We start from the raw sequence: 144179 nt of genomic DNA, 5'->3' as shown, positions 1-144179 counted from the left end.
TCTCTCTCTCTCTCTCTCTCTCTCTCTCTCTCTCTCTCTCTCTCTCTCTCTCTCTCTCTCTCTCTCTCTCTCTCTCTCTCTCTCTCTCTCTCTCTCTCTCTCTCTCTCTCTCTCTCTCTCTCTCTCTCTCTCTCTCTCTCTCTCTCTCTCTCTCTCTCTCTGACACACACACACAAACACACACACACACTCTCTCTGACAAACACACACACACATATACACACACACACACACCACAAACATAAAATGACAAATCTAACTTTATCAGACTACAAAGCAGTCAACGTTGTGTAAACAACTTTCCTGATGATGACTGGTGTGTAGAACTGGTGTGTATGGCAGGAATACTTTACACTTCTGCTCCTGTAGAGTAGCACCATGAAGGTATGTTTCCCCAGACCTTTCTGAGGCCACAGGACATGTTTCCCCAGACCTTTCTGAGACCACAAGACATGTTTCCCCCAGACCTTTCTGAGGCCACAGGACATGTTTCCCCAGACCTTTCTGAGGCCACAGGACATGTTTCCCCAGACCTTTCTGAGACCACAGGACATGTTTCCCCAGACCTTTCTGAGGCCACAGGACATGTTTCCCCAGACCTTTCTGAGACCACAGGACATGTTTCCCCAGACCTTTCTGAGGCCACAGGACATGTTTCCCCAGACCTTTCTGAGGCCATAGCACGTTTCCCCAGACATTTCTGAGGCCACAGCACATGCTTAACAAGCACTTTAATGCTTGTTTAACAAATTATGACAGCAACAGTCCTGCCAAATCCAATCCAAAGCCAATACTTTTTGAGCAACAAAATATATGTAGGACAGAAGGAAATGTTTAGAAAGCACAGAGCAATGAAAGCAATGAAAAGCGTGTACCACACATCAAAATAAAACATGTATTTAAGTGACAAGGACTGTGTCTATTTAAGTACCACCATAAAAACTACGTTGTAGTGAATGATGAGGCTTCCCCTGCAAAACTCTGAAGGGACAGAGCAGCGTAGTGGAGGGGCAAAAAACATCCACCCAAAACGAATGAGCGGGCATTTCTTGATTTGAGGATTTACTACCCCTGGAGACACCCAGGGAGAGGGGGGCATTTCTCTCAATCTGCCACACGATTAACTATTCAAACGATCACCTAGGATTCTGGATAATTAAACTTAACATGCCATAATTGTTCCCATACCCCTTCCATCTCAGAGAATAAAAGCCCCCACGTTTTTATTCAATGAAATTGTGAAATGTTGAGGAGGAAAGAGGGAGAGGGATTTTACAGCGGAGCTGAAAGCCAGCCAAATGCCCCAACAGCCCATTGGACAGATGCTTTCAATAAGGGACGTTACAGGACCAAGCTTTTATTGCTTCTTTTACCCATATTTTGAGACAAATATGTACAGACTGGTTATTTCAATAAACCCCCTGACTCAAGATTCCATTTCCTTTTTAAAACATGGACGTTTGTAGGCACGCAGGCATATTTTTCTACACAGTTAACCAACATGTAGATTGCATTTTTGAGCCCCCTAAGAAATCATGCGGCCCATTATCTTTTTTGTAAGGATTACCCTGTCAAGTAACTAAGCTGTTTTTTTTTTAAATGCACTCCCCTCTCTATCTATGTTGTCATTCCAATTTAGGGAGTTTTCTTTGAGGTTGTATTTATCACGTTTTGGTCAAAAGCATGAGGGTTCGAGGAGAAGTAACTAACCCCTGTAGTGTGGAGGAGGGATACTAACACATACAAAGTGTGTGCACACAAACATATACAATGAGTCCGACACATATACACATTCACAGTAGCTTCTGTAGGACGTATTACAGCTTACAGGCCTCTCCCAGGGAAGTCCTATAAAATGGGTATTACATTGTTAAGAGGCACAGTTATCCGGGCTGATTCGCCTGTTCTGAGCGCTGCTCTCTGACCCGCTCAGTGGACGTGTGCCGGTAACTGGTTTTACATCCCTTGAAGCCTTGAGGCACAGGTCACAGAACAGTTACGCTAAACATTTCTCCCTCCCTCCCTCCCTCCCTCCATCTCTCTCTCTCTTCCCCTCTCTCAGCATCGCTCCCCTTCTCTCGTCTCTATCTTCAGAATGTAATATCAAGCTCTAGTTATGAAAAACAATAGGTTTATAAAAGATTACATGGATCTACAATATTAAAAGGTTTTTTCAGCACACACTCAAGTTCTTAATGTTTATTACGGCCAAAGGCTTAACAGTGAAACAGTCCCATGCTACTGCATCGGATTTCTCAGAGTTGGCTTCTATTCTGTAAATAAAGATTATGATAGAGTATTCTGTAAATAAAGATTATGATAGAGTATTCTGTAAATAAAGATTATGATAGAGTATTCTGTAAATAAAGATTATGATAGAGTATTCTGTCAATAAAGATTATGATAGAGTATTCTGTAAATAAAGATTATGATAGAGTATTCTGTAAATAAAGATTATGATAGAGTATTCTGTAAATAAAGATTATGATAGAGAAATAAACACACTGTACGTGTACTGCATATGTGATATGTGAAGTATTATGGGCAATAAACCATCCTCTGAAAACAGTGTTTAGTTCTAACAGTACACAAGTGGCATTTGACATAGTGGTCTGATGTTTGAGTACATTAAACAAAATTCCTTCAGGCAACAACTAGATAATACACACACATATTATGCATAAATTACATCATCTATCCTTTTCTCTCACACAGGTATGGCAGTGAGAGCAAGACGGTCTTGGTCCAGAGCTGTTTGCCTGTTTACTCCGTCACAAACCAGCACCAAAGGAAACAACAGTTAATGTGAGGCCTCCACTTCAAGCCCCTCAAGCAGTTGTCGATTGAAATATTCCCATGTCTCTTTGAGAGATGCACAATGTCAACATTTGTACAGAGACTAGCTTTTCCTACAGTTCCATAGGTGAAAAATAAATGCCATGATGAAGAGTGAAGGACCACGTTCATCATCAACTGGAGTTAAATATGCTCTGTGTTACTGAAAGAAAGAAGAGGGTTCAGCTGATAGAAGAAAAAGGCTTCAGAAAATGGCCCACACACGGGATTGTCCCATAGTGAGATGTCTCCCTCAGAGAGCCGGGTTTACATACTGTAAAGCATGAAACACAGCGAGAATCTCACTGCCAATAGACTGCCTGTAGCTACTTATCACAGCGGGAGGCCGTTCCTTTTCTTGCTAGAACAAAAGCGGTACCTGCAGTGTGTCGATCTGGTAGCGACGAACATACCGATTCTACTTGTAGAATCGCAATGCTTGTCAGTGGCCAACAACTTGACTTTGAGCCCGAACCCCAATGTGGGGAGCCAACAAAATAATAGGATAAAATAGGGCATTTTCTCCGTACATCCACAGATGAGCCAGTGACACTTCATATGCAATGTAGGCTATGGGATGGTAGCTAGCTAAATTCACAGATGCAATGCACACAACACTAAATACTTTCCCCAAGCTAGCTAACCACTGTGGCTAGTATTGACGTTATAATTAAATCACAATGGATTAGCTAGTTTCCATGAAACAGCTGCCTGTGTTAGCTGCCAAGTTAGTGCAGTGTCCTTAGCTAGCTAGCTAGCTAGCTATGTTGTGCTAGCTAGCGATTATGCTAACATTAGCTAGCTAGCTAAACATTTGGCTATGGACTGGCACTGGCAGTATGGGATTATGGAGAGTGAATTAAATAGTTTATTCGTCTTCTTGCTAGGTAGTTATCTAGCTGTGGCCACCTGGATAGTATCAACAAGGGCTTTCTACAAAATAGAAACATTAGTGCAGATAGCGTCGGATCTAGACCATAAGCAATACGCACGGACATGCATTGCTAAATAATGCTACTGCCACCTTCTGGTTTGGAGTATTTTAACAAGGCTGAGTGGCTGACGACTTCCAAGGTCTTTGCTGTGTGAACACAAAAGAGATTGACTGCCGACACTCTGTTCAGAGGTGCTAAGTACTGTCGGCAGGCAAACGTTTGACAATCCTACCGATGTGTTGAGCTTTAACCAAAGTTTATCATAAACCAGAACAAACTTTAATCTGATCGGATGCAAGGTACCCAGTGTCCCTCTCTCAGTGCCCTGCACTGTAAAGGATGGAGGGTTACAAAGCCTGTCTGTTATACCACAAATGGAGCCTTCCTTCCTTCACAACAAAGTGCTAATTCCTTGAGATGCAAAGAACCAATGCACAAGCACTGCCTGTCAATGAAAATCGAACCAATTGACATTTGAGTGTGCAGCTAGCGTAGACAGGTGGCCATTAACAGGCTTTGTTACCTTCATTAGTTCATGTTCCCTCGCCATCTCCATCCTTTGTCTACCCCTTTAAGTGTTTTCCTGAGGCCAACCTAGCTATGGCAAAATAGATCCTTTTGTGAGTCCTAAGACCTCCGGCCTCTCAGTCTAAGTCGAGAATTCAGTCTTCCGTTACCTTAAACATTTGGGTCTAACCTCTTAATTGGGAGGCCAATGCTCTTCAAACCAATGTTCATGAGGTTGCGCAAGCATTTATCCTTTCAGTTCCTGAAGTCCGAGATGAGGGGTTGAACTTAGGTCATCTACCTTCAGGCAGGTCCCACTGAAATTAAACCATTCCATCTCTGAATGTTGGCAACGCCAGTGAATACATTTTGCCCTGTGTTGCAGATGCTGTATACAGTGGAGGAATTAAAGGTGAGCTATCTTGCAGTGAAATCACACAGAGACAGACATTATGCTTCAAAGCAATGAAGAGACATCCAATTATTCTGTAGTATACCTGTCATTCTCATTTCAAGCGAAACACTACGTTTCGGAAAATAAATAAAAGAGGAGAGCAAAGTGTGCACTTATTCAGACAAGGTTAAGAATACCCTGTCTTCTCCGCTTTCATTTGATAGACGGTTATAAATCTTAATGTTCTGTGGCCGAGCTTGCTCAATAAATCCAGGCCGTCAAACAGTCTCTGTGGATCTGAAACCACATTTTCGTTTTTTATAACTTCCACATATGAGGGCTTCTTGCTGTATAAAATCTATGAAATTATTCAACTTGTGGCCTTGACCACAGTGTCAGTTGGCCTAGAATGTCACCGTTCTACTATTCTCAACACATGATGAGCAGTGAGCACTGTTCGCAAGACTGCACTGCTTCTCCAAATATAGGATTCACCAAATATACAGTATGTAATGGGGCAGGACTGTTGGAGATAATGGTGACATACAGTACGTTACCAGGGAGATCAAAACATTGAGATGAGACTGAACAAATAGGGGTGCAGTAACAGTGCTGTAGTGAGAACCAGAGACATATATTAGAGAGTTGAGTCAACTTTTTGAATTTTGAATGTTGTTCTAATTCTAGAAATTCAGTTATATTGCATTATCAAAAATATTCCCCATGTAATGTTAATGTGGCGCTAACATGGCTTCCATAGAATGTTGTAGTGTTATGTAAATGCATCATAATGCATAAATCTCAATGTCCCAACTCTTTAAATACATGACTCTGGTGAGAACCAACTCAGCCAGGATACAACACTATGCTCCAGCCAACACTGCACTCTGAAGCCATCCATACACATCACTACAAGAAAGCTTCCTTCCCACCCTGGAGGAGACAGACAGTTGACCCCAGATCTCAGGGAAGAAGACCCCACTATCGTGCCAACCACCTTCTCTACACAGATACCATACAATAGTATAGGAAAGATTTCAACGCCTGAGACAAAAATATAAATCCAGGCAGGGCTTGAGGGAGGACCAACTGAAATTATCAGCTTAAATTCCATTTAGGACCCAAGTGCCCCTGTACATTCCCATGCCTCTTTCAAGTCATGCAGAAGAATTTGAGTGATCACATTTTATTTTATTTGGGAGGAAGCATCTTAGCACAGGATAGGAGAATAAACTTTCACACCTTCAATACATGCAGCAGGGTACACATTTGTTACTATCGGTCTGTTCTTTAGATTTTCTATAGCTCTTCTATAGGCTCTTATTTATAGGCTGTATACAGGCTGTTTTTTAAGCATGTCATTGTAGGGGGGGAAACTACATAGGTACAGCAAAGTTGTAGTTAGCCTATGTGGGGACCATGTCAATGTTCCCTAAACCTATGTTCCCAGGGCCCTGTGTTCCCTCAGCCCTATGTTCCCTGGGCCATATGTTCCCTCAGCCCCACGTTCCCTCAGCCCCATGTTCCCTCAGCCCAACGTTCCCTCAGCCCCACATTCCCTCAGCCCCAAGTTCCCTCAGCCCCACGTTCCCTCAGCCCCACATTCCCTCAGCCCCACGTTCCCTCAGCCCCAAGTTCCCTCAGCCCCACGTTCCCTCAGCCCCACGTTCCCTCAGCCCCACGTTTCCTCAGCCCCACATTCCCTCAGCCCCCTTTCCCTCCTTCACTTCTATCTTCTAAACAAGGCAAGAGTAAAGATTAAAATCAAAAATGAACATTTAAAAATATACACTGCTCAAAAAAATTAAGGGAACACTAAAATAACACATCCTAGATCTGAATGAATGAAATAATCTTATTAAATACTTTTTTCTTTACATAGTTGAATGTGCTGACAACAAAATCACACAAAAATCAACCCATGGAGGTCTGGATTTGGAGTCACCCTCAAAATTAAAGTGGAAAACCACACTACAGGCTGATCCAACTTTGATGTAATGTCCTTAAAAAGTCAAAATGAGGCTCAGTAGTGTGTGTGGCCTCCACGTGCCTGTATGACCTCCCTGTATGACCTCCCTACAATGCCTGGGCATGCTCCTGATGAGGTGGAGGATGGTCTCCTGAGGGATCTCCTCCCAGACCTGGACTAAAGCATCCGCCAACTCCTGGACAGTCTGTGGTGCAACGTGGCGTTGGTGGATGGAGTGAGACATGATGTCCCAGATGTGCTCAATTGGATTCAGGTCTGGGGAACGGGCGGGCCAGTCCATAGCATCAATGCCTTCCTCTTGCAGGAACTGCTGACACACTCCAGCCACATGAGGTCTAGCATTGTCTTGCATTAGGAGGAACCCAGGGCCAACCGCACCAGCATATGGTCTCACAAGGGGTCTGAGGATCTCATCTCGGTACCTAATGGCAGTCAGGCTACCTCTGGCGAGCACATGCAGGGCTGTGCGGCCCCCCAAAGAAATGCCACCCCACACCATGACTGACCCACCGCCAAACCGGTCATGCTGGAGGATGTTGCAGGCAGCAGAACGTTCTCCACGGCGTCTCCAGACTCTGTCACGTCTGTCACGTGCTCAGTGTGAACCTGATTTCATCTGTGAAGAGCACAGGGCGCCAGTGGCGAATTTGCCAATCTTGGTGTTCTCTGGCAAATGCCAAACGTCCTGCACGGTGTTGGGCTGTAAGCACAACCCCCACCTGTGGACGCCGGGCCCTCATACCACCCTCACGGAGTCTGTTTCTGACCGTTTGAGCAGACACATGATCATTTGTGGCCTGCTGGAGGTCATTTTGCAGGGCTCTGGCAGTGCTCCTCCTTGCACAAAGGCGGAGGTAGCAGACCTGCTGCTGGGTTGTTGCCCTCCTACGGCCTCCTCCACGTCTCCTGATGTACTGGCCTGTCTCCTGGTAGCGCCTCCATGCTCTGGACACTACGCTGACAGACACAGCAAACCTTCTTGCCACAGGTCGCATTGATGTGCCATCCTGGATGAGCTGCACTACCTGAGCCACTTGTGTGGGTTGTAGACTCCGTCTCATGCTACCACTAGAGTGAAAGCACCGCCAGCATTCAAAAGTGACCAAAACATCAGCCAGGAAGCATAGGAACTGAGAAGTGGTCTGTGGTCACCACCTGCAAAACCAGTCCTTTATTGGGGGTGTCTTGCTAATTGCCTATAATTTCCACCTATTGTCTATTCCATTTGCACAACAGCATGTGAAATGTATTGTCAATCAGTGTTGCTTCCTAAGTGGACAGTTTGATTTCACAGAAGTGTGATTGACTTGGAGTTACATTGTGTTGTTTAAGTGTTCCCTTAATTTTTTTGAGCAGTGTATATTTTTCACACCCTTTGGTCTTCTGATGAATTAATCCACTGCTGCATGATGGAACAGAGGTGGGCAATATATCTGTTACATGTTTTTGAAATTCACTACATTACCAAAAGTATGTGGACACCTGCTCGTTGAACATCTCATTCCAAAATCATGGGCATTAATATGGAGTTGGCCCCCCCTTTGCTGCTATAACAGCCTCCACTCTTCTGGGAAGGCTTTCCACTAGATATTGGAACATTGCTGCGGGGACTTGCTTAAGTTCAGCCGTTTCCACTTCCCAATAACAGCACTTACAGTTGACCAGGGCAGCTCTAGCAGGGCAGAAATGTGATGAAATGACTTGTTGGAAAGGTGGCTCCTCAGTAAGGCCATTCTACTGCCAATGTCTGTCTGTGGAGATTGCATGGTAGTGTGCTTGATTTTATACACCTGTCAGCAATGGGTGTGGCTAAAATAGCCAAATCCACTAATTTTAAGGGGTGTCCACATACTTTTGTATATATAGTGTATGTATTTCAATTACTTTTGAGTATTTTGTAATTTGTATTTCACTGGCCTGAAATAAGTTATACAATTCCAAAATATATATTTTTTTATAGTGGCTCCAAATTTTTTACTCCACTATCACCCCAAATGTACTGCATTGGTATCAGAAGTGTGATGGCACTACGGTTTGATAAAAGATCTGCAAAAAAATACCAATGTAATGTGAAAATGAACACTTTCAAAGCAGACTGGGTATTATTCTAATGATCTCCGTCCCCAAACAAGGCCAAATTTGATTACAATACATAATTATTTGGGGCAGAGCTCATTAGAATAATACCCTGTGTGCTTTGCAAGTGTTTCTTTTTACACTTTGGCCATTTAGCAGACGCTCTTATCCAGAGCAACTTACAGTCAGTGCATTCAACTAAGGTAGATAAACAACCACATATAACAGACAAAGCAAGTGAAACGTTTCTGTAACCATTACTGAGAATGATGTTGTAGTTACGGGGACTAATTTATTTTGATACATTGTTCTTCAGAGTATTTTGTCATTATATTTTGTAACTTTTGTGAATAAATAAGGACTATCAATAACAGATCAGATGTTTATTGGAACATCCTTCTTGTACCTTGCAAAATAATTGCTAAAATAAAGCATTACAAAACTCAGTTCATCGTCTGTGGAAGGTTTTCCTTGTTTCACAAACTTTCAAAACTAGCAGCACATTGACAACTCCTGTTCTAAACTCAAGTTGACTTTGTCAGTGTGTCATAGTACATGTCACTCAAAGTTATGACTGATTAAATATATTCCCATTCATTTTAAAATGGTAAGAGTATAAGCGTGTTCAAACTAAGCGTGTTCTCTACATATAACTTAGTCATTGTCTTATGACTCTTTCCAATCTTAGCCAAAATGTCATCCTATCAAGGAAGTTTAATGGCTGGAAACCGTGGAGGAAAGATTTAAATTCAGGTACCACCGGCAACAGATGAGGGGTGACAACATGCAGTGGACCAAGCATTTCACTGTTAGTCAACACCTGTTGTCTACGAACAACATTCAGTGGACCAAGCATTTCACTGTTAGTCAACACCTGCTGTCTACGAACAACATGCAGTGGACCAAGCATTTCACTGTTAGTCAACACCTGCTGTCTACGAACAACATGCAGTGGACCAAGCATTTCACTGTTAGTCAACACCTCTTGTCTACGAAGCGTGTGACAAATTATCTGAAGAACTGCAGAGCTAGAGTGACTACAAACATGTTTGATTCTGAATATGCAAATCCCAATATTCACGTATTCGAGTTCCATGACCATTTGCATCCCCCAGAAACGTGAATGATGAACAGAACCCGATTCCGTCAAAGCGTTACAGCAGAGGTGAGGTGGGTTCTGACTGTACCAATAAAACGGGTTTACAATGCGGAATGTGTGCGACTGGGCCGGCAGGCCCAGGGAGGAGGTGACAGGCCGCCAAAGCCTCGGTTTAAGTCCATCAGATCAATCATGCAAAGAGCCAGGTCTGAAGCCATACCACCCATCCCAGGCACTGTGCAAGAAATGGTGCTCGAAGGCCCATGGGCTGAAACATGGGCCCAAGAACGATTTTTGTTACACACCAACAATGACTGGGGAATAACAGTGTTTGAAACTAATGACAACCTGACAGAGCTGCAATGCTGCAGAACAGTCTACACGGATGGAACCTTTAAAAGTTGTCCTCGACCCTACAGAAGGTTTTTACCATCCTAGGGAGCCTTCATGGTTTTCTAGTACATGTGCAGATGGAGCAATGCACCACTGGACACTACAGGCAGGCGTTCCAAGCTGTCAGAGCGGCCATCAGCCAAGTCACCCACCACAGCTGGCGCCCTCAACTTGTGGTCTGCGACTGGAAACCAAGTTTAGTCACGCCACAGTCAGTGGCTGTTTCTTCCATTTCAACCAAGCTCTATTGGCTGTCCCGTTCAGCAAGATCGTCACCTGGCTTGGGTTATCCGCAAGATCATGGCCCTGGGTTAGCTGCCTCTGACTCTGGTCCAGATGACCTTTAACACGCTAGTTAATGGCAGATGTACCAGGCGTGTTGTGAGACGCTACCTTGAGGTGGAAGACCTCCTCACCTATGGCAGGAACACCTGGATCAGACCTGGGTCCACTTTTCAGCCTGCCCTGTGGAATGTCTTTGACAGGGCTATGGACCATAGAACGAATAACCATGTTGAATGTGAGTATTGTTGTAGAACTTCTGTTTGCAAAGGTTTTGTGTCCTATTTGCACTTTCTTTTAATGTTTTAATCTTCTTTCTCTGTAGCTTACCACCGGACACTAAATGACACAAAGCAAGTACGCCATCCTCCTCTCTGGCTATTCATCCATCACCTGAAGGTTTGTAAGACACTGGCGGAAGAAAAAAACATGATGGCAGAGAGAGGCGAAGCACCTCCGCCAAGGAAATGGAAGTGGAGGAATTTGGAGGCCCAACTTCTCAGACTGAAGGGACAGTATAATAATGTTGATAGAGACATTAAGTCCTACTGGAGAGCAGTCAGCCACTGCATCCTGGAACCCGTGTAGTGTCCTTTCCAGTGTGAACTGAACTGCATTAAAGGCAGCATCCAGACGATTTCGAGAACGTGTTCATTTCCACATTTTCCAGTTCGAACTGAAAGTGAGTGGGAGGTTTTCAACGTCAGGTGCCACTCAACCTTAAGTGTGTTACAGTTCATCTGGACCAAACGGATACCAGTTTTTTTTATAAAAATAGGTGAAGCTAACTCAAAATATTAAACCAACCATGCTCAATTCTTTGATCGACGTCATGTGCAAACGATGTTGGTTATTGCATAGTGCCCTCCAAACTCATTACTAAGGACCCTGGGACTGAACACCTCCCTCTACAACTGGATCCCGGACTTCCTGACGGCCGACCCCAGGTGGTGAGAGTAGGCAACAACACCTGCGCCACACTGACCCTCAACATGGGGGCCCCTCAGAGGTGCGTGCTTAGTCCCCTCCTGTACTCCCTGTTCACCCACGACTGCGTGGCCGTGCACGACTTCAACACCATCACTAAGTTTGCCGACGACACGACGGTGGTAGGCCTGATCACCGACAACGATGAGACAGCCTATAGGGAGGAGGTCAGACACCTGGCAGTGTGGTGCCAAGACAACAACCTCTCCCTCAATGTGGGCAAGACAAAGGAGCTTATCGTGGACTACAGGAAACGGAAGGCCGAACACGCCCCCATTCACATCGATGGGGCTGTAGTGGAACGGGTTGAGGGCTTCAAGTTCCTCGGTGTCCATATCACTAAGGACCTATCATGGTCCAAACACACCAACACAGTCGAGAAGAGGGCACGACAACACCTCTTCCCCCTCAAGAGGCGGAAAAGATTTGTCATTGGCCCCCAGATCCTCTAAAAGTTCTACAGCTGCACCATTAAGACCATCCTGACTGGCTGCTTCGATGCTTGGTATGACAACTGCCGACCGCAAGGCGCTGCAGAGGGTAGTGCCTACGGCCCAGTACATCACTGGGGCTGAACTCCCTGCCATCCAGGACCTCTATACTAGGCGGTGTAAGAGGAAGGTTCAGTGGGTACTGAGGGAACATAGGGCTGAGGGAACATAGGGCTGAGGGAACATAAGGTTGAGGGAACATAGGGCTGAGGGAACATAGGGTTGAGGGAACATAGGGCTGAGGGAACATAGGGTTGAGGGAACATAGGGCTGAGGGAACATAGGGTTGAGAGAACATAGGGCTGAGGGAACATGGGACTGAGGGAACATAGGGCTGAGGGAACATAGGGCTGAGGGAACATGGGACTGAGGGAACATAGGGCTGAGGGAACATGGGACTGAGGAAACATAGGGCTGAGGGAACATGGGACTGAGGGAACATGGGACTGAGGGAACATATGGCTGAGGGAACATAGGGCTGAGGGAACATAGGGCTGAGGGAACATGGGACTGAGGGAACATGGGACTGAGGGAACATAGGGCTGAGGGAACATGGGACTGAGGGAACATAGGGCTGAGGGAACATGGGACTGAGGGAACATAGGGCTGAGGGAACATGGGACTGAGGGAACATGGGGCCATGGGAACACAGGGCCCTGGATATTGAAAATGCTCAATTCCTTCCATAAACCTGGGCGTAGAAGCCTTTCATAGTGCAGGGGACATACCTGGAGGACAGGAGCACTCTTGAATGACCTCCCTGGCATTGCGAAGTTTGGGCAGCGCTACGGTCAGTCTCTGAAAGGGGACAACAAGAGCCACAGTGAATAATGTGAGACGTTAGATGTACAGTGGGGCTTGACATTATTGACACCCTTGATAAAGATGAGCAAAAATGACTGTATAAAATAAAAATATATAATACTGAGTTATATTGTATGCAAAAAAAAAAGGGAAAATATATTATTTTATACTAATAGAATTGCTCAGCGAAATAGATTTTGTTTAACATAAAAATAAAAATAAAATTTAAAAGATAGGTGTCAAAATGATTGACTACCCTGTTTTCAATACCTTTCAATCAACCTTGTGAAAATGTTGATTTTTTGGAAAATGTTGATTTTGTGGCCAATTAACAATTTCTTTGTAGATTTTGATCTGTGCTTGGAGTTATTGTTTTTCTGGAAGATCCACTTGCGGCCAAGTCTCCTAGCAAATGCAAGCAGATGTTGGGCTAAAATGTCCCGGTAATGGGTAAAGTTCATGATGCCATTGACCTTAACAAGGACCCCAGGACCAGTGGAAGCAAAATAGCCCCATAACATCATAGATCCACCAACATATTTTACAGTAGGTATGGGGTTCTGTTCTGCTCATGCATTCTCATTTCAACATCAAACCCACCAAAGAGCTCTATTTTCATTTCATTCAAACAATGTAAACACCTGGAGTTTGCTAAACAGCATTGGCACTTGGATTGGAGCCAGTGCTATGGTCAGATTTCATGAAAATAAAGCTCTACAACAGATGAAGGATATCAAGGATCTGGAAGGATTCTGAATGGAGGAATGGTCTAAGATCCCTCCCAATGTGTTCTCCAACTCATAAAACATTTTAGAAAAAGGCTCCCCACTCGGCAAAAACTGTCTGAATCAACATTGTTTCCACTTCATTTCAACCCAAAAAATCTATGTGATGATGTTGAATCAAAGTGGGAAACTAATTGGATTTGAAAAAAAGTCATCAATGTAAGGACATTTAATATTTTTTCACCCAACTTTTTACCTAAATCCAATAACATGGTGAAACGTTTGGTTGATTTCACGTTGAATTCACGTTAGTTGACGACTCAACCAAATGGACATCAAAACCACACCTTGAACTGATGTCTGTGCCCCGTGGGCCAGTGCCATTATCCTCCTAAGGTGAGGTATTGAAAGGTATTGAAATCAGGGGTGTCAATAATTTTGACCCCTACCTTTCCGAGAAAAAAAAATATTACTTGTTAAACAAAATATATTTCACTGAGCAATTGTATCAGTATAAAATATAATTTGAAAAACAGAAAGGAAAATGCCGCACACTGCTGCTCATGCTTCCAGGTGATTTTATTTATAACAACGTTTCGACCGTTAGGTCTTCATCAGGCATCCATGACTTAACGGTCGAAACGTTGTTATAAATAAATATCACCTGGGAGCATGAGCATCAGCGTGCCGCGTTTTCCTTTCTGTTTTTCATGAGTTTGCCTACAACTCCAGCACCTGCGGAAAAGTTATTCAGCTTTTGTATAAAATATAAAATCCCAATTTCTTTGAGTACACAATACAGCTCAGGATATTTGTATATTTTTTAAAATATACAGTCATTTTTGCTCATCTTTATCAAGGGTGTCAATCAATTCGGATCCCACTGTAAGTGTAACCATTCATCGTGCATGCTAATTGTTCTTTAGTGGTAGTAAATGACAATATTATTTTTATGGATGTCAAATTGGACTCCAAAATGACTGCATCAGTCTGAACTGAGGTGTCAAATGAGTAGTTAGCCTAGATTAATTTTCCTACGTTCCTACATGCTTATGGTGATCCGCTACAATGTTGTAATGAAATAAGCAACCTTAATGTAGGCTTATTCTAACGTGAGAAATTATCCTTTCAAAATATTGCATCTAATCTTGCGTCACTGTCTAAAAATAGGTTAATTAAATGTTATTACACTTTAACGTCAACCTCACCTCGCGCACAAGTTTTTCAATGATATCCTGAAGACCAGGTACTGTTCCATTCTCATCGGAAGGGAGCAGGGACATTCTCTCCATCTCCAAAGTCTGCACTCTGTACTCCAGGTGAGATGTCCTGAAGTTTACCAAAAAACAAAACGCCATAGAACACACCGACAACATGATGCAAAAGAGGGTTGGCAGCCCGCCTAAACAATGTGAAAAATTGGATTTGTGGCTGTTGTTGTTGATAGATTCCATGGTCTTTTCATCAGATTTTGCGGGGGATCCCATCCTGGAATCTGCAGTCAAACAATTTGTTGAAACTGCAAAAAAATAAGTTAATTAATTATAGGCTCTTTCCTGTATGTCAAATTCCCTGTTAGAAATATTTCGATTGTTGTAATCCGGGTTTGTTACTGTAGCGGATCCATCACTAGAATGAATGTTTAATCTCTGCGCAACTGTGAATACATGGAAGGTCGCAACAGCCTGCCACAACAGCTGCACGAGGATTTGTGTAGTAGTTGCGCTCACGCGCTCTAAGGTTGAACGATTTGGGCCAGTGACAGACATGATGCCAAATACCATTTAAATCGTTCTTTATCACTTCCTGAAGTTCATTCAATAAAAGGAGTCTGCCTAAGAATACATCTCTCTGAATTAATGGTGAATTCATGGATTGAAAACCAGAGTAATTAAACTCTTATTCTTAACCAATGAATGTGCAGTGAAACAAAACAATAGCCTAGTGAAAACATGAATTGATTTTAGACATAAACATTTGACATAATCCACAATACATGACAGTGTTCTGTACTTCTACAGAAAGCCAGAGAGGACATATGAATAAAACAATTAGTCCCTCCTTATGTGGAGATCATGATTTACAGTTGAAGTCGGAAGTTTACATACACCTCAGCCAAATACATTTAAACTCAGTTTTTCACAATTCCTGACATTTAATCCTAGTAAAAATTCTCAGTTTTAGGTCAGGTAGGATCACCACTTTATTTTAAGAATGTAAAATGTCAGAATAACAGTAGAGAGAATGATTTATTTAAGCTTTTATTTATTTCATCACATTCCCAGTGGGTCAGAAGTTTACATACACTCAATTACTATTTGGTAGCGTTGCCTTTAAATTGTTTAACTTGGGTCAAACATTTCGGGTAGCCTTCCACAAGCTTCCCACAATAAGTTGGGTGAATTTTGGCCCATTCCTCCTGACCGAGCTGGTGTAACTGAGTCAGGTTTGTAGGCCTCCTTGCTCGCACACGCTTTTTCAGTACTGCCCACATATTTTCTATAGGATTGAGTTCAGGGCCTTGTGATGGCCACTCCAATACCTTGACTTTGTTGTCCTTAAGCCATTTTGCCACAACTTTGGAAGTATGCTTGGGGTCATTGTTCATTTGGAAGACCCATTTACAATCAAGCTTTAACTTCCTGACTGATGTCTTGAGATGTTGCTTCAATATATCCACATAATTTTCCTTCCTCATGATGCCATCTATTTTGTGAAGTGCACCAGTCCCTCCTGCAGCAAAGCACCCCCACAGCATGATGCTGCCACCCCCGTGCTTCACAGTTGGGATGGTGTTCTTCGGCTTGCAAGCATCCCCGTTTTTCTTCCAAACATAACAATGGTCATTATGGCCAAACAGTTATATTTTTGTTTAATCAAACCAGAGGACATTTCTCTAAAAAGTACGATATTTGTCCCCATGTACAGTTGCAAACCGTAGTCTGGCTATTTTATGGCGGTTTTGGAGCAGAGGCTTCTTCCTTGCTGAGCGGCCTTTCAGGTTATGTCGATATAGGACTCGTTTTACTGTGGATATAGATACTTTTGTACCTGTTTCCTCCAGCATCTTCACAAGGTCCTTTGCTGTTGTTCTGGGATTGATTTTCACTCTTCGCACCAAAGTACGTTCATCTCTAGGTTACAGAACACGTCCTTCCTGAGCGGTATGATGGCTGCGTGGTCCCATGGTGTTTATACTTGCATACTATTGTTTGTAAAGATGAACATGGTACCTTCCGGCATTTGGAAATTGCTCCCAAAGATGAACCAGACTTGTGGAGGTCTACAATTTTTTTTCTGAGGTCTTGGCTGATTTCTTTTGATTTTCCCATGATGTCAAGCAAAGAGGCACTGAGGTTGAAGGTAGGCCTTGAAATACATCCACAGGTACACCTCCAATTGACTCAAATGATGTCAACTAGCCTATCAGAAGTTTATAAAGCCATGACATCATTTTCTAGAATTTTCCAAGCTGTTTAAAGGCACAGTCAACTTAGTGTATGTAAACTTCTGACCCACTGGAATTGTGAGACAGTGAATTATAAGTGAAATAATCTGTCTCTAAACAATTGTTGGAAAATGACTTGTGTCTTGCACAAAGTAGAAATCCTAACCGACTTGCCAAAACTATAGTTTGTTAACAAGACATTTGTAGAGTGGTTGAAAAACGAGTTTTATTGATTACAACCTAAGTGTATGTAAACTTCCGACTTCAACTGTATTTATCTCATGATCACAACTTAAAAAAAGTTGTTTTGTCGAGATCACGAGATAAACTCTATAAATAAGAGTGGAGGTATTGGTGATAGATTGCCAGCAGTGTCATAGTGGACCAAAGGCAGCAAGACTCCACAAAGATCTAAGACCTTTGATTAGAGCACATCTGTTTTAAGTAGCCATGTGCTAATGTATAGGCCTTCTTTTCAAAACTCCAGCAATAAAAGGCAAAGAATGGCAAACTGAGGAATTCCAAATTCCAAATAAACTGCACATATTATAGTGTGTCTAGTCAGTGAGATGAATGGCGGAGCTGTCCTTCAACAACTGTGGTTGAAATGACAAATAGACTGTAGCCTTCATTGGAGTATTTAGAACCACAACACTTCGCCTGTTTTTAATATTTTGATTTTTCTGTACTACTTGTTAATTGTTGTTTGTGACTGTGTTTTGCTGCTATTCACAGGCCAACATCCATGTTAAAACTATTAAAGAGATTAAAATAAACTTTTATTGGTAGTCTGGTAAACTTTGGTAAACTTTCATTGGTAGTCTGCAACCACAGACCTCAGTGTTAACATTCCACATTCATTCCATTTAAAATAGTAGTGCAACCACACTTTTACATGTCTTTAAAATTGGATTGTTTTTGGAGCCAAAACTGGAAGCCATCTATAGCTGACAGATGCAATTTCTGGCTGGGTTAATCCCTTATCAAAATAAAAACAGATGCGGTGATCCACCGTGGGCTCTGCCGCCTCAGCCACACTGGCAATCTATCATCAATACACCCACTCTTATTCATAGAGTTTATATTGTGATCTCAACTAGAGATCCTGGTTCGAATCCAGGCTCTGTCGCAGCCGGCCATTCCCTCCCCTAGCCTGGACGACGCTGGGCCAATTGTGCGCTGCCCATGAGTCTCCCGGTCGCGGCCGGCTGCGACAGAGCCTGGATTCGAACCAGGATCTCTAGTGGCACAGTTAGCACTGCGATGCAGTGCCTTAGACCACTGCGCCACTCAGGAGTACATTCCATGGAGGGCCGAGTGTCTGCGGGTTTTCGCTCCTCCCTTGTAACTCAATGATGAATTAAGGTCACTAATTAGTTAATAACTCCCCTCACCTGGTTGTCTAGGTCTTAATTGAAAGGATATACCAAAAACCTGCAGACACTAGGCCCTCCATGGAATGAGATTGACACCTCTGCTCTAAGAGCTTTCCAGCACAGGAGGTTGGTGGGACCTTAATTGGGGAGAATGGGCTCGTTCATGGTAATGACTGGAGCGGAATTAGTGGAATGGTATCAAATACATCAAACACATGGAAACCATGTGTTTGATGCCATTCCATGAGTTCCGTTCCGGCCATTATTATGAGCCGTCCTCCCCTCAGCAGCCTCCTGTGCTTTCCAGACCTGGATTGTGCAACATTTGTCCATTATTCTTTTCAAAATTCTTCAAGCTCTGTCAAATTGGTTGTTGATCATTGCTTGACAACCATTTTCAGGTCTTGCCATAGATTTCATGTAGATTTATGTAAAAACTGTAACTTGCCCACTCAGGAACATTCACCGTCTTCTTGGTAAACTACTCCAGTGTAGATTTGGCCTTGTGTTTTAGGTTATTGTCATGCTGAAAGGTGAATTCATCTCCTAGTGTGTGGTGGGAAGCAGACTGAACCGGGTTTTCCTCTAGGATTTTGCCTGTGCTTAACTCCCTTCCGTTTATTTTTTATCCTGAAAAACTCCCGGTCCTTAACGATTATAAGTATACCCATAACATGATGCAGACACCACTGTGCTTGAAAATATGGAGAGTGGTACTCAGTAATGTGTTTTATTGGATTTGCCCCAAACATAACACTTTGTATTCAGGATAAATCTAAATGTAATCCATTTTAAATTCAGGCAGTAACACAACAAAATGAAGAAAAAGTCAAGGGGTGTGAATACTTTCTGAAGGCACTGTATTCATGGGGCATTGTATTTCCATCAACTGGAATGTATTCATGGGGCGTTGTATTGCCATCAACTGGAATGTATTCATGGGGCGTTGTATTGCCATCAACTGGATGACTATGATTACTACAAGCAGACCAACAGAACACATTCTCATCACTGTTTATCCTACTGACCTTGAAAACTACCAACAAATAATGTATATCAATCAATAACAACAACTTTTATGAGCAATATTGTTTTCCCCCAATAAGGTCAATGTGGCTGACAATATTCTGAAAGCTAATCCATTAACCTGAAGTAAAGAAAGTGTTAATTTATTTTAGAAGAAACACAACTAAAAGGGACAAAACATACTAAAAAAGTTTATTCACAAATCAACAGGGATCAACAGGAGTCACAAAACGTTGTCTTCAACTTAGCTCAGTTGGTAGAGCACGGCAGTTGGAACGCCAAGGTTGTGGGTTTGATTCCCACGGGGGACAAGTATGAAGACGTATGCACTCACTACTCCAAGTCGAATGGGTGCCAGATGGTCCTCTGTAGCTCAGCTGGTAGAGCACGGCGCTTGTAACGCCAAGGTAGTGGGTTCGATCCCCGGGACCACCCATACACAAAAAAAAAATGTATGCACGCATGACTGTAAGTCGCTTTGGATAAAAGCGTCTGCTAAATGGCATATTATATTATATTATTATTATTATATATATATTATATATTATATATATTATATAGATGGCTTACTCCAGCGTGAACCTCCTGGACACGTCATACTGTGGATCAGGTCAAACAGCTGCTTATGGTCTGAGTTCTTAGAGGACATGTATTGCTACGGGGAACAAATAAACGTATTGGTACACATTAGAAACAGAATGTATTGCTACGGGGAACAAATAAACGTATTGGTACACATTAGAAACAGAATGTATTGCTACGGGGAACAAATAAACGTATTGGTACACATTAGAAACAGAATGTATTGCTACTGGGACAACATAAACATATTGGTACACATTAGAAACAGAATGTATTGCTACTGGGACAACATAAACATATTGGTACATATTAGAAACAGAATGTATTGCTACTGGGACAACAGAAATGTATTGGTACATATTAGAAAAAAAAACATTGTGACAGCGAAGAAAAAACATTTAAGTTAATTTCCTGCAATTCTACACATTTTGCCATGGGGCGGAGGCAAATGTATGCAGTTTTTAATATGACAACTGATGATCAATGGGCCCCACCACTGTCGGTAATTCAACCATGCTTACTACAAGTTTAGACAGCAGGCCGCTAGACTAACTTATCCATAGGACCAAAATGTTTGCTGTAATGGGCTAATTAAGTGACTGCTGATGCACAACCACATTTCAAAATTGCGCCTGGTGTATTCTATTAAGTTGAGACCTTGACCCCCCCCGGGGCCTACAAAAGGGGGGCCGCGGGCCGTGCCACCAGTTGGCCATCCCTGATCTAGCCATATCGACTGGGTAGGGGTGTGCTGATCTGACTATACTCGTATTCGTTATCATATCTGAATATTGATAGTTCATAGTCGGATTGGATGATACTTGTGATCGGAAAAACAGAAGTGTTTTAAAATGCCTAAATAGAGGATGGTAATTTACCTAATCGTCTCCCTGCTTGTTTCTAAACCAGGAAAGCTACCGATCAGCAGCAGCAGGCGTATGTGTGTGTTCTAAAAACTTGCAGCGGCCAGATGACTTACCATTTTGGCGTTGTGCTCCATGTCACAGTGGGAACTGACAAAGAGAATGTTCTCCAGCTTCAGGTCAGTGTGTGTGTCCGTTTATTTCCATATAGAACTATAAAACAAAAATGAGTGTAGGTGTTAACATATTTACCTTTGTTCCTACATTCCAATTTACATCAAAGAAAACAACTAGCTATCATTCGATGGTATAGTGCAAATCGTGCAATTACAATGATGTTACAATTAAGATAATTACTATAAGGCTATTCAAATTCCAAGGAACTTAATGTTCAATGTTCAACTAAATAAACAAGAATAGAACTTCTCATTTCCATGTTGCTTTTTCAAACACATCAAGCTGCATATTTTATTTATTTAACCTTTATTTAACCAGGGAGTCTCTTTTACATGCCAAGAAGGCAGCAGTAGTCACTACATTTTACATTTACATTTTAGTCATTTAGCAGACGCTCTTATCCAGAGCGACTTACAGTTAGCGAATATATCTTTTTTTTTTTTTTTTTTTTTATACTGGCCCCCCGTGGGAATCAAACCCACAACCCTGGCGTTGCAAACGCCATGCTCTATCAACTGAGCTACATCCCTGCCGGCCATTCCCTCCCCTACCCTGGACGACGCTGGGCCAATTGTGCGCCGCCCCATGGGTCTCCCGGTCGCGGCCGGCTGCGACAGAGCCTGGATTCGAACCAGGATCTCTGGTGGCACAGTTAACACTGCGATGCAGTGCCTTAGACCACTGCGCCACTCGGGAGACTGCACTACATCATACAGTACAATCAACACGTCATCATGAGCCCATCCGGCCTACAGGAAACATTTACACTCCTTTTGCACCAGAGTTTTACTCCCAGGACACAGCTCTGAAGATCTGGTAGGCTACGTGTCTGATCTGGCCCAAGATGAAGGGCATGAAGCCATTTTCCTTCAGGAAGTCAAAGGTGCTGAGACCCAGAAGCTCAAACACAATACAGATGTGGCCATGGTGATCGAACCAGTCCAACAGGCACACACAGCCACTGTATGAGACCAATAAGAAGACACATCACCAGTAGTTTGTATATCACCTCCGAGCAGCTCGACAGAGGTTAAGCAAATATGTAAATAACAACGTCGTAGGCTAAAATGCGTCTCACGTTTTCTCATCGTCCAGGGAGTTCATCTGTTCTAACACCTCTAAGTCAGACATGGCTGCCTCCTTTAATGATCTGCAGCACCACTCTCTGGTCATCTCTACAATAGCAGACGTTAGAGAGAGAGAGAGAGAGAGAGAGAAAAGCATTGCTATGGCCCAGTTAACCCATGAGGTTGGCATGAGAGAGAGAGAGAAAAGCATTGCTATGGCCCAGTTAACCAATCAGGTTGGCATGAGAGAGAGAGAAAAGCATTGCTATGGCCCAGTTAACCCATCAGGTTGGCATGAGAGAGAGAGAGAAAAGCATTGCTATGGCCCAGTTAACCAATCAGGTTGGCATGAGAGAGAGAGAAAAGCATTGCTATGGCCCAGTTAACCAATCAGGTTGGCATGAGAGAGAGAGAGAAAAGCATTGCTATGGCCCAGTTAACCCACGAGGTTGGCATGAGAGAGAGAGAGAAAAGCATTGCTATGGCCCAGTTAACCAATCAGGTTGGCATGAGAGAGAGAGAAAAGCATTGCTATGGCCCAGTTAACCAATCAGGTTGGCATGAGAGAGAGAGAGAAAAGCATTGCTATGGCCCAGTTAACCCATGAGGTTGGCATGAGAGAGAGAGAGAAAAGCATTGCTATGGCCCAGTTAACCCATCAGGTTGGCATGAGAGAGAGAGAAAAGCATTGCCATGGCCCAGTTAACCAATCAGGTTGGCATGAGAGAGAGAGAGAAAAGCATTGCTATGGCCCAGTTAACCCATCAGGTTGGCATGAGAGAGAGAGAGAAAAGCATTGCTATGGCCCGGTTAACCCATCAGATTGGCATGAGCGAGAAATAAGGACTCCTATTACTTACTTTGAGTTGTCGGTACATTGCAGCGCTTTCCCGAATGCCCCTTCTCCTAAAGTGGATACAATCTCATCTAAAAGGGGTAAAGGAGGAGCTGTTAGTACAACAGAACAGGGCGTCTACAACACAAGAACACATACCTCTCTACACCACAGAGTAGATACAACTAGACTAGCTCTCTACACCACAGAGTAGATACAACTAGACTAGCTCTCTACACCACAGACTAGATACAACTAGACTACCTCTCTACACCACAGAGTAGATACAACTAGACTAGCTCTCTACACCACAGAGTAGATACAACTAGACTAGCTCTCTACACCACAGAGTAGATACAACTAGACTAGCTCTCTACACCACAGACTAGATACAACTAGACTACCTCTCTACACCACAGAGTAGATACAACTAGACTAGCTCTCTACATCACAGAGTAGATACAACTAGACTAGCTCTCTACACCACAGAGTAGATACAACTAGACTAGCTCTCTACACCACAGAGTAGATACAACTAGACTACCTCTCTACACCATAGACTAGATACAACTAGACTAGCTCTCTACACCACAGAGTAGATACAACTAGACTAGCTCTCTACACGACAGAGTAGATACAACTAGACTACCTCTCTACACCATAGACTAGATACAACCAGACTAGCTCTCTACACCACAGAGTAGATACAACTAGACTAGCTCTCTACACCACAGACTAGATACAACTAGACTACCTCTCTACACCACAGACTAGATACAACTAGACTAGCTCTCTACACCACAGACTAGATACAACTAGACTAGCTCTCCACACCACAGAGTAGATATAACTAGACTACCTCTCTACACCACAGACTAGATACAACTAGACTAGCTCTCCACACCACAGAGTAGATACAACTAGACTAGCTCTCTACACCACAGACTATATACAACTAGACTAGCTCTCCACACCACAGAGTAGATACAACTAGACTAGCTCTCCACACCACAGCTACTCACTCTAGCTACATAGCATTTGTCACTTCACTCCTATTACTTGGAAACTACTACAATACTAGTTATCTCTAGGCTTACTTGCCAATAGACGGAGGGAGGAAAAAAAAAATTCAAATCTCAAACGGTTAAAAATATTTAAAGATTCCAATGCTCCCAAGCTATACCCTACCTACACTGACATCAATGAACACACATCACATCTACTACTACTATACTACTATACTATTTAACACACATCACATCTACTACTACTATACTACTATACTACTATACTACTATACTACTATACTACTATACTATTTAACACACATCAGACAAAAGGGTTACAGAAATACGTTTTTTAGTACGAGTGATAGATCAGGTGATAGATCAGGTGATAGATTAGGTGATAGATTAGGTGATAGATCAGGTGATAGATCAGGTGATAGATTAGGTGATAGATTAGGTGATAGATTAGGTGATAGATCAGGTGATAGATCAGGTGATAGATTAGGTGATAGATTAGGTGATAGATCAGGTGATAGATCAGGTGATAGATCAGGTGATAGATTAGGTGATAGATTAGGTGATAGATCAGGTGATAGATCAGGTGTGAATGCACGCATGACTGTAAGTCGCTTTGGATAAAAGCGTCTGCTAAGTGGCATATTATTATTATATTATAAGTGATCGATCAGGTGATAGATTAGGTGATAGATAAGGTGATATATCAGGTGATAGATTAGGTGATAGATCAGGTGATAGATTAGGTGATAGATTAGGTGATAGATAAGGTGATAGATCAAGTGATAAATCAGGTGATAGATCAGGTGATAGATTAGGTGATAGATTAGGTGATAGATTAGGTGATAGATCAGGTGATAGATTAGGTGATAGATTAGGTGATAGATCAGGTGATAGATCAGGTGATAGATCAGGTGACCCTCCTCATCATCCTCATCACTTCAGGATATTTTCCTGCTGTGATTTCTCTGGAAGGGGGTTCATGGCCACCAGCATCACCACCATCATAAACCCGCCAGAACCACCCCAGAATGGACCAATCATTCATTCTGCGGGGGGAAGTTGATGAGGGGGAGAATATTTGGCCCATTCAGAAACCCAGGCCACGGCTGAGTTTTATGGAGCACAGCATCTAATATTTGTGCTGAAATTAATATCTGAATCTTAGCTTTCATTCCAATCACTTAGATTGAACTGATTCTTTAAAAAATTAAAAATAAAATATATATAATAATAATAATAACAATAATAATAATAAATAATATATTAAAAAATATATATAATAATAATAATAATAATAATAATAAAACATTTAAAAGGAAAAACAAGTTTTAAAAAGTAATAAAATAATAATCATTAAAAAATATACAAATAATACAAATAATAATAATAATAATAATAATAATAATAATAATAATAATAATAAAGCATAGCACTGTTTTGGCATACTATACCAGTTCAAAATAATTATGCAAGTTCAAATAACCCAAATAACAAAATGATCAATCGTAGATGATTGCTGTTCTGCTATACCATTACCCAACTCCACAGGTAGAGAGGGAGTGATGAGAATATCATACCGAGTCAGAGCGCCCCCTGGCTGTGGTGTTGGGAGCAACCGCTCTGGTGGCTCCGGCCGCTACGTGCAGAGGATTTGCTGTAGTCTCTGTTCCTCCGCTCCTTGCACGGCTCACTCTTGGCCCCATCCCTCTCCTTCAATCAATCAATCAAATTGATTTAAAAAGCCCTTTTTACATCAGCAGATGTCACAAAGTGCTATATAGAAAACCAGCCTAAAAACCCAAACAGCAAGCAATGCAGATGTAGAAGCACGGTGGCTAGGAAAAACTCGCTAGAAAGGCAGAAACCTAGGAAGAAACCTAGAGAGGAACCAGGCTCTGAGGGGTGGCCAGTCCCCTTCTGGCTGTGCCGGGTGGAGATTATAACAGTACATGGCCATTAAGGCCAGATTTTTCTCCAAGATGTTCAAACATTCATAGATGACCAGCAGGGTCAAATAATAATCACAGTGGTTGTAGAGGTTACAACAGTTCAGTACATCAGGAGTGAATGTCACTTGGCTTTTCATAGCCGGGCATTTAGAGGTTGAAATAGCAGGTGCGGTAGAGAGAGAGAGTTGAAAACAGCAGGTCTGGGACAAGGTAGCACGTCCGGTGAACAGGTCAGGGTTCCATAGCCGCAGGCAGAAGAGTTGTCCCCATGGCTCTCTCGCTTCACACTGGAAATTAACATTCAATTCTCTGGCCACAGCTCTGGTGGACATTCCTGCAGTCAACATGCCAATTGCACGCTCCCTCAAAACTTGAGACATCAGTGGCATTGGGTTGTGTGACAAAATTGCACATTTTAGAGTGGCCTTTTATTGTTCCCAGCACAAGGTGCACCTGTGTAATGATCATGCTGTTTAATCAGCTTCTTGATATGCCACACCTGTCAGGTGGATGGATTATCTTGGCAAAGGAGAAATGCTCACTATCAGGTATATAAACAAATTTGTGAACAACATTTGAGAGAAATAGGCTTTGTACGTATGGAACATTTCTGGGATCTTTTATTTCAGCTCATGAAACGTGGGACCAACAACTTTACATGTTGCGTTTATATTTTTGTTCAGTATAATTTCAGTCTGACTGCTATTTGATGTTTCTATCAGTAAGGGGCAGAAAAACGCATTCGTCAAAGAACATTATCAGCCTCAACACAAACACTGCTTGGAACATTTATCCGCTCTGCCCAGTGAATGACTGGACTCAACTTTCCACACAAAGCACATGCTACCACCACACACAAAACAAGGCATTTACTTTTCTCGTATATTCCACCAAAGACGACAATTCTGTTTGTCAAAGTCATGTAGTTTTGTTTTGGTTCATTTGGAATAACCTGTGTATGAAAAAAAATCTACCGTCAGGAAATATACAGTGGGGAAAAAAAGTATTTAGTCAGCTACCAATTGTGCAAGTTCTCCCACTTAAAAAGATGAGAGAGGCCTGTAATTTTCATCATAGGTACACGTCAACTATGACAGACAAAATGAGGAAAAAAAATCCAGAAAATCACATTGTGGGATTTTTTATGAATTTATTTGAAAATTATGGTGGAAAATAAGTATTTGGTCAATAACAAAAGTTTCTCAATACTTTGTTATATACCCTTCGTTGGCAATGACACAGGTCAAACGTTTTCTGTAAGTCTTCACAAAGTTTTCACACACTGTTGCTGGTATTTTGGCCCATTCCTCCATGCAGATATCCTCTAGAGCAGTGATGTTTTGGGGCTGTCGCTGGGCAACACAGACTTTCAACTCCCTCCAAAGATTTTCTATGGGGTTGAGATCTGGAGACTGGCTAGGCCACTCCAGGACCTTGAAATGCTTCTTACGAAGCCACTCCTTCGTTGCCCGGGCGGTGTATTTGGGATCATTGTCATGCTGAAAGACCCAGCCACGTTTCATCTTCAATGCCCTTGCTGATGGAAGGAGGTTTTCACTCAAAATCTCACGATACATGGCCCCATTCATTCTTTCCTTTACACGGATCAGTCGTCCTGGTCCCTTTGCAGAAAAACAGCCCCAAAGCATGATGTTTCCACCCCCATGCTTCACAGTAGGTATGGTGTTCTTTGGATGCAACTCAGCATTCTTTGTCCTCCAAACACGACGAGTTGAGTTTTTACCAAAAAGTTATATTTTGGTTTCATCTGACCATATGACATTCTCCCAATCCTCTTCTGGATCATCCAAATGCACTCTAGCAAACTTCAGACGGGCCTGGACATGTACTGGCTTAAGCAGGGGGACACGTCTGGCACTGCAGGATTTTAGTCCCTGGTGGCGTAGTGTGTTACTGATGGTAGGCTTTGTTACTTTGGTCCCAGCTCTCTGCAGGTCATTCACTAGGTCCCCCCGTGTGGTTCTGGGATTTCTGCTCACCGTTCTTGTGATCATTTTGACCCCACGGGGTGAGATCTTGCGTGGAGCCCCAGATCGAGGGAGATTATCAGTGGTCTTGTATGTCTTCCATTTCCTAATAATTGCTCCCACAGTTGATTTCTTCAAACCAAGCTGCTTACCTATTGCAGATTCAGTCTTCCCAGCCTGCTGCAGGTCTACAATTTTGTTTCTGGTGTCCTTTGACAGCTCTTTGGTCTTGGCCATAGTGGAGTTTGTAGTGTGACTGTTTGAGGTTGTGGACAGGGTCGGGTGGGGTCGGGTGGGGTGGGGTGAGGTCGGGTGGGGTGGGGAGGGGTGGGGTGGGGTCGGGTGGGGTGGGGTGGGGTGGGGTGGCACAGGAGGAGTGACTGTTTTCATTTTCTGAAGAGCATCCTCCCACCCCTCTTGCATGAAGAGTGTGAGTCCCGTGTATTGACACAAAGGGAATTGAAAGCTCTCAGTGGTAACTGCAATTCTCCCTGTTGTGATCACACTAGGGGACTTGATCAACTTTTTGTCACACAGTAGCCTATAGAGGGGCTGGGCTGGCCAACACCCCATGGCCGATACCAGCAGTCTATATGCCAGCAGTACTGTTAAGACACGGATTTAACTGGTTTCACTTTCCGAGTTCTAATCCTAACAAGAGAAGCCAACATCAAATAGATAATTGTATTATCATCTCACTCGTTATCTCCTCTCTATAATATATGCCATTTAGCAGATGCTTTTATCCAAAGCGACATACAGTCATACATTTCACATATGGTTGTTACTGGGAATCGAACCCACTACCCTGGCGTTAAAAGCGTCATGCGCTACCAACTGAGCTACGGAGGACCACTACTAGCTCCCATCATAGGAGTAACACGATAGACAACACCTTTAAAAGAGTAGCTAGACAGATGTTTTGTGTGTAACGGTCTCATGGTTCCCCTATCACTGTGAAATTCATAGACTGGCACCTGGCCACATAACTCCACTCTAGCCAAGCCACACAGATTCAGGCATCAGTAAAGTCTGCTGGCATCAGTAAAGTCTGCTGAGGAGGAGCACACTTCCCGCCAAATGAAGTGGGTCTCTGTCAGGATCAATATATCCCTGAGCATCTGTCAGGCCAGGATCATAAATCCAAGATGCTATGGTAGAGAGCCAGAGGGATGGAGGGGAGAGGAGAGAGAGGGGGAGAGAGAGGGGGAGAGAGAGGAAGAGAGGGGGAGAGAGGGGGAGAGAGAGAGGGGGAGAGAGGGGAAGAGAGGGGGAGAGAGGGGGAGAGAGGGGGGGAGAGAGAGGAGGAGAGAGAGGGGGAGAGGGGGGGGGGGAGAGGGGGAGAGAGGATGGCAGAGCAAGGTGAGAGAGAGAGGCTCCTCTTAGCGTAATGGACGACGGTTCAAAAGTTGAACGTGCCAGGCACCCGCTCGCGTCTTGATAAACCCTTGAGTCATTGTGTGTGGGTGAGGGCGGCGCACGTCGCTGGCCATTAAACCAAATGCGAGAGCTGGGGGGATGGGGTGTAGTGGGGTGGGCTGTGCATTAGGGAAATTGCCTCTGCCTACGACGTGGCATGGCACTGAAATAATTACAGCTGGTAGATGGATGCTGAGGCCACGCTTTGCCTCTGCGTGTGCAGCCGGTGTGGGTTGGTCTACTGCAGAGGGCCCCCGCCCAACCCCACCCTCCGCTGTAGGTCCCCGCCAACTCAACACAGCAGGGCCGGCTCTAGACTTTTAGGGGCCCTAAGCGAGATTTGGTTGGGAGGTCCCACCTATCTCGCGGGCAAAACATTTTAGTGTCCCTCCCTCTTGACGGCGGAGAGAAACGTTTACATTTTTAAGTTAATTTCTTGCAATTCGAAACATTTTTCCATGGGGCGTAGAGAAAATGTTCCAGTTATAAAGCATGTAGCAATTCTACACATTTTGTCATTGTCACGATCGTCTAAGGAAGCGGACCAAGGCGCAGCGTGTGCAAAATACATCTCTTTATTTTTGAAGAGAGAAAAACACGAAACCGAACACTATCCAAAACTTACAAAATAACAAACGACCGTGAAGCTAAATAACGTAAGTGCACAGACAAGCAACAAACGTTCAATATAGACAATTACCCACAAACACATGATGCCCATGGCTGCCTTAAATATGGCTCCCAATTAGAGACAATAAACCACAGCTGTCTCCAATTGAGAACCAATCTAGGCAGCCATCAACATACAAACACCTAGACCAGACATTACCCCATAAACCTACAAACCCCTAGACAAACCAAAACACATACTTCACCATGTCACACCCTGACCTAACTAAAATATGAATGAAAACAAAGATAACTAAGGCCAAGGTGTGACATAACCCCCCCCCTTAAGGTGCGAACTCCGGGCGCACCAGCATAAAGTCTAGGGGAGGGTCTGGGTGGGCGTCTGTCCACGGTGGCGGCTCTGGCACTGGTCATGGTCCCCACCCCACCATAGTCACTACCCGCTTACGTAGCCTCCTCCAAATGACCACCCTCCAACTTAACCCCACTGGATTAAGGGGCAGCACCGGACTAAGGGGCAGCACCAGGATAAGGAGCAGCACCAGGATAAGGAGCAGCACCAGGATAAGGGGCAGCACCGGACTAAGGGGCAGCACCAGGCTAAGGGGCAGCACCGGACTAAGGGGCAGCACCGGACTGAATGGCGGATCCTGGCTGGCTGGCTCTGGCGGATCCTGGCTGGCTGGCGGATCCTGGCTGGACGGCTCTGGCGGATCCCGGCTGGACGGCTCTAGCGGATCCTGGCTGGACGGCTCTGGCGGATCCTGGCTGGACGGCTCTGGCGGATCCTGGCTGGACGGCTCTGGCGGATCCTGGCTGGACGGCTCATGGCTGGCTGACGGATCTGGCTGCTCATGGCTGGCTGACGGATCTGGCTGCTCATGGCTGGCTGACGGATCTGGCTGCTCATGGCTGGCTGAAGGATCTGGCTGCTCATGGCTGGCTGACGGATCTGGCTGCTCATGGCTGGCTGACGGATCTGGCTGCTCATGGCTGGCGGAAGGCTCTGGCTGATCCTGTCTGGCGGAAGGCTCTGGCTGATCCTGTCTGGCGGAAGGCTCTGGCTGATCCTGTCTGGCGGAAGGCTCTGGCTGATCCTGTCTGGCGGAAGGCTCTGGCTGATCCTGTCTGGCGGAAGGCTCTAGCGGCTCCTGTCTGGCGGAAGGCTTTAGCGGCTCCGGTCTGGCGGACGGCTCTGAAGGCTCATGGCAGACGGGCGGCTTAGCAGGCTCAGTACAGACGGGCAGTTCATGCAGCGCTTGGCAGACGGACAGTTCAGACGGCGTTGGGCAGACGGGCAGTTCAGGCGCCATTAGGCAGACGGCAGACTCTGGCCGGCCGAGACGCCCTATAGGCCTGGTGCGTGGTGCCGGAACTGGAGGTACCGGGCTGAGGACACGCATCTCAGGTCTAGTGCGGGGAGAAGGAACAGGGCATGCTGGACCCTGGGGACGCACATAAGGCCTAGTGCGTGGTGCCGGAACTGGTGGTCCCGGGCTGAGGACACGCATCTCAGGGCTAGTGCGGGGAGCAGCAACAGGACGCACATGACTCCGGGGACACACAGGAGGCTTGGTGCGTGGTGTAGGCACTGGTGGTACTGGGCTGGAGCGGGGAGGTGGCGCCGGAAATACCGGACCGTGCAGGCTTACTGGCTCCCTTGAGCACTGAGCCTGCCCAACCTTACCTGGTTGTATGCTCCCCGTCGCCCGACCAGTACGGGAAGGTGGAATAACCCGCACCGGGCTATGTAGGCGAACCGGGGACACCATGCGTAAGGCTGGTGCCATGTAAGCCGGCCCGAGGGGACGCACTGGTGGCCAGATGCGTTGGGCCGGCTTCATGACATCCGGCTCAACGCTCAATCTAGCCCGGCCGATACGTGGAGCTGGAATGTACCGAACCGGGCTTTGCACGCGTACAGGAGACACCATGCGCTCTACTGCGTAACACGGTGTCTGCCCGTACTCTCGCTCTCCACGGTAAGTACAGGGAGTAGGCGCAGGTCTCCTACCTGACTTCGCCACACTCCCTTTAAGGCCCCCCCCAAGAAATTTTTGGCTAGTGCTCACGGGCTTCCAGCCTTGCCTCCGTGCTGCCTCCTCATATCGCCTCCTCTCGGCTTTAGCTGCCTCCAGCTCTTCACGAGGGCGGCGAACTTCTCCCGGTTGTGCCCAAGGACCCTTTCCATCCAGTATCTCCTCCCATGTCCATGAATCCTGTGTAGGTGGGTCCTGTTGCCGCTTGACACGCCGCTTGGTCCTAGATTGGTGGGTAATTCTGTCACGATCGTCTAAGGAAGCGGACCAAGGCGCAGCGTGTGCAAAATACATCTCTTTATTTTTGAAGAGAGAAAAACACGAAACCGAACACTATCCAAAACTTACAAAATAACAAACGACCGTGAAGCTAAATAACGTAAGTGCACAGACAAGCAACAAACGTTCAATATAGACAATTACCCACAAACACATGATGCCCATGGCTGCCTTAAATATGGCTCCCAATTAGAGACAATAAACCACAGCTGTCTCCAATTGAGAACCAATCTAGGCAGCCATCAACATACAAACACCTAGACCAGACATTACCCCATAAACCTACAAACCCCTAGACAAACCAAAACACATACTTCACCATGTCACACCCTGACCTAACTAAAATATGAATGAAAACAAAGATAACTAAGGCCAAGGTGTGACAGTCATGGGGCAGAGATACTTTTTTTTTGGCAGTTTTACAGCTAATTTCATGCAATTCTACAAATGTTGCCATGGGGTGGAGAGATTTGTGCAGTTGTAGCCTTTTCCTACAGTCAAATGACCTACTGGCCTCATGGGTGGACTGCTATTCATATTTTTCATAATTTCATAATTAATAAACATTTACAAACAAATAATAATAATGCTGAAAATTCGGTGTTTCTATGTCAAACGGTTTTGTTATATCTCAGTCTTCTGTGATGTATATAAAGTGTAATATTGGGATACAAACTCAAGATTTAATACATTTCAACTCTATATCTGACATGGTACAGGTGTCTCCCCGTTGCGCCCCTGATCTGGTCTGGCACCGCTGACTGGAGCTGGACCCGACGACGGTGGATCAAACCGTACAGGCTCCGGACTGGAGCCGCTGGCCGGAGCTGGACTGGACACCGGTGGAGCGGATTGCCCTGGCTCTGGGGACTCTGAAATGTTGAGCCAGGGTGTGTAGTTTCTGTGTTATATTTTCTATGTTGATGTGCTAGATCGTTTAAATCTATGTTGGCCAGGGTGGTTCCCAATCAGAGGCAGCTGTATCTCGTTGTCTCTGATTGGGGACCATACTTAGGCAGCCTGTTTGGTACTAGTCGGTGTGGGATCTTGTTCCGTGAAGGTTTGTTTTGTGTAACCTAGGACTTCACGTTTTGTTTGTTTGTTGTTTTGTTGTGTGTTAAGTACTTAATAAAATGTACGCTTATCACGCTGCACCTTGGTCCGTATCTTCCGTTAACGATCGTGACACTAACAAAATCAATGGGGGCCCCCTGGAGCTCAGGGCCCCTGGGCACGTGCCCTGCATGCCTGGTTAGTATTCAGCCATGATTACTACAAGTTTAGATAACTGGCTAGTGGCTAGACTAACTTACCAATCTAAAAATTGTAGGCTGACATGGGCTAATTGAGTGACTGTCAGTGACTGACATAACAAGAGAAAAAATGCTGATGCACAACCACATTTGGAACTTGCACCTTGTGTATTCTACTATTCTAACTCTCAACAGGAAGTTGAGACCCCGACTGAGTTCCTAAAGGAGGTCCCCTGTCGCCCTGGGGCCCTAAGTGACCGCTTATGTCACTTATGCATGGACCGGCCCTGCAGCACGGCTAAGGGGATGGGGCTGTATGGTTAATCGATGAGGTGGATGAGGAGGGACACAGCAGGAAAATGGCAGAAAGAGACGGAGGTAGAGAGGGAGAGAGAGAGAGAGAGGGAGAGGGAGAGGGAGAGAGAGGGAGAGGGAGGGAGAGAGAGGAAGAGAGAGAGAGAGAGAGAGAGAGAGAGAGAGAGAGAGAGAGAGAGAGAGAGAGAGAGAGAGAGAGAGAGAGAGAGAGGGAGAGGGAGAGGGAGAGGGAGAGAGAGAGAGAGAGAGAGAGAGAGAGGGAGAGGGAGAGGAGGAGGAGGAATGGGCGGGATCCAGGCCATGGCAGTACTCGGGAGCCTTCCCTGATGGATGTTGGGTCGGTAGGGAGTGCTGTCAGTGGAAGGTAAAGGTGTGTTACATGCTAAATCTATTGGATTATTACATGTGCTTAGAGGACTGGGCCGTTGGCTAGGCTAGGTGATTACTAGAGCTGGATAGACCTGCAGTATGGGACTCACCTGCTTCAAGTCTTGGAAGTATGACAGCGCCGCTCAGACAGGTGAGTGAGGTGTCAACCCTCGCCTCACACACTCATAATATCAGACTATCCATCATCATGAGGCAGACCTGGGTCACTTTAACCTGGCTTGGACAGCTCTACTATGTGACTGTTTCCTCATATTCAGCAGAAAGTAAGCATGCTTTCCTGTGACCATAGTGAAAAAGCCAAATGTAGGGTTACTCTCCAATCATTTGAAATCCATCCGTATACCATTCATATAGCTTTTTTCATTCTGTGCATCAATAAAGCTAAACTCAAGGCAAATGTGTAAGTGATGAAGAATCTTTCACCTACTCTTTCTACTTGTTGAAAATGAAATACTTGCACGGATGTCCTTAGCGTGGCCAAATCATCAGAGTTCTGTTCATGTGTACGACAGATGTTTCAGTGTGTACAGACCATGCTTAATCAGGTTCTAATCATCACTATGGAATGCTGGGGGTAAGAGGAGGGTAAGACGAAGGGGGTTTAAATTAAATCCTAGTCGGAGTCTTGATGTACCTAGCTCTATCACACACTATAATATAATATGCCATTTAGCAGACGCTTTTATCCAAAGCGACTTACAGTCATGTGTGCATACATTTTTACGTATGGGTGGTCCCGGGGATCGAACCCACTACCCTGGCGTTACAAGCGCCATGCTCTACCAATTGAGCTACAGAGGACCACACACTCACAGGCAGATCACATGGGGGTCCCAGGGGAACCAAAGAGTGATATAGTGATGCACTGTCTTGCTGCTCTTGAGTGACATCAGTGCAGGTTCATTGGGGTTCAGCAGGGAGAGGGGAAGGTGGGGCAGGAGGCAGGAAAGGAAGACTACATCAAAGCTGTATTAACCAGAGCACTGATTTACAGCAACCTGACGGATAGGAGAGGGGGAGGAGGGGGAGAGTGGGGGGTACTCAAAATAATGAGCTGAGCGGGGGATGACGGGATGACGGGTTGACGGGATGACGGGCTAAGGCAATCGTCTGACAAAGGACTATAGGATTGAGCATCATTCTAGTGGAATGTGGAGCAAACAGGATACAGCAGGGTTTCTCAACTACAATCCGGTCACACACATTTCCTAGGTGGCAAAAGGTCCTGAGGGATATTGTCGTTTATCGGCATTGTAACAAACCCTCCACTTCGCAACCCATGCTGTTCAAACTGTTCAAACCCCTCTTGTTAGTGGAGAGAAAGATTTGCAGTTTTAAAGCTAATTTCATGCAATTCTACACATTTTGTCATGTCTTATGTGTGTTCATATGATATCTGAGTGACACAACAAAATCAAAAAAAAAATGTGCACGTAATCTCGCCATGATAACTACACTATTTAGATAGACAGGTAAATTAGGCTAACCAGCTATCTGACATGGGCTGGTAGTAGATCAACAGGACATTTCTGACAGGTTATAAATAGTGAATGACATTGCAAGAGGAAAACTGCTTATGCATTACCAAATTTCGAAAATGAACCTTGTGCATTCTACTATTACAACTCTCAACAGCAGTAAATTGAAAGCCTGACTGAGTACCTGAATTATTATTATTTTATTTTTTTAAGTTGGGACCCACGGTCCGTATTGACTCCAGATCTGGACTGTGGCCCTCCAGGTGAGTATGGCTTGGCTAGAGTGTAACTTGTGTTAGAAAAGGCTTGTTCTAACCCATACTGTGTTGCATTACGCTAAATAGTCTTGTAATTAAATCACTGAACTTTTCCTGAATAGATTTAAATTATTTAGTGTCTGATAGAGATCACATACTCTGCACCCACAAGTCGATATGCTCAGATCCGTTATCACAGAGTAGGCTGAGGAATGCATTTACATTTTAGTCATTTAGCAGATGCTCTTATCCAGAGCAATTAGGTTAAATGCCTTGCTCAAGGTCACAATGACTGTTTTTTTACCTAGTCGGCTCAGGGATTCTAACCAACAACCTTTCGGTTACTGGCCCAACACTCTTAACCGCTTGACTACCTGCCGCCCAGTCAAAGTCACTGCCTGCCTTGTAGTCAGAGTCACTCAGTTCCCCAGTGCCTGCTTGGGCCCTTACAGTAGAACTGTAGCTATCGATAAGCCACTTAGATGGGCTTATTTTACATCGGCTGGCCTTGTGAAGAAAAGTGGCTTCCCTGAAATTAATCACTGAACTCTTTCCCAGAGAGAATTTGAGCAGAATTGAGAGCACAGTTTAATTGTCTCCAGAACCCCATAAAGTGATTAATATCTCTGGAGAATTTTTTTATTTAAAAAGGCAGCAAGCACATTAATTAAATTATGAAAATCATTGAACTCCTCTTCCCTTGTTGAACCCGAGAAGCGCTTAAAGATAAGGCATAGCCATCTGATTCTGCCGGGCCGTTGTCAAGCGATCACTCCAGCTGAGAGGAGACAGTGACCGTGAGAAGCCAGAATCACATGTCCTGCATTATTACAGAATAATAGCCCCTTTAATTGACTGGAATGAATCCCAACAACAGCTCACAGTCTGCAAGTATAAATCACACGTGGAACCTGAAACCCATTCTTCTGAGGCTGGCAGATAAAGATCATTAAACATTACTACAACACCCCCACTTGCTATTTCCAAGAAAGCCCCCTTCCTTTCTGTACATAGGGATCCTACACTGCTTTTCCCAGCACCCTTCAATGATGAACAAAATTATTTTAAAAAAGAGGCGGAGAGAAGGTGGAGAGGGGTGAGATTGTGAAATGCATGGAATGTAAAACAGTATTATCTGTATTGGCCTTTGAGGATTTGTCATGTTTGACTGGTGCTGTGGTATGGTGGTATGACTATATGAGAGGATGTCAGTCTCTGGGCCTGTGGAGACAGACAGAGAGGACAGACACTGCGTATACCAGTTCATGCACGCACAGTCTGTTCCTCTCTATGTGTGAGTGAAGGAGAGATGAAATGCCCCTGATCTGCACTATCAGCATTCAATTAATTAGCACAAGCATTAATGTGATTTTATTGGCTCCGTGTATTAATTAACCTCCACGTCTATGTACAGTATGTAAAAGTAGCCTCGTTACTGTACTCATCCTATCTCGTATTTACAGTGTAAGTGCCAATCGGTGTCTCCGTCCGTGTTGATTACTAGAGAAAATAAAATGGATCAAACTGGCAGTGTTGATAACTTTGTTTACTTCAGGGGTTCTAATCCAGAGTCCTGCAGTAAATGGAGATGGGGTGGGTTGGGGTTGTGGCATATCTAAACCACACTAAAATACATGGCAATCAGAGAAGACTATAAACGTCCAATCAATCCCGATCAGAAAGAGAGCAGACATCATTTTGGTGATTTACTGAGGCCACAGCACAACAACGTCTGCATCCCAAATGGAACCCAATCCCCTATATAGTGCACTACTTTTGACCAGAGCCCTGTGAGCCCTATGAGCCCTGGTCAAAAGTAGTGCACTATACTACTTACAGAATACAGTGCCATTTGGGAAGCAGCCAGCATGTCATTTGTAATGACAGGCATATTGATCCACCCATAGGGTAATTGTGGCCCTGGACAATAACAATAAATACAACTTCTCTGTTGTTCGCTCTTCCTCGTCTCAGACAAGCATGAATCATTTCGCTACACACGCAATAACATCTGCTAAATATGTGTATGTGACCAATACAATTTGATTTGATTTGAAGTAGAGGTCATCAGTGGCCTGCAGTCACAGTCTACTCAAACTAAACACACTCATAACCCTGGTGACTCACGTCTTTGCTATCTGTCTCTCTGTCTGTCTGTCTGTCTGTCTGTCTGTCTGTCTGTCTTCATCCCGCCCCCATCCTCCCTCCCTCCCTCCCTCCCTCCCTCCCTCCCTTCCTTCCTTCCTTCCTTCCTTCCTTCCTTCCTTCCTTCCTTCCTTCCTTCCTTCCTTCCTTCCTTCCTTCCTTCCTCCCTCCCTCCCTCCCTCCCTCCCTCCCTCCCTCCCTTCCTCCCTCCCTCCCTCCCTCCCTCCCTCCCTCCACCACAGGTGGAAACAGAGATGTGCTGGTCAGCCCTGGCTCATACTTCTTCCTTTCCAACAGCTGTGGTCAGGGAGAGGAGTGGCTCAAGACCCTCAACAAGGGTGTCTGGATACCCTTTACAGGTAACTTCACTACAACACTAATACTACACTACTACTACACTAATACTCCACTACTACTAATACCACACTGCGACAACACTACTACTACTACTATAACAATACTAATACTACACTACTACAACACTAATACTACACTACTACAACAATACTACAACACTAATACTCCACTACTACTAATACCACACTGCGACAACACTACTACTACTACTATAACAATACCACTACTACACTACTACAACACTACTACAACACTACTACACACTCATTAGCCTACATAACTCAAATGCATACACTTGACGCTCTCATTGGAAATGGTCGACCAGCTGGATTTGAAAACTCAGGTTTGGTTTGCCAGAAATAGAACATGTGCTCTCCAGCAAGATACATTTTACATTTACATTTTAGTCATTTAGCAGACGCTCTTATCCAGAGCGACTTACAGTTAGTGAGTGCATACATTATTTTTATTTATTTTTCATACTGACCCCCCGTGGGAATCGAACCCACAACCCTGGCGTTGCAAACGCCATGCTCTACCAACTGAGCTACATCCCTGCCGGCCATTCCCTACAAACAATCAATTCACTGTCTACTATATAATGTGGTCAGGTAACACTGTCTAATGCATTTTAGTTCAACAGACTTCCTGAACTGACCAGAGTCTGACTCCTCCAGTCAGCCCTTTGTGTGTGTGCATATGTCAGCCTCAGCATCTCTGCCCTCTTCCCCCTTGGTGGGCACAGCTGTGTGTCTGCCTTGTAGTTACCCAGAGAGGGGCCAGGTCCCCTTCAAGCCCCATCAGCCTCAAGGTCCAGGGACGGGACATAGGGGGGCTCCACCTAGAGGTCGGAAAATAGAGCACAGGAACACAGAAGGAGTACATGCACACACACACACACACACACACACACACACACACACACACACACACACACACACACACACACACACACACACACACACACACACACACACACACACACACACACACACACACACACACACACACACACACACACATCACAGGTTAAGCTGAGCTAGCCCATGTTACGTGCAGGCCTAACGCTGTATTTCCTTGTGTGATGAAATATTGATCCTTACCCAGACCTGAGGAGTAATGACATTGTAATCCTGTAATATATGAGCATCAGGCCGCCACAGAGGGAAATCACTGGGTCAAAATACACTCTGAGCCTATGAAGACTTTACTGTCTTAAATGTCCTTAGACTACATGTGTTGTGTGCCTGCCATATAAATCTGACCCCTGAGCCTGGTCAACGCCCAGCAACACATTTTACAAGAGAGATTAACATTCACATTGGATTCCTCGCACCGCCCCGGAGCAGTTAGTCGCTCCATCCCTGAGCCTCCCTGTGACACACACGTCCTCCACACAACCACCTAATTAACATCTTTCTAATGTCCAGCAAGAGAGCAAAGAGCTGGGGCTGGGGCTGGGGCTGGGGCTGCATGGGGCTTATCAGGGGCCAGCGTCGCCCCATAGAGGCTTGGACTACAAGGGGAGTGGGGTAGTTCATAAGGGCTCAGTGGAAAGTTATTTTGAGGGGGCTGGCAGCCTGCAGGCAAAGTAGTATGCTAGGACAGAGGGGAGTGGGGGGACAGAAAGATTATAACTCATTTATTTTTAGTCAATCTCTGACACTGTTCTCCCTTGTTAATGATTCCCGGGTGGGGAGAGATAGGAGCGATAGAGGGATGATTCCCGACGATGCTCCTGTGCTTCTGATAGCATTGAGGAGTACACCACATCAGTCACTGGCTTCATCAATAACTGCATCGATGACGTCGTCCCCACAGTGACCATACGTACATACCCCAACCAGAAGCCATGGATTACAGGCAACATCCGCACTGAGCTAAAGGGTAGAGCTGCCGCTTTCAAGGAGTGGGACTCTAACCCGGACGCTTATAAGAAATCCCGCTATGCCCTCCGACGAACCATCAAACAGGCAAAGAGTCAATACAGGACTTAGATGGAATCGTACTACACCGGCTCTGACGCTCGTCGGATGTGGCAGGGCTTGAAAACTATTACAGACTACAAAGGGAAGCACAGCCGCGAGCTGCCCAGTGACACAAGACTTCCAGACGAGCTAAACCACTTCTATGCTCGCTTTGAGGCAAGCAACACTGAAGCATACATGAGAGCACCAGCTATTCCGGATGACTATCTGATCACGCTCTCCGTAGCCAATGTGAGTAAGACTTTTAAGCAGGTCAACATTCACAAGGCCGCAGAGCCAGACGGATTACCAGGACGTGTACTCCGAGCATGTGCTGACCAACTGGCAAGTGTCTTCACTGACATTTTCAACATGTCCCTGACTGAGTCTGTAATACCAACATGTTTCAAGCAGACTACCATAGTCCCCGTGCCCAAGGACACTAAGATAACCTGCCTAAATGACTACCGACCCGTAGCACTGACGTCTGTAGCCATGAAGTGCTTTGAAAGGCTGGTCATCGCTCACATCAACACCATTATCCCAGAAACCCTAGACCCACTCCAATTTGCATACCACCCCAACAGATCCATAGATTATGCAATCTCTATTGCACTCCACACTGCCCTTTCCCACCTGGACAAGAGGATCACCTACGTGAGAATGCTATTAATTGACTACAGCTCAGCATTCAACACCATAGTGCCCTCAAAGCTCATCACTAAGCTAAGGATCCTGGGACTAAACACCTCCCTCTGCAACTGGATCCTGGACTTCCTGACGGGCCGCCCTCAGGTGGTAAGGGTAGGTAACAACACATCTGCCACACTGATCCTCAACACGGGGGCTCCTCAGGGGTGCGTGCTCAGTCCCCTCCTGTACTCCCTGTTCACCCATGACCGCATGGCCAGGCACGACTCCAACACCATCACTAATGTACTATCATGGTCCAAACACACCAAGACAGTCGTGAAGAGGGCACGACAAAGCCTATTCCCCCTCAGGAGACTGAAAAGATTTGGCATGGGTCCTCAGATCCTCAAAAAATTATACAGCTGCACCATCGAGAGCATCCTGACTGGTTGCATCACTGCCTGGTATGGCAACTGCTCGGCCTCCGACCGCAAGGCACTACAGAGGGTAGTGTGTACGGCCCAGTACATCACTGGGGCCAAGCTTCCTGCCATCCAGGTCCTCTATACCAGGCGGTGTCAGAGGAAGGCCGGGGAGGGGGCTGAGCCAGGCTAAATAAAAGAGAAAGAGTCAAAGACAAAACACTGTGTATATTGTACTTGGTGGGACTGTGGGGGTCGTTGAAGGAACACTGAAGACCTGAGGGAACAAACAATCTAATTGGTGAAAAAGAAAGCATCTCAAGGGGGGACTGAGAGTGTATTGGAGAGGGAGTGAGGGAGGGAGGGAGGGAGGGAGGGAGGGAGGGAGGGAGGGAGGGAGGGAGGGAGGGAGGGAGTGAGGGAGGTACGGCTGAGGGAAAACAACGGCTCATTCCTGAAGCATGTGGAAGAATGGATAGGACAAGGAGGGAGAGAGACGTGCAGCAAGGCCACAGCTCACTCCTCCGGACAAACCAAGTAGTGCTAAACACAATTACTGCTGGACAACGTAGGAACACTGACTTCATCTCCTCTGGGAAGGAATGGAGGGAATAATATACTCCCTGTCACAGTCATCACTACTATAATAACACGGACACCTTCTTCTAGGAGAGCTGGCCGCTCAGTGAATTATTTTGTCAACACAATCCAGCCTGAAAGTGGTTCCTCTGGATTTTCAATGCTCATCAGATTGAGTTTTGCTTAGCAGCGTAAATGGACTTGAGTCCTGGGAACCAAGGCTGAGGTGAGCGTGAGAGGAGCCGAGCCGCAAGTGCCCCCCTCGATACTCTCTATCTGGCTTTAGCAATAGCGTGTGGAGGAACTTTTCTGACATTCCAATGTTCAGCGGTGATAAAGAAAAGGATCAGTTTTATCAGTAGAACATTTAGTATTGCTGGACTCTCAGATCTCCTGTCAAATCATTTTACTTAGGAATCTGAAGAGGAGACCTTAGCCACCAAAAATGAAGAGATTTTACTTTCCAAAGATGAACATTCCATATTACATTTTGACATGGTTCATATTCCTGTGGCTGTTCTATTCATTGGGATGTTTGCTCCATTCTATGCCTCAGTGATTGTGAGTTTTTGATGTGTCCGGCACTTTACAATGCTTCTTCTTGTAGAATGAAATTATTTCCATTGGAATGCTCATTCATCTGATTAGGTCACATAGTTGAGCTCAGGGAACACTGTTGAGCACTGACAAGGAAAGTCTGCCCCCTCATTTCTTGAGTCATCAGAGCAAGAAGCCTTATCTGTTTACCTAAAGAGAGAAAGAGGAGGAGGGGAGAGGAAGAGGGAGAGAGAGAAGAGACATAACACAGAATACCAGCCAGGAGAGAGTTTACAAAACAAAACGAGGTAGATAGAAGTAGGCGAGGACACTCAGCTGTGGGACGCCGCTTGGGAAAGTACGCACTGGTCTCTGCAGCGCCGAGCTGTCACAAGCCATCTGGATCCTCTCATAATCCCCCATCAAACAGACCGACTGGCCAGAAAGGAGAGAGAGGAGGAAAAGAGGGGAAAAGGAGAGAGAGAAGAGATCTGGATGGAGAGAGAGAGAGATCTGGGCGGAGAGAGAGCGAGATCTGGACGGAGTGAGAGGGAGATCTGGACGGAGTGAGAGGGAGATCTGGGCGGAGAGAGAGCGAGATCTGGGCGGAGAGAGAGCGAGATCTGGACGGAGTGAGAGAGAGATCTGGGTGGAGAGAGAACGAGATCTAGACGGAGAGAGAGCGAGATCTGGACGGAGAGAGAGCGAGATCTGGACGGAGAGAGAATAAGTGTGAAGAGAATAGAGAAGATGCCGGAGAACAAGGCGACAGTGTGCAGAACCAGCAGCTACCTGTCCCACTCTGCCTACAGGAAGATCAAGCGGGTTCTGAGCTTCAGGAGGCGTGAGTATCTCAGACCCACAAAGAGACACACACAGAGCTGCAGTGTGAGGCAGGCTGCGTAGATAGGGGGTTTGGGGGTATGGAGGGTCTGAGGAAAGGAAAGAAAAGCCCTGAACCATCAAACTCACACTCTATAATCATCTGTTTATTAATTTAGCCTGGGTGACCTTAAATCTACTCTCTCTCTCTCTCTCCTCTCTTTCCTCTCTCTCTCTGTCCTCTCTCTCGCTCTCTCTCTATCTGTCTCTCTCTCTCTCTCTCTCTCTCTCTCTCTCTCTCTCTCTCTCTCTCTCTCTCTGTCCTCTCTCTCTGTCCTCTCTCTCTCTCTATCTGTCTCTCTCTCTCTCTCTCTCTCTCTCTCTCTCTCTCTCTCTCTCGCTCTCTCTCTCTCTCTGTCCTCTCTCTCATCTCTCTCTCTCTCTCTCTCTCTCTCTCTCTCTCTGTCCTCTCTCTCTCTCCTCAATTTCTCTCTCAGGCGTGTTTGGCCAGCGGCTGGAGGAGACGGTTCTGTATGAGCGGCGTTACGGGGTCCACATGGCACCCCTGGTGGTGGAGCAGTGTGTGGACTTCATCCGGGAGCGGGGTCTTCTGGAGGTGGGGCTGTTCCGCCAGCCCGGCCAGGCCACGCTGGTTAAAGAGTTGCAGGACGCCTTTGATGCTGGGGAGAAGCCATCCTTTGACAGGTAAGAGCTATCCAGTCAACACAAACAGGTTCTGCTTGATGGCAAACACTGCAGTTCCCAAACAAACAGATCAAGTTCATGAAGTTAGACCTATGCTCCAGCTATATCTGTATGTACCATTATATGTAGTTGCGCACCCACATACACTGGTTGTGCTGTATTTTAAGTGTATGTGTGTGTGTTTGTCATCCTAGCAGTACAGACGTGCACACCGTGGCGTCTCTCCTGAAGCTGTATCTGCGGGAGCTTCCAGAGCCACTGGTGCCCTTCTCCAGATACCAGGACTTCCTGATGTGTGGCAAGAAGATCTCCTCGGAGAGGAAGCAGGTAAGTCTCCATCCAGTTGCATCACGCAGGCCATGCTGAGATGCATCTGATAAACAGATGAAGACAGAACACAACCGCCAACCGCTGATCTAAAAGTCCTAGGGAGAAATCGAATTGATAAGCTCCACCGCTGGTTTATATTGTGATAGGAGCAGCGTGACTTACAACAATATGTTCGCCTGTATCCCCAAGAGTTTGATAGAACTACGGCATCTTCTTCATCAACTTCCAGTGGCTAACTTCAACCTGCTCAACTACATCTGCCAGTAAGTCTACCATTTACCTGTAATTAATGAGCAATTATCACAAATCAAGATAACGTCAAATCTGCATACAACATGCCTCACTATTAATGCATTTCCAAAGCAATTAATGGAAATTGATTGAATCACTATAGCAGGGTTCCCCAACTGGCTGCCCACGGGTGATTTTATTTGGCCCCTCAAGTTTTCTGAGCAAATATAACATTTTTATTTTATTTTGGAAATCTGTTCCAAAGCATTCCCAAGCATAATAGAGAGATATATGTGATCACATACAAATGTCAGCAAGGTTTGAAATGATTATATTTTAGTCAAATATTATATCTGTTTGGGTTTCTTGCGGTCAATTTGCAGTCTACAAATTATTTGTAATTATGTTCCGGCCCCCTGACCATCTAGCTCGAGAAGAATCGGCCCGCAGTTGGATCTAGTTGATGATTCATGCACTATAGAGTCTTTCTATGTCATTTCAGCAAGCCATGACACCCACCATCTCAGATTGTTCTGAAATCATTTCTGTAGTTAGAAACAGATAAGATTTGCATTCCTGCAACATTATTTTTGTTGAAATATAATTCTCTGAGAAATAAAAGCTAATTGATTGCACCCAAATTGGCCATTTTAAAGTTATAGGACTAATATAATATTCAATATAGTACCCAACATCTGATTTGGACCAAACATGAAGGATCCAAAGAAATGGTCAAAAGCCACCCACGGACCCCCTAAACCCCATGCCAATCCTATCCTTACATCAACTATACAGTATCAGTTCTCTACGTCTGACAAGTAGTATTGTTTCTTCATCCTATGTAATATATTCTCAGTGAATTTGGTGATGTTTTTTTCCCCCATGTTCAGAGTCATTGAAGTTGTCAGGTTTATGTCCCATCCTACATCCTGATATTACCTGGTTATGTCCACTAGATGGTGCTGTTCCTACTATTACTTTTTATGTATTTTTAAGAATCTCCCCCTCAATGTTAAAGGGATAGTTCACCCAAATTACCAAATTACATTTGGGTTTCCTTACCCTGTAAGCAGTCTATGGTATGACAGCAACCCATGCTTTGGTTTTGTTTACCTGGCCACTGTTTCAAATGCTAACTTTTTTTTGCATTTGTGGCATTTGTGGCAGAAATCCAATGCAAATCAATGGTACCTATATTAGCATTTTCACGCTTCATATCCATATAATCTATAAGTAATATCATTGAGTTACACATGAAGCGTGGCTTTGAAGCGTGGCTTTTGAAGCGTGGCTTTTGACCATTTATTTGGATTCCTCATTTCTAACTCATTGTTTACAAAAAGTTGGTCCAAATCAGATGTTAGGTACTATATTTATATCTTGGGCCGACACTTTTCTCCGTGTATATCAATGATGTCGCTCTTGCTGCTGGTGACTCTCAGATCCACCTCTACGCAGACGACACCATTTTGTATACATCTGGCCCTTCATTGGACACTGTGTTAACAAACCTCCAAACGAGCTTCAATGCCATACAACAATCCTTCAGTAGCCTCCAACTGCTCTTAAACACTAGTAAAACTAAATGCATGCTTTTCAATCGAACGCTGCTGGCACCCGCCCACCCGACTAGAATCACCACTCTCGACGGGTCTGACCTAGAGTATGTGGACAACTACAAATACCTAGGTGTCTGGTTAGACTGTAAACTCAACTTCCAGACTCACATAAAGAATCTCCAATCCAAAGTTAAATCTAGAATCGGCTTCCTATTTCGCAATAAAGCCTCCTTCACTCATGCTGCCAAACATGCCCTCGTAAAACTGACTATCCTACCGATCCTTGACTTCGGCGATGTAATTTACAAAATAGCCTCCAACACTCTACTCAGCAAATTGGATGTAGTCTATCACAGTGCCATCCGTTTTGTCTCCAAAGCCCCATACACTACCCACCACTGTGACCTGTACGCTCTTGTTGGCTGGTCCTCACTACATGTTCGTCGTCAAACCCACTGGCTCCAGGCCATCTATAAATCACTGCTAGGCAAATCCCCGCCTTATCTTAGCTCATTGGTCACCATAGCAGCACCCACCCGTAGTCTGCGCTCCAGCAGGTATATCTCACTGGTCATTCCCAAAGCCAACACCTCCTTTGGCCGCCATTCCTTCCAGTTCTCTGCTGCCAATGACTGGAACGAATTGCAAAAATCTCTGAAGCTGGAGACTCTTATCTCCCTCAATAACTTTAAGCATCAGTTGTCAGAGCACCTTACCGATCACTGCACCTGTACACAGCCCATCCGAAATTAGCCCACCCAACTACCTCATCCCTATATTGTTATTTATTTTGCTCTTTTGCACCCCAGTATCTCTATTTGCACATAATCTCTTGCACATCTAGCATTCCAGTGTTAATACTATTGTAATTATTCTGCACTATAGCCTATTTATTGCCTTACCTCCATAACTTGCTACATTTGCACACACTGTATATATATTTTATGTTGTATTTCTGACTTTGTGTTTTTTTTTTACCCCTTATGTAACTCTGTTGTTTTTATTGCACTACTTTGCTTTATCTTGGCCAGGTCGCAGTTGTAAATGAGAACCTGTTCTCAACTGGCTTACCTGGTTAAATAAAGGTGAAATAAAAATAAAATAAAAAAAATTTATTGAATATTATATGAATCCTATTAATTAAAATGACCAATTAAAATGACCAATTTGGGTGAAATCAATTAGCTTAATTTCTCAGAGATCAAATAATATATTTTTTAAATCATGTTGCAAAAATGCTAATGTTATCTGTTTCTAACAACAGAAACAATTTCAGAACAATCTGAGATGGTGGGTGTCGAAATCCTCGTTCTTGGGATTTCTGAGGTGGAATGACCCTATAGACTTGGCCTGTGGTCCAGTCACAGTAGCCTACATATGCCATACAGCAATATCTGTTCAACCATGACACATTTCTGTATGCTATGTAGCAGATGTGACAAAATCGACCCTGCCCAAGTCTCACACAGATAAATCACTGCCAATGCAGGTTTTTGAACGAAGTCCAGTCCTATTCCAGCAGCAACAAGATGAGCATCCAGAACCTGGCGACTGTTTTCGGGCCAAACATCCTACGACCCAAAGCTGAAGATCCAGAGAGTATCATTGGAGGTGTGTGAGAGTCAGAGGAGGCTGGTGGGAGGAGCTACAGGAGGACAGGCTCATTGTAATGGCTGGAATGGAAGTAAAGGAACAGAGTCAAACGTAGTTTCCATTTATTTGATACCGTTCCATTTATTCCATTCCAGCCATTACAATGAGCCTGTCCTCCTATAGCTCCTCCCACCAGCCTCCACTGGTGAGAGTGTTATTCAGAGAAAGAGACATGGATCAGAGCTAGACAGAACTAGCCTACAGATACAGAGCCAGTGAAGACAGACAGAGACAGATATAGGCAGATAAAGATAGTGTCTGTCTGTCTGCCCGTGTGTCCTTGAGACAGTGTTTATATCAACATATTGTTGTGTATGTAACACGCTACGTGTCATGTGATGCTGTTTGTACTGTGTGTGTCCAGCTGTGACTCAGTGTGTGTCTGTCTGTCTGTCCCCCAGGGGCAGCCATGGTGCAGCAGCTTATGTCTGAGCTGATCAGGGAGAACCAGTGCCTTTTCTCCAGGGAGGGGGGAGACATAGAGGCCCCTGGCTCCTCACGTCCTGACTCTTACCCATGTCAGAGATGGAAAGGAGACCCATTCGAGGGGCCGCACACCCAGCCCACTGCCCAGGCCCAGTGGCATGACTCCAGCCTGGGCATAACAGCCGAGCACCTCCCCCAACAACAGCAAGCTCACCATCCTTCCCCTTGCTCCCGCCAGGTCTCCCTGCCTCTGATCGCTGAGAGGAGAGGGTCGGCCCAAAACCCGCATGAAACCAGCTTAGCCGCACGGCTGTCCAACACAGACCACCAGCGGCAACCAGCTGAGGTGTTCTCTCCAGTGAGTCCTGTTTCAGGGCCTCTGTACCACAGATACACACCGTCCCAGCTAGAGTCCCAGCCCCCTGAGACAGCAGACAGCCCCCACCCTGCCTCCCAACTCACAGCCTCTGCCTCCACAGTGACACTACATGCTGCCCCAGAACCCAGCAGCATGCTGCACAGTGGCTGGATGGGCCCAGAGGATCCTAGCTGGGCTGCAGAGCAGGGGACCACTGGCACCAGTGGTAGCAGTGAGGCTCAGGACAGTACTCTGTCTGTCTATGACAACCTGGACACACTCCAACGCATGGAGGAGATGGCTGCGGATGGTGGTGGGGGCAGCCCTGCTGGCCCAGTGGAGGTGGAGGTGGGCATGGCCAGCGTGGTAGACACCAGAAGCTCGTGGTCTTCCTGTGAGATTCTGCCCCTGGATGACAGTGGGAGTGGTGTGGTCAGAGCCAGCCCAGGACGGGGGTCCACCAGGTTCCCCTCCTTCAGGACCGACCCAGGAGACGAGGACCTCCATCCTAACTCCCCAGCCTCCTCCTCTGCCCCCACCGATGCCCCCCTGAGCACGGGCAGCTCGGAGGTCTTCCTGCCCTCTGCTCCCCCGGACCTCCACGCACCCCCAGCCTCCCAGGCCATGCACTGGCTCCTGGCTGGCCTCAAACAACAGATGGCCAGGCAGAGGGCTGAATTTGAGGCCAAGATCCAGAGGTAATAGAACTGTGAATAAACCATGCCAATGCAACAGCAGTCCTTGTCAACAGTCTATATACATGCTACACTGAGTGTACAAAACATTAGGAACACCTGCTCTTTCCATTACACAGACTGACCAGGTGAATCCAGGTGAAAGCTGTGATCCCTTATTGATGTCACTTGTTAAATCCACTTCAATCAGTGTAGATGAAGGGGAGGAGACAGGTTAAAGAAGGATTTTTAAACCTTGAGACAATTGAGACATGGATTGTGTATGTGTGCCATTCAGAGGGTGAATGGGTAAGACAAAAGATTGAAGTGCCTTTGAACGAGGTATGGTAATAGGTGCCAGGCGCACCGGTTTGAGTATGTCAAGAACTTCAACGCTGCTGAGTTTTCACGCTCAACCGTTTCCCGTGTGTATCAAAAATGGTCCACCACCATTCAAAGGACATCCAGCCAACTTGACACAACTGTGGGAAGTATTGGAGTCAACATGGGCCAGCATCCCTGTGAAACGCTTTCGACACCATATAGAGTACATGCCCCGACGAATTGAGGCTGTTCTGATGGCAAAAGGGGGTGCAACTCAATATTAGGAAGGTGTTCCTAATGTTTTGTACCCTCAGTAGAGTCTATATAGAGTCTTCAACATGTGTCAGGTTACAATAACATGATATTAGGCCTACATGTTACATGATACACCACAGTCCTGTAGTAACAGCAGAGTGAAAGCTGTGTGTGTGTGTGTGTGTGTAACTCCCTGTCCTTCTCTGTCCTGTCTCTCCCAGGTTGGAGAGGCGTAACGAGGCCCTCCAGGGGGAGGTGGTGGGACTGCGGACCAGCCTGGAGCAGCAGCGCCGCTGGTACAGCGTGGCCGAGATCAAGATCCGCAACGTGGAGCGTGCCCGGGCCGACGCCGACCGCCGCAACGCCACTCTACAGAGGGAGATGGAGCAGTTCTTTGACACCTTCGGAGAGCTGAGCGCTGAGGCCCTGAAGAGCGAGGGTTAGGGTTAGCACCTTCGGAGAGCTGAGCACTGAGGCCCAGAAGAGCGAAGGTTAGGGTTAGCACCTTCGGAGAGCTGAGCGCTAAAGACAGGAAGAGCAAGCACATTTTACAGAGCTTCTGATGGCCAGTCAGATTAGAGAAAGATGACACTAACAGAGCACTAAAACAGCAGTATCAGGAGCAAACACCATCCATCTGAATGGAAAATAGAGAGAACTGTCTGTCGCCATGATTAATCCATATTGGATTTGTCTCATAATGAGTAGTACATGTTTGAGGATGGTTCTAAGAAAGCTTTGCGATGGAACCAGCTGGGATGGACAGCTCTGCTCTGATGCCTTGGGCATTGTTCAACCAGACATATTGACAACCAGACCAGACCAGAACAGAATGAGGTGGACTGGAGACGATGGAGACAGATGAGAAACACAAGCTACTGAGCTCACTAAATGTTTCTATGACTGAAATGAGCCCTATAATATACAGAATCAAAGCTTGGAGACTTAATGTATGGCTGGCAGCTGGCCTGACCGTTGGGATAACAGACAGGCCCAGACCCAGCCAGTCTGTCCTGAGCCACACAGGAAAAGTTCTGAAAGAGATCTGGGAAGTAACATAACAGTCCCATAGAATCTGACCCTATGAGATCCGGAGTACTGCTGGTTTTCAGTTCTACCTGATAATGAATTAGACCCACCTGGTGTCCCAGGTCTAAATATGTCCCTGCTTAGAAGGGAAGAGTGGGGTAAAAAGCATTGGAACTGGCTTCAAGGTCCAGATTTGAATGTGAAGCCCAAAGAAGGTGTTGAAACGCAGAGAAGATGTACTATTCCCAGTCTGTGACAAGATCCCACATCCATTTAGACACCGTGTGAAAGCTGATCTTAAATAGGATTTGATTTAGTGCTTCCAAGTATTGAGGTCATGTTCTGAGTTTGTCTATGGGGGTGTCTAAGGACAGACTCATATTACTGATGCAGGTATTTCACACCGTTATAAATATGAAGGATTATAATGTGGGACCCATCTGAACACTATTTCACCTCGTTATGACAGCGCGGTGTGAGTAACAGCTTTTAACAGTACACGACTTAAAAATACAATGTAGCTTTTCCACGAAACCAATATGTATAGCGCAATATTAATGTTCTGAATTCTCATTATAAAACATACTTTTACTAAATAATTTAGCAGAGGAACGTGCGCGCACACGCACAGAAACACGCACGCACGCAAACACACACCCACACACACTTGTATGAAATAAAATAACCAAAGACTTAAGCAATAGATCCTGTCTACTGTTCAAGCATTTTATTTAGCAGAATTAATTTTGTCCTCCTTTGATGTCAAATGATAATCATCTCTTGAGTTTTTGCATATTTTTCAGACAGGATGAATATTGTCGAACATATTAAAGGTGCTACACATAGGATTTATTTTTGCATTTTTGCATTGTAATTTCAGAAAAATGTCCATAATATATCCGGCACTAGTGGAATGATGGTGTTTCACAATATTACTGACCCGCCAGTGTTTTGATTGGCTGTGATATTCGCCTATTGATTTCTCCTGCTGGAGCGGCATCTGTTTTCAAACTGGGAAAGCTGTTCTGACTTTGTGGCTGGGTTATCTAGTGGAACTAGCTCTGTCATTTTCTAGTTGCTAAAATTCTACACTGTTCGCTCAATTTCAGTTTATGTGAGAAAACAAGCACTGAACAGTGTATGGATCATTGTACCATCAAAATCACTGTGAAATATATTTTCAATAACAAAAAATATCATTTTTACAGCTGTTTGAAGCTGGTGGACCAAAACATAAGCTACTTTTGGTTTTGGTCCAAAGGTTTTGGTCACTATTCAGTGCTTGTTTTTTCACATCAACTTAAATTGAGCGAACAGTGTAGAATTTTCGCAACGAGCGAGTTCCACTAGATAACCCAGCCACAAAGTCAGAACAGTTTTCCCAGTTTGACAACAGATGCCGCTCCAGCAGGAGAAATCAATAAGGGCGAATATCACAGCCAATCACAACACTGGCGGGTAAGTAATACTGTGAAACACCATCATTCCACTATTACCGCCAGATATATTATAGACATTTTCTGAAATTACAATGCAAAAAATGTAGGAAAAAAATCCTATGTGTAGCAACTTTAAGGAGTCATCAGAGTGATGCATCTCTGAATAAGACCACCGGTAGACGCCCATACATGGCATTGCACAGCAGAGAACACACAAGCAGTACAGACAGGCCCATCTAACATATTCTACCTCGAGTTTATAGCCCTGACTATGTATCTATGTATTGAAAAAATGTATTAAACAAGTTTGATTGCGTTAAACAGCAAACCAGACAAAGTGTCTGTATTGATTGTTTGATAACAAAATGAGCGATAAAGATAAAGACATAAGGTAACATAGACCAGATCAGTATGACTGGGACATAGACCAGATCAGTATGACTGGGACATAGACCAGATCAGTATGACTGGGACATAGACCAGATCAGTATGACTGGGACATAGACCAGATCAGTATGACTGGGACATAGACCAGATCAGTATGACTGGGACATAGACCAGATCAGTATGACTGGGACATAGACCAGATCAGTATGACTGGGACATAGACCAGATCAGTATGACTGGGACATAGACCAGATCAGTATGACTGGGACATAGACCAGATCAGTATGACTGGGACATAGACCAGATCAGTATGACTGGGACATAGACCAGATCAGTATGACTGGGACATAGACCAGATCAGTATGACTGGGACATAGACCAGATCAGTATGACTGGGACATAGACCAGATCAGTATGACTGGGACATAGACCAGATCGGTGTGACTGGGACATAGACCAGATCAGTATGACTGGGACATAGACCAGATCAGTATGACTGGGACATAGACCAGATCAGTGTGACTGGGACATAGACCAGATCAGTGTGACTGGGACATAGACCAGATCAGTATGACTGGGACATAGACCAGATCAGTATGACTGGGACATAGACCAGATCAGTATGACTGGGACATAGACCAGATCAGTGTGACTGGGACATAGACCAGATCAGTATGACTGGGACATAGACCAGATCAGTATGACTGGGACATAGACCAGATCAGTATGACTGGGACATAGACCAGATCAGTATGACTGAGACATAGACCAGATCAGTATGACTGGGACATAGACCAGTAGGGTTTGGTCAGTATGACTGGGACATAGACCAGTAGGGTTTGGTCAGTATGACTGGGACATAGACCAGTAGGGTTTGGTCAGTATGACTGGGACATAGACCAGTAGGGTTTGGTCAGTATGACTGGGACATAGACCAGTAGGGTTTGGTCAGTATGACTGGGACATAGACCAGTAGGGTTTGGTCAGTATGACTGGGACATAGACCAGTAGGGTTTGGTCAGTATGACTGGGACATAGACCAGTAGGGTTTGGTCAGTATGACTGGGACATAGACCAGTAGGGTTTGGTCAGTATGACTGGGACATAGACCAGTAGGGTTTGGTCAGTATGACTGGGACCAGTGGACTGTAAACACAGTAAACACAGTTTACCCACCTTTTGCGGAAAAATGCATTGAAAGGGAGCATTACTTTTTTCACCGCGGCCGGCGATCAGAGTTTCAGATTTTCAGCCTTGTAGATAGTACACTAGATAGATAGTACACTGCACAAACCACAGAGACACACAACCCCACTCAATGTCCCTCACACATTAGATTCACTCACTGAAAAACAATAACACAGAGAAAAAAGCCCTTCGGAGGTTGGGAGGCATTGTTGTGTGCTCCATGGCGTTTATCTAGATATCTTTCTCAGATTGTTTTATTGAAAAAAAAAAACCAACCTGTTTTCGCTTTGTCATTATGGGGTACTGTGTGTAGATTGATGAGGAAAAAATGGTATTTCATCCATTTTAGAATAAGGCTGTAACGTAACAACATTTTGAAAAAGTGAAGGGGTCTGAATACTTTCCAAATGCACTGTATCTTTCTCAGGGCTACTGTGAACACTGCTCCAGTCCAGTCTGTCCCCAGCAGGCCTGAGGCAAAGACATCAGCATGGATCTGTCGGTCCAATTCTCTCTGGTCAAATAAGAAAAGCCAACAGGGTCAAATAAGAGAGGAGTAAAACAGACAGAGTAGACAGTGTGCTTTACTATTCAGAGAGGAGAAGCACCTTCAGACAGTTATCCTCCTTCTCTACTTTACTATTGGATGAAAAAGCAGAATAAACTTAAAGGCCAATATGGTTGAATCTGAGTTTGTTCTGAAACGGCACACAAAAGAACAGGACAGGTAGACGGGCATAAAACCAACAAATCAACAGCAGTCACTCAAAGTAAAACACTGATCGCTGCACCTTAGTTGTGAAGATGAAGTTCATGACACGCAGGGTGGATTGCTTAAGGCAAGATGAGTACATATTGAGTAAGGTCGGATGGTTTCCCGTAAATCTGCCCCCAGCAGAGTTCCACTGTGAACACCGCTCCAGTCCAGTTTGTCCCCAGCAGATCTGTCAGTCAGGTATCACAAGGCTCTTTCTCAGGACATCAAGGTCCAGAATTATCAAGATTCCCAAGTCAATGTGGGTCTTGCCAGTGTTGATTTTCAAGTCCCAAGGACCATGTCCACTGTACTCTCAAAAAAATACATGACGTACTGTATCAGCCGAGGAGCGTTGCTCTGAGTTACACACACATGTTCAGTTAATGGTCCAGCACTGAGAGTGCTCTGGACACCAGTAATGGGGTGGGAAAAAAAACAAAAATGAAAGAAAGCTACCTATCAGTGGTGAGACCTGTCGTTGGTTTCCCCTTGAACATTTCTCCTGTCACCACACTGAGGTTCGACAGAGGTTCCAAACAGACGTATCGGTATAACGTCAATCAACACACAGTAAAGCATTAGGGGATAGATTCAACATTGCCCCATTGAAGGATTGAGAACGAGCGGGTATCTTAAATGTTTCTTGAGTACAGAGACTCAAGACTGATGGGAAGATTACACAGTTGCATGTTGCTTGTGTTTAGGGGTAGTTTGGATAGTCATACGATTTTTAGAAACAATCTGAAAAAGAACTGAATGCATGATTGTATCCCTCTTTTATCAATATTATTATTGGAATGACTTTAAGGTGAAATTGTCTAGAAAGTGCAATGTATCCACCGTTTGTCTTTTCCCCTTAAGTTTCATCATAATTCATAATACATCTTTCAACACCAACACATTTCTGAAATGTTTCCCATTGCATTTCAACAATAGTTTGTTCCAAAATAAATGGATGTATTTTGTACAGTTTTTATGCCTCAGCATATTTGGAGCAGCTGTAAAACCCAGTCTCAGCGTCACAACAATCAATACATTTAAACACACAATATCAGTATAGATAGATACTTATGTACATGAACACACATAACATGCATAAAATGTATCACTCTTTACCCTCCTTTGGAACGACCCTAACCAGAGAGCCAAGTACTGTTTCTTCACACAGAGGAGGTTAATGTCCTCTGGATGGAAATACATGAAGATCTTGCATCACAGTTGTTTCTATGTGTAATCAAGTATTCATTTCTAGTAACATGCAGCAATGTCTTTTGTTCATCATTAGATATTTCCGATGACAAAATAGTCATAAGACATTATAACCTAGCCCTAGTTTAATACATATACAGTACTTTATACTGACACTGTAGGTGGTCAAGCTACACATTGAACAGTATGTGCTCTTGGCTTGGACAACAAGTGGTGCATGACTTAGCTATGTGATCCATGGTACATTATGAATTTGCTATTTACAAGAGAGATAGGGAAAGAGTGACAGAGAAAGAGAGATCAATTTAAAAGTGAATCATTTTCAGTTTACAAAAAAAAAAGTGGTTGTATGATTTACTATCCAGCGGGACACAAAGTAAAAATAGACAGTATTAATTCATACGAAAAGTGCTACCTAAGAAGATGGAGAGTTAGTGATGATTGAAAAAGAAACAGAGATGTCAGGTTGGAAAGAGGCTCACAGTCACTCCTCTAGCGCCCCCGTGAGGGTGTCAACACAGCTGCTGTCTGTGTCAGAGGCCAAGGTCTGCTCAGTGGACATGGAGGAGAAGTCACTCGTAGAGGACGACTGGAAGCTGTAGCACTGTGGTTCACCACTTCATCTACAGCACAGAGAGAGAGAGAGAGAGAGAGAGAGAGAGAGAGAGAGAGAGAGAGAGAGAGAGGAGAGAGAGAGAGAGAGACAGAGAGAGAGAGAGAGAGAGAGACAGAGAGAGAGAGAGAGAGAGAGAGAAGAGAGAGAGACAGAGAGAGAGAGACAGAGAGAGAGAGATAGAGACAGAGAGAGAGAGAGAGACAGAGAGAGAGAGAGAGAGACAGAGAGAGAGAGAGAGAGAGAGAGAGAGAGAGACAGAGAGAGAGAGAGAGACAGAGAGACAGAGAGACAGAGAGAGACAGAGACAGAGAGAGAGAGAGAGAGAGAGAGAGAGAGAGAGAGAGAGAGAGAGAGAGATAGAGAGACAGATAGAGAGAGAGAGACAGAGAGAGAGAGAGAGAGAGAAGAGAGGAGAGAGAGAGAGAGAGAGAGAGAGAGAGAGAGAGATATGGGCCCATATAATGATACACAGTATGACATCATCAAAACATGACAGTATGACATCATCAAAACATATGAAAGTATGACGCACCCTGACTTGAGCTCACTTGAGAACAAAAACATGTGTCTTAATTTTGGGGCTTAGAGAAAGTGAGTAAGGATTATGAGTCACTGTACAAGGAAGGACAAAGATGATCTCACCACCAGTGAACATCGGGAAGGTATACTGTAAATGTCATTTCTAAAGCCCCTCAAGAACAGGCAGTGCAGCAAGGGAGATACTTTAAAAACAAAAGTGTCAGAAGCACATAGTATCCATGGTCATTCACCTGCGCAGTCCTCCTTTGTCACTCCATTCTGGTTCCTCTCTCCCAGTCCATCAACTCGTCATAGATCAGCTCTGGAATAAATGAAACGAGAGGTGTCCTTGACTCACAGTGATGGAAGGCAGGCTATGGGCTAGGTAGGTTATGGGCTGATGGAAGGCAGACTATGGGCTGATGGAAGGCAGGTTATGGGCTGATAGAAGGCAGGTTATGGGCTGACGGAAGGCAGGCTATGGGCTGACGGAAGGCAGGCTATGGGCTGATGGAAGGCAGGTTATGGGCTGATGGAAGGCAGGATATGGCTGATGGAAGGCAGGTTATGGGCTGATAGATGGCAGGCTATGGGCTGATGGAAGGCAGACTATGGGCTGATAGAAGGCAGGTTATGGGCTGATGGAAGGCAGGCTATGGGCTTATGGAAGGCAGACTATGGCTGATGGAAGGCAGGCTATGGGCTTATGGAAGGCAGACTATGGCTGATGGAAGGCAGGCTATGGGCTGATGGAGCAGACTATGGGCTGATAGAAGGCAGGCTATGGGCTGATGGAAGGCAGGCTATGGGCTGATGGAAGGCAGGCTATGGGCTGATGGAAGGCAGACTATCAGCTGCCAGAACAAGTACTGTATTCTTTGCCACACATAAACCATCCTTGTAGCTCAATGGTAGAGCACGGCGCTTGTAACGGCAGGGTAGTGGGTTCGATCCCCGGGACCACCCATACGTAAAAAATGTATGCACACATGACTGTAAGTCGCTTTGGATAAAAGCGTCTGCGAAATGGCATATTATTATTATTATTATTATAGATAGCAGAAGCTCTATAATGGCTGTGGGGGAAGGGACAGTAAGGTAAAAAGGTAACAAAAGAGTTGTCATACCTTTCCACTGTTCAATGCTGTGTTCTCGCTCCTCCAGCTGTTTATCAGATATCTGTGGTGTTGGCTACAGATGGAATCACAGCATACGCAGACAGTTATAGACAGTTGGACCGTGTGAGCCCAAACGAGTGTTACATTTGTGAAGCAGTTGACACAAACAGAGGGATAGCAAATCAAATTGTACATAAACAACAGGTGTAGACTAACAGTGAAATGCTTCCCAACAATGCAGATAACTTTGTTGTTGTTGTTGAAATAATAGAAAAATAAAAATAGAATAACACAAGGAATAAATACACAATGAGTAAGGATGTGCAGGGGTACGAGGTAATGAGGTAGATGTGTACATATAGGTAGAGAATAAAGTGACTAGGCAACAGGATAGATAATAAACAGTAGCAGCAGCATATGTGATGAGTCAAAAGAGTTAGTGCAAAAAGGGTAAATGCCGATAGTTAAATAGTTAACCAAATAGCTATCCAGGACTAACTATTTAGCAGTCTTATGGCTTGGGGGTAAAAGCTGTTCAGGGTCCTGTTGGTTCCCGACTTGGTGCATCGGTACCGCTTGCCGTGTGGTAGCAGAGGGAACAGTCTATGACTTGGGTGGCTGGAGTCTTTGACAATTTTTAGGGCCTTCCTCTGACACCGCCTGGTATAGAAGTCTTGGATGGCAGGTAACTTGGCCCCAGTGATGTACTAGGCCGTACGCACTACCCTCTGTAGCACCTTGCAGTCGGATGTCAAGCAGTTGCCATTCCAAGCGGTGATGCAGCCAGTCAAGATACTGTCAATTGTACAGCTGTAGAACTTCTTGAGGATCTGAGTGCCCATGCCAAATCTTTTCAGCCTCCTGACGGGGAAGAGGCGTTGTTGTGCCCTCTTCACGACTGTGTTGGTGTTTGGACCATGATAGATCCTTAGTGATGTGGACACCGAGGAACTTGAAGCTCTCGACCCGCTCCACTGCTCGGCCCTCCATTTCCTGTAGTCCACAATTAGCTCATTTTCCTTGCTTACGGTGAGGGAGAGGTTGTTGTCCTGGCACCACACTGCAGGTCTCTGACCTCCTCCCTGTAGGCTGTCTCATCATCGTCTGTGATCAGGCCTACCACCGTCGTGTCACCTGCCAACATAAATGATGGTGTTGGAGTAGTGCTTGGCCACGCAGTCGTGGGTGATCAGGGAGTACAGGAGGGGACTAAGCACGCACCCGAGGCCCTGTGTTGAGGGTCAGCGTGGCGGAGGGGTTGTTTCCTACCCTTACCACCTGGGGGCCCGTCAGGAAGTCCAGGATCCAGTTGCAGAGGGAGGTGTTAAATCTCAGGGTCTTTAGTTTAGTGATGAGCTCGGAGAGCACTATGGTGTTGAACGCTGTGTTGTAGTTAGTGAACAGAATTCTCACGTTGATGTTCCTTTTGTCCAAGTGGGAAAGAGCAGTGTGGAGTGCAATAGAGATTGCGTCATCTGTGGATCTGTTAGGGCGGTATATGAATTGGAGTGGGTCCAGTGTGTCTGGGATGATGGTGTTGATGTGAGCCATAACCAGCCTTTCAAAACATTCCATGGCTTCAGATGTGAGTGCTACGGGCGATAGTCATTTAGACAGGTTACCTTGGCGTTCTTGGGCACAGGGACTATGGTGGTCTGCTTGAAACATGCAGGTATTACAGACTGGGTCAGGGAGAGTTTGACAATGTCAGTGAAGACACTTGCCAGCAGGTCAGCGCATGCTCTGAGTACGCGTCCTGCTAATCCGTCTGGCCCTGCGGTTGTGATTGTTAACTTGTTTAAAAGTCTTACTCACATCGGCTACGGAGAGCGTGATCACACAGTCAGCTGGTGCTCTCATGCATGGTTCAGTGTTGCTAGCCTTGAAGCGAGCATAGAAGGTATTTAGTTCGTCACTGGACAGCTCGCGACTGGTTTCCCTTTGTAATCTGTGATGGTTTGCAAGCACTGGAACATCCGACGAGTGTAAGAGCCGGTGTAGTTGGATTCGATCTTGGTCCTGTATTGATGCTTTGCCTGTTTGATGGTTCGTCTGAGGGCATAGAGGGATTTGTTATAAACGTCCGGATTATTGTCCTGCTCCTTGAAAGCGGCATCTCTAGCCTTTATCTCAGTGTGGATGTTGCCAGTAATCCATGGCGTCTGGTTGGGATATGTACGTACGGTCACTGTGGGGACAACGTCATCGATGCACTTATCGATGAAGCTTGGTGACTGATGTGGTATACTCCTCAATGCCATCGGATGAATCCCGGAACATATTCCAGTCTGTGGTAGCAAAACACTCCTGTAGCTTAGCATCCGCTTCTTATATACGTCTCTGTGTGTGGAGTAAAGATCATCTAGAGTTTTTTCGCCTCTAGTTGCACAGGGTGACATGCTGGTAGAACGGATTTCAGTTTTCCTGCCATTTCGCAGACCACTACTCGGAGAAGACATAGGATATTACATTTCTTCAGATCACGTTGATAGGATAGTCTCTCTCTCTCTCTCTCTCTCTCTCTCTCTCTCTCTCTCTCTCTCTCTCTCTCTCTCTCTCTCTCTCTCTCTCTCTCTCTCTCTCTCTCTCTCTCTCTCTCTCTCTCTCTCTCTCTCTCTCTCTCTCTCTCTCTCTCTCTCTCTCTCTCTCTCTCTCTCATTTTAACTTTTCAGTGATGAGCACCTTCCTATCTTATATGCTTCTGACTGAAGTATGTTGATATGCGCTGTAGCTCAGTTGGTAAAGCATGGCTCTTGCCATGCCAGGATAGTGGGTTTGATTCCCAGGACCACCCATACATAACAAATGTACGCATGCATGATAGTCTGTTAAATGGCATATCTTATTATTATATTACAGCCAGACTCACCGCATCAGCCTCTCCTGGGTCATACCACATGTGGATGTAGGGGTGGTCCAGGGCGTCCTCCACTGAAATACGGCTCTCTGGGTCAATCACCAGCATCTTGGACAGCAGGTCCCGCGCTTGACTGGCTGCAGTGATAAGAAGGCAGAAAAGCTGCCAATGTCATGTCCACATCAGATAGGAAGGTGCTCATCAATGAAAAGTGAGCGAGAGAGAGAGAGAGAGAGAGAGAGAGAGAGAGAGAGAGAGAGAGAGAGAGAGAGAGAGAGAGAGAGAGAGAGAGCGAGAGAGAAAGAGAGAGATCTGTGTAGACATCTGTAGGTGGTATAAGTCTTACTCTTGAGTTGATCCTGCTCTGTCTCTGCCGGGAAGGCCCAGTCAGGGAAGAGTTGAGAGAAGCTGACCCCTGGGTACTGGGGCTTGTTCATCACATAGTTCCTCACAGTCTCCATCAAACGGTTCATAAACTCCATGGGGGGCGTGCCCAGAACCTCAATCACCTTGTTCCACTGGTCAATGTCTGATACGGAGCTGGTTCAGGACACACATACAAACTAATGCAAAACACCTAGTTATACCTCATGGGAGGTTCAGGAACATATGGGATATTGAATATTGCACCATACACAGCAGTAGCAAGAGGCTTTAGCAGTTAGGATTCAGACTTTTAGAGTCTATTTCCAGTTAGTACGGACCATCAATTCATCACTTTGAATTAAATGCATGTAAGCTAAGGAAGTAGCTAGCTGATGTTGTTGTTTCAATTGAATGTGGAAAGAAAGGAAGGACATCCTGACATGCCTGACCTTGTGATGGGGAGGTCAACCTGGCAGACACATTATACAACATCTCTAATAGTGACCCAAATACAGTTTAAACACACAGACACATTACATTTACATTTTAGTCATTTAGCAGATGCTCTTATCCAGAGCGACTTACACAATGGTCATATTATAGATGTAAAGACAGCATATAGGGAGTTATAGATTGACTGGGTAAGGATACGATCCGTGCCCTGGAATATAACGCTACCCTTCACCATCTCTCCCATGATGCATCCCACTGACCAGATGTCCACTTGGAGGAAAACAAACATAGAGGTTACACACACATCACACACATTCATCTCACACACACATTCATCTCACACAGCACCATAACCAGTCATATGTGGACCCTTGCTGCTGGTAAAAGGAGAACAGCCATAGATTATCAACAGTGCAAGATAGACATTTATAATCAAGTAACTAATAGTGTTTTATCCTGTTGGTGAGATTGAGAATAGAAGGTAACATCCTTGAGCATTTCTTACCATTCTCTTTGTACTTCATGCCCAGGATGACTTCTGGTGCTCTGTAGTATCGGGTCACAACGTAAGGGGTCATCATGAAGTTAGTGCAGGCTGTTCTGGCCAGCCCAAAGTCCAGGATCTTCAGAGTACAGTCAGACTTCACCACTATGTTACTGGGCTTCAGGTCCTGGAGAAGATACAAACAAAGTGAATAAGTTGATGGTGTTGATGATGATGATGATGGTTATGATGGTGATGGTGGTGATGATGATGGTGGTGATGGTTATGATGGTGGTGGTGATGATGATGATGGTGGTGATGATGGGGCGGCAGGTAGCTTAGTGGGTAAGAGCGTTGTGCCAGTAACCGAAAAGTCGCTGGTTCTAATCCCCGAGCCGACTAGGTGAAAAATCTGTCGATGTGCCCTTAAGCAAGGCACTTAACCCTAATTGCTCCTGTAAGTCGCTCTGGATAAGAGCGTCTGCTAAATGACTAAAATTTAAATGTGGTGGTGGTGGTGATGATGGTGGTGATGATGGTTATGATGGTGGTGATGATGGTTATGATGGTGATGATGGTAGTGATGGTGATGATGGATTACACACTCAAATCAACATGTTAGGAAAGTACAGTAGATGTCCTTAAATGTAATGTCCTACATGGCTTATGTTATCACTCTGCATACAACACATATTCACGATCAGCCAATGACTGACCCTGTGGATGATGCCAGCAGAGTGCAGGTGTCTGATGCCACAGAGGATCTGGTAGAGCAGGTAGGACATCCTCTCATGGTCCAGGTCCATGTGGATGACCTGGCACAGACTGGCATCCATCAGTTCCATCACCAGGTAGCTGGCAGACAGACAGAGGGGACCACCCATAGAGTTAGATCGACCTCCCCATTAGGGCTGTCCCGACTAAACAAAAATGTTGGTTGACCAAGAGTCGTCTTTTCTAATCTTTTCAATCGATTGGTCGAAATTGTAAAACGTGTATTTTTCCATATATACACACCATATGTGTTTTAATAAAATCAACTACTGTATATGTACTGAACTTGCTTTAAGCACACAGTTTGATTAAATAATTAAGATACACAAATGACTCAAGAGGGAGCCAGAGATCACGATAGCCTAAAAATAAGAAAATAACTGGTTCCCGACCCTCCTCCTGCTGGCCTTTGCAGATTCTGCCGTTATGCTCCTGAAGTTTCCGGTAATAGGCTACACCAGCGGTCCATTTGGAGTGCCAATTTATCTTACCATTTCTACCGATCTGCGTGCCAGTTATGATTTTCATATGCACATTTTCATGGAACAGTTTAATTTCATTTATAATAGTCTTTGTATCTCAAAATCATTGTCTGTGGTTAATCTACATACTAACTCAATCTAAATGAAAATTATACAAATCTAAAAGTTACTTTTATTGCCATTGCCAACTATGTAAAAAATAGCCTACATAAAGCCAACAAATAAAGACTTTGCAGCCTGCAGTTAGAAAATATCCTGATAAAAATAAATATCCTATAAATCCCATTGGCTACGCATGACCTGTTTGCAACAAACTTACAACATTACAACTATCAACTTGATCAGCCCGAAACTCGCGCTAGCAAACTTGCAACATTAGATAAAATATTCTGGACCCTCAAGAGTTTCCCCCGCCAGTGAGCTCGGGCCAGACACAGTTGTACACTATTTGTGCAAGGAATAAGAAGTAAACATGTATTTTATGACGTTTCCACTGGATAAGAGCATTACATTTTTCCCTTTCATGCCGAGTGGTTATCGAAAGGGAAAGAGCTGGAATTAAACTAATCAGACCAATCAGGCCAGGTAGCCTAGGCCTACTTCTGTATGCGTAATCAGGTATGTGTCCTTACTCAACATTGACAGTAGTGTTTCAAACAAAAGACAATCAATACATTTACAAAACTCCTATATGGAATGTAATAAACAAAAACGTGTTTCTCACAAGAGTAGCATAGGTCGTGAGCTCTGCAATGAGAACAGTAAACGACTGTAATAATAATATGTTGAATGCATTAGCCTAACAGAAATTACCGTAACCAAACAAACATTACAGATTAGAAATTATGGGAATTAACGGTAAACGTAGGCTACTACTGGTGATATATGTAATGGGGAATTGATAGACACAGCAAACAATGCACACAATGAAGTTATGAAACAATAAATACGCACAAAATGGTGGGAGAGTGCATTCTGGAGAGAGAGACGTGCCTTGTGCATCTTAGCCACACTCCCCTTATTCTTGGACCGTGGCATCCCTGCCGCCTCCTCAATGGATTAGTCCACTGAGACACAGGCGCAAATCAGACAGGTGTCTCGTGTGCTCGACTAAAAAAATGTTGGTCGACCAACAGCCTATCAACTAAACAATCGACCAGTCGACTAAATGGGGTCAGCCCCACTCCCCATCAAAGTCCATGCTAAAACCACTTATATCCACCTAGAGTCCTCTTTCTAACTCCATGGGACAACCACTCCTTAGATCCCAGTACTTACATCTGGTCCAGCCAACCATGACCCCCCTATTATGTAGCCCCGCCCACTGACATCTAGAGTTTTCTAACATATACAGTACCAGTCAAAAGTTTTAGAACACCTACTCATTCAAGGGTTTTTCTTTATATTTTAAACTATTTTCTACATTGTAGAATAATAGTGAAGACATCAAAACTATGAAATAACACATATGGAATCATGTAGTAACCAAAAAAGTGTTGAACAAATCAAAATACATATTATATTTGAGATTCTTCAAAGTAGCCACCCTTTGCCTTGATGACAGCTTTGCACACTCTTGGCATTCTCTCAACCAGCTTAATGAGGAATGCTTTTCCAACAGTCTTGAAGGAGTTCCCACATATGCTAAGCACTTGTTGGCTGCTTTTCCTTCACTCTGCGGTCCAACTCATCCCAAACCATCTCAATACGGTTGAGGTCAGGGGATTGTGGAGGCAAGGTCATCTGATGCGGCACTCCATCACTCTCCTTCTTGGTCAAATAGCCCTTACACAGCCTGGAGGTGTGTTGGGTCATTGTCCTGTTGAAAAACAAATGATAGTCCCACTAAGCCCAAACCAGATGGGATGGCGTATCGCTACAGAATGCTGTGGTAGCCATGCTGGTTAAGTGTGCCTTGAATTCTAAATAAATCACAGACAGTGTCACCAGCAAAGCACCCCCACACCATCACACCTCCTCCTCCATGCTTCACGGTGGGAACCACACATGCGGAGATCATCCGTTCACCTATTTTGCGTCTCACAAAGACACAGCGGTTGGAACCAAAAATCTCTAATTTGGACCAAAGGACAGATTTCCACCGGTCTAATGTCCATTGCTCGTGTTTCTTGGCCCAAGCAAGTCTCTTCTTCTTATTGGTGTCCTTTAGTAGTGGTTTCTTTGTAGCAATTTGACCATGAAGGCCTGATTCACGCAGTCTCCTCTGAACAGTTGATGTTGAGATGTTTCTGTTACTTGAATTCTGTGAAGCATTTATTTGGGCTGCAATCTGAGGTGCAGTTAACTCTAATGAATTTATCCTCTGCAGCAGATGTAACTCTGGGTCTTCCTTTCCTGTGGCGGTCCTCATGAGAGCCAGTTTCATCATAGTGCTTGATGGTTTTTGCGACTGCACTTGAAGAAACTTTTAAAGTTCTTGAAAATTTCCAGATTGACTGACCTTCATGTCTTAATGTAATGATGGACTGTCGTTTCTCTTTGCTTATTTGAGCTGTTCTTGCCATAATACGGACTTGGTCTTTCACCAAATAGGGCTATCTTCTGTATACCCCCCTACCTTGTCACAACACAACTGACTGGCTCAAATGCATTAAGAAGGAAATAAATTCCACAAATTAACTTTTAACAAGGCACACCTGTTAATTGAAATGCTTTTTTGGTTACTACATGGTTCCATATGTGTTATTTCATCGTTTTGATGTCTTCACTATTATTCTACAATGTAGAAAATAGTAAAATAAAGAAAAACCCTGTGTCCAAACCTTTGACTGGTCCTGTACATAATGGAGGTCGTAATATGAGCTCTTTTATTCCGAAAAACTATTTCAACTTTCTTTTTAAGGTATCCCTCTATATATTACTCTGAGCTTATTTCTCTGTTATTTCCTGTCTCCTGCTATAGGGTAATGTAGATCTTTTTTATGTATAATAATGTGATGAAATGTGTATGCGCTTTGAAGGTCACTACTAAGCTTGTGATTACATTGCATCCTCTCTCTCAAGCAACAGACCCTCATAGGAAGGAGCCAGTGCAGCCCCGCAGCAGTCATGAGGAGAATACTGCTTACCATAGAAGGATAAGCAAAAACGTATGAGCCTGCAGCAGACTTACAGGTCCTGGAACTCCTCCAGTGAATTCTGTGGTGTGAAGACATTCAGCAGCCTAATAATCTAGAAAGGAGAAGAAACTCAGTATATCAGGAGACTGAAACATGACACTCATTTGGTGAAATAAGACTAAATCAATCATTTCACACACGCAGTATAGTGAGTCGATGATGTCACACACAAAGGAATTCGCCAAAATGATGAGGGCTAAAAGATCCACATACGTGGACAGCTGAGCATGTCCACAGTGACGTACATTTTTGTGATTGACGCACTTGAGCAGCACCAGCTCCCTGTAGGCCCGCTTGGCATGGGTCTGATTCTGGAAGGGCCGGCTCAGTTTCTTCACCGCCACAGGGACCCCAAGGACACTGTCCAGGGCCGAGCTACATAGACAGACACACAGAGGAGTGGGAGGAGAGGAGACGCCATCATATTTATCACTGTTATTACTGTTTTCCATGAAAATAGGACACCACACCTTTGATTACAGAGGAACAAAGTATTCCATCGTCTATTGAAGAAATGACTCATCATGTTCACAGTCAATGCAACAGCAGGATGAATGTGAGGAGTTTAAATAACAGTGTGGCAGCGCCATGCCCACTCACCAGACAATGCCCTGGGCACCAGACCCGATGGCGCGGAGCTGCTGATAGCGGGTCAGCACAGTGAAGGTGGAGTCACCCACCTGCACGCTGTGGAAGAGCCCCTCCCCCTCACTCATGGCTCCTCCCACCAGGCTGCCACTAACGAATAGGATACAACCTGAGGAGAGAGAAAACAGAGTTTGAATATCATGATAATATCATCCAATATCATATCAGATTATGTTGTTGGGCCCATGTTATAGCACTACTGTGATTACAACTACTTCTAGAGTAGAGAGGGAAATAACTATACATTAGGAAAGATTACAAATAACAGACCAATTCATGTGGAACCATTATTTCATTATAGTTGCATGACTGCGTGTAATAAATAATAATGCAGTCATGGGACATACTGTCTGTTATTAGCTGGCAAACACACACACACACACACACACACACACACACACACACACACACACACACACACACACACACACACACACACACACACACAGGCACAGGCACACACATAGACCCACACACACAGGCACACACACACACACACACACACACACAACAAACACAACGCTGTTCCAGGGCCCACACAATCTCTCTTCGGAGTGCCTGAAGGCCATAACAGTAATCTCTATGATGCTGGATGACATAGAGGAACCTTGGGCGATACGACGCTATCTTGTTTCCTCCCTTAGCATGGTTCCCAGAACCGGTCAGCCATAACATGGACAGGGCAGGGGCATGCTGAATGTGACTCAGGGTGAGCAGTACCCTCTTAGTGGGCTGCAGCAGAACTCTACCCAGAGCAGCAGATGTAGTGCTTTGGCATACAGCACCACATCTGCATAAGAATCTTAAATGCAAGTTATAAAGCTGTGCTGTTCTGGGTGAATAAAACAAAGAAGAAAACAGCAACGTCACCATGATTAATCTCCCCTGGAACATTCACAGTTAAATTAGCTTATTTCTTGTTGTGACTGAAGGACAAGGCTGTTTTTCACCTGATCCTTGTCAGGTAGAGCTCAGATCGGCAGCAACTAACAGCATGCAGACCTGTTACAGTTTTTTTTCAATTGCTAACATGCATTGGTCAAAACTGAAGTCAAATGGTCAAAACTCTTCACAGAGTCAGCAAAACAGAAGTGTATGTGGACCAAACTGTGAATCATTTTTCATTGCTTTCACACAATATGCATTCAATGACCACATTCTCCGAAATCCATGAACTATTTTCTCATTCATACTCCACCACCTGCAAAACTATATATTTGCAGCACATGTTTTCAAATGCTAAGTTTCCAAAACTGTTAAAAACACATTCAAAACAGAATGATGGCAAATGTTGTGCATTTCTGCAGTAACCAGATTGAAACATATAGAAAATGTCAGCAGAATATTTCATCATTCCAAACACAGCTGATTGCAATTTCAGCTGAAAGCCTACCCAAGTGTCCTGTTTTTAGTCTCGTTACCAAACAGACGAAAGAGGACGGCTTCGGAATGATTTAGTTTGGAAACATGGATCAAGGAAGACAGGTTGGTGGGGAAAGAAGAGTGGCAGGGAGAGGGAGAGGGAGAGGGAGAGGGAGAGGAAGAGGGAGAGGGAGAGGGAGAGGAAGAGGGAGAGGGAGAGGGAGAGGGAGAGGGAGAGGGAGAGGGAGAGGGAGAGGGAGACAGAGAGAGAGAGGGAGAGGGAGAGGGAGAGGGAGAGGGAGACAGAGACAGAGACAGAGAGAGAGAGAGGGAGAGGGAGAGGGAGAGGGAGAGGGAGAGGGAGAGGGAGAGGGAGAGGGAGAGGGAGAGGGAGAGGGAGAGGGAGAAGGAGAATGCGTGGAGGACAAAGGAGAGGAAGACCAAGAGCGGTGGTCTCTGATGAGATAAGGGCCACAATTATTGACCATGTTGTAAACCATGATCTCTCTTTGAGAGAGGCCGGTTTAAGGATGCAACCAAATCTTCAGCGTTCAACAGTTGCACCAATAGTACGAATTTTCCAGAAAATCAACAGGTGAGATGTGCATCCTTCAATGATAATTGAACTACATATTACAGTACAATACAGTATGTTCATATTTTGAAACATATTGATTGTTTTGTGTTTTTCAGTAGGATCCAAAGGTTGCCTCCCACCGGAGGGAGAGACTTTTATCAGATGCGCAGGAAATTGCCATTGTTGACATGGTAATTGGCAACAATGCAATAGAACTGCGGGAAATTCGGGAAAGAGTGGTGGCAGACAATATCACTTTTGGGAATGTGAATACGGTCAGCACAACGACAATTGCCAGAGAAACATAAAATAAGGATGAAGCAGGGGAAGAAATGTGATTGGACAGAGAGCAACCGTGGATGTCCCAGGCCAGAGAGGAGCTAACATCACAATGTGTGCAGCACTGTCCAATGATGGTTTGCTGTTACACAAACCACTCATTGGCCCCTACAATACAGAGAGGCTCATTTATTTTCTGGATGACCTGCGTAATCGACTTGTGCCAGCGGAGGAGAGAGGGGCAAGAAACTCCCCTACCTTCGTTGTTGTGTGGGATAATGTGGCATTCCACCACTCTGCTGCAGTCACAGACTGGTTTGCTGCACATCCCAGGATGTCAGTACTATTCCTGCCTCCATACTCCCCCTTCCTAAACCCCATAGAGGAGTTTGTCTCTGCGTGGAGGTGGAAGGTTTATGACCACCATCCACATGACCAGACGTCCTTACTGGATGCCATGAATGCGGGGTGTGGAGACACTTCTCCTGAAGACTGCCAGGACTGGATTAGACATTCCAGAAGATACTTTCCAAGATGCATCGCCAGAGAAGAAATAAGATGTGATGTTGATGAGAACTTGTGGCCAAATGCAGGAGAGGGGGAGAACTAGAACCCTCACAGTACTGTACAGTATGAGTGATTATACTATACATGTTGTTGATGGGGTTTTTGTAATTATTATTGCAGCCCTGGAATTTCAGGAATTAGTTTTTTGTTTCAACTTTTTATTTTTCACAAGTAAATTACTATATGCAAAGATATAGAAAGAATAAAGGCTAATGAAGCAAATTGCTGCATTTCTGAATCATTCTTGTTACATATACTTTAGTACACTCAATAAAGTGAAATGGTGTTATTTTTATTCTATAATGAAATACTGATTTATGTGAAAAATCATTCAAACTTCAAAGAGGAAAGTTCATCATTTATGTAATGCTCCCTGTTGTTAGTGCTTTTTAGGTCAGTGTGTTATGAGTGACAATGTATGCTTTCTGAGTGAGAATTGTTGCCAGTGTTATGGCCGAACAAGCTTATTTTGAGACATGTATGAAGTGTTTTGGTGGTTTTAGTGTATTTTGGAGGTGAGATTAACTGTTTGGCCAAGATGCATGTTGGTAATGCAGACTGTGTGAAGAGTTTTGAAAAAGTGGCTTCAGTATTGACCGATGCTTGTTAGCAATTGAAAAAAACTGTAAGAGATGCGTACATACAGGAATAATATTGCAGTCAACCCTATGTTAGACACGCGAATGCATGTACTCTCTCTCTCTCTCTCTCTCTCTCTCTCTCTCTCTCTCTCTCTCTCTCTCTCTCTCTCTCTCTCTCTCTCTCTCACACACACATTGGTAAGGGCAGACAGATACACTGGTATGCCGAGAGTCTTGTGGCTAGTTAGTAGATAGATGGTGACCTACAAACGCCTCATGGTCCCTCAGCAATGGCGCAATGGGCAGCTGCCAACTGTAACCCACAGGTTCATCCCACGGGTCAGATATGACCCCGCAGTGGCCAACTGCGTAAATAATACGATCTAGTGGTCAGAACTGATTATAGGGCATCTGTGTTGTGGAAGATGACATGGGTGAGCTAAACAACTGTAGGCCTAGCTCGGAGTGGTCAGGCTTTTCAGTAGGCCTAATAACCAAATATTATTTGAAGCTGAACGTCATAATGCTTTACTTTCTCGCATTTACATAATGCAAATATTTAAAATATTTTGCTAATTAGCTACAAAACATTCGAGCACACATTACTTTACACCAGACCACTGTAGTAATAATAATAACCTATGTAATAACTCTGTAGTTACAATTTAGCCTACTTTGGACTATAACTATGATTCTACCTGAATTTGTAGGCTGGATGCTTCTTCTTTTTTTATTCTACACCCTACTAATAATTACCCTGGGACAAAATCTGTGTAAGTGTTGCCAAACATTTTATACCTCAGGCACACAGTCACTGTACATTGAGGAATTTGAGTTCGTCCTCAATAGGCTACCTGGATGCATTGCACAGACTGATTGTAGTCTAATGAATGACTCAGTATGCGTGCTTTACCGACATCATGACACGTCCAACCCAGGTAGCCAGCTACAAAGGCCAAACCTATTCAGATGTACAGTATTCTCTATAAGTTAGACTAACAGGTTTTGTATCTTATTCACATATTCAATGCTATCGGTATCAGAATTTTGTATTTCTTTCCTGTAATTTCTTTCTCGATAGAAAAGCTAAAGTGACAGTAAATGTACCAGTCACAGGAGACAGTGCGCCAAAGAACAATCTGGATGAAAACGATATCCTGATTTACCTTCTGCCTTTGCTTTTGCCGGATCACTCCCATGCGTACACCCGCTAACCAGCGGAAATGTCGCGCCACCAGATGTGTCTAGAAGAAGAATCGTTCAACTTGGTATGTTCAGTGAAATTGGCGACTTTGCGTTTATGTTTCCTTGTAGTTTGGCTGAAAATGTTGCAGCCCTGTCCGTAGCATGACTGGTGGGCGGAGGCAGACGGAGTGGTGCTGCTGGGACAATTCCACCCAGTACCACGAGTGGCCACGATCGAGCGTGCATGACGTAATCGCGTAGCAGTAAACACGTTAATTGATACAATGTAGCTACAGTAGTTTGTTATATTGTAACTACAAATCCCGACAGACGGTTCACAAACTCACACAAACAACAGTGCCAAAATAGATGATGCTGTCTGCGAGTACGAACCAATGGTTTATATATACACTAGAAGACTAATAGGGGGTGCTGTGTTGAAGCCACCGCGCGTCCATCTTAGCACTCCCTCACCTTTGTAAAAAATATTTTGGAAGCTATAGAAATGCATTTATCAATGTCTACATTCGTTTTTGCCACGTTTGTTCTATTACAGACACTTTAATGCATACTTTTAAATTATATTATGTGAGCTAAACATAAAAAAAGTACAATATTAAAATGTTCCTTAATATATTTTTTGAGATTACTAATGTTTCTGTCCCCACTACATCAAGAAAATACTAAATACATGTAATTTTTTCCTTAAAACATTTAATTGAAATACTGTATAATTTCATTAATACCTATGGAGGTCTGCTCCTACTGGGGAGTGACAATATGGCCGACAGGTGGGTTCAAAGCCTCTCAATGGCCAATCCATAGCATTTGCAATCCAGGGTTTATATACATCATTGGTGCAAACACTTCAAGTTGCATACTAAAGATTTCAAAATAAAACACATTAACAAAAATAATGTGAATAATTGTTTATTTTTTTATAAATATTTGTTACATATTATTCATGGGGATATCCACTACCAGTCAAAAGTTTGGACACACCTACTCATTCAAGGGTTTTTCTTTATTTTTACTATGTTTACATTGTAGAATAATAGTGAAGACATCAAAACTATGAAATAACACATATGGAATCATGTAGTAACCAAAAAAGTGTTAAACTAATCAATTTATATTTGAGATTTGAGATTCTTCAAATAGCCACCCTTTGCCTTGATGACAACTTTGCACACTGTTGGCATTCTCTCAACCAGCTTCATGAGGTAGTCACCTGGAATGCATTTAAATTAACAGGTGTGCCTTCTTAAAAGTTAATTTGTGGAATGTCTTTCCTTCTTAATGCGTTTGAGCAAATCATTTAAAAAAAAGTTTTTCTATTTTTTAGTCATTTAGCAGACGCTCTTATCCAGTGCGACTTACAGTTAATGAGCACATACATGTTTTTGTTTTGTTTATCATACTGGCCCCCCGTGGGAATCAAACCCACAACCCTGGCGTTGCAAGCACCATGCTCTACCAACTGAGCTACACAGGGCCCGTTGTGTTGTGACAAGGTAGGAGGGGGTATACAGAAAATAGCCCTATTTGGTAAAAGACCAAGTCCATATTATGGCAAGAACAGCTCAAATAAGCAAAGAGAAACGACAGTCCATCATTACTTTAAGACATGAAGGTCAGTCAATTACGGAACATTTCAAGAACTTTTAAAGTTTCTTCAAGTGCAGTCGCAAAAACCATCAAGCGCTATGATGAAACTGGCACTCATGAGGACTGCCACAGAAATAGAAGACCCAGAGTTACCTCTGCTACCGAGGATAAGTTCATTAGAGTTACCAGCCTCAGAAATTGCATCCCCCAAAAATTATTCACAGAGTTCAAGTCACAGACACATCTCAACATCAACTGTTCAGAATGGACTGTGTAAATCAGGCCTTCATGGTCGAATTGCTGCAAAGAAACCACTACTAAAGGACACCAATAAGAAGAAGATACCTGCTTGGGCAAAAAAAACAAGAGCAATGGATATTAGACCGGTGGAAATGTGTCCTTTGGTCTGGAGTCGAAATGTGAGATTTTTGGTTCCAACCGCCGTGTCTTTGTGAGACGCGGTGTTGGTGAACGGATGATCTCCACATGTGTAGTTCCCACCGTAAAGCATGGAGGAGGAGGTGTTATGGTGTGAGGGTGCTTTGCCGGTGACATTGTCTGTGTCTGGGCGGCAGGTAGCTTAGTGGTTAAGAGCGTTGTGCCAGTAATCAAAAGGTTGCTGGTTCTAATCCCTGAGCCGACTAGGTGAAAAATCTGTTGATGTGCCCTTGAGCAAGGCACTTAACCCTAGTTTATTGTGTAAGTTGCTCTGGATAAGAGCGTCTGCTAAATGACTAGAATGTTATTTATTTAGAATTCAAGGGACACTTAACCAGCATGGCTACCACAGCATTCTGCAGCGATATGCCATCCCATCTGGTTTGGGCTTAGTGGGACTATCATTTGTTTTTCAACAGGACAATGACCCAACACACCTCCAGGCTGTTTAAGGGCTATTTTACCAAAAAGGAGTGTGATGGAGTGCTGCATCAGATGACCTGGCCTCCACAATCCCCCGACCTCAACCAAATTGAGTTTGTTTGGGATGATTCGGACCGCAGAGTGAAGGAAAAGCAGCCAACAAGTGCTCAGCATATGTGGGAACTCCTTCAAGACTGTTGGAAAAGTATTCCAGGTGAAGCTAGTTGAGAGAATGCCAAGTGTGCAAAGCTGTCATCAAGGCAAAGGGTAGCTATTTGAAGAATCTCAAATCTCAAATACATTTTTATTTGTTTAACACTTTTTTGGTTACTACATTATTCCATATGTGTTATTTAATAGTTGTGATGTTATTCTACAATGTAGAAAATAGTAAAAATAAAGAAAACCCTTGAATGAGTAGGTGTGTCCAAATATTTTGACTGGTACTGTATATATAGATGAAATCAAATCAAGAGTATATCGGACTTAATTCAGCTAGCACTATCTGAGGTGGAATCCATCACACACAACATAAAGGGTAAAAAATAATTGTATTTAAAAAAGTAATATACATAGCGAAAGATTAGGGGACAGATTCTGGCCTATTCAAAATTAGACAAGTAAGACTTCACCTAAATAATCAGATATAAAATACAATAAATATCTACAATTTTAAAAAATATATTGCAATGTACATGTCCAAGTGATTGGTCTAAAATAGTTTGCATATGATAAGGGTGTTATACAGTAACAGCCTCAAAAGTACTCAGATATTTTCCCGTTGTAAAGAGAACTTCTAATGACAACTTGTCCATGTAGCCAACAGCAGTCTGTGTATTATCTCTCTACCTTCTGTAATGTTAAGAGTCATTGTTCCTTCACTGTTTAAAAAGGTATAGTAAGCTTCATGCAAATTAAAATGATGTGCGCGCTATCACAAACAAACACCAAGTCCCTGTCAGTCTACGTATTGCACAACTATAAACATTTCTAGACAAAATGTTAACAATAGGCTCTGACATTGTTCCTTTGGTTCAGTGCAGAGCAGTAAACAGAATATAATATAGATGTCCCTTCCTTATGTATATAAAAAAAAAAAAAAAAAAAAAACATTCACAAGGCACTTATTGAGTAAACGTCATTGAATTTAACTCACTGATAGAACTCCAACATACCACTTTAGTCACGACAAATTTCATCTTCAGAGTTTAACATCTATCATAAATACCAGGGTTGGGGTCAATTCAAATTGAAGTCAGTAAATTCAGGATTTGAATTTAAAATCCCCAAATGTTAAAACTTTTGACATAAATAGCTCTTCCTTTTAAGTTGATTGAAAAGTCATTGAAAATAGATGCAACATTTTCTATCATTTAATTGGAATTTCAGTTGACTGCCTTCAATTCAAATTGACCCCAACCCTGATAAATACGGCGCGAAAAGTACAAATTCAGTACCTGCCAACACACAGACACACAGACACACACACAGTACAGAGAAAGACGTGTGACTGCACTATGGTATTCTGACTGGTTTGAAACTAGTAGTTGCAGTAGTTACTCCACTGTCACAGACTTGGCTAGGTTCCTGGGGCAGTCCACCTGAGAAGAAGACGGAAAGAAAATCAACATTAGTGTTAAGGTCTCACACATACACACACACACACACACACACACACACAGCATGCACACAGCTTTTTTTAAAACACCCTCAGACACAACACATACTATGATTGCTGTCGGCTGTAACAGAGGACAATTGGGGCCTGGTGACTTACATCGTATCCTCGAAGCACAGCCAAGTGGAAGGACATGAGCTGGAGAGGTATGACACTGAGGATGCCCTGAAGGCAGTCCACTGTCTGTGGCAACTCAATGGTCTTGTAAGCATTCTTAGTGATCTCAGGGTCGTCCTGGCAACACAGGATAATGGGCCGCCCCTGAGAGGAAAGGGGAAAATAGCATCAATAATGATATAATCATTAAACTATTTCTGTCCATTGTGATATTCCGTCAGGTGAATTATTTTTGAATAGCAGGGGTACAAAAGCTACTTAATGTCAAAGTCAGAGAGAGGGAGAGAGTCCCCCCCGCCCCCCCTCTCTGTGTGTATACTCTATGTGTTTGTCTCACCTGGCGTGCAGTGACCTGCTGCAGAGCGTTGTGACACTTGGTGTAGCAGGCGTCTTTCATGATGATCATGATGACAGGCATGTGTTTGTCAATGAGAGCCAGGGGACCGTGCTTCAGCTCCCCAGCCAGGATGCCCTCTGAGTGCATGTACGTGATCTCTTTGATTTTCTGTAACAGGAAGATATAAACGATAGTTGATGAAGCCATCTGATCCCCCGAGAGTTATTTGAAATGTGAAAGCCATCTCCCTACCCCGAGGCTCCCCAACCCTGTTCCTGGAGAGCTACCCTCCTGTAGGTTTTAACTCCAACCCTGTTCCTGGACAGCTACCCTCCTGTAGGTTTTAACTCCAACCCTGTTCCTGGAGAGATACCCTGTAGGTTTTAACTCCAACCCTGTTCCTGGAGAGATACCCTGTAGGTTTTAACTCCAACCCTGTTCCTGGAGAGATACCCTGTAGGTTTTAACTCCAACCCTGTTCCTGGAGAGATACCCTGTAGGTTTTAACTCCAACCCTGTTCCTGGAGAGATACCCTGTAGGTTTTAACTCCAACCCTGTTCCTGGAGAGATACCCTGTAGGTTTTAACTCCAACCCTGTTCCTGGAGAGATACCCTGTAGGTTTTAACTCCAACCCTGTTCCTGGAGAGATACCCTGTAGGTTTTAACTCCAACCCTGTTCCTGGAGAGATACCCTGTAGGTTTTAACTCCAACCCTGTTCCTGGAGAGCTACCCTCCTGTAGGTTTTCACTCCAACCCTAACCTGATTCTAATAATTAGCTGGGTGCAGCGGTCTAAGGCACTGCATCTCAGTGCTAGAGGCGTCACTACAGACCCTGGTTCGATTCCAGGCTGTATCACATGATTGGGAGTCCCATAGGGCGGCGCACAATTGGCCCAGCGTCGTCTGGGTTTGGCCAGGGTAGGCCATCATTGTTCTTAACTGACTTGCCTAGTTAAATAAAGGTTAAATAAAATCTGGTTAAGCTGGCGTACACTACATGATTTTGGCCCCGATTTAGCTGTCCCAGACAAGTTTTAGAGATCGGAGACAAAATCCCCATGTGGTTGGCTACTCGTGGCACCCGGCCGTCACCGACGCTTGTTTCATGTGAATGGGTCAGAGACGCAATCTGAGAGGTACCGATCACGTCTTTGAGCCGTCCAGATATTTTCAAATAATAATAAAATAAATCTGCAATGCGCTTGTAGTGTAAGATGTGCAAGGACACGTTTTGAGAACAGTGATCAGCTATAGACAATGAGAGCTCGCCAGAGAAGAAACCAAAGAGGATGACGTATCGCATCACACAGACTGTGTAGAGTCTCCAGCCGGAGAGATGACTACTACTAGTGTGCGTTTGTACTTGTCCTTAGCCAAAGCATCAAATCGTTACAGCTCTGAAGTTCACAAGCAATATTATTCAATTCAAAATGTCTTGGCTAGATATTTAAACTCCGTATGGCAAGTGTGAATGTCTGACTGAAGACGTTTATGAGGCTGCTTTGAGCCACAGCTCATTCTAGCTACGTAAACAATCTGTTCACATCATCACGTCATTGTTTTGGCGAGACAGCGTTGTATGGAGAATCCTCACGACCAAGTGAAGAATCTTACAGTGTGTGACTACATCGTTTAGCGTGTGCAACACTATGTTGGAAAGACAGAAAACTACAGGAAAGACGGTTGTTTAATGTGAGAGGCTCAGCAATGTTAGGATTTTCAAAGTCATGTGGCGCACGCCCGGCATAAGTTACAACTGGGGTTGAAGCGAAAACCTACAGGAGGGTAGCTCTCCAGGAACAGGGTTGGAGTGAAAACCTACAGGAGGGTAGCTGTCCAGGAACAGGGTTGGAGTTAAAACCTACAAGAGGGTGCTCTCCAGGAACAGGGTTGGAGTGAAAACCCACAGGAGGGTAGCTCTCCAGGAACAGGGTTGGAGAGAAAACCTACAGGAGGGTCGCTCTCCAGGAACAGGGTTGGAGTTAAAACCTACAGGAGGGTAGCTCTCCAGAAACAGGGTTGGAGTTAAAACCTACAGGAGGGTAGCTCTCCAGAAACAGGGTTGGAGTTAAAACCTACAGGAGGGTAGCTCTCCAGGAACAGGGTTGGAGTTAAAACCTACAGGAGGGTTGCTCTCCAGGAACAGGGTTGGAGTGAAAACCTACAGGAGGGAGGCTCTCCAGGAACAGGGTTAGAGAGAAAACCTACAGGAGTGTTGCTCTCCAGGAACAGGGTTGGAGTTAAAACCTACAGGACGGTAGCTCTCCAGGAACAGGGTTGGAGTGAAAACCTACAGGAGGGTAGCTCTCCAAGAACAGGGTTGGAGAGAAAACCTACAGCAGGGTTGCTCTCCAGGAACAGGGTTGGAGTTAAAACCTACAGGAGGGTAGCTGTCCAGGAACAGGGTTGGAGTTAAAACCTACAGGAGGGTAGCTCTCCAGGAACAGGGTTGGAGAGCCCTGCTCTACCCTGCTGAAGAGTGCAGTGCTCACCAGTGCCCCTTCCATACAGGTGGCATAGTTGTATCCCCGGCCCATAACCAGCAGGGACCTCTGCTGGTACAGCTCGTTTGCAATGCTTCTGATCTGGTCGTCCAGAGTCAGAACCTCCTTAATCAACCCTAAGGAGATGAACATAACGCACATGAATAATATAATATATGCACTTTAACCCAAACCATAAGGAGAGGAACACAATACACATTAATAATATAATATATGCACTTTAACCCGAACCCTAACGAGAGGAACACAATACACATGAATAATATAATATATGCACTTTAACCCGAACCCTAACGAGAGGAACACAATACACATGAATAATATAATATATGCACTTTAACCTGAACCCTAACGAGAGGAACACAATACACATTCTGCATTAGCTCACAAGAATGTCACAGTGAGGGAATGCATTGGAGATAGACAGATAAGGAGTGTAAAATGAGAGGGGTCGCTAGAGGTTATAGACAGACAGACAGACAGACAGACAGATAGGAGAGTTGAAAATGAGAGGGGTGGATAGAAGTTGATAGATAAGGAGTTGACAGGGGCTATGAGAGGGGTGGAGGTTATAAGTGGGGTAACTAGAGGCACAGAGAGTGAGGCTGACCTGGCAGCATCCTCATGCCATTGATGATCTCCAGTCTCCTCTTCTGCAGGGAGATCCTGTCCTCACTCATCATCAGACCAAACATGGTGAGGGCCACAAACTGACTAGTGTACGCCTGGAGAACGTATGGGGCACTGTGAGCAGTCATACACAAACTCTAGTCTACCAGGCACTCACATAAACACAGTACACCATCTCCTAGGTACACATGTGAATCATTATATCAATATAGTCGCCGTGCTCAGTCCAACACCACTGAGCTCACATTAACTGAGGCTATCCTGTGTGGTGGTGGTGTTGTACCTTGGTGCTGGCCACGCCGATCTCAGGGCCGGCGTTGATGTGAACGCCACAGTCTGTCTCCCTGGAGATGGAGCTGCCCACTGTGTTGGTGACGCCCACCGTCAGAGCCCCGCGGCCCTGACAGTAACGCAGCGCCATCAGGGTGTCTGCTGTCTCACCTGGAGGGGGTGGAGTCGTAGCATCTTGTGAAATAAAGCACAATCGATCGCAGCAAGCACCATATCTGACCAGATAATGTGCAGTCTCACGTACCAGACTGGCTGATGAAGAAGCAGACGTCATCTCTAAAGACAGGAGTGATGCGGTCCAGGAAGTCAGAGGCCAGTTCCACCATCACAGGCAGTTCAGTCAGCTCCTCCAGAATCTGTCTGGTCTAGAGGCATTAAGGAAGGGTTTCATTTATCCACAGTGGGTATCATCAATCACTCTATTTTAATCTAAGAAGAACCAACTGTTCAGCCTGGAGTCTGGACTATTTTTGGAGTCCTTTGTCTTAATATAAGCCATTTAGCAGATGCTTTTATCCAAAATGACCCAAAGTTAAGTGTGCGTACATTTTTTACGTATGGGTGGGCTCGGGAATCGAACCCACAATCGTGACGTTGCAAGCGCCATGCTCTACCAAATAAAATGAAACATTTATTTGTCACATGCTTGGTAAACAACAGGTGTAGACTAACAGTGAAATGCTTAATTACGGCCCCTACCAACAATGCTGAGAGAAAAATATAGAAAAATAATAACACAAGGAATAAATACACAATGAGTAACGATAACTTGGCTATATACACATGGTACCAGTACTGACTCGATGTGCAGGGGTACGAGGTAATTGAGGTAGATACAATATATATATATACAAAAGTATGTGGACATTCAAATGAGTGGATTCGGCTATTTCAGCCACACCTGTTGCTGACAGGTGTATAAAATCGAGCACACAGCCATGCAATCTCCACAGACAAACATTGTCAGTAGAATGGCCTTACTGAAGAGCTCAGTGACTTTCAACGTGGCACCGTCATAGGATGCCACGTTTCGTACAAGTCAGTTCGTCAACTGTAAGTGTTGTTATTGTGAAGTGGAAACGTCTAGGAGCAACAACGGCTCAGCCGCAAAGTGGTAGGCCACACAAGCTCACAGAACGGGACCGCCGGGTGCTGAAGTATGTACGGCATAAAAATTGTCTGTCCTCGGTTGCAACACTCACTACCGAGTTCCAAACTGCCTCTGGAAGCAACGTCAGCACCATCTGGCAGTCAGACGGACAAATCTGGGTTTGGCGGATGCAAAGACAACGCTAACTGCCACAATGCATAGTGCCAACTGTAAAGTTTGGTGGCGGAGGAATAATGGTCTGGAGCTGTTTATCATGGCCCCTTAGTTCCAGGGAAGGGAAATATTAACACTACAGCATACAATGACATTCTAGATGATTCTGTGCTTCCAACTTTGTGGCAACCGTTTGGGGAACGCCCTTTCCTGTTTCAGCATGACAATGCCCCTGTGTACAAAGCGAGGTCTGTACAGGAATGGTTTGTCGAGATCAGTGTGAAAGAACTTGACTAGCCTGCACAGAGCCCTGACCTCCACCCCATCGAACACCTTTGGGATGAATTGGAATGTGGACTGCGAGCCAGGCCTAATCGCCCAACATTAAGTGCCCGACCTCACTAATGCTCTTGTGGCTGAATGGAAGCAAGTCCCCGCAGCGTCATTCCAACATCTAGTTGAAAGCCTTGCCAGAAGAGTGGAGGCTGTTATAGCAGCAAAGGGGGGACCAACCCCATATTAATGTCCATGATTTTAGAATGAGATGTTCGACGAGTAAGTGTCCACATATCTTTGGTCATGTAGTGTATGTAGGGGTAAAGTGACTAGGCAACAGGATAGATAATAAACAGTAGCAGCAGCGTAAAAAGAGTTAGTGCAAAAAGGGTGAATGCAGATAGTCCGGGTAGCTATTTGGTTAACTATTTCTAGTCTTATGGCTTGGGGGTAGAAGCCGTTCAGGGTCCTGTTGGTTCCAGACTTGGTGCATCGGTACCGCTTGCTGTGCGGTAGCAGAGAGAACAGTCTATGACTTGGGTGGCTGGAGTCTTTGACAATTTTTAGGGCCTTCCTGACACCGCCTGGTATAGATGTCCTGGATGGCAGGGAGCTTGACCCCAGTGATTTACTTATGCACTACCCTCTGTAGCGGTCGAATACCAAGCAGTGATGAAATCAAATCAAATCAAATTATTTTTGTCACATGCGCCAAATACAACAGGTGTAGACCTTACAGTGAAATGCTTACTTACAAGCCCTTAACTAACAATGCAGTTTTAAGAAAGAATATAACAAAAATTAAAAAATTAAAAATTAAAAAATAAAATAATGAGAAATAAAAGTAACAAATACTTAAAGAGCAGCAGTAAAATAACAACAGCGAGGCTATATACAGGGGGTACCGGTACCGAGTCAATGTGCGGGGGCACCGGTTAGTAGAGGTAATTGAGGTAATATGTACATGTAGGTAGAGTTATTAAAGTGAGGGGGGGGGGGGTAATGCAAATAGTCTGAGTACCAATTTCATTAGATGTTCAAGAATCTTATGGCTTGGGGGTAGAAGCTGTTTAGAAGCCTCTTGGACCTAGACTTGGCGCTCCGGTACCGCTTGCCGTGCGGTAGCAGAGAGAACAGTCTATGACTAGGGTGGCTGGAGTCTTTGACAATTTCTAGGGCCTTCCTCTGACACCGCCTGGTAAAGAGGTCCTGGATGGCAGGAAGCTTGGCCCCAGTGATGTACTGGGCCGTACGCACTACCCTCTGTAGTGCCTTACGGTCGGAAGTCAAGCAGTTGCCATACCAGGCGGTGATGCAACCAGTCAGGATGCTCTCGATGGTACAGCTCTAGAACCTTTTGAGGATCTGAGGACCCATGCCAAATCTTTTCAGTCTCCTTAGGGGGAATAGGTTTTGTCGTGCCCTCTTCACGACTGTCTTGGTGTGCTTGGACCATGTTAGTTTGTTGGTGATGTGGACACCAAGGAACTTGAAGCTCTCAACCTGCTCCACTACAGCCCTGTCGATGAGAATGGGGTCGTGCTCGGTCCTCTTCTTTTTCCTGTAGTCCACAATCATCTCCTTTGTCTTGATCACGTTGAGGGAGAGGTTGTTGTCCTGGCACCACACGGCCAGGTCTCTGACATTCTCCCTATAGGCTGTCTCGTCGTTGTCGGTGATCAGGCCTACCACTGTTGTGTCATTGGCAAACATGATGGTGTTGGAGTCGTGCCTGGTCATGCAGTCATGAGTGAACAGGGAGTACAGGAGGGGACTGAGCACGCACCCCTGAGGGCCCCCGTGTTGAGGATCAGTGTGGCTTATTGTTCTTGGGCACAGGGACTATGGTGGTCTGCTTGAAACATGTTGGTTTACAGACTCAGACAGGGAGAGGATGAAAATGTCAGTGAAGACACTTGCCAGTTGGTCAGCGCATGCTCGGAGTACACATCCTGTTAATCCGTCTGGCCCTGCGGCCTTGTGAATGTTGACCTGTTTAAAGGTCTTACTCACATCGGCTACGGAGAGAATGATCACACAGTCGTCAGGAACAGCTAATGCTCTCATGCATGTTTCAGTGTTACTTGCCTCGAAGAGAGCATAGAAGTAATTTAGCTCGTCTGGTAGGCTTGTGTCACTGGGCAGCTCGCGGCTGTGCTTCCCTTTGTAGTCTGTAATAGTTTGCAAGCCCTGCTACATCCGACGAGCGTGTAGTGGTGCGGTCTGCCGAACGCATTACCGGGGGCAAACTACCCGCCCTCCAAGACACATACAGCACCCGATGTCACAGGAAGGCCAAAAAGATCATCAAGGACATCAACCACCCGAGCCACTGCCTGTTCACCCCGCTATCATCCAGAAGGCGAGGTCAGTACAGGTGCATCAAAGCTGGGACCGAGAGAATGAAAAACAGCTTCTATCTCAAGGCCATCAGACTGTTAAATAGCCATCACTAGCACATTAGAGGCTGCTGCTGCCTATTGAAATCACTGGCCACTTTAAGAAAGGGAACACTAGTCACTTTAATATTGTTTACACATCTTGCAATACTCATCTCATATGTATATACTCCATTCTATTCTATAATATTATTCTGTATCTTAGTCCATGCCGCTCTGTCATTGCTTGTCCATATATGTATATATTCTTAAATCCCATTCCTTACTTTTTTGTGTGTATTGGGTATATGTTGTGAAATTGTTAGATATTACTGCACTGTCGGAGCTAGAAGCACAAGCATTTCGCTACACCCGCTATAACATCTGCTAAACACATGTATGTGACAAATAAAATTTGATTTGATTTTATTTGATAGTACGATTCGATCTTAGTCCTGTATTGACTCTTTGCCTGTTTGATGGTTAGTCGGAGGGCATAGCGGGATTTCTTATAAGCTTCCGGGTTAGAGTCCCTTTAGCTCAGTGTGGATGTTGCCTGTAATCCATGGCTTCTGGTTGGGATATGTACGTACAGTCACTGTGGGGACGACGTCATCAATGCACTTATTGATGAAGCCAGTGACTGATGTGGTGTACTCCTCAATGCTATCGGAAGAATCCCGGAACATATTCCAGTCTGTGCTGGCAAAACAGTCCTATAGCTTAGCATCTGCTTCATCTGACCACTTGTTTTATTGGTGCTTCCTGCTTTAGTTTTTGCTTGTAAGCGGGAATCAGGAGGATAGAATGATGGTCAGATTAGCCAAATGGAGTGTGAGGGAGAGCGTTGTACGCGTCTTTGTGTGTGGAGTGAAGGTGGTCTAGAGTTTTTTCGCCTCTGGTTGCACATTTAACATGCTGGTAGAAATGAGGTAAAACGGATTGAAGTTTCCCTGTATTGAAGTCCCCAGCCACTAGGAGCGCCGCCTCTGGATGAGCGTTTTCCTGTTTGCTTATGGCCGTATACAGTTCATTGAGTACGGTCTTAGTGCAAGCATCGGTTTGTGGTGGTAAATAGACAGCTACGAAGAATATAGATGAAACCTCTCTTGGTAGATCGTGTGGTCTACAGCTTATAAATAGATACTCTACCTCAGGCGAGCAAAACCTTGAGACTTCCTTAGATATCATGCACCAGCTGTTGTTTACAAATATACATAGACCGCCACCCCTTGTCTTACCAGAGGCTGCTGTTCTATCCTGCCGATACAGTGTATAACCCGCCAGCTGTATGTTATTCATGTCGTCGTTCAGCCACGACTCGTGAAACATAAGATATTACAGTTTTGAATGTCCCGTTGGTAGGATATACGTGCTTTTAGTTCGTCCACTTTATTATCAAGCGATTGTTCGTTGGCCAATAGTACCGATGGCAAAGGTAGATTAGCCACTCGTCGCCGGCTCCTTACCAAGCACCCCGATCTCCTTCCGCGATATCTCCTTTTCTTTCTACTGTGAATGACGGGGATGAGGGCCCTGTCGGGTGTCTGGAGCAAATCCCTCTCGTCCGACTCATTAAAGAAAAATTATTTGTCCAGTTCAAGGTGAGTAATCGCTGTTCTGATGTCCAGAAGCTCTTTTCGGTCATAAGAGACGGTAGCAGCAACATTATGTACAAAATAACTTACAAACAATGTGAAAAAACAAACAAAATAGCACGGTTGGTTAAGAGTCCATAAAACGGCAGCCGTCCCCTCCGGCGCCATTGGAAGCAAGTCAAGATGCTGTCAATGGTGCAGCTGTGGAACTTTTTGAGGATCTGAGTGCCCATGCCAAATCTTTTCAGCCTCCTGAGAGGGAAGAGACGTTGTCGTGCCTTTTTCATGACTGTGTTGTTGTGTGTGGACCATGTTAATTCCTTAGTGATGTGGACACAGAGGAACTTGAAGCTCTTGATCCGCTCCACTACATCCCTGTCGATGTGGATGGAAGCGTGCTCGGCCCTTTGTTTCATGTAGTCCACGATCAGCTCCTTTGTCTAGCCATTGGCTGCTAACAGCTGAGAACTGCTAACTAATTGGCAAGCACAAAAACAGGCAACAACTTTGGGAGTACAGATCCCCAGAAATCGATCGATCACCCTCTAGTGGCGAAAGTAAGAACTGCCAAAAATGCACAGTCAAAGGGGAGAATAATTATTATGTCAAGGAAACGTTTTTTGTTGTTGTCTGAAATAGAGGCATACTAAAACAAAAGAAACGTGACACAGTGTGTAAATGATAACACATTATTGCAGAAATTGATAAAAATGCTGGAAGTGAATGCTGGAATTAACTATGCGAATGAGCAAAAGCTGTGTGCATTAAGGAAATAGACACCTGGCTCAAATAGAAGCCCGTCTCTAATAAGCACCTGTTGTGTTCAGTGATTTAAGCAAATAAACACCCGGGCTATTAATTGAAGTTTTATGGGTGCTCACATCGGCTATGGAGAGCGAGATCACACAGTCGTCCGGAACTGCTGGTGCTCTCATGCATGGTTCAGTGTTGCTTGCCTCGAAGCGAGCATAGAAGGCATTTAGCTAGTCTGCTAGGCTCGCGTCACTGGGCAGTTCGCGGCTGGTTTTCCTTTTGTAATCCATGATAGTTTGCGAGTCCTGTCACATCTGACGAGCATCAGAGCCGGCATAGTAGGATTCGATCTTAGTCCTGTATTGACGCTTTCCCTGTTTGATGGCTCGTCGGAGGTCGTAGTGGTTTTCTTTTATGCATCCGGTTTAGTGTCCCGCTCCAACTGAGCCATACAGAACCAGGACCCATACAGGATCTTGTTACACCCACACAAGTGTCAATTAGTGAATCTCCTACTCAGTCTACAGCAAAATGTCCATCAATCGCCCCCTGACCCGTTTAGCACTCACCGCCACTCCAGCATGGAAACTGGTCCCACAGCCAATCAGGATGAGGCGTCTGCAGCGCCTGATCTCCTTCAGATGGTCTTTCAGGCCCCCCAGCACCACTGTGGATCAAAATCACATCTCTGACACAAAACGACAAGATGCCTTTCTGATCTTCAGCTACTGATCTATTTCTAAACATATCCGTTTGGTGTACTGTGTGTGCCATACTTAGCCTGGGTACCAGTCTGTTTAAGTTATCAATCCACTCCTTGCCACTCGTCATCATGTTTAGCATCACACAGGAGTACATGGAGTGGAATGTTAGCAAAACAGGTTCTGGATTTCAGGCTATGCCATACCTGTATTGGTGTCAAAACAGATCCTTCCTCTCATGGTGTTGAAGACAGACTCTGGCTGCTCAAAGATCTCCTTCTGCATAAAGGCCTTGAAGTTCCCTGTGAGTCAACATCCATGTTATGTATCAATACCAACCACAATAACAGATCACCCAGGAATACAGACAGACCCTGAGTGAAAGAAGACTGCATCAGGCTCTCACTCATTTCTGAAAACTGCACATAGCTACTAACTGCTAAACAATTCAAACTATCCCAGCACCTCTGCATTACCCTGTCCGTATCTACTGTACACTGATTGGTTATCAGCAGAGTCATGTATTTGGAGGGGTGGGTCTAACTTTTAGAATTTCTAATATTGTTCTAATTCTAGACATTCCGTTACAAAGCATAGTTTAAATATTACCCATGTAATGTTAATGGGGTGCTAAAATGGCTGCCATATAATTTCGTAGTGTCATGTAAATGCATCAGAAACCTCAAAGTTCCAACTCTCTAAATACATGGCTCTTGTTATCCGTGTGTGACTATGTGTTGTGATGACCCCTGACCTTTCATGATCTGCTGCAGCTCCATCTGTAGGGTCTGGATGGCCCGGTTAGGGTCCTCCCCGGCACAGCGGCTCATACGGTGCAGGGACAGCTTGCCCTCGGCCACCGCTGCTATGTCATCATCCTGCAGGTAGATCACCTTGTTGGTGTGTTCAATGATGGCACTGAGGGTGAGGCAGGAAGGACAAATATATGTTTTTCATTTTTTCATGAGTGTGTAAGGAACATGGCAGTAATCTACAGTAAATAGGTTACAATATGAATAAGAACTGAATATTTTTTGTATCATGTAATGACAGTTTTCGGCCAGTAGATAGAAGTGTAGAACACACTCAGTATTTAACTCTAAGAGCTACATTAATTACATCTGGGGTTAGTTTTCCAGTTGGGGGGAGATGTATCTTCTCGTGGCTCTCACCTGGCATCAGAAGCAAAGTAGAACTCCACTGCCTTCCTGTCACTGACTGAGTGCAAGGCTACGGTGCTGTCCACCCTGTTCCTGAAATTCCTCTGCTGGATGCCTTCTATAAAGTGCCCTGGAAAGTAGACACGGTCAAGCAGACAGAACAGAATAGAACATTATTTTTTTAAATTCCAGAAGGAACTTCAGTTGTATAACAGCTTATGACAAAGTCCTTACTAAACCTTTTGAAATGTAATTGACACTAAACATTACAGACATATATTATTTAGGCTCACTCAAAAGGGTGTTCTTAACATTTTGTCTTTGGTAAGTTTTCCTATCCCCTCCTTAATATAACACTTCATTTCAATCAGTCATGTTTATTTTCAGCTAAATGAAAACATATTAATCAAAAGCATGGTTCTGAGCACAAGAACGTTGACAGCTAAAGTTGACATAAATTCATTAAGTGCTCTGCTTGATGACAAACAGCAGTTTACCTATACAGCAGGGATTGCACCAGCAACTCCAGTCACAAATCCCAACCTACAGCTCCACATGCTCATTACAGCGACAGTACACAACAGGGGTATTACAAATTATAAGGACAATATTTAAAAACACCAGTACTAAAAGTATCAGTTCGCCGCTGCCAACAGCTGGCCTAGTTTACAGAGGCACCCAGAGAGACTAGGCGTAGTGTTCTAAGGCAAGGAGGGACTCACCAGTACTGTTGTACTGAATAGGGATATGTTCCATAGACAGCTCGTACTTGCTCCTCACGCCGATAAGCAGAGGACTTCCTCTCCTAAGGTAGGACGACAGTGACAGAGACCATTAGAGAGGCTGAGGCTGGAATGAGACATTGTGAAAGAGAGAAACTGGTATGACCTAGATCTACATTTTTTGGCGCAAATCAAACCGCTGTCTGAGACAAGCCCTCTTAGAATATACAAAGGCAGTCATAACACACCCTCCACTTTCTCCCACACAGAGTACACCACATCCCTTCACTCAGCTATAAAGACAAGCCAACAGAATCCCACACACACACACACCACAAACATCACTCAATCTGGTCTTGTGCAATCACTTGCTTTGTGCATTATAATACCCTGAGATCTTTATGGTTAGACCAGTGGCGTGGGCCTAAAGAAATTTGGGCCATTGGGCAAAGAGAAACATTTGCAGTTTTATAGCTAATCTCATGATATTCTACACATTTTGCCACGAGGCAGAGAGAAAATGTTGCTGTTTTAAAGCAAAGTTCCTGCAATTCTACACATTTTGCCAAGAGGCTATGAGAGAATGTTGCAGTTTTAAAGATAATTAAAGCTTAAATAAAGGTGTGTTGACTGTGATAAAGGCACTGGAATATCAGCTGTCTTATTTGCTAAATGAACAAATGAAATAGGCAGTGGCATGGTGTATATACTGTATAGCCATAGAAACACTGTCATATGCCTCAATGCAGTCATATTTGTGGCTTATTGGGGGTGTCGCTTTCAGTTAGCTATTTTTGGCAACCCATCCCGTGAGAGTGAATGTCATTCCAGTTAATCTGTTCGGTTATATTTAATCAAATCTGACTTACTCAGTGTACTGCTTGCTATGAATTCTATCTGATGGTGTTTGAATGTTTAGGTTAAAATATAAATTATGTCCCATTTGGAACACTGACAAGAGCTTTATTTGTTTGTATTTTCTATCTGATTGGATGGGCCTGGGCTCCCCAGTGGGGCCCACCTGTGCCTACGCCCCTTGGTTAGAAAATGATCAATTATTAATGTATTGAAATAAGGGGAACATGTCTCATATTTTTAAGCTATTTCCCCTTTCCTGCCACTACAAAATATCAAGCAACAATACCATGAAGGAGGGCATTGTTGAATGCAGGGGGTGAGGAACTACAAACACATGTAGAATGACTTAATTGTAACCATTCTTTCCCCTGGGAAGCAACTCTGACAAAAGACAGTAAACTACACTCAGTGCATAAGAGCCCTCTCTGGAAAAGCTCCATTCTGGTCCCTAGCCCACTCAGGCTGAAAGAGGCATAAGAGCCCTTTCTGGAAACGCTCTTCTCTGCTCCCAAGCCCATTGAGCTCTCTCACTGGGAAAACTGAGAGGGCGAGGAGAAATCTTAACTAACGCAAACACACACACACACACACTAGTTTGCACACAGACACAGACACACACAGAGACACACACAGAGACACACACAGACACACACACACACACACACACACACAGAGACACACACAGAGACACACACAGAGACACACACAGACACAGACACACACAGACACACCCAGACACAGAGACACACAGACACAGACACACACACACAGACACAGACACACACAGACCCAGACACACACAGAGACACAGACACACACACACAGAGAGACACACAGAGACACAGACACACACATACAGAGACACACACACACAGACACAGACACACACAGACACATAGACACAGAGACACACACACACACACACACACAGACACAGACACACACACACAGACACAGACACAGACACAGACACAGACACAGACACAGACACACACACAGACACAGACACAGTGAACAAACAGTGATGCTTACCGTGCATAATGTGTAATCTTTACTGGTATACAATTTACATGATGCTTATAAAAAGAATGACAAAACCTCTATAGGTTTCTTACATAACCGTCATGCCTTTTTCATACCTGGCTTTACCGTTTCACCTAAACTAGAACATTGCATTATAGTGGGCATGTGGTGACCGAACTCTTTGAAACAGGATCAGATTCCCTGATTCAGGGGCTTCCACTTGAACCTCCACAGAACTTTGTGCTTAGTGAGAGTTCTACAGGACATTACGCAACCCTTTGAGGTCAGGAACAGGGTTAGAGGTCAGGCTGGGGGTAAATCTATAATGGATGGTAAAGTGTTATGGTAGGCAGGGCGTACGTGTGAGATAGAAGTGACGGGCCGAGAAGAGGAGAGAAATGAGACGGATCATACTGACCTGGTGGCTATAGCTTCCCCCGGGAAGTGGATGCTTTTGAAAACAAGAGCAAAAGCACCTTCCTTAGAGAGAAGAGACAAAAAGAGTACAACAAGTTAGTGGTGTCAGAAAGGACATCCTGTAGGCCTCAGTGAATTCACAGCCAATATGATCTCATTTAGGACAGGATGATATTGACACAATGAGTCATCAACAACAGTCAGATGCACTATAACGTTTAAACTTCATAGCCTGCACTCATGTCCAACACCAGTCCCTAGACGGGCTAAACCCAATAGACACCAGTCCCTAGACGGGCTAAACCCAATAGACACCAGTCCCTAGACGGGCTAAACCCAATAGACACCAGTCCCTAGACGGGCTAAACCCAATAGACACCAGTCCCTAGACGGGCTAAACCCAATAGACACCAGTCCCTAGACGGGCTAAACCCAATAGACACCAGTCCCTAGACGGGCTAAACCCAATAGACACCAGTCAAAGGAAAGTGATAGAAGACAAAATGATAGGAAATTATGGCAAATCAGCGGAACCCTTTATCCCCTGCCTAAACACCAGCCCAGCGGCCCAGTAAGGTGGGGAGATAGATGGGGTACGCTGTGAGGCAGGGAGATAGATGGGGTACGCTGGGAGGAAACAGAGCTCCACACACTCAGTCTGTACGAGGAATAAGAGCCCTCTCTGTGAAAGCACTACTCTGCTCCCTAGCCCTGAGCTCTCTCATTGGCCAAACTGAGAGGGGAGGAGAATTGTAAAACAAATAAACACAAAGTAACACACACACACACACACACACACACACACACACACAGCTTATGATTCAGTCTGTTTTCAATTAGGCCAAGAGCAAATTTCGTTCAACTTTCCCCTTCTTTTATTGAAGCTACAGAGTGAGGTCTTAGTTTTCTCCTGGGGTAGTGGGTTGGGGTGGGGTGATATACAGGATATTAGGTCATCTTCCAGAGCCACTTCTAAAACTAGACGCAACCAGATCCCAGCACACTGAGCACAGCAGGACTCTTATAACCTAAAAACCTTTTCCTTTCAGGTTGCGGAGGGCATTAAGTTAGCTGCTACATACGGACGACTGCTTTTGATTATGCAATGTGTTTCAAGGGAAACAGTAAAACAAGCCAGACAGGGGGGAGAAAGAGAGAGACGTTGCAACACACAACCCCAGCTGACACATCCTAAATGAATTCAGTTCGTCACAACAGAATCAACTACACTACCACATGCAGCTACATCAAAGGTCCCATTTCATTGAGACAGGACAGTTAATTGTGTGTGGTCATATACTGAGATTTTCCCAGAAGCCCCCACACCCCTCCATGACGCTTACCAGCTGCTGAATGACGCGCTCCACCAGGGTGGAGAAGGACACATAATCGTTCTCGCTGTTGTCATAGACGTATTTAATCAGCTTGGGGATGACCTCGGTGTCCGTCTCCGACTCAAACTTGTAGCCCTTGGAGTTCTGATGGCAGTATACAAAACACTACTGTTAGTTACAGACACAACAACCTTCAAAACAGACAATGTTTCTCTCTAAATGGACGTAGAGATATAGCCTAACTGTCAGTCTCAGTTATTAGCTCAGTCTGGCTAATGAAACAGCAATGCAGACCATGACAGACCGCATCCATGAATGGCAAAGACAGGAGAATCTGTACAGGAATCTACGGTCTGACCCATCAACACCCATAGAAACAGAGTCCATAGAAAGGGCTTGGTAACTCTAATCCTGGTCATTTCACTGGTAAACTAATGGGTACACTCGCAATGGCTGCCAGTCCACCCAATATGCCACCATTGACTTGAATGGGGAGGCCCGTTCTATTGATTGTATTTCTACGTCAACACCTTTATACATCCATGCTCCAGAAATAGAATACTGTAATGTCCTTTCATTAAATAACATTTGCTAACGTCTACAAACAAACCCCACATATATGATCTCTATTGTGTCTACTGACCAATGGGCTAAGGGCGTCTGTGTGGTCTTCACACTGTTGTAAAACTCCACTTCTTCTGGTTATGACGTCTGTACAGAGCAGGGTACCCGTGTACAAAGGGCTAGTAGCAATAATGTGTTCAAGGTGTGTAAATGTATGTCCACATTGGAGTGTGTTGTCACAACTTACCAGGTACTTCCTGAGCTCCTTGTAGTTAGTGATGATGCCATTGTGGATCACAACAAATTCTAAGGTGAAGAACAGAGATCACAATATTTAGCATTCACAGTATATGTATTCCTCTGTGACAGCGTAACATTACCTTGTGTCAAACATGAGCTAATGGCTACAGTGTAAGTGTAATTATTGTAAGTAAATATCTACTCCGCTTTAATTAGTCTTTCAAACAATCAATCAATTTTATTTTATTATTATTATTATTATTATTTTATAAAGCTTTTTACGTCAGCAGTTGTCACAAAGTGCTTTACAGATACCCAGACTAAAACTTCAAAGAGCAAGCAATGTACGTGCAGAAGCACAAATGTTTTTGTATTTAAGGTCAGTCTCTCTTGTTTTATGTCCTAGGCCAGGGTTCCCCAACTGACGGCCCACGGGTGGGCCAGAAATATATACATATATATTTATATTATTATTTTTTTTTTGTATTATTGTTGGACATAAACAACTGTAAAAACACCAGGAAATCAGCTCCAAGTGATTTTAATTTTGGAAATCGCATTATAGAGAGACACGTGATTGTTTACAAATATAAGCAAGGTTTCAAATGATTATGCTTTAGTCAAATATTATATCTGTTATGGCTTCTTGCGGTCAATTTGCAGTCTACAAATTATTATGTTCTGGCCACCCGACCATCCGCTCAAGAAAAAAAGAATCGGCCAGCGGCTGAATCTAAAGTTGATGACCCCTGTCATAGGAGAACATCCTGGTCTCTTTATGATTTACTATCATGATGGAGCTACGGAGAGTCCCACTCTCTAAGGTGAACTCAAGCACATCTGCATAGGCCTAAGGAGAAAGCCCAGGCAGGCCAGGACACCAGGCAATACATCAGACAGCATGGAGTTAAGCCATCTCATTATCTTTCAAAAATGACCCCTGACCCCTTTCTCTTTAAAGTTTTCATCTGCTCTCCGGTGTTTCTCTTCCTTGAGGAAACCAGGGCACATTAAATGAAGGCAACAACAGGGGTCGGTTAACAACCTCTAAATGGTCAACCAGATGACTGTTTTTAAGATGCTCTTTTAGGGGCTTCAATGTAAAGCCAATGGGGACACATTATACTGTACCCCAGTTTTCTTGTATTGAGTGAATGACTGCATTATAGTGTGTTTACAAACTGCTTAATACTGCACTAACATTGCTTCAGCAATTCTCACCATTTAATGTGGGACCCTACAGTATGTGTGTTCGTACCGTTGTTCTTGTCAGAGCGGTGTGGATGGCAGTTGACAGCGTTGGGCTCTCCATGTGTCGCCCAGCGGGTGTGAGCAATGCCAAAGTGTGTGTCCAGCTCAATGTCCAGGTCAATGGAGTCGTTCTCTGATCACACACACAATCAACGATCAGGCTACAACATCAATATGTAACAGCACTGACAGTTCATTCTCAACAGGATAGAACACACACCAAAGCAGTGAGAAACATACTAAGCATTAGCTAATACGTAGTACCTTCTTACATTTAGCCTGTGAACAGGGAGAAATTAGTGGAGTTGACTCAAGTAGAGTGGTATGGAGTTGAGTAAGAGAGGGAGAGTAGAGAGTTCAGCTTAATGTAGGAGAGTAGAGAGGGAGAGTAGAGAGTTCAGCTTAATGTAGGAGAGTAGAGAGGGGGAGTAGAGAGTTCAGCTTAATGTAGGAGAGTAGAGAGGGAGAGTAGAGAGTTCAGCTTAATGTAGGAGAGTAGAGAGTTCAGCTTAATGTAGGAGAGTAGAGAGGGAGAGTAGAGAGGTCAGCTTAATGTAGGAGAGTAGAGAGGGAGAGTAGAGAGGTCAGCTTAATGTAGGAGAGTAGAGAGGGGGAGTAGAGAGTTCAGCTTAATGTAGGAGAGTAGAGAGGGAGAGTAGAGAGTTCAGTTTAATGTAACAGAGTAGAGAGGGAGAGTAGAGATTTCAGCTTAATGTAGGAGAGTAGAGAGGGAGAGTAGAGAGTTCAGCTTAATGTAGGAGAGTAGAGAGGGAGAGTAGAGAGTTCAGCTTAATGTAGGAGAGTAGAGAGGGGGAGTAGAGAGTTCAGCTTAATGTAGGAGAGTAGAGAGTTCAGCTTAATGTAGGAGAGTAGAGAGGGAGAGTAGAGAGGTCAGCTTACTGTAGGAGAGTAGAGAGGGAGTAGAGAGTTCAACTTAATGTAGGAGAGTAGAGAGTTCAGCTTAATGTAGGAGAGTAGAGAGGGGGAGTAGAGAGTTCAGCTTAATGTAACAGAGTAGAGAGGGAGAGTAGAGAGTTCAGCTTAATGTAGGAGAGTAGAGAGGGGGAGTAGACAGTTCAGCTTAATGTAGGAGAGTAGAGAGTTCAGCTTAATGTAGCAGAGTAGAGAGTTCAGCTTAATGTAGGAGAGTAGAGAGGGGGAGTAGAGAGTTCAGCTTAATGTAGGAGAGTAGAGAGGGGGAGTAGAGAGTTCAGCTTAATGTAGGAGAGTAGAGAGGGGGAGTAGAGAGTTCAGCTTAATGTAACAGAGTAGAGAGGGAGAGTAGAGAGTTCAGCTTAATGTAGGAGAGTAGAGAGGGGGAGTAGACAGTTCAGCTTAATGTAGGAGAGTAGAGAGTTCAGCTTAATGTAGCAGAGTAGAGTTCAGCTTAATGTAGGAGAGTAGAGAGTTCAGCTTAATGTAGCAGAGTAGACTGGGAGAGTAGAGAGTTCATCTTAATGTAGATGAGTAGAGAGTTCAGCGTAATGTACCAGAGTAGAGTGGGAGAGTAGAGAGTTCATCTTAATGTAGGTGAGTAGAGAGTTCAGCTAACTGTAGCAGAGTAGAGAGTTCATCTTACTGTAGCAGAGTAGGGAGTTCAGCTGAATGTAGCAGAGTAGAGAGGGAGAGTAGAGAGTTCAGCTTAATGTAGGAGATTAGAGAGGGAGAGTAGAGAGTTCAGCTTACTGTAGGAGAGTAGAGAGGGAGTAGAGAGTTCAACTTAATGTAGGAGAGTAGAGAGTTCAGCTTAATGTAGGAGAGTAGAGAGGGGGAGTAGAGAGTTCAGCTTAATGTAACAGAGTAGAGAGGGAGAGTAGAGAGTTCAGCTTAATGTAGGAGAGTAGAGAGGGGGAGTAGACAGTTCAGCTTAATGTAGGAGAGTAGAGAGTTCAGCTTAATGTAGCAGAGTAGAGAGTTCAGCTTAATGTAGGAGAGTAGAGGGGGGGAGTAGAGAGTTCAGCTTAATGTAGGAGAGTAGAGAGGGGGAGTAGAGAGTTCAGCTTAATGTAGCAGAGTAGAGAGGGAGAGTAGAGAGTTCAGCTTAATGTAGGAGAGTAGAGAGGGGGAGTAGAGAGTTCAGCTTAATGTAGCAGAATAGAGAGGGCGAGTAGAGAGTTCAGCTTAATGTAACAGAGTAGAGAGTTCAGCTTAATGTAGCAGAGTAGAGAGTTCAGCTTAATGTAGGAGAGTAGAGTTCAGCTTAATGTAGCAGAGTAGACTGGGAGAGTAGAGAGTTCAGCTTAATGTAGATGAGTAGAGAGTTCAGCTTAATGTACCAGAGTAGAGTGGGAGAGTAGAGAGTTCATCTTAATGTAGGTGAGTAGAGAGTTCAGCTAACTGTAGCAGAGTAGAGAGTTCATCTTACTGTAGCAGAGTAGAGAGGGAGAGTAGAGAGTTCATCTTAATGTAGGTGAGTAGAGAGTTCAGCTAACTGTAGCAGAGTAGAGTTCAGCTTACTGTAGCAGAGTAGAGAGGGGGAGTAGAGAGTTCATCTTAATGTAGGTGAGTAGAGAGTTCAGCTAACTGTAGCAGAGTAGAGTTCAGCTAACTGTAGCAGAGTAGAGTTCATCTTAATGTAGGTGAGTAGAGAGTTCAGCTAACTGTAGCAGAGTAGAGTTCAGCTAACTGTAGCAGAGTAGAGTTCAGCTAACTGTAGCAGAGTAGAGAGTTCAGCTTAATGTAGCAGAGTAGAGAGGGGGAGTAGAGAATTCAGTTTACTGTAGGAGAGTAGAGAGGGAGAGTAGAGAGTTCATCTTACTGTAGGAGAGTAGAGAGGGAGAGTAGAGAGTTCATCTTACTGTAGGAGAGTAGAGAGTTCAGCTTAATGTAGGAGAGTAGAGAGGGAGAGTAGAGAGTTCATCTTAATGTAGGTGAGTAGAGAGTTCAGCTAACTGTAGCAGAGTAGAGTTCAGCTTACTGTAGCAGAGTAGAGAGGGGGAGTAGAGAGTTCATCTTACTGTAGGAGAGTAGAGAGGGAGAGTAGAGAGTTCATCTTACTGTAGGAGAGTAGAGAGGGAGAGTAGAGAGTTCATCTTACTGTAGGAGAGTAGAGAGTTCAGCTAACTGTAGCAGAGTAGAGAGGGGGAGTAGAGAGTTCATCTTATTGTAGGAGACTAGGGAGGGTGAGTAGAGAGGGAGAGTAGAGAGTTCATCTTACTGTAGGAGACTAGGGAGGGAGAGTAGAGAGTTCAGTTTAGTGTAGCAGAGTAGAGAGTTCATCTTACTGTAGAGCTCCTCTTCCAGAGCCTTGACCTTCCCCCTCTTCTTGATCAGGCAAATGTTGACGTTGTCACCGTTATCATTTTTCCTAGGGCCATCCACTCCGACACCTGAAAGCCAAACGCAGCAAAAACATGAATCTATTACAACCATAATCTCTTGTGGACAGCAGTGTTGTAGTATAGACCACATATTGAGTGTCTCGGTCTTGACTCTGTCTCGGACAATGAGGACTCACCATTTCTTCCCCAGACCAGCTGAGTAAGAAACCTCATAATTATCAGCACCCATTCAGTCAGCCCATAAAACTGCTTTGCCAGGTCAAATATCCACACTCCCTCATGACACATTCATAACTTATTGCATATTGAAATCTGGGCTTCCTATTTCACTCGTAACATTACTGTCCTTTACTTTAATTGAAAAATATCTTCAAACTTTGTCGCGCTTGTCAGAATTTCGCTTTAGATGGTCTCGAACACAACACTGGTGGACAGACTATGTAAACACGAGCATCTCACCAAATTACGCAATAATTTAGTTCTGGGTTAACTAGATTATTACAACCCTGAACCATGGTGTCATGTTGGACTTCATCAAGAGGCTATTTGGAGACTAGATATCTTCATTGGCCTAAGGGAGACTGTCTCTTGTCTATGACTGAGATCAAATAAGACCACAACATGATGTTTTTTACCTGCCGAGTCATATCCCCTGTACTCAAGTCTCTGCAGTCCCTTTACCAGTGTGTCAAATATCTCCTTCCTTGTCCGTGGCACTCTGTAGTTCAGGTAGGCAAATATTCCTGCAAGAAATAAAAGGGACACAAGTTATTTTATTCCTCAACAAGCACAAAAGTGTTATATTCAAAAAATAACAAACTGACATGATTCACAACGGCCAGCATCCTACATTACATGTCTTCGACTCAAACCCTTATATTATACATGGGGTTGCCTCATTGCTACATTCAATGTGTTGGAATGAAGAGTCAGTGTGCTGGATCTACAGTGAGCTCCAAAAATATTGGGACAGTGACACATTTTGTGTTGTTTTGGTTCTGTACTCCAGCACTTGGATTTGAAATGATACAATGACAATGAGGTTAAAGTGCAGACTGTCAGCTTTAATTTTAGGGTATTTTCATCCATTTCGGGTTGACCTGTACGCTCTTGTTGGCTGGCCCTCACTACATATTCGTCGCCAAACCCACTGGCTCCAGGCCATCTATAAATCACTGCTAGGCAAATCTCTGCCTTATCTTAGCTCATTGGTAGCAACACCCACCCGTAGTATGCGCTCCAGCAGGTATATCTCACTGGTCATCCCCAAAGCCAACACCTCCTTTGGCCGCCATTCCTTCCAGTTCTCTGCTGCCAATGACTGGAACGAACTGCAAAAATCTCTGAAGCTGGAGACTCTTATCTCCCTCACTAACTTTAAGCATCAGTTATCAGAGCACCTTACCGATCACTGCACCTGTACACAGCCCTTCTGAAATTAGCCCACTCAACTACCTCATCCCCATATTGTTATTTATTTTGATCATTTGTACCCCAGTATCTCTATTTGCACATAATCTCTTGCACATCTATCATTCCAGTGTTAATACTAATTGTAATTATTTTGCACTATGGCCTATTTATTGCCTTACCTCCATAATTTACTACATTTGCACACACTGTATATATATTTTCTGTGGTATTTTTGGCTTTATGTTTTGTTTTCCCCATATGTAACTCTGTGTTGTTGTTTTTATCGCACTGCTTTGCTTTATCTTGGCCAGGCCGCAGTTGTAAATGAGAACTTGTTCTCAACTGGTTTACCTGGTTAAATAAAGGTGAAATTAAAAAAATTAAAAAACGTAGTTTTTAGTTGTTTCAGATTATTTTGTGTCTAATAGAAATGAATGGTAAATAACGTATTGTGTCATTGGAGTCACTTTTATTGTGATTAAGAATATAATATGTTTCTAAACACTTCTATATTAATGTGGATGCTACCATGATTATGGATAATCCTGAATGAATTGTGAATAATGATGTGTGAGAAAGTTAGATGCACAAATATCATCCCCCCCAAAAAATGCTAACCTCCCCTGTTATTGTAATGGTGAGAGATTATGTCTTGGGGTATGATATTTGTGCGTCTAACTTTCTCACTCATCATTATTCACGATTAATTCAGGATTATCCGTAATCATGGTAGCATCCACATTATTTACCATTCATTTCTATTGGGCACAAAATAATCTGAAACACAACCAAAACAAACAGCAAATGTATCCAACAAGTTTGTAGAGTCACAAGCTTGATGTAATCATAATGTGCTAGGAATATGGGACCAAATACTAATATTTTGACTACTTTAATACACATACAGTATAAATGAATTTGTCCCAATACTTTTGGTCCCCTAAAATGGGGGGCCAATGTACAAAAAGTGCAGTAATTTGGAAATCGTTCACCCTATATGGATAAAAAAATTAATCATTTCAAATCCAAAGTGCTGGAGTACAGAGCCAAATCAACACAAAATGTGTCAGTGTCCCAATACTTTTGGAGCTCACTGTATTTCCCACGCCTGGAGCAGTTTGACTGCAGCTGTTTCATCCTTTCAGAGTCCCAGGTCTTTACCAGCGCGTCTTTAGGTCAGCTCTGAGTTTAACAGAGCAGTCCAGATGTGGTCTGAAGAGTTTACATACGGGATGCCAAGCTGTATTTTTTAACTTTCAATAGCCAAACAGTAATTAGTGAATTAGCAAATTATTAGTTAGTAATGTTGAGGTTAGTAATGTAAAGGTTAGTATGACATAAAACTACATAGCTAGGCCAGTAATGCAAATGCATGCAGAAACTTACACAAATATCAATGAATATGCATTTTAATGGCAGTAAAATGATAAAGACCGATTATATACGTTATGAGGTCATGGGCGTAATGTGACCACGGTCTGTATCCTGAAGAGAATGTCGGCAGGTAGCTTAGTGGTTAAGAGCGTTGCCAGTAACCGAAAGGTCGCTGGTTCTAATCCTTGAGCCGACTAGGTGAAAAATCTGTCGATGAGCCATTGAGCAAGGCACTTAACCCTAATTGCTCCTGAAAATCGCTCTGGATAAGAGCGTCTGCTAAATGACAAAAATGAAATAAAATACTCCGCTAGGGTTTTGAATAGATACAGTTTACGTCAGAATTGATCATAATTTACTTTTCATATCAGGTTAGGAGAATTTACGCAGCAGGTTAGGATAATTAACGTAGCAGGTTATAATAATTAGGTTAAGGTTAGGAAAAGGGTTAGGGTTAGATAAAATAAAATAATAAAAGAAAGAACTTTAGACGTCAAATTGACCTAAACTGTTTCGCATCTAGCCCGACCCTCTGCGAGCTAGCCAGCTGTGCTAGCTACTGCTATGTGCTACGAAGTTAACGTTAGCTAGCTAATAATCATAATAGTCACGAAATAGTAAATATGTGCCTTACCACACATGGTCCAACAGAATACCGTAGTCTTTCAAGTGAAAACTATCTTGGATGTGGTGGAAGAAGATATTCAGAGAACTTTTAAAGCAAGGGCGTATAGGAACCCAGTACCCCGCCCCCTGTTTCCTTGACAACTTGTTTAGGGGGTTTGGGGGTGGATGGTTCCATTGACTCTTTTACTGCATCTATGGCTGTGAATTGTCTGCATTGTTTGAATGCAGATCCTATTCAATTACTAGAGAGACCATGTCATCAAACCTCAAAGTTCCAGAATGGGGTGAAAATGGCAGCCATATTGGTCAGGGAGAAATCCATTACTTAAAGATGCACTATGCAGAAATCACTCTGCCATTTTCTGGTTGCTAAAACTCTTAATAGTTCGCCTAATTTCAGTTTATGTGACAAAATAAAATAGTATAGTGTAGAGAATCATTGTACCATCTAAGCCACTGTAAAATATATTTTCCATAACCAAAAATATTGTATTTTCAGCTGTTTGAAGCTGGTGTACAAAACCAAAAGTAAAAGACACAAAAACAAAACGTAATAACGGGAAGCATAGAAATAGTGCACATAGAACAGATCTACCACTTCTTAGACTTGTTTCAAGTAGAATGATAGATCTATAACTCACAAGTCCATGTGAATTTGGGTCACCCAAAAAGTTACATATTGCCACTTTAAGCTTTATTTTGACAAGGAGTCATGCTGAGACAAAGGTCTCTTTTACAGATGAGCCTTGTAATTACAAAAATATACCCATCAAATACAAATATGCAATGCAAAACAGAAATACAAAACACGATCATAGAAAACAAACACATTCATCAGTAATAAGGTCTGAATTGCCCTATAGGCACCAAAACATCCAATTGGACACTCAGTTTTCGTGACATTTCTGGACTATCTGGAGGGTAAACATGTATGACCATTAAAATTTCAAAAAAGTTCTTGTTTTCCTAACTTTTCACAACATTCGGGTGAAATGTGAGGACATTGGGTTCCTGATTATGTAGGAAAACAAGTACACACACACAAACACACGTTAGTTTTACTATCCTTGTGGGGACCGAAAGTGTATTCCCATTCAAAATCCTATTTTCCCTAACCCCTAACCCTAACCCTTAACTTAACCCTAATCTTAACCCCGAACACTAAACCTGAAACTAAATCTAACCCTTAACCCTAACCTTAATTCTAACTCTAAACCTAACCCATAAGCCTAAAATAGCCCTTTTCCTTGTGGGGACCAGCAAAATGAATGTTCTTTGTTTTACTATCCTTGTGAAGACTTCTGGTCCCCACAAGGATAGTAAACCCAAACCACACACACAGGATACAGGATACTTTAGACAAATGATGGGATGATGGATGTGCCACAGAGTTTAGGACATCAAAGCACAACAATACTGCAATATTTATCTTTTGTTTCTTCCTCATTTACTCAGAGAAAACGATACATAGCTTTCAAGGATGGACCATTTGTTTTTAATTGATCGTTTTATTTATTTTCAAACCCCTGACCTTCCCTGTGGTAGACATTATTCTAATGGTTTTAAATGTTTCATGAGTTTCGTGGTAATGCATAGTCATCCGTGTGTTGCAAGCTTCAGGCATTGACACAGATTTTATTTTCCAAAAACATTTTAATGTGGTCCAGGAGGATATAGCATAGAGTTGTCATTGTCTGATTTTGCACACAGCTCCCCACCCTAGTCCAGGGGACACACCCCTGTCCTCAGTAGTCATGCAAAAGAGGACCTCTGCCCCTTGTTGACACGTCTGTGTGGGGTGGTGTGGCCAGCTAGACAAACTCATGCTGTGTCTGTGAGTAGACCCTGTACATGTGTTCATCTTTATGTGTGTGTGTGTGTGTTGTGTATTGTTGTGTGTGTGTTGTTGAGTGTGCGCACTTGCGTGTGTGTATTTATATTGTATTTGATAAAGTAATTTCATCACTGACAATAAATATACGAATGAAACATGACTGTAAGTCCTTTGGATAAAAGCTGCTAAAGAGCATATTATATTATTATTATTATGAATGGGAAACCCTTCCGATGAATGTTCCCATGGTGATTTCAGAGTATTCCATCAACTATCTCAGTGGTGAGCTGACGTGGACTACCAAAACACATCTAAACTTACAATTACAACTATTGCTTAACACTGTACTAGAGTGGGTGGTCTAGAATAGATATTTGAAGATAAAGATAATAGCCACCGCGTCATAAAAGCCTTTGAATCCAAGTGACAGTCAATAGAAAAATGTGACTTGTTGCGTCAAGAAAGAAGCGTCAAGTGTGAGGGCAAGAGTCCCTTCGTGTAACTTTTACTGTGCTCGGCTTCTCCCCCATTTCTCTTGGTGTGGCCCACAGAGCTTTTGCTCCATAACAAACTGAGTCAGAGAGCAGAGTGCTCAGTCACTGGCTGGGTGCCAGGCCAAGGCGAGGGTGGACCGCTGTCTCCAGATTAACACCAGACATCCCATAGGGACCACCACGTAGGTGTAGGAAATGACATGCTATGCTGTCACTCTGGGAGAGATTTGGTGGGGGCGGGGGGGATGATTACTGGAAAGCATGGGCTGTGCCTGTGGCAATGAGACGGGGGGGGCTTTGAATGAAGCAGTGGGGGACTGAGGAAACCCATTATGTTAAAGCATTGGGGAGGATATCAGCTGACTGGCTCTGTTTATGCCTATATGTTTTACATGAACTGAGCTATTGATATTCACCAGCTTCATTAACAAGTAGTAAACGTAAGTGAATCTCACAGTGCAGTATATCAGTCAGGGGCACCCATATAGGCTAACATAGCAATAACGGACAAGGTTAAATGAAATCCCAGCATTGCAGCCCGTGAGTTGTCCAGCCACAGTGCAGATGGTGTTACAAAGAGGGTGATGCCATCTACTGGTGATCCTTAGTATCTGCTGAAGACGTGACCATCACCTCATATCAGGTGCAAGAGTTGCAGATTTCTATTCCTGTCAATCAGTAACTGATCTTGCCCTGGGTACGGTTATGAAATTTACCAACAGTTACATTTCTAAATCACAATGAAAATCCATTCTTCCCCGCCAGGTTCTTTGACCTCTGCAGTGCTGACTATCTTTCCACTGTTTCTGGAAGGTTGATGGATCAGTCAAATTCTGGAAGATTGAACCAGACTTTGTTGTTAGCATTGTTTTTTAATCAGATATTTACAACGAAGACTACAGAAGACGTATATATGGATTTTGTTCTATAAAAAAAATGTGAAAACACCTGAACAGGGTCAGTCAGATAATAACATAGTTCTCTGATTAATATGCAACATGTCATTAACATTTACATTTTAGTCATTTAGCAGACACTCTTATCCAGAGCGACTTACAGTTAGTGAATACATGTTTGTTTTTTTATACTGGCCCCCCGTGGGAATCGAACCCACAACCCTGGCGTTGCAAACGCCATGCTCTATCAACTGAGCTACATCCCTGCCAGCCATTCCCTCCCCTACCCTGGACGACGCTGGGCCAATTGTGCGACGCCCATGAGTCTCCCGGTCGCGGCCGGCTGCGACAGAGCCTGGATTTGAACCAGGATCTCTAGTGGCACAGTTAGCACTGCGATGCAGTGCCTTAGACCACTGCGCCACTCAGGCAGTGTTTTAGTGCCTGAGCAGTTACTGAGTGTTTCAACTCCAAAACGGTCGACTTGACAGGAGGAATGCGGATACACAAAAAAACCACACTTCCTCGAGGGTGAACAATAATCACCACAATGTTCTTGGAGACATGACAAATGTGAATCATTACATCTTACAGAAATCTGCACACAAAGTACATGCTGATTCACAAGCCAACTGATTGATCAAACCATGAACACAGTGTGGCTTTTACAGACTCTGTCAAACAGTGAGAGTTACACGTTGCACACCATCATATATCAGAACATCTTCACAGTCGGACCCTACATACATACATACAAAGTAAAAATACACGATTCTCTTAAAGGCAAAAGGCTGAGGCAAAACAAGGGTGTCAACTAATAGAAGTGGGGAGAGAATAGACTAGACCAGGGCTCTCCAACCCTGTTCCTGGAGAGCTACCATCCTGATTCTAATAATTAGCTGGTTGTTAAGCTGAATCAGGTTAGATACAACTAGGGTTGGAGTGAAAACCTACAGGAACGTAGCTCTCCAGGAACAGGGTTGGAGAGCCCTGGACTAGAGGGTAGACCAGCTACAACATGAAAGAGTAAGTGACAACATGGTACATCTCAGAAACCTGAGGGTGTGAGGATATTAATGTCTCGAGGTTTGAGTTTGTGCGGCCGTGCTGATGGTCTACTGCCCTCCGTGGTGGGGATCTCCATCTTGGGAGGGGCCTGTTGGTTAACAGCAGGGTCATGAGCCAGCCGAGTGGCCTGGGCCTTCATCACCTCCATGGGGGTTGGCTTCTGGGCCCCGCGGTACGACTGGAGAGCAAAACCCCCTGGAGAGAAAACACGGGACTGGTCTTAGATAGGAGGACAATGACAATATGACTGAAACTCAACCTTGACTCTATGAACACCTCATAAAATAATAATTTGTTAAATGCATAAATTCACTATAAATAAGGATGTCTGATACACAAGGAAAAATCAAGTGTACTGATCTAGTACACGACCATGTAAAAACAATCTTATTCATGTGTAATTCACATCAAAGAACATTGAGCCAATCTATCAACAGGATTACAGTTTAGAGGAACCAAAATGAAAACATGTAAAATATCACCCTCCCCAAAACCCATTTATCATGTGGTCAGGACCTGGGTCGGTAGTGGATTTCTGAACAACTGGACGTGGTCCAAAGATACCCCAGCGTTCGACTGCTCCTCCCCCCTCACCAGCACCCATGTCCACACTGGTGTTAGAGCTGGTACTGAGGTCTGAGCTACTGACAGACGCCGTCGAGCTCTGGCTGGTCAACCAGCCCCTGCCAGGAACACAGAGAAAAACCAGACAGTCAACCACTTCACAGTCACAGCTGAACAAACAATACACCCATGCTCATATAGATAAGGTGGGTAAGGGCACATGCATTTGGTGTCCTGGGTCAAAGTACAGCATGTTTGCATTAACAGCTGGTAATGAGGACGTGGTTGCACTTACCTGCGGTTCTGTTTAGGTGAGCTCTGAGGAGTGCTATTTGGGGTGGACTGAGCAGATGATGTTTGCTTGTCCTCATGTCCTTCCTTATGTCCTGCTCCCATGTCCACACTTTGAACGTTCATTTTCTACAGGCAATACAACAAGGAAAAAATAAACATGGTGTGATGAATATTATTAACAGTAAAATATCATGAATCACTCCTCTTTGACATAGATTGTTAACTGAGCTTTTGAGCATTCATTGATTTCACTTTGTTGATGCTTTATCAAACCAATCATCGAGGAAAATACAGTTAATAAAAATATGATGTATATTTTTCTGTTCATAATTATCTGACTCCCTGATAATAAAAGACTCACATGGAATGAGTCAGGCATGCGGTGGTGGTGGCGGGTCTCCTCAGCAGTGAGGCCCTTATGGGGCGTGTAGCCAGTGTCTCTCAGCCCAGCCTGCTGCTCAAACCTGTACATGCTGTCCTGGCTTTGCTCTGGAAAAACAGACAACATACTGTATTAAATAAAGGAGGACGTGTTTCTCCGCTGAGGAGACAGACAGCCTAGCATTTCCCAATACGAGCTTAATTACAATTAAAATAAAAGCTAATCAGTGTTCCATTAATGAGCAGCAGGATTTGAAGAGGTCATGCTGAGGTTAATACACTCAAATAACATTGTAACCATCATTCATGATCACGGTAGTCTTACTGGTCATCAGAGAGTTGATGATGATGGAGGAGGCTTTGGCCTTCACCACGACTGGCATATGTCGCCTGTGGCCAGGGTCAAAAGTGGCAGCGTGGGTCAGGGCATTTCCAGATTCATCCTCCTTTAAAACAAGAAATAAACAAATAAACACACCAATGGATCACTGCACTCCCCCACTTTTGCTCTCAGAACAGCCTCAAATTGTCGGGGCATGGACTCTACAAGGTGTCAAAAGCATTTCACAGGGACGCTGGCCCATGTTGACTCCAATGCTACCCACAGTTGGCTGGATGTCCTTTGAGTGGTGGACCATTCTTGATACCCACGGGAAACTGTTGAGCGTGAAAAACCCAGCAAAGTTGCAGTCCTTGGTGGGGGTGGGGGGGGGGGCAGTGCAAATAGTCCGGGTAGCCATGATTAGCTGTTTAAGAGTCTTATGGCTTGGGGGTAGAAGCTGTTGAGAAGTCTTTTGGACCTAGACTTGGCACTCCGGTACCGCTTGCCGTGCGGTAGCAGAGAGAACAGTCTATGACTAGGGTGGCTGGAGTCTTTGACAATTTTGAGGGCCTTCCTCTGACACCGCCTGGTATAGAGGTCCTGGATGGCAGGAAGCTTGGCCCCAGTGACGTACTGGGCCGTACGCACTACCCTCTGTAGTGCCTTACGGTCGGAGGCCAAGCAGTTGCCATACCAGGCGGTGATGCAACCAGTCAGGATGCTCTCGATGGTGCAGCTGTATAATTTTTTGAGGATCTGAGGACCCATGCCAAATCTTTTCAGTCTCCTGAGGGGGAATAGGCTTTGTCGTGCCCTCTTCACGACTGTCTTGATGTGTTTGGACCATGATAGTTAGTTAGTTCCACTACAGCCCCGTCGATGAGAATGGGGGCGTGCTCAGTCCTCTTTTTTTTCCTGTAGTCCACAATCATCTCCTTTGTCTTGGTCACGTTGAGGGAGAGGTTGTTATCCTGGCACCACATGGCCAGGTCTCTGACCTCCTCCCTATAGGCTGTCTCATCGTTGTCTGTGATCAGGCCTACAACAGGACAACGACCCTAAGCACACAGCCAAGACAACGCAGGAGTGGCTTCGAGACAAGTCTCTGAATGTCCTTGAGTGGCCCAGCCAGAGCCCGGACTTGAACCCGATCGAACATCTCCGAAGAGACCTGAAAATAGCTGTGCAGCGATGCTCCCCATCCAACCTGACAGAGCTTGAGAGGATCTGCAGAGAAGAATGGGAGAAACTCCCCAAATACAGGTGTGCCAAGCTTGTAGCGTCGTACCCAAGAAGACTTGAGGCTGTAATCGCTGCCAAAGGTGCTTCAACAAAGTACTGAGTAAAGGGTCTGAATACTTATGTAAATGTGATATTATGTAAATACTGTATATCCATAAAGCGTGTCAGAGTATGAGGGCTGATCTAGGATCAGTTTTGCCTTTTAGATCATAATGAATACGATTACATAGATGGGGGGACTCCAAGACGCTTTATGAATACTGACGGAACAGGAGTTTGGTGGCACCTTAATTGGGGAGAACGGGCTCGTGGTAATGGCCGGAGCAGAATAGGTAGAATGGTAACAAATACATCTAACACATGGTTTCCATGTGTTTAATACCATTCCATTTGCTCTGTTCCACCCATTATTATGAGCTGTCATCCCCTCAGCAGCCTTCCCGGATGGACGGACACAGCACCATCTGAACTGTGAGGCTGGAGAGCAGTGGAAGAGTGTGATATCTACCTCAGCCTGATGACGGAACCTCCTGGCTGGGATGACGGGCTTCCTTGCCCACAGGTTGTTGATGTTGATGTCAGAGGGAGGCGGCGACATAGGCGCCTCCATGTTGTCATCATAGTTCATGGCACGGCGGGTCATGCCAATGGGTAGGGACATGCCTCCCAGGAGCTCCTCTGAGGTCCCAGACTCCAGGGCTGAGGGGGGAATGTTGAAGCATTAGTCTTAAAACAAGCATTAAAACTCTAAAATCAACCAAAATGAAAATATGAGTTATATGTGTTGGAAGCACATGTTTACATATACCATCACCATTTAAAACAAGTACACAACACTATAATGCCCACTCTCACTGCCCCCCAGCCTTACCTGGTATATCTCCTGACCTGGACATTGTTGCAGAAGGCCGTCTCTGTTACGGCTGACAATGGGGTAATGTTCAGATTAATCCAACCTGACTGGAAAGATTGGACTGGACCTTCAGGGGAGGAAGATAATATGTTGAATATCGGATTTCGACAACACAGAACAACCTATTTTATTTGTAATTAAAATGTACAGTATACATGCTCATTTCAGAGAACTAATATCAGATGATCATGGGAAAACTTCCAGGTGCATGCTTGAGTCAGTGGCCAATGACAGCAAGCAACCTTAGTCAAAACAAGAGTAACAGATGATTTATTGAAAGCATTGTGCCGCTGGGGTGAGTCAATGTTTCGCTACTTGGCAGCTGATATGGTGTTGTGTTCTGTTTTAGTGCTCTATTCTCTCGTGCTATTTGAGAAAGCAGTCTGGACAAATGTGCCAGGGAGGCCAAAATCTTCACTGCAGAACACGACCTGAACTGTAGGCTGTGTTCGATTCTATAGAGCAGAGATGGGCAACTGGCAGTCCAACCCCCTTTAGGCCCGATGATCAACTTCCCCCTTATGGCAAAATGTGTGGGATTGCAGGATATTAGCTGTAAAACTGCAAATATTTATCTCTGCCCAATGCCAAAATGAGTAGAATTGCATGAAATCAGTTATGAAATTGCAAGATCTTCTCTATACATGGCGCCATGGCAAAAATGTGTAGAAGGAGGTCCGCTAAAATGGGGGGGGGGGGGGGGGGGGTAGAGCTGAATGAAGTTAATGACCACTAAAATATGCTGGGTTTATCTGGCTCACTCTCAGACATTGAGGCCCACTGACAAAGCATTGTGGGACAGGCATAGGAGTACAGGCCTGGAAAGGAACCAAAATAGAGCAATAAGCAGAGGAAATGCCAGTCAGGTGGTCTGTGGCTGAGGCCATGTTCAGAACAACAGCTCTAAACTAGAACAGATAATAGCCTACATCATCAGAACAGCACAGTATATGGCTGTATAGTTCTGTGTGGCAGGTAGCCTAGCGGTTAGAGAGTTGGGACAGAAACTGAAAGGTTGCTTGTTCGAATCCCCGAGCCGGCAAGGTTCTACCGTTCTGCCCTTGAGCAAGGCAGTTAATCCCCCCCAACAACTGCTCCCCGGGCACCGTTCAAAATGTCGATTAAGGCAGCCTCTCTGATTGGGTTAAATGCGGAAGACACATTTCGGTTGAATGCATTCAGTTGTGCAACTGACTAGGTTTCCACTTGTGAATATGGCACACCATTACATTTCTTATCGATTTACGTGTCAGACGGCGTAGACCGGTGATAATTGACACAGCGAGTGGAATTGATTAGCGGTTCTGAGCGACCAAAAACTGCTTGTAAAGCCTGAATACAACAATATACACTTTCAATTGCATTATACGAAGCAGACAGCAAGCTAGTGAGTAGCTGAGAATTCTCAAATTCGTGGGGTTGACAATTCCCAGCTAGCTAGCGAGCGATCATGATGCCTGGGTAATGGTGATGATAGAATGAAAAACACGATCTAACACGTAAAATTTAGTTTAAACTTACCAGATAAAAATGTCCCACGCCGCTTACAATAGACACGGTAAAGATGAATACTGTCGTAACCTTACAATGTCAATGGGAAAGGTTACAGAACAACGAAGACACATCTCGGCCATGATATCCAGTTCCCTATGTGAAGCTGAACAGAGGAAATTCCGCACAGTGGTTTTGTGTAGTCTCGCGACAATAGAACCACCCCAGCGGACTGTAAGATCTACACGGTCTGCTGTATTCGACGCATGTGACAAATACAATTTAATTTAATTTGATTCTTATGTCCTGACTCCTGTCACTGGGGGGCACTGTGTGACATGTTTGCACACATCTACCGTTGGACTGACACCGTTGTTGTTCAGATAGCAATGTCCATAACAAGGCTTGCATATACAAGGTCTTGAAACTCCGATTTATATACATTGTAATCTAATTACTTTTCTATATAAATAACATTTACATTACATTTTAGTCATTTAGCAGACGCTCTTATCCAGAGCGACTTACAGTTAGTGAGTGCATACATTATTTTATTTTTATATACTGGCCCCCCGTGGGAATCGAACACACAACCTTGGCGTTGCAAACGCCATGCTCTACCTACTGAGCTACATCCCTGCCGGCCATTCCCTCCCCTATCCTGGATGACAATGGGCCAATTGTGTGCCGCACCATGGGTCTCCCGGTCGCGGCTGGCTATGACAGAGCCTGGATACGAACCAGGATCTCTAGTGGCACAGCTAGCACTGCGATGCAGTGCCTTAGACCACTGCGCCACTCGGGAGACACCATGCTATAAATCTCACTGAAGATACTGGACAGGACTACCACCCATTATGAAGATACTGGACAGGACTACCACCCATTATGAAGATACTGGACAGGACTACCACCCATTATGAAGATACTGGACAGGACTGCCACCCATTATGAAGATACTGGACAGGACTGCCACCCATTATGAAGATACTGGACAGGACTACCACCCATTATGAAGATACTGGACAGGACTGCCACCCATTATGAAGATACTGGACAGGACTGCCACCCATAATGAAGATACTGGACAGGACTACCACCCATTATGAAGATACTGGACAGGACTACCACCCATTATGAAGATACTGGACAGGACTGCCACCCATAAGGAAGATACTGGACAGGACTACCACCCATTATGAAGACCCTGGACAGGACTGCCACCCATTATGAAGACTCTGGACAGGACTGCCACCCATAATGAAGATACTGGACAGGACTGCCACCCATTATGAAGATACTGGACAGGAATGCCACCCATTATGAAGACACTAGACAGGACTGCCACCCATTATGAAGACCCTGGACAGGACTGCCACCCATTATGAAGATACTAGACAGGACTGCCACCCATTATGAAGACCCTGGACAGGACTGCCACCCATTATGAAGACACTAGACAGGACTGCCACCCATTATGAAGATACTGGACAAGACTGCCACCCATTATGAAGATACTAGACAGGACTTTATGGTATCCAGAAAGATTACTTCAGTTTTATTATCTCCCCATCACAGAAGGGTTTAGGAGGATAACTCATTTATCTTGCAGTATAACGCTAGAAGCACAATAAGCATTCAAAGAAAACAACACCCTCCCTACAATCAAACATGGGGGAGGTTTGATAATGCTTTGGGGTTGCTTTCCTGCCTCTGGTATTGGGGCCTTAAACGTGTGCAAGACATTATGAAATCAGCAGATGATCAAGGTGTTTTGGAGTGCGATTTTCAATCCAGTGTGCAAAATCTGTGTCTGTGTTGAAGTTTGTGGGTCTTCCAGCAGGACAACAACCCAAACACACATCTAAAAGCGATGTGGCCAGCGATGAGTCCAGATCTGAATCCCATCATAAACCTACGGCGAGATCTGAAAACAGCAGCTAGTGGAAGGCCCCACTCAACATTGAAGAAACAGTTTGCAGCTGAAGAGTGGGCCAAATTGCCAGTAGAAAGGTGCAGCAAGTTAATCGTCGCTAATGACTGTTAAATCAAGTATTAGCTCCTTGGTGCCAATAATTTTGTCCTTTGCGCCAATAATTTTGTCTTTGCCATTTGTTTTAATGTTCTTAATTAACATTGAAAACTTACGTTTCCCCCAAAAGCATTTTTTGTTGTTGCAATGTTTACAATCCAATAACAAATTTCAACTTCTTTTAGGAAGAAATAAAGAATTATTTAAGAAACGTACAAGGGGTGGCAATATATTTGGCATCAACTGTATCTCCTAGTGCAACAGGTCTATGTTTTGGAGCATATTGATTGACAATCACAGGCAGGGTAAAACACATAATTTATTAGATTACAGGCCAACAATGGACAGATATACAAAAGCCATACTATACATTATCAAATGATTGAATTCTCAAACATTTACAAGTCAAGGAGGATATTGTTGTCTTTCCATTGATGTTTTGTTGACAGACATTGTACCGACATGGAGGACCATTAGAACACGCAATCAAAAAGTCAAATACAACAATCTCACATGCTGTTTCACTCAGTGGGAATTCCATGATATGATTGAAAATATCTGTACTATTTCATCATGGCTTTACTAAGCGGAAGATTGAAATGGACTGATCATTTTTGCACACACCTACATTGTCATTGCATAACTCATACATCAGACAGGGGAAAGGAAATCACAAGAGACGTTTTCAGAATCACTAGGAATAATCTGAGTTTAAATGCTCTGCTGTAGGGAGCCTGAACTAGCTATAGGATCACATCTTCTTCAGTTCTGATTCTAACACTGTCCCATTCCACTTGTTATGAAACACTCAAAGTAGAATGTTTTGCTGTTTTAGCTGCCAATGGGATTTGACCAGAGTTATCATTAGTAAAGAACTCACTCGCTACACAGGAAAGATTATGATCTGTCATGTTTCTTAATCATAGGTCTTTGTACATAATCGTTTTACAAATTCAGCATCTTTTCCACATATCTTTATTCACCCTAATACTAGTCTTCCAAAATCCTGTCTCATTCAACTACTGTAAGAAGCCTGGATTCAAGAGGCTACTCTAACACTGATGTCCTCTATGGGCATTATCAACAGTCCACCTACTGTGATATGTGTGAGGCATACGCTAGTCTACAATATGTCTTAAACTACAAAAAGGTCAGGCATGAAAACTCAATGCATCGTCCAAACGTACCAATCAAGCGGGACGCATAGTACATCAAGGATCCATTATGTACAATACTCAGCAGGGCTTAACAGGGTTATACCTGATCTATGTGTCTACATCTCCGCGATGGCAGGAAGCATGCACGCCCTGGCTCTGGCTTCTCTCCAGGCCGAGCGACAGTCAGCGATCCAGTGTGATACCATTGTGTGTTTGTCAATGTAGCGAGTGCACTTCCCCCTTCCACCAGCAGGGGCCCTGTCTGAGTCGTTCTGGAACCTCCAGGAGAGTGGGCTGGAGGCGTCAGGTTTCTGCTGGTCTGATAAAGATGTCTGTGGTGGAGCAGGGTCAGGGTTTGGCTTCTCTTGGTCAGTGGGGTCCATCAGGCAGAGCTCAGGGCAGCTGCCTTTGCGCTGGGTCAGGGGCGAGGAACACATGCGTGGGAAGCTGTCAGCACGTAGCGGGGGTTGTGGTCGACGCTGGGTCACACTCTCTCTCCCCTTACCCTGACAGCCCTGTGAGTCAGGGGCGCGACAGGCGGCTGAGAGGAGTGCCTCCCCATGACCGTAGAGGAACTCCAGGGGGTCAGAGACACTGGGGTCAACCCTACTGGAGGTCTGACCTGAGCTGACATCCACCACTCTCTCTGGGCCACTACACTCACCCTGACTCTCCTCCTGCTCTAACTGTGTGTGGTGGCTGACCTTGGAGATCAGAGGCTGACAGGGTGGCACAGGGTCCCTCAGTCTGTGCAGCCTCAGACAGGGCCTCAGGGAGGCCAGCGAGCCCACAGTGAGGATGTCACAGTCGGGTTGGGCCAGGGGGAAGGTTGGGCGGGCAAGCTGACAGATAGACAGGAAGTAGTCCTGGGTAGACAGAGAGGAGTGGACCTGGCCATGGGGAGGGAGGTGGAGGCTGTTGGCCTGGTTCATGTCCTGTACTAGCTCCTCATATCCCTCCCTGATTGTGGGCAGGCCCCTCTTAGCCAGGAGTCTGGAGCGGGGACGCATGCCTGGGAGGGAGAGAAAGGCTGGTCAGGTCAGTCTCTGGGAAGAGCCTCTGAATGACTGAGAGATTTTGTTTTTGCAAAGCTTGGATTGTGTAAAATGTAAACATTGCCATGATAATTATGGCATGAATGATCAATTAGCATCTAGTTAATTGAATAGAGGCAAAATTGAAATACAGGCAAAGTGTAACATGCGTTTTGAAAGTGCGTATGTGCAATCGTTCACAGGAAGATGTGCTAAGCCTGTCTCCATGGTAACCCCCCCCCCCCCCACACACACACACACACACACACAACATCCACCCACCTAACAACGGAAATATATTCCCACATACATATAAATATGTAAGAACAAACATTTTTTTAAAGAACTTTGAATGGGCTTACGCTACCACCTTTCCTTTTGTTTTTTTGAGGGCAACATGGCACAGCTCTCCATTTTAGGACACCGTGTAAACAACCCATTATGCCCTCTCCCTCCCTATCCTCCTAATGTTGTCTCAGGAACAACCCATTATGTCTCAGGAACAGTGGTGTAGAAGACAGACTGGCAAATGAACAGCCATCCAGTGTTACTAACCTACATGAGGCATGGGGACTGAGTGCATAACAAACCAAATCCCTATTACATAACCTCATCTCCCATCCTAAAAATATATTAATTTTATGCAGAATCTTAAAAACAAATATTGACGTAAATCTGCTTTACACATCCCACATACTTGAATTAATGACATTTTAAGCATATCTTTTAAAAAATCCATAGAGCATCAGTGCATCTATTTTAACAGAAGAAGCCAGTGTAGTTATTGCTTGGCCATGCATGCTCTGATATAACCATTTAATTTCCTCAGGGCACGTACCATCTATTTGTATAGCTATCAGTCCAGGTGTCTGGCTTTGCCTGTTCTGTGTAGAATGTAGCAGAGCTTCTTACCTGTGTCTTATCTGTCTTTCAGGTGGTGTCGTTCGCTCGTCTCAGTTGCCTCCTCTCATCCCTTTCTCCGCCTCTAGCCAAGCTGCCTCCAACCAACTGGTCATCTCCAATGTCTCTCCAGCTCTAGCTCCAGCACGAAAATAACGGTTTATTCCCCCCCCCCCTTTTCTCTCTCACCTCCCTGCTCTCCCTCTCCTCCGTAGCCGGCTAAAAATAGCACCTCCATCCCATTCTGTGGCTGAGCATAATCATGTGCAAAATGGATGTACAGAGTGTAGGAGAAACAAGGAGTGAGTGGGGGAGAGAGAAGAGGAGGAGGTTAGACAAGGGAGGAAAGGGGCAGCATTTAGAGAGGAGGAGAGATATTGTGAGGTGGAGGGAATGAGAGGAGGCTGAGGAGGAGAAGTTAATGGCCCCTAGGATTCAACACAGGGCAGAGATGCAATATGGCTCATCCCTGTTCTACTGGTTCTCTACTCCATCTAGGAACATTTACATTACAGTCATTTAGAAGATGCTCTGATCCAGAGCGACTTCATACACTTTCATACTGGCCCCCATGGGTATCTAACCCACAACCCTGGCTTTGAAAGCACCATGCTCTACCAACTGAGCCACAGCCATATATTATTATTACACATAACTGTTTACATTAAGGCAAATCATTAGAACACCTCCCTAAGCACCCATAGTTGCCATAGTTTCCTTATGATAAAGATGTCATAACAGAAACATTATTGGACATCTACTGAGCATTTACTGAACGTCTACTGAACATGTACCGAACCATCTACTGAACATGTACTGAACATCTACTGAACCAGCTACTGACCATCTACTGAACCATCTACTGAACATCTACTGAACCATTTACTTGGGACTATCCAATTAAAGGGTTACCAAACATCCCTCAAAGGGAATGTAACAGGTAAAATAAATATAGCAGTGAGACTCATCATAAACATTAATACAAGTATTTTAGACTCCACAAAACAGTAGACAGCGGGTAGACAGACAGCATAGGGCTGAAGATTAAGATTAAAAGAACATCTGCTGGATATCATGCTTTCAACAAACACAACACAATTCTATCAAAATTCTATACATAATTATATTATATTATTGCTAAGGGGTTACTTTTCAGTTCCACAGCACTTCATGATACTGTATTTGGAAAACAATCAATCTTGTAAACAGTCCTTGTCGTTGGCCTTGTCAATTAATGAAAATGTCTCAGAAGTTACATTGTCAGTAGCTAGTGTAGTTTTTCAAATGTATCCTCTTATCAGCCGAGTTACAATTATATATTAGCTCCTCTCCCAACGGTGACCCATCTTGGAGTATCATCTTGTTTATACAGTGCATTTGGAAAGTATTCAGACCCCTTGACTTTTCCACATTTTGTTACGTTCCAACCTTATTCTAAAATGGATTAAAAAAGATATATATATATCATCAATCTACACACAATACCCCATAATGAGGAAGTAAAAACAGGTTTTTAGAAATGTTTGCTAATTTATAAAACAGAAAAACCTTATTTACATAAGTATTCAGACCATTTGCTATGAGACTCAAAATTGAGCTCAGGTGCATCCTGTTTCCATTGATCATCCTTGAGATGTTTCTACAACTTGATTGGAGTCCACCTGTGGTAAATTCAAGTGATTGGAGATGATTTGGACAGGCACACAGCTGTCTATATAAGGTCCCACAGTTGACAGTGCATGTCAGAGCAAAAACCAAGCCATGAGGTCGAAGACAGGATTGTGTCGAGGCACAGATCTGGGGAAGGGTACCAAAACACTTCTGCAGCATTGAAGGTCCCCAAGAACACAGTGTCCTTCATCATTCTTAAATGGAAGAAGTTTGGAACCACCAAGACTCTTCCTAGAGCTGGCCACCCGGCCAAACTAAGCAATCAGGGGATAAGGGCCTTGGTCAGGGAGGTGACCAAGAACCCGATGGCCACTCTGACAGAGCTCCAGAGTTCCTCTGGGGAGATAGGAGAACTTTCCAGAAGGACAACCATCTCTGCAGTACTCCACCAATCAAGCCTTTATGGTAGAGTGGCCAGATGGAAGCCACTCCTCAGTAAAAGGCACATGACAGCCTACTTGGAGTTTGCCAAAAGGCACCTAAAGGACTCTCAGACCATGAGAAACAAGATTCTCTGGTCTGATGAAACCAAGATTGAACTATTTGGCCTGAATGCCAAGCATCACGTCTGGAGGAAAACTGGCACCATCCCTAAGGTGAAACATGGTGATGGCAGCATCATGCTGTGGGGATGTCTTTCAGCGGCAGGGACTGGGTTGACTAGTCAGGATTGAGACTGGGGTGAATGTTCAGACTGGGGTGAATGTTCACCTTCCAACAGGACAACGACCCTAAGCACACAGCCAAGACAACGCAGGAGTGTCTTCGGGACAAGTCTCTGAATGTCCTTGAGTGGCCCAGCCAGAGCCCGGACTTGAACCCGATCGAACATCTCTGGAGAGACCTGAAAATAGCTGTGCAGCGACACCCCCATCCAACCTGACAGAGCTTGAGAGGATCTGCAAAGAAGAACGGGAGAAACTTCCCAAATACAGGTGTGCCAAGCTTGTAGCATCATACCCAAGAAGACTCGAGGCTGTAATCACTGCCAAAGATGCTTCAACAAAGTACTGAGTAAAGGATCTGAATACTTATGTAAATGTAATATTTATGTTTTGTATTTTTTGTTATACATTTGCAAACATTTCTAAAAACCTGTTTTTGCTTTGTCATTATGGGTTATTGTGTGTAGATTGATGAGGGAAAAAAACAATTGAATCAATTTTAGACTAAGGCTGTAAAGTAATAAAATGTGGAAAAAGTCAAGGGGTCTGAATACTTTCCGAATGCGCTGTACAACAGCTCTGTTGGGATATCAAACCCAGAATGCCCTTTTGTTGAGTTTGTATTGATAGGGTGTTTGGTGATATGATGGCAAACCTAGGAGTGCCTGTCTGCATCACAAACCCAACCATCCTCCCAACTGATTGCCATCTGACAACTTAAAAGAGAGAGAGAGAGAGAGACAGAGAGAGAGAGAGAGAGAGAGAGAGAGAGAGAGAGAGAGAGAGAGAGAGAGAGAGAGAGAGAGAGAGAGAGAGAGAGAGAGAGAGAGAGAGGTGGATGAGATAATGGCTTGAATAGAAGGTGAAATAGGAGGGATCTCAGAAATAATGTCCTACCATAGAAAGGGTAAGGTGATAATATCCTGGCTCTTTTCAAGGACTTCCTGTCCAGGACTCAGGCATTACCAGAGGAACAGAGTTAGAGTGTGAGGTTATATCTCCCAGAAATAGGGAGAGAGTGGGGGGGGAATGACTTTGTACTGTATACTCATATCCTACACTTACAAACACCTATCTCACGCTGATAAAGTTTCCTCAGGCTCCACCCAGCTCAGTTTAATCTACAGGTTGCCCTGGAAGGGTAATATTGTCATTTCACTTTTTGGGGTCAACATTTGGGGCCAAACCTCTAATGGTATTTCATAGTCTTTTACAACTTTTGGTGTCTGTGTAAGTAGGTCAGTGGCATGTACCAAATAAGAAACAGACTTGTTAACAGTATCACACTGTCACTGTTGGCCTGAATTTAGTTGATGGGTGGACGGTCAGAGGCCCAGTCTCATTAAATAGCTTTGTATAGCAGGAAATAACTATAGTTACAGAACATCCAAGACAAGAGTTGGGGACCACTATCTTATGAGCACAGTTTGTGATACATTCTTATCTCTGTAGCTCAGCTGGTAGAGCACGGCGCTTGTAACGCCAAGGTAGTGGGTTCGATCCCCGGGACGACCCATACACAAAAAATGTATGCACGTATGACTGTAAGTCGCTTTGGATTAAAGCGTCTGCTAAATGGCATATTATTTATTATTTTAGCTTCAGTGAAGGAGAGGATTTGAACACTTGAGGGCATTTAAGAGTCTGTTAGTTCATTATTGAACGCACCAACAACTGAGAGCCTGAAATGGCAGAGCACATACAGTATGTCCCCAGTACCATGTTCACATATAGTTTATTCATAGTAATGTGCGGTATGTTGGGGGTTGGGGGGCACCAGTGTGCAAAACGACAGTAGAGATTGAGTTGTGAGTTACAGTGGCTGTGGGAAATGGTCCACCCACACAGACAGTGTGGTAAAGAAGGCAGACGATGCAATCCACAGACGATGCAATCCACAGACGATGCAATCGCCATCACACTGCACACTGCCTTATCCCATCTGGACAAGAGGAATACCTATGTAAGAATGCTGTTCATTGACTACAGTTCAGCCTTCAACACCACAGTACCCTCCAAGCTCATCATTATGCACGGAGTGGTGCCAGGTAAATAACCTCTCCCTCAATGTCAACAAAACGAAGCAGCTGATCATACGACTTCAGGACACAGCAGAGGGAGCACGCCACCATCCACATCAACAGGGCCGCAGTGGAGAAGGTGAAAAGCTTCAAGTTCCTCGGCGTACACATCACTGACAATCTGAAATGGTCCACCCACACAGACTGTGTGGTGAAGAAGGCACAACAGCGCCTCTTCAACCTCAGGAGGCTGAAGAAATTTGGCTTGGCCCCTAAGACCCTCAAAAACGTTTACAGCTGCACCATTGAGAGCAGCCTGTCGGGCTGTATCACCACCTGGTACGGCAACTGCACCGCCCGCAACCGTACGGCTCTCCAGAGGATGGTGCGGTCTGCCCAACGTATCACCGGAGGCACACTGCCTGCCCTCCAGGACACCTACAGCACCCGATGTCACAGGAAGGCCAAAAAGATAATCAAGGACATCAACCACCCGAGCCACGGCCTGTTCACCCCGCTATCGTCCAGAAGGCGAGGTCAGTACAGGTGCATCAAAGCTGGGACAGAGAGACTGAAAAACAGCTTCAATCTCAAGGCCATCAGACTGTTAAATAGCCATCACTAGCCTGCCTCCACCCAGTACCCTCCACTGAACTTAGTCACTAGCCGGCTACCACCCGGTCACTCAACCCTGCACCTTAGAGGCTGCTGCCCTATGTATATAGACATCGAATCAATGGTCCCTTTAATAATGGAAAACTGGTCTCTTTAATACTGTTTACATACTGTTTTACTCATTTCATATGTACAGTATATACTGTATTCTACCGTATTCTAGTTAATGCCACTACGATATTATTCGTCCTATTTATATATTTCTTAATTCCATTCTTTTACTTTTAGACGTGTGTGTATTGTTGTGAATTGTTAGATACTACTGCACTGTTGGAGCTAGGAACACAAGCATTTCACTACACCCGCAAAAACATCTGTTAAATATGTGTATGCGACCAATAACATTTGATTTGATTTGTATTACTGCCTGTCCATCCATGTTTTGTAAATCTTCCCCAAAATAAAATTATTGATTACTTGTATGAACCTCTGATCGTTCCACAGGGTTCATGGGTGATGTCCCTATCTCACTGGTCTGCTCATCATGGTTCATTTGACTGGTCGGAGCCTACGTGTGTCCTTTGGCTTAGCTAACACATAGGGAGAATATAATACTAAATAATGACCTAACTATGATGTAGAGAAAAGAATGTGTGCCGTAAATATGCTAAAAAAAAACAAAAACAAAAAAACATGAATTGCACTACGACCCACTGTGTTGTGGCACAAAAAGAGTGTTTCTGAATTTTGCATAAAATCTATACAAAAGCCTTCTTGATTAGTTTTGCTGTTAAGCACAGCAACGGGTCCTCAACACCACGTGTGGTTGCTAGAGCCCCTGTTTTCTTCCATGAATGTGTCTCGATAACAAAGAGCAGTCCTCTCACATCAATCCACTCTATAGCCTGTTCAAATCACCAATCCACTCTACAGCCTGTTTAAATCACCAATCAACTCTCTCTCTCTCTCTCTCTCTCTCTCTCTCTCTCTCTCTCTCTCTCTCTCTCTTTTGCGCTCTCTCTCTCACGCTCTCTCTCGCTCCCCCCCCCCCCGCTCTATCTCTCTCTATTTATCTCTCTATATATCTCTCCCTCTCTCTCTCTTTCTACACATAAGGAGTACGTTTGAAGAACACACTGGCTCTGTTGAAGAACACAATGGCTGAGTCAATGCAAGGTGCATTATAACTGACTTTTAAAGGTAATTTCATGTATAACAATTGAACAGAACCAAAATAACAAGGCCATGAAGCAGGTATGCTACAATAGGACTGGGTCATTCTTGAATTGCGGTGGCATTTGCGTCACAACCATGAAAACACTTGGAAAGAGTACACACATCAGTCATACATGTTTTTGTATACAGTATATTGAACTGTTTATCAATGATAAAACATAATGCAAGTCCTTCATATGAAAAAAAAACTACAACTTTACCTTAAAGATGTTACTTTACTTTTACTGTTGAAAAGCGATATCCTAAGTGTATAAATACAGTAAAGTATTTGTATTTATTAGGGATCCCCATTAGCTGCTGCCAAGGCAACAGCTACTCTTCCTTGGGTCCAAACACATTAAGGCACTTACATTACATATAAAACAAAAGATAAAACAGTCCATCATATAACATTATTACACCACTACATATCTACAATACATAATGTATAATACCACCATACAACAATATCACAATGTATGTGTGTGTAGAGTGCATGGGGCTAGCGCTTGTGTGCATGTGCATGTGTCTGTGCCTTTGTGTCTCTTCACAGACCCCGTTGTCCCATAAGGTATATTTTTATATATTTTTTAAATCTGATTTTACTGCTTGCATCAGTTACCTGTGGAATAGAGTTCCATGTAGTCATGGCTCTATGTACTGGTCAAGGCGTCAGTGTAATGCAGTAGGCGAAGTCAGGCGCAGGACACAGAGCTAATCAGAAGGAGTACTTTACTCGAAGGTAAAAGAATGAACAACAACCTCCACGCAGGGAGGGAACAAACCCGCACACTAACGACAGCCAAAACATGAACAAACACACACAACACACAGTATGAGACAGAGGGTTAAATAGGGAAGACATAACTACATAATGGGAAACAGGTGTGACCAATAAAGACAAAACAAGTCGAACATAGATACATGGATCGGTAGCAGCTAGTACTCCGGTGACGACGAACGCCGAAGCCTGCCCGAGCAAGGGAGGAGGGGCAGCCTCGACTGAATCCATGACAGTAGTACTGTGCGCCTCCCATAGTCTGTTCTGTACTTGGGGATTGTGAAGAGACCTCTGGTGGCATGTGTTGTGGGGTATGCATGGGTGTCTGAGCCATGTGCTAGTAGTTTAAACAGATAGTTTGGTGCATTCAGCTAGTCAACACTTCTTACAAAAACAAGTAGTGATGAAGTCAATCTCTCCTCCACTTTGAGCCATGAGAGACTGACATGCATATAATTAATGTTAGCTCCCCGTGTACTTTTAAGGGCCAGCCGTGCTGCCCTGTTCTGAGCCAATTGTAAGTCCCTCTTTGTGGCACCTGACCACACTACTGAACAGGACTAACTTATACCTTGCCACCCATTCTGAAATGAACTGCAGCTCTTTGTTAAGTGTTGCAGTCATTTCAGTTGCTGTAGTAGCTGACGTGTATAGTATTGAGTCATACGCATACATAGACACACTGGCTTTACTCAAAGCCAGTGGCATGTCGTTAGTAAAGATTGAAAAAAGTAAGGGGCCTAGACAGCTGCCCTGGGGAATTCCTAATTCTACCTGGATTATGTTGGAGAGGCTTCCATTTAAGAACACCTTCTGTGTTCTGTTAGACAGGTAACTCTTTATCCACAATATAGCAGGGGGTGTAAAGCCATAACACATAAGTTTTTCTAGCAGCAGACTATGATTGATAATGTCAAAAGCCACACTGAAATTTAACAAAACAGTCCCAACAATATTTTTAGCATCAATTCCTCTCAGCCAATCATCAGTCATTTGTGTAAGTGCTGTGCTTGTTGAATATCCTTCCCTATAAGCGTGCTAAAAGTCTGTTGTCAATTTGTTTACTGTAAAATAGCATTGTATCTGGTCAAACACAATTTTTCCCAAAAGTTTACTAAGGGTTGGTAACAGGCTGATTGGTCGGCTATTTGAGCCAGTAAAGGGGGCTTTACTATTCTTAGGTAGCGGAATGACTTTTGCTTCCCTCCAGGCCTGAGGGCACACACTTTCTAGTAGGCTTAAATTGAATATATGGCAAATAGGAGTGGCAATATCGTCCGCTATTATCCAGATATACTTGGATGTGTAGTGTCAGCGTTTGTTGCTGGCATGTCATGCCTAAGTTTGCTAATCTTCCAATGAAAAAATCATTAAAGTAGCTGGCAATATCAGTGGGTTTTGTGATAAATGAGCCATCTGATTCAATGAATGATGGAGCCAAGTTTGGCTTTTTGCCCAAAATTTCATTTAAGGTGGTCCAAAGCTTTTTACTCTCATTCTTTACAGAATTTATTTTTGTTTCATAGTATAGTTTCTTCTTCTTTTTATTTAGTTTAGTCATATGATTTCTCAATCTGCAGTACGTTTGCCAATCGGTTGTGCTGACAGACTTGTTTGCCATACCTTTTGCCTCATCCCTCTCAACCATACCATTTTTCAATTCCTCTTCAATCCAAGGGGATTTAACTGTTTTTACAGTCACATTCTTGATGGCTGCATGCTTATTAGAAACTGGAATAAGCAATTTCATAAATGTGTCAAGTGCAGTGTCTGGTTGCTCCTCATTACACACCACAGACCAGCAAATATTATTTACATCATCAACATAAGAATCACTACAAAACTTATTGTATGACCTCTTATACACTATATTAGGCCCAGTCTTTGGAACTTTGGTTTTCCTAGATATGGCTACTTTATTGTGATCACTACATCCTATGGCTTTGCATACTGCTTTAAAGCAATTTCTGCAGCATTAGTAAAGATGTGATCAATACATGTTGCTGATTTCATTCCTGTGCTGTTTGTAACTACCCAGGTTGGTTGACTGATAATCTGAACCAGGTTGCAGGCACTGGGTACAGTTTTAAGCATTTTCTTGAGTGGACAGCTTGATGAAAGACAGTCAATATTGAAATCACCCAGAAAATATACCTATCTGTTGTTATCACATACATTATCAAGCCTTTCACACATACAGTGGGGAAAAAAGTATTTAGTCAGCCACCAATTGTGCAAGTTCTCCCACTTAAAAAGATGAGGGAGGCCTGTAATTTTCATCATAGGTACAAGTCAACTATGACAGACAAAATGAGAAAAAAAAATGAAGAAAATCACATTGTAGGATTTTTAATGAATTTATTTGCAAATTATGGTGGAAAATAAGTATTTGGTCAATAACAAAAGTTTCTCAAAACTTTGTTATATACCCTTTGTTGGCAACGACACAGGTCAAACGTTTTCTGTAAGTCTTCACAAGGTTTTCACACACTGTTGCTGGTATTTTGGCCCATTCCTCCATGCAGATCTCCTCTAGAGCAGTGATGTTTTGGGGCTGTCGCTGGGCAACACTGACTTTCAACTCCATCCAAAGATTTTCTATGGGGTTGAGATCTGGAGACTGGCTAGGCCACTCCAGGACCTTGAAATGCTTCTTACGAAGCCACTCCTTCGTTGCCCGGGCGGTGTGTTTGGGATCATTGTCATGCTGAAAGACCCAGCCGCGTTTCATCTTCAATGCCCTTGCTGATGGAAGGAGGTTTTCACTCAAAATCTCACAATACATGGCCCCATTCATTCTTTCCTTTACACGGATCAGTCGTCCTGGTCCCTTTGCAGAAAAACAGCCCCAAAGCATGATGTTTCCACCCCCATGCTTCACAGTAGGTATGGTGTTCTTTGGATGCAACTCAGCATTCTTTGTCCTCCAAACACGACGAGTTGAGTTTTTACCAAAAAGTTCTATTTTGGTTTCATCTGACCATATGACATTCTCCCAATCCTCTTTTGGATCATCCAAATGCACTCTAGCAAACTTCAGACGGGCCTGGACATGTACTGGCTTAAACAGGGGGACACGTCTGGCACTGCTGGATTTGAGTCCCTGGCGGCGTAGTGTGTTACTGATGGTAGGCTTTGTTACTTTGGTCCCAGCTCTCTGCAGGTCATTCACTAGGTCCCCCCATGTGGTTCTGGGATTTTTGCTCACTGTTCTTGTGATCATTTTGACCCCACAGGGTGAGATCTTGCGTGGAGCCCCAGATCGAGGGAGATTATCAGTGGTCTTGTATGTCTTCCATTTCCTAATAATTGCTCCCACAGTTGATTTCTTCAAACCAAGCTGCTTACCTATTGCAGATTCAGTCTTCCCAGTCTGGTGCAGGTCTACAATTTTGTTTCTGGTGTCCTTTGACAGCTCTTTGGTCTTGGCCATAGTGGAGTTTGGAGTGTGACTGTTTGAGGTTGTGGACAGGTGTCTTTTATACTGATAACAAGTTCAAACAGGTGCCATTACAGGTCTGTGAGAGCCAGAAATCTTGCTTGTTTGTAGGTGACCAAATACTTATTTTCCACCATAATTTGCAAATAAATTCATAAAAAATCCTACAATGTGATTTTCTGGATTTTTTTTCTCAATTTGTCTGTCATAGTTGACGTGTACCTATGATGAAAATTACAGGCCTCTCTCATCTTTTTAAGTGGGAGAACTTGCACAATTGGTGGCTGACTAAATACTTTTTCCCCCCACTGTATTGTCCAGATACTGACTGTTAGCACTTGGTGGTCTTAGCAGCTTCCAGTCTTCCAGTAAAGCACACACGTTAAAGGGTAAAAAATAAAATAATTCGCACAAACTTCAAGGAGTAGGGCATTCAAATAGTTGGTCTGATGTGAAGTCGTGATGTCATCGGCCTCCCCCTTACTTCAGGAACAGTAGAGGAGCAATAGAGAACAAAAGAGGAAAGCCCAGCGTTCTAAGGCACTGCATCTCAGTGCTTGAGGCGTCACTATAGACCCCCTGGTTTGATTCCAGGCTGTATCACAACCGGCCGTGATTAGGGGTCCTATTGGCCCAGCGTCGTCCGGGTTTGGCCGGTGTAGGCCATCATTGTAAATAAGAATTTGTTCTTAACTAACTTGCCAGGTTAAATAAAATAAAATAAAAATAAAAGCAGATTGACTTTAATGCACCTTTGATTGAATCCCGGCCATTGTTTTCTCCAAGCTTTGTGAATGTGTGTCTGCCGAGGGCCGTGTAAACACCTACATAGATGTCAACACAGCCTCCCAATGTGTCCTGTCTGCCTGGTGTGATAATGACTGCAACAACCACAACCACAAAGCATTTCACCTCCAGTATATATGCCATTCATTTGTGTTTTTAAACATTGGTCTGGCCGTTCCTATTTTCTGGATAAAGTCAGTGTCATTTTAGCTCAAAGGGCTTCTTTCTCTTATCTGTGAGTGCCACACAGAGGCTGCTGGTGGCTAATGTTATTTAGGAGATGATTGCTGAGATGTCACTGGTTTTGTTTTGGGCAGACACAATCAACATTACATGACCCAGACAGCACGTAACTAGATACTCACTCTACCTTGATTTAAGTATGTGGCTGTATTCATAATATGTATGCCGTGTTGAGGAAGCTACACTGAAAATGTAGTTAACCAAGCTACCAATTACTTCAAACTGGAAGAAGTTAAGCTACACTAAAGCTACCCTTAAGAAACATATAGTTTAATTAACTAAAGTTACCTTGAAAAAGTAGTTCACTACTTCGTGAGAAATGATGATATCTAAATCTGTCAAAGATTACAAATTGCAAGAACAGATCACTCTGGAGTCAGATGTTGACAGAACGTGTAATTTAGTCTAATAAACACAAAAACTATGTTTCAAGTGACAATTAGGCAGGTCTGATGCCAAAAAAAAAGACATTTCTTGCCTACTTTACCCATATTTTATTTTTGCCAAAAAAGCAGCGTGTAGTTCCAGTAGTTAGCTACACCGCTACATGGCAGAAAAATAATGAACTACTGAAAACACTACCTAGATTAGAATGTAGTTAAACTACCACCAAGCTACTGCAAAATGTAGTTACATTACTAGTTGAACTACATGTCGTTCACTACTCCCCAACACAGTATGTAGGGCATTCTATTGTGACATTACTGATACAGTGACTCAAGCAGCCATACCCTGGTTCACAGGTCAGGCTGAAAATATCTACAATCACTTCAAAGTTTTAAAGGGACAGTGCATTCAAAAACTTGTTTTAAATGTTGTTTCCACACTACGAGGTTGAAATAACACTCTGAAAATGTGAAAATGATGATAATGCCCTTTTATTTGCATCCTCCTACTTTGAAGGGGACAGCGGGGTAGGCTTTAGAGTAGACAATCCTATTCGGCAATCAGGGCTGTGTATGTAAATATATTTACATTTGTATCAACACGCCCACGCGATCAGCCTGAGCATTTCAACGGCAAAAGGAGGCTCAGGGAAATTATTATAAATATATTTGGGGTTATTTTATTTAAAGAAAACACTCACAGGGATTTATTAGACATAAAGTGATGATAACATTTTTTTTGTTTTTTTTTACTGCATAGTCATTAAGTCATTGATGATTTTCATTCTGTCAGAAATAATGTCTTTGTCCTGAATGACCCATCCAGGTCCACTCCTCTCCCTGATCCCAAACTCCCATACACTGACTCTCTACAGCTTATCTCTCTACAGCATGTGGGCTGTGATAACCAGATAGCGTCAGACATGCAGGAGGACAAGTGTGGGATCAGTGGTGGAGACAACTCCAGCTGTAAGATCATCAAGGGAACGTCGCTAGGAACCCTCTGCCTCAGCACTGCTGCATTCCTCCATCTCCCATTCCTCTCACGCTTCAAGAGACTCCTCACATGATGTTCTCAGGTGAATTAAAAAGCTGTCCAGATGCATTTTTCAAACAAAAACATAAGCCAGCTAGCTTCCTAGCTAGCTAAGCCAAAAATAGTTGACCTGTCAGTCAATCTGTAAATCAGTGGCTCAAAAGCACCAGATATATGCAATGAAAACTAATTGTTATCAAAAACAAAAATGTTGGTTCCAAAAACAATGAAACCCCCCCCACTTTCAAATAACTAAATATGTACACATTTACAGGAGCTCCTTGTCTAGGCTGCTACCAGGGCGCCATGGCAACTATCAAGAAGGCAGTATATGTCACATAAACAGTAGATGACCATTGGCCTTCGTTGGCCCACTATGGTATGTGCATGGTCATCTGGCATGATGACAGTGCCTTTGTCTCCATGATTCATGCCCTTTCTTTTGTGTTTTCAAGTCTGGCTTTTCAGTAAACAATTTGTTTTCATTTTGGTTAATTTTTTAAAAGCATTACAGGCTAATTGCATGGGGAATGGGTTTATAATATACCAGGGTTCCTTGGTTGTTTTTGTGATGTGAGAGTGCATACACAATGGTCCCTCGTATGCTCTAAATAGGTACTGAATGCATCGTATTAATTGGAGAAACTTTTCATATGATTTGGTGGTGACTTCACCAGAATCAATGACAACCAGATAAGTTATTCAACGATCACCACAGCAAAAAAACTATTAGAAAATATAAAATATCCTCATATACAATAATATATAGGCTTTTCCAAAACACAGACGTCTGAAAATAGGACAGACACATTTGAGAAAATACTGTCTCAAAAGAGAGAGTTAAAACACATTTAACAACATAGGTTCCATCTGATCGGTCAGATATGGTGAGGTTAGATCATCTATACATGGGGTGTAGGACATGAACATATACAGTTGAAGTCGAACGTTTACATACACCTTTGCCAAATACATTTAAACTCAGTTTTTCACAATTCCTGACATTTAATCCTAGTAAAAAATCCCTGTCTTAGGTCAATTAGGATCACCACTTTATTTTAAGAATGTGAAATGCCAGAATAATAGTAGAAAGAATGATTTATTTCTGATTTTTATTTCTTTCATCACGTTCCCAGTGGGTCAGAAGTTTACATACACTCAATTAGTATTTGGTAGCATTGCCTTTAAAATTGTTTAACTTGGGTCAAACGTTTTGGGTGAATTTTGGCACATTCCTCCTGACAGAGCTGGTGTAACTGAGTCAGGTTTGTAGGCCTCCTTGCTCGCACACACTTTTTCAGTTCTGCCCACAAATGTTCTATAGGATTGAGGTTAGGGCTTTGTGATGGCCACTCCAATACCTTGACTTTGTTGTCCTTAAGCCATTTTGCCACAACTTTGGAAGTATGCTTGGGGTCATTGTCCATTTGGAAGACCCATTTGCGACCAAGCTTTAACTTCCTGACTGATGTCTTGAGATGTTGCTTCAATATATCCACATAATTTTCCTTCCTCATGATTCCATCTGTTTTGTGAAGTGCACCAGTCCCTCCTGCAGCAAAGCACCCCCACGGCATGATGCAGCCACCCCCGTGCTTCACGGTTGGGATGGTGTTCTTTGGCTTGCAAGCAACCCCCTTTTTCCTCCAAACATAACGATGGTCATTATGGCCAAACAGTTATTTTTTGTTTAATCAGACCAGAGGACATTTCTCCAAAAAGTACGATATTTGTCCCCATGTGCAGTTGCCTAGTCTGGCTTTTTTATGGCGGTTTTGGAGCAGTGGCTTCTTCCTTGCTGAGCGGCCTTTCAGGTTATGTCGATATAAGACTTGTTTTACTGTGGATATAGATACTTTTGTACCTGTTTCCTCCAGCATCTTCACAAGGTCCTTTGCTGTTGTTCTGGGATTGATTTGCACTTTTCTCACCAAAGTACGTTCATCTCTAGGAGACAGAACGCGTCTCCTTCCTGAGCGGTATGACGGCTGCGTGGTCCCATGGTGTTTATACTTCCGTACTATTGTTTGTACAGATGAACGTGGTACCTTCATGCGTTTGGAAATTGCTCCCAAGGATGAACCAGACTTGTGGAGGTCTACAATTGTTTTTCTGAGGTCTTGGCTGATTTGTTTTGATTTTCCCATGATGTCAAGCAAAGAGGCACTGAGTTTGAAGGTAGGCCTTGAAATACATCCACAGGTACACCTCCAATTGACTCAAATGATGTCAATTAGCCTATCAGAAGCTTCTAAAGCCATGACATTATTTTCTGGAATTTACCAAGCTGTTTAAAGGCACAGTCAACTTAGTGTATGTAAACTTCTGACCCACTGGAATTGTGATACAGTGAATTATAAGTGAAACAATCTGTCTGTAAACAATTGTTGGAAAAATGACTTGTGTCATGCACAAAGCAGATGTCCTAACCAACTTGCCAAAATTATAGTTTGTTAACAAGACATTTGTGGAGTGGTTGAAAAACCTAAGTGTATGTAAACTTCCGACTTCAACTGTACATTAACCTTAAAGCTAGAATCCTTAGTTATTACATCCATTTTTGGACTTATAAATTAATGATATATCCCCATTGATTCTTGAAGAATATAACTCATAAATGCCTCATTAGCTTAGTTCAACTGTCATAACCCAATCGAACCCAAAATATAAACTTATTTTACACCAATGTTAATAAACAATGTAAATGTAAACAAACAGTGTATAGCCTCAAAACACTGTTACAACTATAACGTTGATATCATGGATGGTCAGTCTTTGCATCCATAGCTCGGTCTATGAATTTGAGAGTGGTTACATTTCTCTAGGGCAATCCCTGAGCTTTTTACCAAAACCAAAGGAGGGGTGAACTGCTTTGTTATTGTTTAAAACTAAGGATTATAGCTCTAACACCTGCACATGATTCACTTCCGAAAGTCTCCTTGCTTTATATATAGTATACATATTCAAAAACATCAATTTCCATGTTAAATTATTTGTGGGTTCGTTCTAAAAACAGGTGAGAACAGTCAGTCTGAGAATAGGAAGCAAAGATAGGAGATCATTAAAGTTGCAGTACTGCTTCCTGTCCAAAGACAGGAGATCATTAAAGTTGCAGTACTGCTTCCTGTCCAAAGACAGGAGATCATTAATGTTGCAGTACTGCTTCCTGTCCAAAGACAGGAGATCATTAAAGTTGCAGTACTGCTTCCTGTCCAAAGACAGGAGACCATTAAAGTTGCAGTACTGTGTAGTGTATTAAGATTATGATTTGATATGGTTTCAAGTGGAACCTGGGAGGATGTTTATTTAGTGTCAGAGGGAATTGTTTTAGTGTGACGCCACATAGGATAGAGAAGGCTGTGTGTTGTAGACAGGGGATTGGACAGTAGAGGGAGCCACCCATATTTTGGGGAAGATTATATATACTGGGTTTAAACGAAGAAGAGCAGAGCGGCCATTACAATTTGGGAACCACTGCTCTCCGGGTGATCTGGACACCTGTACACTTATGCTGAAATCTTGTGATATGAATAAAACTTATGATCAAAGTTCAGTGTAAGCGGACTCCTTTGTTACAGCATTATTAGCAACATTTGACTCGACACTACAAAATGGCGTCACGAAAAGGGACGGTCTGCGTCTCTCCTGTGTTCCATTCATGCGCCAAGCTGACTCTCGTTCCGAAGTCATGGCCAGATAAGGGTGAGTTTCTCACCACTTTGGGCATTTGTTAGTTCGAAGGCTATTTGGGTGTGCGCTGGAGAGATGTACCGTTGGGGACCGATGTGTGCTTTGTGTTGCTTTATTGCTGAGAACTGGGGGTCTGGCCTAACCATTATAAATTTGTTTGCACTGGTAGACAGCGCAAAAGGGGGGAGAGTATCTATGGAGTGTCTATAGAGATATGTGGCTTGAATAGGAATTCAAGAACAATCGATGGAAGTGAATAAGGCCAAGATATGTATACAAATTAGGGCATTGCGGATCTGGCAAGACCTCAGGGAGGCGACCTCTATGGTGGGCCACAAATCCTATGACGCGTTAGATGTGTTTTAGGTGAGTTCTGGGACTGGAGACTATGGTATATACATTCTATTGCAAGTTACTGCTCATCTTATATCTGACGAGGTATGTTTGATGTAACCGCTCATTAGAATATCCATAACTCACGGCAGCATAAAGTTAGGGACAAAGGAAAAGGAATTTAAGGCGCAATGTAGGTTACATTGCTACATGTTACATGCCACATGTTACATACATGCTACATGCTACATGCTAACATGTGACCTTAGAGGGCCATCGCGATGGAATAAAGCCTCTTAAATTATGTTTGTGTGTGTAGAATTTAAGTTCTATGCTTTGTGAGCTCTGTTAAATGTTATTGTTTGGCTATGAGGAGAAAACGGAGTTACAGCGGGACTGTTAACTTTCTGTTTGGCTTGGGGAGAGAGCTGCTTGAGGGCTCCCTTCCACGGTGAAATCGTAGTGATGAATGTACTAATGGTGTATTCTGGTTGTTACATCGGCTGTTGTTTGAAGATGAAACTGTTTTCTTGAGACATATTGAATTGATAAATGAGAGAGATGTTGACGGATTAAAAATAAAAATAATTAAGTAAATAACTAAAATAAAAATGTTATTGAGCTATTTATGCGATTCCTGAGTTAATTCTTATAGCGAATGTGAACGGAGGAATATTGAATGGTTGAAGTGGCTCAGTGATTGCATAAACGGCTAAATTCTTGTCTGTTTCTTTGTTCTTTTGTCATATGAGAGACGATAGGAGGAACGAGGAGAGAGAGAGAAAGAGAGGTGCTGACGTGTACATCACGTGACAAGGGGTGACGCGACAGAGGATCGAGTCAAAATCAGGCCAGTACTGTTTTGTTTACAAAAAACCTTCCCTTACAGGATATTACAGGATATTTGATGTTATGTTACTCCAGTGCTAGCTTCCCTACACTGTGCTAGCTCCAGTGCTAGCTTCCCTACACTGGCTTCCTGTTAAGGCAAGGGCTGATTTCAAGGTTTTACTGTTAACCTATAAAGCGTTACATGGGCTTGCTCCTACCTATCTTTCCGAGTTGGTCCTGCCGTACATACCAATACGTACGCTACGGTCACAAGACGCAGGCCTCCTAATTGTCCCTAGAATTTCTAAGCAAACAGCGGGAGGCAGGGCTTTCTCCTATAGATCTCCATTTTTATGGAACAGTCTGCCTACCCATGTGAGAGACGCAGACTCGGTCTCAACCTTTAAGTCTTTACTGAAGACTTATCTCTTCAGTAGGTCATATGATTGAGTGTAGTCTGGCCCAGGAGTGTGAAGGTGAACGGAAAGGCTCTGGAGCAACGAACAGCCCTTGCTGTCTCTGCCAGGCCGGTTCCCCTCTCCACTGGGGTTCTCTGCCTCTAACCCTGTTGCAGGGGCTGAGTCACTGGCTTGCTGGTGCTCTTTCATGCCGTCCCTGGGAGGGGTGCGTCACTTGAGTGGGTTGAGTTACTGACGTGATCTTCCTGTCTGGGTTGGCGCCCCCCCTTGGTTTGTGCTGTGGTGGAGACCTCTGTGGGCTATACTCGGCCTTGTCTCAGGATTGTAAGTTGGTGGTTGAGGATATCCCTCTAGTGGTGCGGGGGCTGTGCTTTGGCAGAGTGGGTGGGGTTATATCCTTCCTGTTTGGCCCTGTCCGGGGGTTTCTTCGGATGGGGCCACAGTGTCTCCGGACCGCTCCTGTCTCAGCCTCCAGTATTTATGCTGCAGTAGTTTATGTGTCGGGGGGCTGGGGTTAGTTGGTTATACCTGGAGTACTTCTCCTGTCTTATCCAGTGTCCTGTGTGAATTTAAGTATGCTCTCTCTAATTCTCTCGTTCTCTCTTTCTCTCTGAGAACCTGAGCCCTAGGACCATACGTCAGGACTACCGGGCATGATGACACCTTGCTGTCCCCAGTCCGCCTGGCCTTGCTGCTATTCCAGTTTCAACTGTTCTGCCTGCGGTTACGAAACCCCTACCTGTCCCAGACCTGCTGTTTTCAACTCTTAATGATCGGCTATGAAAAGCCAACTGAGAGACCTGAGCCCTAGGACCATACGTCGGGACTACCGGCCGTGGTGACTCCTTGCTGTCCCCAGTCCGCCTGGCCTTGCTGCTACTCCAGTTTCAACTGTTCTGCCTGCGGTTATGGAACCCCTACCTGTCCCAGACCTGCTGTTTTCAACTCTTAATGATCGGCTATGAAAAGCCAACTGAGATTTATTCCTGATTATTATTTGACCATGCTTGTCACTTATGAACATTTTTGAACATCTTGGCATGGTTCTGTTATAATCTTCACCCGGCACAGCCAGAAGAGGACTGGCCACCCCTCATAGCCTGGTTCCTCTCTAGGTTTCTTCCTAGGTTTTCGCCTTTCTAGGGAGTTTTTCCTAGCCACCGTGCTTCTACACCTGCATTACTAGCTGTTTGGGGTTTTAGGCTGGGTTTCTGTACAGCACTTCGAGATATTAGCTGATGTAAGAAGGGCTATATAAAATAAAATTGATTGATTGATTGATTATGACAATTTGACAAAGACTTGGCAAAAGACTGATTAAAATAAAAATTGCATTTTGGAGTTTCTGTGAATGAGTGGGTTTGATTAGAGTTGTGTTGGAAATCGAGTACTGACATTATTCTGTAAAATTAAGATAATTGGGTGCTTATTAAGCAATGGGATTTATGAGTACTGTAGTGTTGCTGGATTATAGGTATTATACATACTTTTCCTGATTGAAGGTGGTAAGATAGCCACTAATTGATAAATTAGTAAAATAGGAAATAGGAAAAAAATATTTTTGATTATTCATAAATTTATTGATTAATTGTTTAATTGGGAAGAAAAAAAAAATATATTAATTATTTTTGAATATTCATATTTTTTATTGATTAATTGTTATTATATAGGGGGAAAAAAATATTAAAGGGAGGAAGCCATAGGCTATATAGGCTAAAATAAATTAATTCACAATAAAGGAATATAAAAGAGTTGTTACAATGGGGAAAAAGGATATAAGGACTAAGAAGGTAATTACACCTGTTGATATAGTACAAAATAGTAATCCTTTAACTAAAGTATTGCAAGGTTATCCGGCAAATGGAACAAAAGTTGGCCTGACATTGAACAACCATAGCTAGTAGAGGGAATCTTAACCCTGACGTCATCAACATGATGAAAGTGGTTGAATAATAGAGAGAGGACAAGCAGAAACGACCATAAAAATGAATCCAAACTCCAGAAGTAAGAAAAACCGAGATGTCTGGAAACTAAGAGAAGAATGAGGTTCGGAAAGATGAAGACAAAGATGAAGACTTGGAGATTAAAGGTGCTTCATATTCAAGAGGATTTTATCCAACAATGACTAGCAAAGAAGAAATAGAAAGAGATATAGACCGATGCGTATCATGCCTGGATAAAGCGAATAGTTTAGAAGAAGTAACACAACTGGAGGAACAACTCAAGAAGCTGACGATACAGGAAAAGGAACTGCTGAGAAAAGGATCCCAAGAATTGGAGGAGAAGAATACATTGAGGCCAAGGAAAGAGAGAAAAGTAAGAAGATGATGGAAGATGATATTTCGAGGACAGAACTTAGAATATAACCTTTTGAAGAATACTGATATGTCAACAACAAGAAAGAGCAGGACCAAGAAACTCTCAGAAAACTCAATCAAATACAACTGGTGGAGAATAAGAAGGAGAAGAGAAGCTTTGGTTATGAAGAATCAGTGTGCACCAAATCAACAATCACTGCTACAGCTTCAACTGAACAAGGTCAAATGCAATTGTACCAGCCACCAATAGCGGTTCCAGTTGTTCCATATCCACAGCCAGTTTCTGGACAGACACAGAATTGGAGAGGAAGAGGACGAGAAGGCTTAGAAGGAGGAGGAAGGTTTCAGCCACACTTCCAGCAACTTTCAGAAGTGTGTTATAATTGTGGACAGGTGAACCCTTAAAGGAGCAAGGATTCTAGAGTGCCTAGAAGATCTGAAGGGGGGTGTCAGATGATAGCACCGATTAGGGAGAAGAAAAATATCCAACAATTGAAGTGAAAATAAAAAGGACTAGGAGAGGTGAATAGTGGAAAAGCTTTTATCTGTGTTGAGCCTAAAGAGGTTAAACATCTCACTATGTAAAAGTAACTAATTAGGATAGGGATTTGAGGGAGTAAAACAGTTGATTACTCTTAAGGAACCAATTGAGCTCTGATATAAAAAATCAAAGAGAAATGAAAATACACATACACATACTGGTATCAGAACATATACCTATTGCATTGTTGGGAAGAGATGCATTGTGTAAATTGAACTGTACAATAAGATGTACACTAGACGGCAGTCTGGTAGAAGATTTTAAAAGAGTAGGGTTTTTGGGAATCTATTAGACTGCCTATTAGACAATCTGTCTGAAAAATAAAGTTAAAAGGGGTGACTGTTATTCTTGGTTACATTCCTACACCAAGAGGGGAAAGAGATTTCAAACTAGGCTAAAAGATGTTCGATCGTTTGCCAAGTCTGTGTGTAAAGAAGTCAGAAGCAGGTGGGGATTACCCAATCACATATTCTAAAAATTGGTGGTAAGGGCTTTTGTGAATAAATCAGTGGAAACGTTTTTTTTTTTAAGTTAGGAGAAAAGATTAGATTAAAAAAAGTTAGGAGAACTAGGGTTGAAGGAACTCTAGGATAGTAAGCTAAGTTTCAATGTTAGTAGGAAGAGAGAGTGACACTAGTGGTGATAGATGGAAATACAAGTAAAGAGTTAAAAGTCTTAGGGAGAATGGATGAAGTAACAACAAGGACATTAACACTTCAGCATATTATAACAACAGTGAGAAGCAATTTAACTCTTTCAACATTGATAGTTATTAAAGCCATAAATATATCGCATTTGATTACAAGGGAGCAGATAGCTCCAGCATCAATTTTAGAGGAATTTCATAGTCTGGGAAGCCTATCATTGGAGGATAAGTCTAAGAGAGAAGTGGGGATTTTTTCATGGTATGGTGTAAAATTTGGGAAGATCATATTGATAGTATTACCTATACTTTGATTCCAGATAGTTCAGATAATATCACTAGTGTTATAGATGCATTGAAGGAATATAAGGGATGCATTTGGTAGATCTGAAGGAGCTGGATGGTCAGTGAAGTCTTGGTTGCAAGATCAGTTAGGCCCAGTGGGAGCAGTGATGGTTCAGATTTTAATATCAGCTTTGATAGCACTGTGTGTGATGTTTTTCTTTGGTAATTTGTTACTGACCTTTGAGAAAGCTATGATATTGAGATGGGTTGGAGTTGTGATGCCTGGAGACAACACTCAGATGCCGTTGTTGACTGTTCCTGATCTGGATGAAGAGGGACAAGTGGGACTGGATGGAGTATTGATGGATAAATATCCTTTTTGATTATTTGATCATTTTTCAATTTTTTTTTTCAATATTAGTGTGATTTTAGTATGTTGTTATGAATCAAAGGGGGGAAATAGGATAATGTGATTCATATATCATTTATATATCATTTTTATATTCTTAGTTGATATTGATGTTTTAATTTGAAAGTGTTGTTTTGCAAAATATACTGTTTGGTCTTTTCTTTTCTTCCAGAAGCATTTGGGGGAATATGTAGAGATTGAAATACTCAAACAAGGACAATATGAAGCGACAATATGAAAGGAGAATATGAAGGGACTGGAGGAGATGGAACAAGGAAGGTGTGGAAATGTTCCAATTCCATCATCGAAGATGCATTGGAAGTCGACACTGCTGGGGAGATGAAGTGTAGTGGACTACATTCCAGTGTCTGCAATGAAATATAGACATATTTGCATGTGTAATACATAATTTGTGTCATATTCTTTCTGTATTAATTTTTGTAGAATGATATTTGATGTTATTGAATAGATGTGGGGATCTTAGATGTTTTTGTTTATTTCGTGAATGCTTAGGGACATGGAGTCTAGGCAGGGATAGAGATCCACTGTAGGGTCCGTTGGGTCGACCAGCCTTAGTGTGGATATTTTTTGGATAGTATTTTGTTTGCAGGGGCTTTCATGTGTATTTAATTGCATCATAGTTTCAAATGCATTGATAAAGATTTATGAATTATCTGGAGTACCTAGGTGGTTGCCTGGGGCAGAGGGGCCGTGAGAGAATTTTACTGTCTTGATTGATGGATGGATATTTGGAAAGAAGGCTGCCAGACAGGTTTTTCGCTCTCACACTTCATAAAGATTTGTTCATATTTCATAGTAATGTATTCACACTTCATAAAGATTTGTTCATATTTCATAGTAATGTATTCACACTTCATAAAGATTTGTTCATATTTCATAGTAATGTATTCACACTTCATAAAGATTTGTTCATATTTCATAGTAATGTATTCACACTTCATAAAGATTTGTTCATATTTCATAGAAAGGTATTTACACTCCAGAGGAAAATGTTTTTGGTTTATGGTTAAAGATACTCAATAAGAGAAATTGTTACTTGTCATAATCCTATTCTGTTTGTTTTCGAGACTTTTAGTTAGTCTCGAAGGGAGGAATTTAGTGTATTAAGATTATGATTTGATATGGTTTCAAGTGGAACCTGGGAGGATGTTTATTTAGTGTCAGAGGGAATTGTTTTAGTGTGACGCCACATAGGACAGAGAAGGCTGTGTGTTGTAGACAAGGGATTGGACAGTAGAGGGAGCCACCCATATTTTGGGGAAGATTATATATACTGGGTTTAAACGAAGAAGAGCAGAGCGGCCATTACAATTTGGGAACCACTGCTCTCCGGGTGATCTGGACACCTGTACACTTATGCTGAAATCTTGTGATATGAATAAAACTTATGATCAAAGTTCAGTATAAGCGGACTCCTTTGTTTAACAGCAATAATTAGCAACATTGACTCAACACTACAACTGCTTCCTGTCCAAAGTGGGAACACATCCTCAATTATTCAAGTTATGATTCTACTGATGAATCATAACTTGACGTATATTCCACAATGTTTTGTGGATACATATTGGGACACACCATAAACACTTTCCTTACTCATCAACAACTATAAAGAATATTCCGCAGAAAAAAAGGAAGCCATTATTGACAATGAAATTAATGTGAGGATGTAACATAATAGAGATCTAGGCCACTGTGATCCTTCAGTCCCTATTTCACAGACAGTCTGGTAGATGAATACCTTGGCCTGCACAGTGTCTTGTAGAAGAAGGATGAACAGGTCAACCAGTTGTAACCCTTACAAACAACAATGCAAACAACAACACAAACAACAACGCAAACAACAATGCAAACAACAACACAAACAACAACGCAAACATCAACACAAACAACAACGCAAAAAACTACACAAACAACAACGCAAACAACACCACAAACAACAGCGCAAACAACAACACAAACAACAACCACCACAAACACATGGCTGGTCCAGGCTGGAACAACCCATAATAGCCCATAGAAAAACTTTTAAAACAAATTCTTCACATTCTCTTCAGAAAGGGAAAAGTGAATGCGAAGTTCAAAATAATTATAGTGACAGGGGGTTCATGTTCATCTGTTGAAAGTAAGGCTATAAAAAATAACTGAAACTTTCCATATGTAGCCCATATTATTATTATTATTATTATTATTATATTTATTATTACTATATATTATTACTATATATTATTATAATAATATGTGTTATTCTATGTATTATTATTATATATATTATCATTATTATATTTATCATCATTATTATATTTATTATTATTATTATATTTATAATAATAATAATAATAATAATAATAATATGTATTATTATTATACTATACATTATTGCACCTAAATCTTGAAATATCTACTACTAGATGAACAGACAGGCATTTAGTGCCACCCTGTGGACACCATGTTGCTCAACATCATTGACAGCCTAATTCTCTAATGCACATCATTACCACAGAGGGAGCTAGAGATTGATTGCTGTTGCAGGCCTACCCTTCATATTACTGAAAATATATTTAATTTAGTTCATAATGCAATCTTCATTATGTGTACATTACTTTTTTTTGTGTACATTCTCAACACAGTTCAAAAGTCGAAGGAGGACAACAGTAGTATATTTAAATTGCAGTTTTATTAAATGATCAGATTTTCAGGTATGCAAACGTACAGTTTATGTTGTGGTTTCCATTCACCAATGTGTTGGAATACTACACAGTGACTGTATGGCTCTACTAGTCCTATGAGCACATGCCTCATACACCTGCGTGTGAAAAGCAGAAATCATTTAACAGACACGTCAATAAATATTACAAATACAATTTGAATCATATATACATTTAGCCTTGGACATGATGTGCTATGTGTTGATATTATAAGGGTGGAATGTGCAGATAGTGTAAGGTAGCCTTATACCGTTTGGATATGATTCTGGTCTCAACTATAGGGTGTATAGCATTACTATAATAGTATTAAAAGTTCTATAAAAAAATATATATAAAACATGTATTCATAAACCACCATTTTTTTACCTACTAGTGACAACAGCAGCTTCCTTCCTTATCACAAGTGCTGCTAAATAAGTCTTTGTTATGTATTAATTGTTTACAATCTAAACCAAAAAAACAATATGTATTGACATCAAAGCATAACAAACTATTCAATTTCTCTTTATTACCAAGCAGCGAGTACAAATGTGCAATTAACGCTCAAGAGAGTGGATTTACAGGAAAGTCACTGTAGAGTTAGTATTGTGTCGGTTTTCTACATTTTCATTCATTTCTATCCCCTTTCCTCATTGGATAAAAAAGCAAAGCCAAAATCCCATCTTTAAGCTTCAGATAGACATTTTAAATTTTTACATGACCGACAGGCTCTGAACTGGAATGAGTGGTTTTATTATAGCAGGATTATGTCACACAAGTGTGGCAGGTAGTCTAGCGGTTAAGCGCGTTGGGCTAGTAACCGCAAGGTTGCTGGTTTGAATCCCCTGGGCCGACTAGGTGAAAAATCTGTCGATGTGTCCTTGAGCAAAGCACTTAACCCTAATTGCTCCTGTAAGTAACTCTGGATAAGAGTGTCTAATGCAATGTTCAACAGGAAAATCTCTGTAGCATAGCTTTGGGATGTGCTAAAGACTAAGGGAAACAAAGATCACCTGACTATCAAGATCCTGGTGCTTGTTTGAGGAGTAAGTCTTGCCTCCTTTTCTCAGCTAGGAGCTCTTGTATTCTTTTGTTCCGTGTCATTTCTCGGAATGGAGGCCGTCTTCTAGGAACAAAGTAGTTTTGAGAGACATCATTGTCTACACCAACGATCTTGTACGGCACCTCCAGCCAGTTGTTCTCTCTCTTGTCCTCTGTCCTGTGGGGGGGTATGGTGGAGGGCACGCGTATCACACTGACCCTACGCTGTGTTGGGATGGTTTTCCATCTCTTGTCTACTTTAGGTCTGGAAGTGGATGGAGCCAGGGTTGTCCAGGACTTCCCCTTAATAACATCAACCCAAACTGTGGTGGACTTGGGGACATTTGTAGTTCTGAGAGTCGATGGGCCCTGACTGGTGGGGACTGTGGTGGGTTCTGTGGTGGGTTCTGTGGTGGGTTGAGTGGTGGTGACGGTGGTGCTGGGATCTGTAGTCTCCTCATTGGTGGTAGGGAGAGATGTAAGACTCCTGGAGGTAACCGAAGGGGTGGTTGTTCTTCTGGGGCTTCTGGTGGTTAATACAGGGGTGGTGGTAGGACTATATTTTTTCGCTGTGCTGTGCTCGTTGGTTTTGGTTGTATACTCCTCATAATCGTCGTAGTCGACATAAGCAAAGTCAGTGGTATAAAGCTCAGTGGAGGGTTTGGGTGTGTGGGTTGTTGTGGGGGTTGTTGAGCAGGAGCCGTTGGTGAGGGTTGGACCAGGTAGTGTGGTGTACCTCCAGGGCCCAGTGGTGAAGGTCTGGCCCGTAGTGGTGGTCTGGCCCGTACTGGTGAAGGTCTGGCCCGTACTGGTGAAGGTCTGGCCCGTACTGGAGAAGGTCTGGCCCCTACTGGTGAAGGTCTGGCCCGTAGTGGTGAAGTTTACCTCGCTGCAGGACTTGCAGCACATCTGTCTGTACCCAGGGTTGGAGCAGTACATGCTGAGAATCTCCATACGACAGAATACTGACCTATCTCCCTTACACAGCCCTGAAACACAAAGCAGCACACATCTCAGAAACACAACACAACCTCAACCAGAAAACTATCCCAAAGAAAGGAACAGCGAGGGATTCACAGGAAAGCCTACAGTGACTGAGAAAGCAGAAAAGGCAAAGATGCTGAATCAGATGTAAAGATGTCAAGGGTAAGATAGCTGTATAATCTGTCAGGCAAAAAGTTGACAGTTTTATTTGTTGGGTTTGAGCTTTACTGCTGGAACGAATGAGACACCAAAGTCACATGATACACTCTCCCTGTCATATATGTGAAAGCTGTCTATTCAGTAGAGACAGTTGACAGTTTGGTCAACAGTTTGGTTAAGATCTGCATAACACTGGTAAGCCAAAACAGATGAACAATAACTGATATACTGTACACACTGGTGATCAAGTGAAACAATAAATATGTCCTGTTTGTGTAAAAGGAACAGCACATTTAGTGTCTCATGATATGTTTAAAAACTCTTAACCCAGTCCCTCTAATAAAAAATCATTTTTGGCCAATATATAGTAAGGAACACATATTTCCAGGCCTTAGCTACAAGTTGGCTGATGAAAGCACACAATTCATTGTTGTCACCAAGTTGAGAAACTTAAAGTCATAAATGCTACTGAATACAGGCAAAATGATTTTATATATTGTAAATACTCTCAAGTCGCCGTTTAAATCTTGTTGACACATTGTTTTCCCCACAGCTGCCAGAATTTAGCTTGCTACATTGCCACAATCATGATACAATGACCATAAATGACGATCTCTGTTTTGTCCATGAAGGTGCTGTGAATCCATGTGGTTGTAAACATCAAGTAATTTGTTCTTCCTCAGGAAGCTTCTCCTGTTCCTTATCACAAGAAAAAAAGACATTATTTCTTAATTTCTCCCTACAGCCTAATATAAGACAAAGCTATTTCCAGATGTTTATGACAAAATTACGGCATGAGGTATCAGAGCTAACTAGGTATTTTTGACTAACTAACGCCTTACAATGTTACACAAACACACAAGCATATTTAGATAAATAAGGATACATTTTAGTGTCCTCTGTCTACCGCACAAAATGTATTGACAGTAAAATTCACAGTGAAAGTGAGAATAAACCATACTCACCTCCGCGTAAACATTCTGCTCTGCTTACTTATATTAATTTCCATATTATTTAATGCTCATTAGATGTTTCACTTTAAATATTTAGGTAGAATTGATCCAACAATACACATACGGTAACAGCCAGTAATAGAGAGGCATAGTAACTCACACCTTATTTCTGTGGAACTATTTACGTTGATCATTGTGTATGCATACTGTATAACA

At 43.7% G+C, this 144179-nt stretch overlaps 5 protein-coding genes and 1 pseudogene across 6 annotated transcripts in view; 1 reads left to right on the top strand and 5 right to left on the bottom strand.

Moving 5' to 3' along the window:
* Nucleotides 1–34257: 34257 nt before the first annotated feature.
* On the top strand, nucleotides 34258–50335 carry LOC311099322 (rho GTPase-activating protein 24-like; the record flags this gene model as incomplete). The annotated part of the gene is made up of 8 exons (XM_084140045.1): nucleotides 34258–34309; nucleotides 38302–38418; nucleotides 43874–44081; nucleotides 44276–44408; nucleotides 44601–44674; nucleotides 47691–47812; nucleotides 48256–49336; nucleotides 50113–50335. The coding sequence occupies 8 exons, from the start codon at nucleotides 34258–34260 to the stop codon at nucleotides 50333–50335; spliced, it is 2010 nt and encodes a 669-aa protein (XP_083996171.1).
* A 5117-nt stretch (nucleotides 50336–55452) lies between these two features.
* Nucleotides 55453–72081, bottom strand: LOC311099302 (mitogen-activated protein kinase 9-like; annotated as a pseudogene). The gene is made up of 12 exons (XR_014615729.1): nucleotides 71890–72081; nucleotides 67310–67466; nucleotides 66955–67084; nucleotides 66703–66761; nucleotides 63030–63168; nucleotides 62335–62500; nucleotides 62028–62099; nucleotides 61357–61539; nucleotides 61023–61147; nucleotides 58163–58226; nucleotides 57287–57357; nucleotides 55453–56523 (listed from the first exon to the last, which is right to left on the bottom strand). The product of XR_014615729.1 is annotated as a mitogen-activated protein kinase 9-like (transcript).
* A 741-nt stretch (nucleotides 72082–72822) lies between these two features.
* LOC311099301 (glutamine--fructose-6-phosphate aminotransferase [isomerizing] 2-like) lies at nucleotides 72823–101255 on the bottom strand. The gene is made up of 19 exons (XM_084140023.1): nucleotides 101180–101255; nucleotides 98394–98501; nucleotides 97702–97806; nucleotides 94485–94610; nucleotides 93234–93292; nucleotides 92432–92566; nucleotides 91090–91151; nucleotides 88791–88873; nucleotides 88081–88198; nucleotides 87663–87826; nucleotides 87115–87210; nucleotides 86777–86874; nucleotides 80183–80303; nucleotides 79931–80088; nucleotides 79628–79742; nucleotides 79006–79133; nucleotides 76510–76677; nucleotides 76155–76316; nucleotides 72823–75978 (listed from the first exon to the last, which is right to left on the bottom strand). The coding sequence occupies exons 1-19, from the start codon at nucleotides 101184–101186 to the stop codon at nucleotides 75934–75936; spliced, it is 2058 nt and encodes a 685-aa protein (XP_083996149.1). The 5' UTR covers nucleotides 101187–101255; the 3' UTR covers nucleotides 72823–75933.
* Nucleotides 101256–104358: 3103 nt separating this feature from the next.
* LOC311099303 (putative monooxygenase p33MONOX) lies at nucleotides 104359–110859 on the bottom strand. The gene is made up of 8 exons (XM_084140024.1): nucleotides 110702–110859; nucleotides 109139–109247; nucleotides 108776–108966; nucleotides 107029–107149; nucleotides 106684–106811; nucleotides 106324–106448; nucleotides 105981–106147; nucleotides 104359–105659 (listed from the first exon to the last, which is right to left on the bottom strand). Exons 2-8 carry the CDS (start codon nucleotides 109161–109163, stop codon nucleotides 105445–105447), a joined length of 972 nt encoding a protein of 323 aa, XP_083996150.1. The 5' UTR covers nucleotides 109164–109247; nucleotides 110702–110859; the 3' UTR covers nucleotides 104359–105444.
* Nucleotides 110860–113010: 2151 nt separating this feature from the next.
* Nucleotides 113011–116007, bottom strand: LOC311099321 (uncharacterized protein). The gene is made up of 2 exons (XM_084140044.1): nucleotides 115807–116007; nucleotides 113011–114872 (listed from the first exon to the last, which is right to left on the bottom strand). Exon 2 carries the CDS (start codon nucleotides 114868–114870, stop codon nucleotides 113977–113979), a length of 894 nt encoding a protein of 297 aa, XP_083996170.1. The 5' UTR covers nucleotides 114871–114872; nucleotides 115807–116007; the 3' UTR covers nucleotides 113011–113976.
* Nucleotides 116008–141426: 25419 nt separating this feature from the next.
* The window catches only part of LOC311100229 (A disintegrin and metalloproteinase with thrombospondin motifs 2-like), a gene marked incomplete at its 5' end in the record, with an annotated part of 70117 nt that continues 67364 nt past the window's right edge, over nucleotides 141427–144179 (bottom strand). Inside the window, one exon of the mRNA XM_084141049.1 lies at nucleotides 141427–142856. Within this exon, the coding sequence (XP_083997175.1) occupies nucleotides 141847–142856 (1010 nt within the window). The 3' untranslated portion in view covers nucleotides 141427–141846. The remainder of the gene's footprint in view (nucleotides 142857–144179) is intronic.

The sequence above is a fragment of the Coregonus lavaretus genome (assembly GCF_964263955.1).
Source record: "Coregonus lavaretus genome assembly, chromosome: 24".
Taxonomy (NCBI): Eukaryota; Metazoa; Chordata; class Actinopteri; order Salmoniformes; family Salmonidae; genus Coregonus; species Coregonus lavaretus.
The sequence above is the reverse complement of the archived record's forward strand: the minus strand, read 5'-3'. Positions and strand labels throughout refer to the sequence as shown.

Bases quoted from the DNA above. Each gene is read 5' to 3' on its own strand.
- LOC311099303 (XM_084140024.1), bottom strand. From the start codon at position 109,163: ATGTCCAGGTCAGGAGATATACCAG. The intron at 108,967-109,138 runs GTAAGGCTGGGG...TTCCCCCCTCAG, and splicing joins CAGGTCAGGAGATATACCAG to CCCTGGAGTCTGGGACCTCA. The intron at 106,812-107,028 runs GTAAGACTACCG...CTGTTTTTCCAG, and splicing joins CATCAACTCTCTGATGACCA to AGCAAAGCCAGGACAGCATG.
- LOC311099301 (XM_084140023.1), bottom strand. The intron at 93,293-94,484 runs GTACGAACACAC...TCTTCACCTTAG, and splicing joins CCGCTCTGACAAGAACAACG to AATTTGTTGTGATCCACAAT. The intron at 76,678-79,005 runs GTGAGCACTGCA...TTCCTGTTACAG, and splicing joins CCTGTATGGAAGGGGCACTG to AAAATCAAAGAGATCACGTA.
- LOC311099321 (XM_084140044.1), bottom strand. From the start codon at position 114,870: ATGCGTCCCCGCTCCAGACTCCTGGCTAAGAGGGGCCTGCCCACAATC.